Genomic DNA, 139,864 nt, shown 5'->3' with positions numbered 1-139,864 from the left:
GGCTGGGCTCAGGGGCCAGGATGCCTAGCACAGAGTGGAGGTGGCCTATGGGTGGAGAGCTGGCTGCCTGGTACCCCTGGCCAGGAGCTGGGTGCACTGCAGTAGATGGTTAAGAGTGAGGAAGCAGGAGCTATAGGAGAGGCCAACATCATCTCATGCAGAGGCTCTGACCACATGTCCCTCCCTTGGCCCTGCTATTTTTCATGGCTTCCTCAGTGAGTTCAAGCTTCATAGTAATCACAACCAGCACTTTCCAGAGACTCCTGGGTCTCCAGCAAGGTGCCTCTCTCCTATCTGCAGCCACCATTCTGTCCTGCTCCCCGGGCTGTGTGAAAGCACATAATGGCTATGTAGGTTAGGGTTCTGATGCAGGGAAAGGTCCTGGAGATTCACTAGGAGGTAGGAAAAAGGCCCTGTATGTATCCTTACCATGCATTTCTGCAGGAGCTCTGTCCTGGGGTGCCCCAGCTCAGGTCCACTGGGGGCTATGAATGTGCCTTTACCTGCCAACTGGGTCTTAAACCAAGTCAAGATGATAGCTGAGTGAGACAGCTCCTGATGAGGAGGCAGAGGGCACAGAGGCGGGGAAAAGATTGTGAGCATGCTCAGATGCAATAGGAAAGGAGATGGAGGTAGAGAGATGCGGCCACAGCTGGGGAGCCTGGGACCACTACAGCCAGAGGGGCAAGGTGTCCTCCTTTGCCTCAGAGTGGGTTCTGCGCTGCAGGCCCTGGACCTCTAATTGCTATGGAACCTGTCACCATAACTGCCCCAGGATGCTCGCCTGTTTCCCATATGAGACCCATCCCCTATCTTTATAAGCAAATAGGGTGTATGCCCTTCCTCATCTGTGACACTAGTACTGTCCACTCACGTTTCAGAATGGCTGACGTTCCCTTCCCACCCACCCTATCAGTAAGAGGAGCCCAGTTCTTCATTGGCAGCCGGAAGAGAACCAAAGGCCTATTCACAGTGAGTGTGGAGGGGCTGCCAGCAGCACCCCTTCCCCAGGGCTCTGGGGACAGCCTGTCACATGCTTTAGATGATAGATTGCCATCTATGCCAAGTGAAAACCAGAAACACAAAGGTGTTGAGGAGTCCACCACAGGTCCCTCACACTCTTCCCTGAGACTCTTGGATCCCTGCTCACAGGTCCTCCTAGCATGGAAGCCTGTCCCCAACACTCTCATAAACAGATGCTTAAACCCAGTCTTTCTGGTCCTGATGTATGTCTGCTCCATCCATCCATCCATCCATCCATCCATCCATCCATCCATCCATCCACATACTCATCCATCCACTCATACACACACACATTCATCCACATACCCACCCACCCATCATCCACTCCTCTATCCATTCACCCATCCACATCCACCCATCCTTCCATTCACCCACACATCTATCCACTCATTCATGCTCTTATCTACCCACCCATTCACTAATCCACTCACACATTCATCCTTTCATCTACCCACCCATCCACTGATCCACCCACTTACACATCTATTCACACACCCATCCACCTATCCATCCATTCACCCATACATCCATCACCTGTGGTGTACTCACTGATAGAATGGTATCTGGAGTCTACTCCATAGCTAGGAGCTATAGTTCCCTGTGGTGCCCTCGGCATCTGCAACCATACCTGACACATAGTAATCACTCTGTGGAAATGTACTTGTGTTATGACTGGATCGGCAAATGGGAAAACAGATAGGTGGATAGATCCAGCGTAGATGGGTGGGTGATGATGGATAGATGGATGCATGCATGCATGCAAGGGTTGATGCCTGGGTGGCTAGATGTATGTTAGATGGGTGGGTAGATGGGTGGGTGGGTGAGTGAATGGATAGAGAGATGAATAGGTAGGTGGACTGATTGGTTATTAATGAATGGACATGGGTGGGCTGGCAGATGGATGGGTGGTAAATGGGTAGGTGAATGGATGATAGATAGATAGAAGATAATAATGAATGGACATGGGTAGCTGGGCAGATGGATGAATGGTAAGAGGGTAGGTGGATGGACAATAGATAGAGGGAGAGAGAGATGAATGAATGAATCAATGGTGGGTGGATAGTGAAGGAAGGAATGGAAGAGTAGCTGGGTCAGACGGAAAAGCAATGTGGCCTCGTCACTCTAGTTCTGTGTAGACAGACCCTTCTTCACTAAGAGCAATTGTCTGCCATCACTCCTGGTGTTTTCCCAATAACCCATTCCCACACTGCAGGCTAGACCCATTGGGCCATATGGGCCCAGTTCTCCAGCAACTGGAGATATCAGTGGAACCTCACTTTCTCCCTCTGCAGGGTCTGATAAGGCAACTGGTTCTGCTGCCAGGCTCAGATGCCACCCCAATGCTGTGTCCCAGCAGGAACGCCAGGCTGGCTGAGCTGTCCATCCCCCAGGTGCTGAAGAGGCTCACAGAGAAGCCTGATGATAATGAGGTGCTGAAATATCCCTATGGTTAGTAGGCGGGGCTTGCTTCCCACCCCAGCAACATCTGAGAGCACTGGCTCCTTTCTCAGCCTTTCCAGTGTGTATCTCTCAGTCGCAGAAGGGCAGTTGTCACTCAGGGCCATCAGAAAGGCCAGAACCACTAACCTGTCCCTCCTTTGAAAGGCTGTACTTACATAGCCTACAGGCAGACCGTGTGCCTTTATTGGTCTTCTGGGCAGATGGTAGACATGGCTTACATCAGGAAGGCTCCCCCCTCTGGATCACTAGCCAGCAATTGCCCATGTCTCCCAGCCACTCCCTCTAGCTTATCCCAAAGCCCAGCCTACACCAAGACCTAGCTCTGTTTCCCACCAGCCCTCCAACCCATGGCATCTCCTGGATATGCTTTCTCTGGTTCATATCTGCTCCATCCTAATGTTGGATTGCAATGTCGAGCCACTGATTAAAATCATACCCCCAACTGTCCAGAGTCTGAGAGTCCCTCCCCAACTACCCATATACCCCTGCTCTGTGGAAAGAAGATGAGGCGAAGGACAGCCTGGTACCCAAGCATATGATTCTCACGTAATAAATAATGGAAGTTCCCATTCGAATATATCGGGCATTTAGGTTTTACTGTGTTACATCGCTGCCTGATGCTGATGGAGCTGTCCCCATAAAGCCAGGAGGCCTGGCATGAGACCAGTGTTGGTACCAGTGGTGGTGAGATCAAAACACAGACCCAAGAATACTGCCCTTAGCTTAGCTCCTGCTGCTGAGAAGAGGCAGGCAGGCTCCCAGGGAAGAGTAGAGGAGTGTATGGCTATTGAGGATGTCCGTGGGGTGACAGAAAAGGGACAGAGAGACACGCCCTCCAGGTAGAAGGGGGTGTGGTCAGCCAGCCACATAGGAAGCATTATGCCTGGGACCTCAGGGGTGCCCACCCTATGTCCAGTGTCCTGTGCTGTCTGGGGCTCCCTTCAGCCACAAGAAAGGTAAAGACAGAACCACTGGGCTTGGACCCCTCGCACAGAGTTCTTATCTCGGGAGTCCTGATATGCCAGACACTGTTGCCTGGTCTTCCCCACAGAAGCCGACATGAAAGTAACCCTGGGATCCCGGCCGCCATGCACCAAGGCACGGGGTGTCCAGTTCTGGTTTGATGCCGCCCGAAAGGGGCTCTACCTGTGTGCGGACAGCGAGTGGGTCTCCGTGTTGACAGGTGAGGCTGGACCCAGAATTTACATCCTAAGCACACAGAGCAGCTGGATGTATCTCCATTAGGAAAAGGCTGTCATAAAAGGCTGAGAGCCCCATCCGTCTGTAAGGGCCACTTCAGAGAGTAGAAAGTCACCACTCCAGTAATAACTTCTGGAGCAGGTGGCTACCAGAACAGCCCAGGCAAGCCAGGATGTCTCCCTCCCTAGAACAGGCATGCCCATCCCCAGAGCTGTTCTCAGAACTCTAGCAAGTGTGGCAAACCTGTGTGTTCAACCTAGAAATAAGCATATCCTGGGTGAGCCATGAGGGTCGAATGGCTGGCTTCTCTCGGCAACCCTTCCCTGATAGATAGCGGAAAGAGAGTGCAGCACAGACACTCAGACCTTCCTTTTGTCCTGTTTGAGTCTGGGGCCACACAGGCCCCAAAGCCCCTAGTGAACAGGAGCAGCCTCCCTTTGATGGTCCTTTCCCAAGAGGATAAAATGGGGCTCCATCTCCTTCATAAATTCCAGGGCCCTGGACACAAGCCTAGGAGCCGAGTCATGGCAGGGTCCCAAAAGCCACTCCCAGGAGAACCCCCAGCTCCATTCCTATGCACACTGACTAGGTCCCCATCCTCCCATTCCAAGCCAAGACCAAGCTGGACTACGTAGAAGAACATCAGAGTCTGCACACCAACTCAGAGACCCTGGGCATCGAGGTGTTCAACATCCCCGGGGTGGGACTCTTCGCAGCGACGGCCAATCGGAAGGCTAGATCAGCCATCTACAAATGGACAGATGGGAAATTTGTGTCCTATCAGAACATCGCCACACACCAGGCACAATCGTGGCGACATTTCACCATTGGGAAAAAGGCAAGTCTGTACAGGTGACTTCCCCTTCCTTGTTGATGGGCACCTCCATGGGGTCCACAGGCTGGAACTCTGCAGGTCAGTGCATCTCTCGGAGTTCCAAGCCCTTGCTAAGTGGTGGGGGTGAGGGGATGCTCAAAGTCATAGGCTTTAGGCTGTAGGAGTGTGCCTATAAGGAGCCTGCTCAGCTTCCCACAAGGCAGAGGTGGTACCAGCTTGAAAGTCTGGCTGGTCCTGTGCTAAATCACTACAAATCAAAAGTGCTAAGATTTGAACCAGGAATATGGCTTGGTTGGTAGAGTGTTTGCCTAGCATGCACACATCCTTAGGTTCGGTCCCCAGCACCGCATAAACTGGGTGTGATGTCTCACACTTATAATCCTAGCACTCAGGGAATGGAGGCAGGAGGATCAGAAGTTCAAACACCATCCTCAGCTCCATAGAGAGTTTGAGGCCAGCCTGGGCTACATGAGACCCTGTTTCAAAAAACACTAACTTTTGGAGTGACCTCCCGGGGGCCAGTCGTAACACAGATAGCATTGCTGAGTGTACTTCTCCCTCTACCATGCTGGCTACACAGGACGCGTAAGTGGATGTTAGTGGCAGGTCCCCGGAGGTCAAGGGCCTGAGAGTTGGCCTTGGGCAGTTCCTTCCACCTGGGCTGCAGTGAGCAGAGGACCTGTTCAAGGAGAGGGCATTGGCACCACGGCAGGAGAAAGGAACGTTTTCTTCCCAATTCCTGCAGCCTGCACGGCAGGACATTGTCCTAGGGACAGCTTTGTATGGCTATCTCCAAGGGCTCCGGCCCAGCAGAGGGCCCATGCCAGACACCGGGGACAAAACAGGTAAAGCCTGCTGTCTCCTGATAGGGACATATGTCCAGGTTCAGAGTGGCAGAAGTGTTACCAGTTGATTATTTCCTAATGACGTCTGAAAGCTTTTCATTTTCTTTGTGATTTAAAAAAAAAAAAAAAAAAAGCTATTTTAGCATTCAAGAAATATTGGAAAACAGAAAAACAAGGGAAGGAAGCGTTTTGTCCCTAAATGAATGTGTGTTCTCATTTGCATATGGGCAACGCGCACACATCACTTGTGAACTGAAAACCATGCTTTCTGTCCCCGGGAAAGCCACACAACCACACAACATAGAGCGCTGAGCGTGTCCCATTAACAGCACTTGGGTGTCCCATTAACAGCACTTGGGTGTTTACTCGGTCTGTCCCCGTAACCTTCCCTGTGAACATGGGAGAGACGCTGAGGTTTGGAAACCTGTAGATGGACTGACTCCTGGTCTGGTGCCAACCAAGGATAATGTTTCTCTTCCAGATCTTCCTGGCCGTGGCTAACTTTGGGCCAAATGAAAGGGGTCAAGAGTTCTCAGTCATCTACAAATGGAGCCCCAGAAAGCTGAAGTTCACCCTTTACCAGAGGATCGCCACCCACAGTGCCCGTGACTGGGAGGCCTTTAAGGTGGATGGAGAGCACTTCCTGGTGGTAGCCAACCACCGAGAAGGTAGGACACATGTGACCTTTGACCTGGAAGGGAATCATTACGTAGTCTGTGTGCAAGGGTGGATTTTCATCTCATTAAAAAGTATTAAGTTGGGGCTGGGAAATGGCTCTGTGAGTAAGTGCTTGTCTTACAAGCACGAGAGCCTGGGTTTGACACTAAGAACTTAAGACAAAAGGCTGAACATACCTTTGTAATCCCAGCACTAGGGCAGAGGGTTCCAGGGACTCACTGCAGCCAGTATAGCCGGATTGGTGATTCCCAGGCCACGGAGAGGCATTCTCTGAAAAAGACAAGGTGGACAGTGTCCCTAAGGAATGACACTGGAAATTGGCTTCTAGCCTCCACATGGACGTGACACACATACATATGCAACACACACACACACACACACACACACACACACACACACACACACGTGTGCCCACACACACCCCTGAAATGTGTGGTCAGAGGTAGTCCACATAAACTCCATCACAACTGCGGTCCACCGAGGTTAGGAGAGCAGGGAAGCCACGTGGTTCCTGCCCACCAGAGAAGCCTCTGAGCCCCGCTGTGGACTGTATCCAGCAGCTTCCCTCCTAATTTTGAGGAGGAGTCAGCACAGCCAGCAGATGGCATACTGACCATAAGCCAAGGCAGTAGAAGCAGCATTAATGCCGATGGGTGTGTGGCCAGCGAGGGAGCCAGTTCGGAAGCTGCCCCTGCCGCTGCTTCCCTAAGAGCAAGCTCAGCGTTCTGTCAGAGAAGACTTCGGGTGGCACAGCCTGGGAGGGCTGGGAAATCTGGTGTCTGAGTGAGGCTCTTGCCATGATGGTAGCTAAGTCTCCTCAATCCTGGAACTCCAAGGATGGACTGTCTCAGGAGTGACTGCAGGGGTGTTGAGTCATCTCTCCAGAGACTTCATAGCTCAGTATCCACCCAAGTGTGAAGCGCACCAGACAGCCTGGGGGTGAAGTAGCAGCCATTGCACTCAGGGTCTAGGGGAGCCCAAGGCCCCCAACAACAGAGTACCCCACAGGGTGAGTGCTCCAGCAGGCACTGAAGAGGAAGACTATGAGGAAGACCTTCAAGGAAGGGCCATGGGAGAGGAGCCCCAGGGTCTCCTCTAGGGAACACCATGAAGGGAAGGATCATAGGGGAGGGCCTCCTGGGGACACCACAGGAGAGGCATCCAAGGAGTATCATGGGGGAGGGCCTCCAGGGAGCACCACAAGGGGGCGTTTCTGGAGAGCATCACGAGGGAGAAATACCAGGGGAGCACTCACTATTCATGGAAGACTTCCAGGGACACCATGGGGGAGAAGTTTCAGACAAAGAGAGAGTGATGTGAGAAAGTCTGATCTATTAGGGCAGGAAAGAGCCAAGGCAGGAAGTGAGCAGGGCTTAGATGGTGGAAGGCCAGTGCAGGCCTGTGGACCATCTGGACCCACAGGCTTTTTCTTCTGGGAACAGCAGGCATGCAGAATCAAGGCATGTTACCCAGAGGCTGGGTGACAGAGGTTGCCTGACGGGTGGGGCAAGGGAGGGCCTTGGATATACAGGGAATATGCATAGTAGCGGTCTGTGCCCTGCCCAAGCTGTGCCCTGCAAGCAGCTGTGAAACCTAAGGAACAGCCCCCCTCCCCCAGCACTGACCTTGGTTCCAGGGGACAACCACAACATCGACAGCGTGGTCTACAGGTGGAACCCCAGCAGCCAGCTCTTCGAAGCCAACCAGTCTATTGCCACGTCCGGTGCCTATGACTGGGAGTTCTTCACTGTGGGGCCCTACTCCTTCCTCGTGGTGGCCAACACCTTCAATGGCACCTCCACCCAGGTGCACTCCCACCTGTACATCTGGCTTGTCGGCGCCTTCCAGCTCTTCCAGTCATTTCTGGTAAGGAGCCTGAGTCCTCTAGCACAAGACGCCACAGACGACACCCGATCTGCACGGCATGTGCCTGCTGGGAGGGGTCGCCCAGAGCCAGGGCTCCGTGAAAGACAGCATAGTGTGGCCCTGACCCCAGTGCCCGAGTGCCTGTCCCTTCTGTATGCTACATCTTCCTGGGTGGTCTGGGCCCTCAACTGCTTCCATAGCCCCCGTGTTCCTGAGGAAAGCCTGGTGTGGGTTGAGTCTGGGCTGTTGAGGAGGATAACCAGAGTGCCCACAGCAGTCCTCTCCAGGGGCCACAACGCCCCTGCTCTGATCAGTCAGTGTCTGTGGGTCTCCAGGTCCCCTGGTGTAGCAAGGTAACTTGGCTCTGACTGGGGTTGAGGGGATCAGGTGGAGACAGACATAGTATCTATCCCCTTTTGACTTTGAAGGCCCTTGGCTGGTCCCACCACCCCTGGTGGCAAAATCTCTGAGTACTTAGTTTTGTGGCACAGACAGTTTTAGGTCACAGTCTGTTCCTGTGAGCGGCACTGAATAGCTACAGCTTTGCCAAGAATAGCGGGAGCTTCCAGCTTCCAACCTTAGTGGGGGGCAGAGGCACAGCCAGAGGCCAGCAGCCACTCTGCATTTAGCGCAAGATCAAAGCAAAACCCTGAGCCCAGGGCAAGCTGGGCTGTGTGCTGTAGAGGGGAGGGAGGGGCACGGCGGGAAGAGAGCAGCCGAGGGCACAGAGGCAGGTGCAGCTTGAAGGCACCAGGGCATCCCAGGGGAAGACGCAGATAGGGCAGACTGGCTCAGCCCTGCCCAAGCTGCAGGCTGCCCTTACAAGCAGCTTCCCCCCACATCTTTCTGACTCCTCAGAACCCACGGAAGTCCACTTTCATGTTTTGCCAATAGTCTCTCTTCTTTTGCTTAAATCCTTTCAGCCCTGGAGATGCTTTAATACGACGTTTACCATTTGCATTTTGCAATGTCACGAACATGAGCTTTGAAGCTAACCAAACTGCATATTCTGAACGTACCTGCAAGCTGTGGGGACACACCCGCCTCTGCAGGGCATGCCTTTCTGGAAGGGTCTGTGGTGCAGGGACTCAAACCAAGCAGGCTCCCATCCGTAGGGCAGGCACTCCCAGGGCACCATGGGTAAATGCAGTGGTTCAAAGGGAAGCTTCAGGCATTAGGGATTTTACAGCCCGGGACTGGGTAAGCAGGGACTGGCTGCTGGGGTAGGGGTGGGGGCCAGTTAGAATGGTGGGGTAAGAGATGCTTTAGGGGAGCGTCCTTTAGCCACACCCTCTGGTCTCTCAAGCCTCTCATCAGAAATTCCAGATTTCTCTTAGAGCAGAGACACGGTCTCCTGTGATTGGGCCCTTGGTCCATTGGTCATTGCTTCGACAGACTACCTGAGGTGAGGTGACTTATAAACAAAGAAAGTTTATTTGGCTCACTGGTCTGGAGGTAGGGCATTCAAGAGCATGGGCATGCCTCTGCCCGGCTTTTGGCAAGAGCAAAGTGCTGCCTCCACACAGGGCAGAAAGCGGAGGGGTGAGGGGGTGCAGTTGGCAGAGATGAAGCGGGAGGGCTACCACACTGCATACCAGCATGCTCTCAGGGCCGCTAGCCTATCCTCAAGAGCAAGGACACACTCACTTTGCCCATGACCCAGACAGGCCAGGTGGGCCTCATCTTCCCAGCTACATGGGGTTCCAAGCCTCCATGAGAGTTTATGGGGACGTACCAAGTTCAAGCCATAGCAACCACGAGACAACAACTTCCTGGTAGAGCAGGAGTGGCCTAGCAGGGGATGCTGATAGACACCCAAGAGACTGAGTGACATGTGCTGCTCGTGGGAGTAGAAGCAGACACCAGGAGAGGGTACACGGCTGGGTCTCAGGCTCCCTGGGGCTAGAGGAGGGCAGAAGTTAAGCAGGGAAGACACCTTGGGTCCAGGACTGGTGAGCGGTGAAGTCAGAGCTGTCCAGGGAGCCACTAGAGCAGAGACGGGGCGTGACATGAAGCCTGTGCTGGTGAGAAGCAAGAAGAGCAAGGCCCACCAAGACATGGGAGTCAGAAAAGACAAACCACCTCCCATCTTCTCCTGCCTGGGCCTCAGAAAGGGCAGGAGAGAACCCACACACACAAACATGCTTGCGCATGCACGTTCACATGCATGCATGCTGACACAGGCTCATGCGAACACTGTGGAGGCCCCCTGTGCCCACATGGTTTCTTCTACATATTTTCCTTCTCATGAAGCTGCGCACCCCCACCCCACCCTATCCCCCCCGCACCCTGCTACATCCAGGAGCTTGCAGCCATTGATAGTGTCATTTTGTACCAAGGACAAGGGGGAGAGCCTCCCTATCACCAAATGTTCTCACTGGGCCACAGAGCTCAAACAAGGGACAGTGTCAGCCAAGTCCTTAGCATCTCCAGTCCTTTGCCCCAGATCACCAATCCCAAAAGGCAGCAAGGCCAGGACCCTAGTTTTCCATTTGCTTGTCTGGAGGGTTCTAGAGTAGGTCTTGCAATCAAAGTGTGCTCTGGGGGCTAGATTAGGGTTTGTCCCAACAGTGGAGAGCTTGCCTAGCACACTCAGGCCCTAGGTTCAATCCCCAGCCATGCAAAACAAAAACAAACCAACACCACACTACCACCAAGCAGGTGGGAAGCACATGGACCAGTCACACAAGGCTCAGAGCTGGCGTGCCGTGCAGGTGGGATTTTGCTTCTGGGTTTGGGAAAGACTTTGGTCTAGCAGCCTCCATGCTCTATGGTTTGAAAACTGTCCATAAGGAATGTGAGACCAGGACAAGGACAACAGCTGCTATCTGGTCGGCAGGAGCAGATAATGACATCATCAGACATGATGTCAATATGACGCCATGTGAATCCTGAAGGTTAGTTAGGACCATTGCTCCCAGATACTTGCATGTGCACACGAATGTATTTGTGCATGAACACATGCCCCATCATGGACACCCCTGAGGCCTGGCCACGAGTGTGCCTCCCTGCCTTGGTTTCCTTGTCTGTGAAGTAAGTCTGGTGTGAGAGCATCCCTCAGACGTAAGCAGTACCTGGATGGCCTTCAGGAGATGCTGCTCTGGGCTACATTACCACCTCAACACGCCTGTGACTTCTGCATTCACTGAGACAGAAACTGGCTGTGGCCCTTGCAGGTTGGAAAAGCACCAGATTTGGAGGTTACCTCTGTGGTCAGACAAGAACACAGGGGTGGGGGTGGGACACTAGGGATTGGCTGGGCAATGTGCTGTGCTCAGGGATCTCAGGAGTGCATCTTCCTGTAGCCTTGGGTGCCCGCCTGAGCTGACTGCCCACAGTGAGGGGTCAGTACCCCTAGGACCACTGATTGACTGTCCTCCCCAAGCAGCTAGGGAAGCCCTGGCCATGCATTGGCCTTCCCTCCTCTCCTGGCACGCCTGGACCACAGAGGAATCCTCATTCTTTCCCCATCAAAGCCAGGCCCAGAGGCTCTTTTGTCCAGCGACTAATCCACTGATGGCTGAGTGCCTACCCACCCTAATGGGAGTTGTGGGATGCCAGGTGCTCCTGGCAGCAGCTCCTGGAAGTGCCATTATCCTGCCAAGGTACTCCTGTGGCACACACCCAATGCCTGGACAGCAGGCAGCTCTCTGGGGGAATTCCCTGGGGAGAGAGGGAAGGCCTCCCATCCCAGAGGGTATCTGGTCACCTGAGCTCTTGTGTTAGGTGGACTTGGGTGAAATGGTCTGATGGTGGGGTTCTTCATTCCCTGACGTTCTGGGAATACAGAAGCAACCTAAGCCACAGCCTATGATGTGGCCTGCAGCTGCCCTCACCTCTGAGTGGGCGGGGCTTGCAGAGGAGGCAGTGTGGGCTTCCCCAGGAGGGGCTTCTGGCAGTCAGGCCTGGGAATCCAGCCAGCCAGTGACTAGTCAGCTGCGAGCCAGCCACCTGGCCAGCTAAGGGCTCAGAGCTTGAGTCAAGCAGGGTCCCTGCAGGTCTCTACCAGTCCAGTCTGTGCCTGACGTTACCCAGGAACAAGGTGAATTTCAGATTTTAAAAAAATGAATAATATTTTTATAGGATTATGTCCCAACTATTGTGTGGGGTACATGGAAAATGGAGTATCATTCCTCAAGTACCTGAAACTTAGGTGTGGGGCGGTGCACCCACATCTGCTGAGTCAGCACCTTGGTCCTGACTGGGCTCAGAGAGGATAGGGGCTCGAGCTGCCCCTGAGCCCCAAATGCCAGGGCACACAGTACGCCTTGTGTCTCTCACGCCCTAGGGACACAGCAGGTTCTCCAAGAGGTGACTGAAGACCCTGTCCCAGACACACACACACACCCCCGCCCATTGGGGTGAGCCTCACATATCCCATGATGCCATGCTCACCTCTCATGTACCTTCCTAGTTCCTATGGGTTTCAGGGCTTCTGGCTGTCACCTTCTTCATGCTCAAAAGCTTTCTCCATCTCCCCCAACCCCTCTTTCCTTCTTCCCCCTGCTCCCCACATGCTCTGTGGGTGTCCTGCTATCTTTGCCGCCCCAAGACCCTTTCCTGCCTTCTCACCCACCGACCCCCTCACTTCCCCTACACATCTGCCTCTCTCCTGGACTCCCAAAGTCCTGGGCAGCCCCTTACAGGTCCTAATGGGAGGCTCCACCCCTGCTCGGGGCTCCTGAGGGGCAGGAGGACAGATGCTCACTGATGCTCAGCACCTGGCCTGGTCCCAGCAGGAAGGTGACACCTTCTGACACCAGCAGGAAGTTACACAGTCCCCAGAGAGCTTGCTCTGGGCCTCCAGCCACCCTGGGTGGCATAGAACGGCCACTACCAGGGTTTCCTGTGCAAATTCCCTCAGGCCCGGTCAGTACAGGTAAGCAGAGAGCAAGCAGCTCAAAGCTGAAAGAAAGTCCTGGTGATCTGAGGAAGAAGTGTACTGTGTGAGCACGTAGGTGCATGCCTGCAGGCACCTGCCTGTACACATATGTGCACATGTTCAGACACATGCTTGTAGGTGAGTGTATACACAAGTATACACACATACGTTTATACCTATGTGCACATACATTCACACACTCACAGGTGTGCATAAACATCTTCTAGATGTGTGTGGACGTGTTTCTGTGTGTGTGCACAAACACATTCCTGTGCATGCACATGTAGACATATGCTGTGGACATGATAGTGCACCAGTATGCCTGTGAGTATGTGTGTCCACAAGCATGTAAACAGGCATGTGGCCAACAGTGACGATTTTTTTCTCAGCACTTACTTGCAAGAAGCAAATGCCGTGATGGTCAGGGGACTGCCTGTGCCACACTGTGCTTGGGTTGGGGGTCTGGCAGCCTGAAGGTCCTGCAGGCCAGAGGGTCTCTCTGTGGAGTGGCCCTGGACTGATCCCAGCTTATAGACATCCCTGTGAGGAGAAGGAATGCTGATCTAGAAAGCCTCAGGCAGCCTCTGGCCCCACCCAGGACTTTGTGACCCCAGGACTCCTGGACCCCTTGTCCTCTAAAGTCTTAACCCTCGTTTGACCTCCCTGCCTCTTAGGCCACCGTTCTTGCCCACTACCCGGCTGGGCTCAGTGGGTACTGGCGCCCTCTGCTGCCCACGGAGAGAATGATGTTATTATATTCGGCTCGGAGCCGTTTTTTTTTTCTCTAAGCCTCCAGCAGGGTGGCCAGCCAAGCCATAGACTGCAAGGGACCAGGGGCTCTTCTTGGTTGTGTGCAGACAAGTAGTTAACTGACCTCCGCTGAGGGCAGGTGTGAAGATGGCTTACCAGGCAAAGTGCTTCCCTGCCATTCAGACCCTGGAACCCCCATAAAAGTTAGGTTTGCAGTGGCATGTGCTTGTAATCTACGTTCTGGGGAGGCAGAGACAAGTGATCCCTGGAGTTCACTGCTGATAGCTGAATCAGTGGGCCCCAGGTCCCACACAGAGACCCTCTCTCAAAAAAGCAAAGCAAATGGGTCCTGGGTAATAATACCTGAGGTTGACTTTGGCCTTCACATACATGTGCTTACATGTATACGTACACTTGCACATATGAACATACACACACACACACACACACACACACACACACACACACACACACACACCTGGAAGTTCCAGAGCCATTTCCCACAATGGCTGTGTAAGACGTCCCCCAAGCAGGAGGCTCCTGGGCATCAGCTAAAGCCAGGAAAATGTCACTGGCCTATCTGGAGCACAATCCACAGCATGGCTCACTCTGTCCCCAGCTAGGACAACCTGGGACAGTCCCAGGATAGCCTGCCTGTGTCTTCAGAGAAGCAGCCTGCTGGAGAGCTGTGGGCTCCTCATGACTGTGCGGCCTGAACATCCCTGCCCTGGGCTCAGGTCCCCATCCTTCAAGGAAGATCCCAACAGAATCTGGTACAACATGTTATCTCAAGACATAGGGGAATGAGTGGCATCATCTAACTAACATTCCAGCAGGAGTCAGCTGTTACCCAAATGCAGGGTTCATCCCTGTCCCCATAAGGCATGTGTTATTGGGTAGTAGACATGGTGATTGCTTGTAGCAGCTGCAGATGCTGTTTTCTCCCTCTGAGGGGAGTTGAGGTTCTAACAATTATCTGTTGGTCCCATTGGCCTCTGGAAGTTTGGTTCTAGCCTTTGCTTTGCTGTATCTAAGCTCTGTTTTTAGTTCAGGGCAGTCTCCCTGAATTCTGCTCCCCCCGGCCTTTTCTCACTCCTGGGCGGCCTTTCTGTTGCTGCCCCACAGTGGCAGCCGGAGCACTCTGATGGACTGTGGCTCCTGGTCCTAGCTCCTCCTGCTGCCATAGGCTCCGCCTCCTGGATCTGCCACACTCCGGAGCTCTCCCCTTACCCCCCCCCACACACACAGCAGCTCCCTCCAGTCCAGCAGCTCCTTCCTCACTTTGTGCACTTTGACAGATACGGCACATCTAAGGCATAGATGTAAGCAGATGCTAAGGCTGACTCCAGAGCCCCTGGCTGTGGCTTGGGTTTCCTGGAGCCTGGTAGAGCACTGTCCATCAGCCACAGACTCCCACGGGGGCTAGCACGTTCCTTCCCACCCTCTGGTCCCCTGTCCTGCTGTCTTCCTAAGCAGTCACATACCTGCTAGGGCCCTGTCTGCCATTGCTTCAGCTTTCCTGGGAATGTTCCCCCTTGATCAGGGCCTCCCTCTCCTTCCCTATGCACCGCCACCCATGCACTTCTTTTTGGTAGGCCCTTCATACAAATGGACCTGCACAGCTTCAGGTCTGTGGCAAAGGCTCCATTTCCCCTACCACCTCACACTTCGTGGGGCTGAGTGACCTCTGGAGCAAACAGGCAGAGGAACTCTGTTTTGGGGCTCTGGTGAAAGGATGGCAGCAGGGTGGCCTCAGTGGGACAGCTGGCAGTGGACGTCAGTGGCATGGCAGCTGGGGCCACCCTCCCTGGCCTCACCCTCATACACGGCTCTTCATTCACTCCAGACCTTCGGCGCTGCGGACTGGGAGGTCTTCCACATTGGCGAGAGGATCTTCCTTGCGGTGGCAAACAGTCACAGCTATGACGTGCAGATGCAGGCACAGAATGATTCCTACGTCCTCAGCTCCGTCATCTACGAGCTGAATGTCACAGCTCAGACCTTTGTCAAGTTCCAGGACATCCCCACCTGCAGGTACCAACCAGGTGGTTGAAAGGACAGAGTGAGTCTGTGGGTGGGCGGCCAGGCCATCCCCAACTTCCTCCCAGGATGCCAGGCCATCCCCGACTTCCTCCCGGGATGCCTGGCCAGAGCAGGTGGTCATGATAATGAGACCCATCCCCATGGCTGGCCCTGCGTATGTAGCTGGTTTCTTCTTACAAGCAAGTCCTAGAGATGTGAGTTCACTAAGAGAAGGCCCAGCACCCCCACAAGGAGAAATGGTCCATCTGTGTGATAAAGGGTGAGCATCAGGGAGGTCCTTGAGCTCAAGCTGGTATCCTCTCCCACCATGCACTGCCAGATCCTGCCCCACCTGCTCTGCAGGGCCACCAAGTTAGCACTGAGAAGGCAGAGCTGTCCCCACCCACATAGAGTTCCTCTGAAAGGACTTTCACTGTCTCCAAGCAAAATGCAGCTGCACGGTCCACACAACAGAGCCAGATGGCTGAGCTCCAGGCTAGGGTTCTCAACCTATGGGTCACGACCCCTTTGGGAGAAGTCGCACATCAAATATCCTGTATATAAGATTTTTATATTATAATTCATAATAGCATCAAAATTACAGTTATGAAGTTGCAACAAAAATAATTCCATGGTTGGGGGGTCACCACAACGAGAGGAACTGTATTAAAGGGTCACAGCATTAGGAAGGTTGAGAACCACAGGTTTAGACCCAGGGTGCTTACCAACCCAGGATGCAACAGGAGCTCTCACAGGGTTTTTCATTCTTTAAGAGCTTTGGAGATATTCACAGCCCCTCCTGAGTGCCAGGCACTCCTCAGCCTGAGAGAGAGAACACTGAGTGAATTTAGACTCTAAATTCAAAGAAAAACTCTAAGGCCAACAGTCAAGTAAAAAGGTGAGGCTGGCCTCTGTGACATCACAGGACACACAGGCACTGCGTGTTTGTGGGGATGCACAGCTGTAAGCGCAAAGGGGGATCGGCGGTGGGCAGCACACAGCACACAGGCCATAGCCAGGGTTGCTCCAGAAACAGGCGGCTGCATTATAGGCAGGTAAGGGAGGAGGGACCTTCTGCTCAGGCCCAGTCTTTTGATTGACGGGTACCCACAATGTTTACTTTTGAAAATGTCATTTTTTTAATTCAAAAAGGACTCCTGAGACAAAGAACAAAAAGAGGAAACAGTAATGCCCAGCTCAACCCAGAACCACTCCCACCTGAGCTGTCCGTGGCCTCTGGGCCCGGTGGACCCTGGAGGGAGTCACATTTCCACACCAGGCCCCCACATCTGACACTGGGTATCTGCTGAGAAGGAGTTTTAGAATAAAGCACCCACTAGGCCTTTTGGAAGGGAACTTGGAAGAAAACAAGTGTAAAAAGGAGCTGTGATTAGAAATCAGCTGCAGGGGAGCTGAAGCGGCAGCCTGGTGGTTAGAGAGCTTGCTGCTCTCCCAGAGGACTTGAATTCAGTTTCCAGGTCCCCCAGCTCCAGGGGATCTGATGCCCTCTTCTGGCCTCTGTGGGCATTGTGCGCTCTCTCTCTCTCTCTCTCTCTCTCTCTCTCTCTCTCTCTCTCTCTCTCTCTCTCTCACCAGGCTTTCTCTTTTGGGCTACCAACCAGCTCCCAAATCATGACACAGAGACTTATTAGTTTTGAATGCTTGGCTTTAGCTTATCTCTTTTCTTGCTAGGTCTTATAACTTAACCTATTTCTCTTCATCTATGTTTTGCCTCAGGGCTTTTTACTTTCTCTTTCTGTATACATGTCCTACTTTTCCTGCTTCTTCCTGTCTGGTGGCTGGCTGACTCGGTGTCTCTCTTTCTTTCTCCCTCATCCTGTCTTGTCTCATTCTTCCAAGCCTAGATTTCTCCTCCTATTTATTCTCTCTGCCTGCCAGCCCCACCTATCCCTCTCCTGCCTAGCTATTGGCTGTTCAACTCTTTATTAGACCAATCAGGTGCCTTAGGCAGGCAAGGTGAAACAGCAACACATATTTTCATAATTAAACAAATGCAACAAAACCAAATGTAACACATCTTCACATCATTAAAAATGCAGCAGAAACAAATGTAACACATCTTTACATAGTTAAATATTCCACAACATACTTAAAAATAAGTCTTAAAGACAAAAGACAGGAAGAAGTTACAGAGTGAGTGAGATGTAACCTAGGAGAGAAGGCCTGCGCAGAGTCCAACATGGGGCCAGCATCGGACCTGCAAAGGTGTTGACATGGGACAGCATTGGCCCTGCAAAGGCGCTGGTGTCCTCACCCGGCTCTCTCTCTCCTTAGTGCCCTGGACTGGGAGTTCTTCTCCGTGGGAGAAGATCACTTCTTGGTGGTTGCGAACTCCTTTGATGGAAACACCTTCTCAGTGAACAGTATTATTTACAGGTAAGGACTGCTGATGGCTAACGTTCCTCCTCCCATCTCAGGGTTTAAAGTGTGGGACTCCCCTCCCCTCACCGGTGACCACTGGTTCAGAGCAAGTTGAGACCATCAGACCGAGGGTGTGTTTTCCTGGGCCTGGCCAGGGCAGGGATGCTGATGCTGAGCTGCACCTGCTAGAGGGCTCCCCATCTGGCCACATCCCTCAGATAGTGGCTGACAGATAAAGATGCACAGATGGGCATGCTAAGTGCAGTTTTCCTCTTACAGTGTGACAATATCCTTGCATTTTTCTTTCTAGAAGTTTCTTTTTGAGTGTTTGAGCATGAGTGAGGTGTTGTTTCCACTGGCAGAAGCTTTTGTGTCTAGTTACCTAACCAGACTGTCTTACCATCTCCAAAGCCTTCTCTTGGGAGGAGTCTCAGGGGCCCTAGCCACGCTGTCTCGGCCACAAAAGTAGTGGCACCCTTGCCTGACAAGGCTTCTATTGCTTACTTAGTTGTCTAAGTAGCTCAAAGTTCCAGAACTCTCTTGGACAGCGGCAGTGGTGGCCCACAGTTCTGACCCTGGCTTTGATCTGAATGTCATGCTGAGTGGCCTGCCTAGTTCCTGATTTCCTTAGGCATCCATAGCACTTGCAGCAGGAGATGTTAATCTGCTAGTGTGAGGAGAGATTTGTTCTGAGCTGAGCAGCTGAGGCCAACTTGGAATTCTTCATCCTCCTAGATTCCAATTGAGGCTCAGACTCTGATTTATATAGGAAGTGAAGTTTTCTGTGACACCCCGAAGTCTATAACTTTATAAGGACACAATGTGGCTTCTCTCTGCTCCTGTGGTTTAAATAATATCGTGTCGATTTATGTCATTGCGTTAAATTTGCTTCTGGGTCTCAGACCTCTTTATGAGCACCTCCCCCACGCCTACCTACTTCTTCAGGTGTCCTGAAATGCTTCGGTCACCTGTAGTTTATGAGACAAGTTATGGCTTTGCTTAGACTTTCAGATTCATGGCTATAGTCTTTTGAATACAATAAAGTGATTTTTAAGAGGTCTGTTGAAGGGGAAGCCGGAGAGATGGCTTGGTGGTTAAAAGTACTCACTGCTCTTCCAGAGGACCTAAGCCGGTTTTCAACACGCACATGATGACTCACAACCAGTCATAACTCCAATCCCAGGGGACCAACACCTTCTTCTGGCCTCTGTGGGTGTCAAGCATGCACATGATGCCCATACACACACACACACACACACACACACACACGAGCAAAACACTCATATACATAAAATAAAAGAAACAAAAAGAAAAAAAGTATAATGTATGTTGAGGAATGGTTGCCCAGAAACTTTTGGAAAGTAATATTGAAAAGACTTGGGAGACGTCTCAGTCAGTAAAGTGCTTGCTGAAAAAGGACCCAAGTTTAATACCCAGCACCCACATACAAGCCCAGGTTGGCATGGCTAGTCCTCATAGGGTGGCATGGTCTGCCTTCACCTGCTGGTTTTGAGGACCAACACCTTTTGACAAAATAAATTTTGACAAGGCCACTGGTGCCCTTTGACCTAGAAGCTCAAGGACTCTGTCCTGTGGCCATGAAGCCACCCTATGGGGAATATGTCCTTTTTAAAGGCAACCTATAGGAACCTGCTGACCTCAGAGTGGAGAGCAAAGACCGTAGTTGTCAAGGCTGATGGCAGAGAGCACTGTGCCTGCAGTGAGCCTGTTTCTGAGGACTGAGACACGAACAGCCAACACTCCTGACTGCACACTCTCAAATACTTCAGGTGCCTGAAACAGGCTCCTGGGTAGACGTCAGGGAGCTTGGGGATCTTGGATGGGGCAGATTCTCTCCTGGGCCTCAGTTTCTCTCTTAACCCTGGGAGCATGTCCCCTGCACCGGTGCCGAGGGGACCAGGCTGACTATCCCTCCCACAGGTGGCAAGGATATGAGGGCTTCGTGGCGGTACACAAGCTCCCCACCTTTGGCTGCCGGGACTGGGAAGCCTTTAACACCACTGCGGGCTCTTACCTCATCTACTCCAGCGCCAAAGAGCCCCTCTCCAGGGTGCTGAAGCTGAAGACCGGCTGAAGTTACCCCGACCCCGCTGCCTCCGCCAGCAGCTGCGCATGAGCAGAAGGCAGGACCCACCCAGCCCTCTCTGGTCCTGGGGCAGGTGTAGATGGCTGTAACCTCTCTACCCTCTCGGAGCTGGCTCTTCCCCCCTCCCCCAGCTGGTGGCTATATCAGAGCCACAGTCCTGGTGACTGGTGGCCATATTTCAGGTGACCCTGGGATCCTTCAGGCTGAGGTCCAGGGCTGCCACCCAATTTTGGTGCTTCCAGCCTGTGTCTTGCAGGAATTCTGCCCTAAAGGGACAGTTGCTATCACATTTTACCTCACACACAGGGGCCCTGGCAGCCTTTAGGGCCCCAGCTCTCTCAGCCACCCTTGCTGTGCAGCCCTGATGTGCGCATCATGACCAACACCTATTTATTGTATTTTATCTATATGGAAATATATTTATATTGCTCTTTACAAAAAGCATGGATGGCATCCTTTTTCTTGGTGGTCTCAATAGTGGACATATGCAGAGAAAAGCCTCCTTCTGCAGAGGGATTCTTCCCCTGATGTCAGTTTACCCATAAAGCACCAGGGCAAAGTTAGGCCAGGCGCCCCAAGCTCCTGTGTGGTGTGTGTCCCTCTTCTTCCTCAGGACCTCAATCATGGGGACGTGGGTGACCTCCCTAGCCACACTCCAACCTCAACACTGCAGTGAGCTAGGTGCATACAATAGACCTAAGACAAAGCCCTCAGGACCCCCATCATGGGGACATGGGTGACTTCTATGCAGGGGAAGTGATCTAAGTGCACACAAATGGACCCAAGGAAATGTCGGCTTGCTCCTTTCCATGGCCAGGCCTGGCATAGGGCCCCATGCTTGTCTAAATGGCTCCAGAAGTGGCGTAGATGCACTGTGAGCAGCGCAGAGGGCGTGGACAGTGAGAAACCCTCTGGATGGCAGGGAGGACAGGGACACTGAGCAATCCCTAAGGTAGGCAAGAAGCAATAAAACCTTGAGGGACAGCCCTGTGGGAGATTCAGGGGCACAGGCCTGCCACTTCGGGTCCTAGAGTCCAGAAAGCATTGGTAGGCTGGGGGGTTAGGTTGGACAGGGGAGCTCAGCCAGCCTGTTTCCAGACCTCCCTCCAGCTGCCAGAGCTGGAACCAGGAGCCACAACCAGGACCAAGGCTGCTGTGGGCACACTCAGGGGACTTGCCAGGTTTAATGGGACCCTGCTGTTGGGACCTTGAAGCCACAGGTGGACTTTGAGTGAGGGCCTGAAACCTCTGTTTTATATATATTCGGTGTCTGCATCTGCATGGCCACCAAAGTGTTGCTTCAGCATTGAAACTGAGACTTTCTCTTGCACACACGAGTGCACTTCACAAAGGGGCTGGCAAAGGGAAGCAATAGAGAAAGAGCAGTCACACACCCCAGGGAGCCTTTGGTCTCTGTTGTTTGGGTTTTATTTTTTTGCTAACAAGGTCTCATGAGGCCCCCACTGGCCCCAGATTTGCTGTGTAGCTGAAACTGGCCTTGAACTCCTGATCCTCCTGCCTCAGCCTCCTAAGTACTGGGGATACATGTGTGTGTCTCCTTGCACAGCTTCTAAATACCTTCCTAACAGCTGACCTGAGATCAGAAGTGACACAGACCGTAGGTTACACCAGGGTGAGAAGCCAGCACCGATGGAAGAAAAGCTGGGCACACCAGCCCTCTACGCTGACCCAGGAAGTAAGAAGCCCAGCCAGACCGGACCTGAGGAAAGAAAACCACAGTCTTAGCCGTCAGAGTTACCTCCCGAAAGAGCCAACGGGGAAGTGATCATTTGGTCACTTTAAGCACATCTTTAAAAACTTGATGGCTGTCTTGCTTGATAAACTCTTCCCAGCAAGACATGATGGGCAGCCCTTTCATTCTGTTTTGAAATGGTTCAGCTCCAAAACTGAGCTCTCTCAGCCGAAGAAACAAACTTCAAAACACTGGCACAACAGACTCAATGGAAAAGCTGCATGCAGAGCAGCCCATTGGTTAGCCCAGGAATCTGGTACTGATGTAGCCCCCATCCAATCATCCTTCACATGGGGTCCTGGCTGGGCAGTGCGGGTCATCCCTATACCCCGTCATTCACATGGGCATGCTGGAAAGACCTCTGAAGCCAGTCCTGGTGAGGAGAGGGGGCGGTCCCTGGCAGGAGGTGCTGCCCAGCAAGACCTTTGCAATACATCTTCCGCTCTCCTGACCTCATCTCTCTCCATGACATGGGCTGAGGAGGAAGTGTGACAGGTGCCGGACACCAGAGCAGGGAGGTGGGTGCCAGTTGCCTCTGACAACATCCAGCAGGCTCTGTCCCCAAGCTCGGGGTGGGACGGGGGAGGCGAGCTCTTGGTGAGTTCAGGATGTGTCTCTCAAGGCCCTCGGCCTCCTTCTTGTCCGTGAAGTCCCCATTCGGCTCCTGGTCCAAGAAGAACCCACCCTCCCAGCTATGCTGTTCCTCCCTGCCACCACACCCACATCTGAGGATGATGCTTGGTCCGTGGATCAGCCCAGGTTCTGTTAAGAGCGGTCCTTGAGATCTGGGTAGGCCTGGGTTAGATGATCCCATATATCCATGGGTAGGGCCAAATAAAGCCCCTCTTCAGTGGTTCCAGTACTGAGGTCTCACATCTAGCTCCTGCCTCCCCCACCCTCCACACAGTGAGCTGTGCCACTGTGCCCACCCAATAGGAGGACATGGGTCCCATAAGCAGGCAAAAGAGCCCCATTGCTTATGGGACCCATGTTAGGAGTCCCACAAGAACACCCAGCTACACTGTAACGTCTATGCAGAGGACCTAGCACAGACCCCTGCAGGCTCTGTGGTTGCTGCTTCCATCTCTGTAAGCCCTATGAGCCCAGCCTGACACTACCTGGAGTTGAATTTATAAGTCTGACCTTGAGGTCATGCAGACAACTGGGCCTCGTGCAATCCACTGAAAGCCTGAATAGATCAGAGACCTGCAGGTCAATAGGCTGGACTTCTTGGTCTGTGGGCGTTCCTAGGTTCCTCAGCCTGTTGGCCCATGCTACACTGGACTGAACATGATTATTAGCCTCACAGTCCCAAGACACCTGTTTGTCTTGCTGTTCTCTTGCCTGTGGGCATACTCCCAACCACCACTTCCTCCCTCTCTGTTTTTATTTATTATTTTTTCTAGGTCTCAGGCATGAACCCAGGGCCTTGTGCATGCTGGGCAAGCACTCTACCACTGAGCTAAATTCCCAGCCCCTCCCCCTTTTTAGTTTGAGACAAGATCTTACTAAATTACTCAGGCTGCCCTTGAACTTACCCTGTAGCCCAAGCTAACCTGTAACTTGTGATCCTCCTGTCTCAGCCTCCAGAGAGGCTGGGATGACAGGCCTGTGTCACCAAGCCTGGCTGGTGCTGTTTCTTTGGAGACACAAATGGGCAAATGTCCCTGAGCAGGAGTCCGGACGGCCCAAGTCTAGTCCCACCAGCCACCTGTGGCCTTTAAGTCTGTGCATGCATTAGAAATGGCCCAGGGCTGTTACCTGCTCTGTCCTACCCCCCAAGAGCACCTTCCCCCTTGGAGTCAGGTGATGTCCACATAGTCTGTCTCTGAGGCCGGAGTATTGATACAGTGCCCACTCATCCAGGAAGCTGGCGCCAAGGAGGGGAGGCAGGCAACGCTCATTGCCAACACAGTGGGCACAAAACAGAGAACAGTAATTTGTCTTCCACCCCAAGGTGCCACCCTGGCTCTGGTTGGTCTGCTGAATGGAAACAAACATGAAAGCCGAACCTGTAAATCAAGGTTTTTAAATTCTGAATGCAAGCCAGAGGGGGACAGAGAACACTCAGGTATTCACAGCATGCATGCTGGCTGCACCTCTGGTTTGCGTCTTGCTGATGGGGCTCGTGCAGCCCAGGCTGCTTGCGGAGCCACAAGTTCATGGTTCCTGACCCACCTAGCACTTCCTCAGCGAAGTCCCAAGTGTGCCGGGCCAGGTGTCTTCAGGAATCCATGGTATGTGACAATAAACATGTTATAAAAATGTCACTGGACAAATCTCAGTTTTCAGCTATGGCTGCTTCCTGGACGTCCTACCTTCCACAGAAACACGTCAGCAGTCATCTTTGTTTCTGGCTTCCAAGCTTTGCTTCCTACAAAACTAGCCAAAAAAACAGGCAGCCCTGTGTGAACACACCTATGTCACCTGCCTCCCAAACCGAGCTTGATCTGTGTAGTCCCGCTGTGGTACTGTTTGCTCTGAGGTCACGGTTCCTCATGTTGGGATCGCTAGGGTTTGACCTTTGACCTCTCCACGGCCAACACGTACCTTTGTCACCCCAACGCCTCCCTCACATACATACATGTACACTTTCCCCCAGATACCTGGCATGTGCACACGTATGCATACCTTCCCATGGGTACAACAGTGCAAACGTATGCTGTGAATGCACTCACACACACACACCTTCCAGCCCTGCCTGGCCAGGCACTGTCCTGAGCAGCAGTAGGCCTTGAGATCCCTCCCACACGGCTGGCTTAAATCTGAGGCATGCTGGTCCTCCGTCCCTACATGAGTGTCACCAGCACCTTCTGCAAGGGCGGATGCTGTATAGTGTGGATGCTATCTAGCAAGTCTGCTGTGCAGTGGGACCCATCCAGGTCACACCCTTTGGTCACGTTCTCAACCAGGACCTGCCTGCCTAGCCCACCACCTCAGGAGGCCCACACTCCCCCACAGCTGGGCTGCTCTTCCTCGATCTCCTCAACCAGCCGCAGTCCCTAGCTCCTCCCTGAGCATGCTGTCCTCTGTCCTCCATCCTCCTCCTCACCAGCCTTTGGCTTGCAGTCATGCTCATGAGGCTGTGGGGAAAGGTCGTGGGGGAAGGCTTACTGTGGCGGATGGCCATTCACAGGATTGCTGGGCCGCAGGGCAGGTTGATGACGAGCAACAGGACCACCTCCCACAGGAACCATATCAGAGCCTTTGGTTCCCGCAACCCTAGATCTCACCAACGGGTGCCTGGTGCCACCTAACAGTGCAGTGTGGAGATCACAGAAGCCACGGAGAGAGGGGCAGATCATGGAAGGAGAATGGCAAGACTTGTGGAAGGTCTGTGTGTTCGGTGGGAGGGCACGAGAGGGTGAGCCAAAGCTGCAGCAGCGTGGATCTGCTTGGATGAGACCGGCTAGGGAGAGCTGAGCTGGTTCCTCCTGCCTCGTGTCCAAGAAGGGCAGACAGTGAGCTGGTAAAGGGCAACATGTCGTGTCTGCAACACCACAGGGGAGTGGCAGGGATTATATAGAGAAGAACTCTGTTGTCACAAAGCCAGTGCCCCAAACCAGCAAAGCTTCCTCAACCCAGTGTCCCGAAGGGCAGAAGGCTCACACAGGCTCCTGGCTGAAGCCGTGACAAAGCTGGCTACTTCCTGAAGGAACCTGTGTCCACATCCTTCCGGCTCCTGGAGCCAGGGGCAGCCCTTGGCTCATGGCCTCCCTCCGCATTCCCAGCCCAGCTGCTGGGACTGTATCTTTTTTCCTCTTTTTTCCTCCGCTGAGCCCCTCTTCCCAACCTGCTCCACATGGAACAGCGGTGCAACGGTCAGCAACAGCAACCTCAAGTCCTCTTCTGCCGCGTAAGGAAACAAGCATGGGTTCTGGGATTGGAGTGGGATGCCTGCAAGAGCCCGTTCTGTTGACTGCTCCCTGGCTTCTTCTCCCTCTTCTCTTTCCTTCTCACTCACTCCTCTCTTCTCTCTTTTCTCATGTTGTCTCTTCTCCTTTCCTCTCCCTCCTCTTGTTTCTCATCTTTCCTTCCCCTCTCCCCTCCCTCTCTCTCCTTTCTTCTTCCCTTCCCTCTCCTCTACTCCTCCTCATCCCTTCTTCCCCCCAACCTCCGAGGGGCCAACATTGAGACACAGTGAGAAGATGGCCATGGAGAGAAGTCCAAGAAAGCTCTACCCCACCACCTGGCACCTGTCCTTAGACTTGCCACCTCCAGGAGCCTAACAGAGGACAGGACAGGGTGGTCTGTGTCTTTATCGTTCCCGCTATTCTCCTGCTAGACGGGACTGTGTACAAAACTCACCTGTCCCCCAGGACCTGGAATTGCCTAGTTAAAGCTGCCCACATTCCCCAGAGGTAAACTAAGGAAGCCACAAAATCAGACTACAGGATACAAAATACAGACATTCCCATCCCAGTCCTAAACCGGCCAGGGTGGCCCAAGATGTATGTCATTATTAGGCAGCTCTAATCCAAACCACAAAGCCACCCTTCCTAAGAGGGCACAAGAGCATCTCAAAAAGTGACAGAACAAAAGGCTTGGGACAGGAGGGGGTCCCCTTGCTTCAGTCTGCACAGAATGAGGGAAGAGGCAAAATGGTTGGCCTCCAATGGTCCCAACAGCAGCACATGGCCACTTCTGATGGCTAATGTCACCCAGTGACGCCTGGGTGTCCACTCCCTTTCTGGGCAGTGTTGTTGCCATGGTTACAAGTGAAGAGCCAGTTCTCGGCTCCAAGCTTGATGCGCCCTGCCTCTGGCTATGGTGGCCATGCAGACAGGCTGGGTGAACAGGTCTGCTTTGCCTCACACACTGGCCGCTAGCCTTTCTTCCATCTGTAGTCAACCAAGCTCTGGCCTTTTGTTTTGACAACACCCCAAAGCCCAGTTCCCAAGTGACAGTGTCCAGGCCAGCCATCCAAGATTCAGATTCCAGCCCAGGCTGCCAGGAGCCAACCACCACTAAGCAAGCACGCCACTCCTCCTGGACCTCAGCTCTTCTCTGAAGCAGAGCAGGACCCACCATGCCAGCCACTGTGAGAACCCACCAAAACACCTTTGAAAGCGAGCTGGCCCTGTGTTGTAGAGGCTGTGGTCTCCTCCCAGTGGCCTGTGTCCTGAGTAAAGAGGGTGGCCGAGAGCTGCTGTTATCCCAATGCCAGATTCACACAGAGTCATGGGATTTTGCCTTGGCAGGGCCTGGACACTGACCCTGCCAGAGCTGTCTGTCCTACCCATGCTCATGGCTTTGTCCTTGGCACCACCCAGAGGCCCTTTACAAAGCAGGGGCTTTGCCCCTGAGCCCAGCACTCAGGGACTCAGGTCAGGGTCTCCTCAGTCTGTGGTATACAAGGCAGAGGTGTCCACTGAAGGTTCAGAGAGCTGCACAAAAGCTGTCCTCAGAATCCCAGGAAAGCAGCTGCCTGTGGATGCTGGAAAAGTCAGGAAACGGATGCTAATACAGAGACCTCTGAGTAGACAACAGTCTCTAGAGGCCTGAGGGCATGGGGCAACACTCCCTCCAAGGACCACAGACACACTGTGCCAGAAATGAGGGAGGGATAGCAAGTGTAGGTGCATGTGCCCAGAAAGGAGGTGGCACCAGTGAGCAGTACATGTCCCTAAGTGTGTGCATGTGAGTGTGTGAACATGAGCATGAATGTGACATCACGCCAGTGTTTGGCTGGCTTATATGTAGTAAAAATATGTGTGCATGCATGCATGTGTGTACGTGTGTGTACCTGTGTGTGTGTACGTGTGTGTGTGTGCGCGCGCGCGCGCGCGCGCGCGCGTGCAGATTTCGGAAGCTGGTGGGCCCTGCTCTGCCTACACTGAGGGTTCCCTAGGAGGGACAAGCCAGTCTTCAGAGAAGGGAGACAGGCTGACAGGTGACGTGAACACCCTCGGGTCTTTTAGGCACATTAACTGAGAACGGATCTGGAGAGCAGAGACTTGGTGTGGGAAGGCTCCATGGCAGGAGAGCACACTGAGAGGTGGAAGGTTTCATCCATTGTCGAATGAACCTAAAGAGCAAGGCAGGTTAGGAAGTAGGCAGGGATAACCCAGGCTGGCAGAGAGGTACCAGGCCATCCCCAGGGACATGAGTCTCTAGGTAGGGCACCTGGAAACAGCAGTGGGAAGAAGGTTGGTGGGGTTGGCAGGCACCTGTGACCCCAGAGCAGGGGTAGGAAGCTGTCAGGAGGCAACAAGCATCAGTAGAAGGTGAAGCCCATGAGTCATCAAGTCCTGAACCTGGGAATCCCCAGATTCAGGAGACTTTGTCTCTGGCATGGCCCTAGTGTGGCCTGTAAGCCTGTGGAGCATCATTGCATGGGAACACCTGCACAATCCAGGTGCTGCTGGCCAAGCCTGGAGGTCACACTGAACGCTTCTCTGGAAGTATGCTGCCAAATGATGACCCTTTCCTAGGATATGAGAGTGGAATTCTGACATGTAGTGTTTACCAATTTCCTTGGTGTAGTGTAGCACCTCAACATGGTCAGATTGAAAGTGCCATGGTGCAAACTGGCTCCCAGCATTCCTGATACCTCATGATCAGCAGGATGCAGCTCTAACCATCAGTTGGAGATGCCCTCTTAGCTGTGAGGACCTGCAGACACTGACAGGGATGCAAGGGACAGGTGTCAGCTGCAGTTGATGACACAATCCCCATCAGTAGCTTTTGGCACAAAGAGCTTTATTGGGGGTTCACAGGAAGGCTGAGAAGGGGACAGATCCGGTTCAGGACTGGGCTTCCAGGAAAGGCAACTCAGAAGCCATCCTAGGTTGCTGCATGGCTGAGAGCTGCCACGGGTCCAGAACACTCCATCTCAGTCTACGACTTACCATCCGCCATCTCTGACCCCACCCAAGGAACTCAGTTTAGAACCATGTCTTAGGAAACCACATGTGACTAGTGAGAGGGGAAGCGTCCAGAGGGACCAGTGACTAGGACCTGGGACGGTGACTTTATACTGACTGAGGTGGGAGCAGGGTCAACACTGAGCCAAGTGGCACAAACTGCCCACTGTGCCTGAAGGACATTTGGGCACCTCTGTTTGTGTGGCAAGGTCCCATCTGCCTTCCAGAGTCTGGGGGGGGGGGTAGAGAAGAGGAGCTGACCCAGAGTCTCTAGGACCTAGAGGGTCTGTGCAGGGTTGGGGAGGAAGAGCATCTCATTCAAGGGTGGCAGGATGGAGAAGCTGGTGGAAGCAGATGGGATCCAGGGAGAAAGAGCATCTCAATGCACCGCTCCCGCCCCCCCCCCCCACCCGCCGCAGCAAGTCTCCATCAGCGAGTCCAGCCTCATACACTTCTCCTGTGAGCTAGTCATGGAAGGGAAGATAGAGGACAGGGAATGGCATGGAGGGGAGTTGGGACTCCAAAGAAGCAGGGTTGGGAGCCTGGATGAGGAGGAGAGTACTGGGGTCTCTGGGGTTCTAACAGGAGGAGGCGCAGCTTTCTCCAGGCTCCATCCACATAGACTGTCCCTGCCTTCTCTTTCCAGCAGGGGCTGGGCAGGAGCCCTGTTGATGCACAACCAGGTAGGGCCAAGCCCTAGGCTAAGGGTAGCAAGCCTGGCAGCAAGTTGAGCAGCCTGGGAAGGAGTCCTACCCCTGTGTATCTAAAGGGCCCACTGGGTGACTCTGGGACAAGAGCAAGAGAAGAGCTCTGGGGTGCTGACCTCACCACCCAGCCTCCATCCATTCTCTTTCCTGACCTGGCCATGGCCACGGGACAGACCTGCTGGACAGTGGCAGGTTCCTGAGACAGGGAGGGCCTCCCTCCTTAAGTAGGGGGGTGGAAGGGCTACAGGGGCCCAGCTACCACCTGCATTGTGGCACCAGCCAGGAAGCAGCTCCACGCATCACACCACACAATAAGAGGACTACAAGCCATATCCTCTGCACCAGCACCTCCGAAGTAGGTGACAGGCTGGGGGTGTCCCTGTTCATGGGGCAGACACAGCCACTCTCCTCCACACTGCCACAGCAGCAGGATAGCACCCAGTCTTAATCCAAGCCCTCAGCTCGGGCTTTCTAGCCTCTTCTCCTTGGGACAGAACCCTCCAGGTCCAGACCACTCTGCCCTCAGCACCTGCCTCCCCTGAACACTTAACCAGACACCATGGGTTGGCTATGTCTGTGCCATGCGGTCCAGGCAGCAGTGCCTGGTGTCCCTAAGGAGGTTGCTCATGGTTCCGATTCTCACTGGAATGGGAACGGTGCTACTAGCCCCGGCCAGGGCCTGATTCCTACAGCCCTGCAGACAGTGTAGCTTGGCCCAGTGCCGTGGGAGAATGGCGGGCAGGGTCTGAGCCCATCTAAGCCTTCAGATTAGTACTCCACTCATATGGCACACACTGGGGATGGTGGCCCCGGGGCCACCATGTAGATGTGAGCACTCAGCAGTGGGAGGAAGTCTGGAATTCATGAGTGTTTCTTTCTCATGTACTTCTGTGGCTGACAGTCGTGTAGCCTCAGGTGCCATGTCTCTTGGTGACAGAACTGTGGGCCACAGTGATGCTAAAACCAAGCCAGGCCGGGCCCCAGATACAGTCTCACCTTGTCCCTGCAGATCACAAGAGAATTTCCAACAGAAACAGAAGCCACAGTCAATTTCCACTGAAAGAGACATCTAGACCCAACACCCGACATCCACACAATCTATGCTCATTTGCTTCTTCCCCGAGTACTCAACATAGCTTAAGATAAAAACACTTATACAAAAAGACAGTAAATAATAAAACCGGAAGTTAGTCAAGTAGGCGGCTGTAACATCTACCCCGAACATGAAGTAAGATAGGTAAGAAAATTGACCAACAAAGTAACGCTGGGATTTCAGCGAGGTGAAAAGAGAAAGTTCTTGTTGCTAGAGAAAAGCAGCCTCCTGTGAATTGGCATGGAAACCTCAGACACCAGTCCCCTCTTCCTTTGAAAAGCTGCTTTTGATATCGGCAGTAGAAAAGCAAGGCACAGGAGCCACTGTGATTGACAGGCTTCCACTGGCCAGGCACAGATGGGAGTGGCGGAAGCAGGGGAGGGCCGTAAGTTGTCTGGCAACAGGCACTGCCATGGTGAGCCCATGCTGGACCTTTCTCGTGTTTCCCCATTTCCTCCCTGTCAATGGACGGAAATTTTGGCACAAGGGCAACCCAAGCACTCCCAGAACAAAGGTCAGTGCGGGCCGGTACAGGCTGTCCTTTGCACTGACCTCTCCAGAAAGGTCTAGATCGCCAGTGCTTTGCTCTGGGAAAGGGCAACATCTTTGTTCAGATGTCCTGGGAGAGCAACGGTAAACAGAGTGAGCCATTCCCCAGCGGCAAAGCTGCTGATGCCTCTGATTGACAATGCTACAGCCATCCTCCCTACCAGGGCCCCATCTTCGTGTGCACGAATATCCACTTCCCACAGCACCGGGTGGAAAACGTTGGCAGATCAGAGGGGTCACAGACCTACACCACAAGCAGCCTGGGTTTGAGTGCCAGCTGAATCCAGGCCTGGCAAGGACTTCCATTTCTCTAAACCTCAGTTTACCTACCCATTAAGATGGGCAAATCCCCTACTGTGCAGGCAGTGGCTGCTGAGATGAAATGCCAATGAAAGTGCATTTGGAGCTGTGCAGAAGCAGTTGTAATGCACCTCCCCGGAACACAAGAGCACCATCACCTCCCCTGGTGCAGAAACCAGGACAGCCAGGCTCAGTGGCCCACCAGAGGCAGGCGCTAGGGCACAGGGCTGAGAGGCTCCTTGGAGACTGGCGCACTAGGCAGGGACTTCAGGTACTCCAGGTGTCGCCTGGCATCTTCCTGGTTGTGGCGCACGTAGTACACGACATAGGCAATCACCATGGTGAACCAGCAGAACATGGTGACCAGCATGGCCACATCAGTGGTCTTCCGGTGGGTGCTGCAGAAGCTGGCACCCGAGTCCAAGACCTGGATCAGCGGCTTCCCCACGAACTGCTCCTGTGCTGAGGTGTGGCAGGCAATTTCATCCACAGAGTCAGGGTCCAGTTTCAGCTCCCACAGGGCCTCCTGCAGAGCACACTCACAGTGCAGTGGATTGTGGGACAGGCGGATCTTGGCACTCAACTTGCCCAGTGCGTCCTTTGGAATTCTTCGGATGCGATTGTGGGATAAATCCAGAAGCCGCAGGCCCCCAGCCAGACCTGAGAAGGCCGCAGGCCCAATGGCCTCGATGGCATTATGGGACAGGTCCAGCTCCCTCAGCTGGGGCAGGTTCTGGAAGGCTCCATTGGGGACTCGGGAGATTCTGTTGGCATCTAGCTTCAAGAGCACTGTGTCTGCCGGGATGTCCCTAGGGATCTCCTGCAGGCCTTTTGAGCTGCAATGGACAGCCACAGCCCCAGCATGGTCAGGGCACTGGCAGGCCTGTGGGCAGGAGGCACCTAAGCGCAAGCAGAAGAGGATGAAAAAACAAGACCCTTGGGAGGGCGCCAGTGGGGATGGGGGGCTCTGTCTGCCCCTGGGGCCCATCTTGCCTCCACCTGACCCAGGTGGCTCTTCTCTACTGGGATTTGCAGGTGGCTGTCCTTCCCCACGTTGCGGGCAGTCATCCAACACAAACTCTGTGTCCTCCTCACCTGCAGAAGAGCCTAATGGTCTCAGTTCTACAAGAAAAAGAGAAAGAGAGGTGGGGGGTGACCAGCACTGCCCATTACCGTCCGTCTGGGAGGACAGAAGCAGGGAGGAAAGGCGTCATAGACACACCAGGTTGGAGGCAGGGTTGCAGGCTATCAAACATACCTGCCTTGTAACTTACTCTGGAAGATTCCCAAGGCCACCCAGAGAAGCATCTCCCAGCTAAAAAAGACAACTAGAGCTAAACCCTGGCTGGAGACCGGCCCTAGCGAGATGGTTACAGAATCCGGTCCTAGCCCTGGTCACCCACCTATAGCTGAGGACCCAAGTCTGGGCGGAGGCCCAGGGTTCCATCTCTCTCTCTCCCCTCCCCCAACTCCAGGCGAGTGCTGGCCAAGGGCTTCCCTCCCGATCTGTGCCAGCCAGGTCGGGCGGGGCAGGTGGCCGCGTGTGCCAATTTGTCCCTGAGCACTTCGGCTACCTGTGACACCTTGAAGACTGCGGCCATCAGTAGAGCTCGCGGGGCGCTCCGAAGCAGCAGCTCCACGCCCGCGGCGCTGGGGGCAGCGGAGAGGAAAAGCAGCCCCCTGCGTGCGGCCGGGCTGGGCGAGGAGCGGCGGCAGAGAGCAGGGTGGCAGGGCCGGGACACCGGAGCTCCGCGGGTGGGAGGCCACGCGGGCGGGTGGGGGCTTTACCTGAGCGGCTGTGGCTGCTCTGAGCCTTCCGAGCTTCCCGAAGCCTGGCCAGAGCTCTCCCAGCTCGGCGGCGAGCCGCCCCGCGCCCACCCAGCGGCCAGTAGAGGAGAGCGGCTGGCAAGCCAGGGCGGGAGGGGCGGGGGCCTTTGAGATAGGGGAGGGACCGGCAAGAGAAGGGGCAGGATGGTGGCGGGGTCGGAATAAGAGGGGTGAGGCCAGAGGGGCGGGGTTCTGCCTGTTGGGGCGGGGCCTTGAAGGGAGGGACAGGGTGGAGAGGCGCCTTGCTATAGGGATGGGACCGGTGAGAAGGGGTCCTGATAGGGGGCATTGGTGTTGTGTGCCTTATAGGGGACGGGGCGGAGCCTGTTGTGAGTGAGAGGTGTCCAGGTAAGGGCGTGGTCTGAGTGTTGAGGGGCGGGGTCTCTGAGGGGCGGTCCTTGTGCTAGGAGAGGGGCCTGTAGGAGGAGGGGCTGGGTAGGGAAGAGTCTTGTTTGAGGGTCAAGGCCTTAAGGGGAAGGGCCTGATAGGTGAAGGTCTGTGTAGGGGCTGAGGCCTGTGTAAGGAAAGGCTAAACAGAGTTTATAAAAACGGTAGAAGACAGGGAGGGGAGAGGTGCGCAGGGTTGTGGGCGGGGTTCCGTGCGAGGGGCGGGGCCTGGTATAAAAACTGAACTGGCTGGGGCGGAGTCTAGGCGGGGCCTAGGATGGCATGGGCGAGTTTAGGTATCAGCTTTCTGGGGCATTGGTAAGGGGAGTGTCCATGGGCGTGCCACGTGGCCAAGCCCGGCCCTGAGCATCCCCACCGCCTGACTGATGTCCCTCACCCCAAATCCCAGGTCCAGGGTGGAGACACCCTAAGAAGGCAGATAGGGGCATCTACCTGGGACCTGATCCTCAGCTCCAAACGTGTCACCACCGGCCTCAGGAGGACCTCAGTCTCCCTTTGTCACCTGCCTTCTTCGGACAGTGGAGTCTGCATTTTCCACGACTTCTGTAAATGGCCTCCCATCACACAGGTTCTCTTTCAGACTCCTTAGTTCGAGGTTCACCACGCTGAGTGGCTTTTGGGGCTGTGGGTCTCCCTAGGTCCAGTGTGTCAGTTTCTGGTCTGCTTACCTGTTCAGCTCCAGCCGGATTTGGTCTGGGGCTCTAACAGAAGGGCCATGAAGCACTGTGCAGCAGCAGCAGCCTTGAATGAATACCCTGAAGGGCAGTGGCTGGAGCATGACTGACTTCTGGTTCCTCTGTTATCCCAAATGATGAGCGAGTATCTCTCATTGGAGACACTCGGGGCGTGGAGTGTTGGCTTGACCTGTGGTGTGGGTCTGTGTCACCCCAGAGGTTCATGGAGTGGTCTGTTTCCTGTCTGCTCCATCACTCTGCTTTTAGCTGCGTTGTTTGTTTTCCTTGATTTTGAGTTGGGAGAGTTCTTTGAAAACATCCTTCTCAGACACATGGTTTGTAAATATTGTTCCTCAGTCTGTGTGGACTGATCTCCATTCTTCCCACAGTTTTTCCCACAGTTGGGTTGTAATTTTGAGGGAGTCTAACAGCGATTTTCTCTTTGGAGGATTATGATTTTAGGTATCATATGTAAGATGCCTTTGCCTGAGGTAAAGCCATGGGGTTTTATAGAGGTACAGATCTGGGTTTAGAGTTAATCTGGATACATGGTATGAGGCATGGTATATGGACAGCCCATTTTGTCTGGATGTTGAGAGGACCATCCTATCTCTAGTTTGCTGAGAATATTTTTAAATCAAGAGTGGAGGTTGGATTTTGTTTTTGAAGGTCTGTTAACATGGGATTATAACAATTGATCTCCACGTATTAAATTGGCCTGTTTGGGGAGAAAGCCCACTTGCTCATGATGTCATCGTCTTTGTATGTAGTTGAATTATTTACCATGTTTACAAGTGCCGAGTTTTCCCCTTTAGGCTAATGTTTTGTGTCACTCAAGAAAGTGACATCTCATCCAAGCTGTCGCAGAAATGAGTTCATAACGCACCCCTACGACCCTTTCAGTGTCCATGAAATGTGAGTGATTGGCCATACTGTTCTCATGTATGGCTCCTCCAGTGCCCTGCGCTCCCCAGTGCCCTGCCTTTCTCTCTAAGAATTCAGGATAGGCATGTATCGGTTGACTGTTGATCAACTCAGAACAACAGCTTGTGGGTTAAAGTGGCTTCTCCACTTTCTCACTTTTCCCCGTGGATTTCCACTCTGGACTTTCTTCTGTCCTCTGCTTGCACGTGTTTAATCCCTTCTTCACTTTCTAGTTTCCTCAGCTAGAGGCTGATCTCCGGGGCGCTGCTTCCTTCTCCAGCATAGGCACGCCCTCTCATCTTGTTTCAGCTGCATCCCAGAACTTTGGATTTTTTTTTTAATTATCACCAAGTTTAAAATACTCTATAACCTCTCATTCTACTTTTTAAAATCGGTATTTATTTTGTGTTTGTGTGGTCAGGCCAAAGCCACCCACATGTGTGGAGGTCAGAGGACAACTTGGAGAAGTTGGTTCTCTCCTTCCACCATGTGGGTCCTAGGGATCAAACTTGGGTCCTCAGGCTTGGCCGCAAGCATGATTTTCCCACTGAGCCATCTCATCAGCCTCTCCATTTTTTGTTTGTCCCATGAATTTAGCCGTATGTCATTCAAATTCCAGATGTTTGGAAAATTTCCAGCAATCTTTCTTTTATTGCTAACTTAATTCAATCCATTGTCAGAACATATATTTTATGTTTATATTTTATGTTTCAGGACCTCTTAATTTTACTGAGACCCATTTATGGTCCAGAATTTGGAGATGGTTTGCATGCCTCCAAATACTATTCTTCTGCTTAGTGGGGTGTTCTGTATCTGGGATGGAAACTGCTGGCTATGTTGCAGAGAAGCTTCTGGAATTACCAACTCACCTGCTTGCTCTAAAAGTGACCGATATGTGGGGATTGAATCCCTGGTTATAACTGTAGATTAAGGCCATCAAGATTGCTCAGCTGATGACAGCACCTACTGACGCCTGATAGTCTGAGTTCGATTCCCAGAATTCCTCAAAAGTAAGAGAGCACTGACTCTACAGTTGTCCTCTGACCTCCACATGCATGCTGTGGTACACACACACACACACACAAACACACACACACACACACACACACACACACACCACAGTAATAAACAACATATTTTTTGTTTGATTTTTTTTTTTTGAAACAGGTTTCTCTGTGTAGCTCTGGCTGTCCTGGATCTCACTCTGTAGACCAGGCTGGCCTTGAACTCAGAGATCCACCTGCCTCTGCCTCCTAAGTGCTGGGAGTAAGGGCATGAACCACCACCACCCAACTAAAATAAAAAAATAAATTTTAAAAAATTGTAGATTAGTCTACTTTTCGTGTGTGTGTGTGTGTGTGTGTGTGTGTGTGTGTGTGTGTTGTATCTGTGTGTATGTATGACTACATGAATGTATGTGTGTGAACACACATGTATACACGTGTTCTACAGGAAGTTGATCTTGAATGTCTTCCTCAGTCTCCACCTTAGTTTTTGAGACAGTATCTCTCACTTAACCCAGTGCTCCCAATTTGGCTAGTCTAGCTGGCCAGCAAGCCCCAGGAATCCTCCTGTCTCCACCTCCCCAGGACTGAGACTACAGGCACACGATGCTGTGCCTGGCTTATTTGACATGGGTGCTGGGAGTCTGAACTCAGTTTCTCATGCTCACGCAGCAAGCACGTTACCAACTGAACTGTCTCCCCAGACCCCCCAGTGTCTGCTCCGCTTGTGATGAACCCTCATGTTGTGACCCCATGTGTTCTTGACTAACTGACCCTATTGTCACTGTGAATTGGTCCTGTGGATCCCTAGAAATCCCCCTTGTCTTCTGTTAATACAGCCAGGCCAGCTTCCTTTTGGTCGAGTGAGGGTAGGACGTTCCCGTCTGTCCTTCCTCATCACATAAGGGGACTTTCCATTTCAAGCCACTTCCTTCAAGGTCCCACAGTGTCGATGCAGCGCTCGAAACCAATCAACTCCAGAGGGAGAAAAACAATAACTCTACAGCGGAGAAAGCGTGTCCGTGTGGCCAGCTGTGCTGGTTGCTCTTCCCATTGCTGAACAATTTGACAAGCGACTTACAGGAGGATTGGTTCTGGTTAATAGTTTGAGGCTGCTGTCCTGGTGGGGAAGACAACAGGTGCCCGTCCACAGCCCAGAAGGCAGGATTTGTTCAAGACTCACTTACTCCCATCTTAGAGGACCAGGAAGCAAAATGACTGACTGATGGCATTCAGCTGCCTTTTTCTTTCCTCCTCTGTTATTCTACCTAAGCCCCCAGCCCATGGGATGATGTCACCTTTACCCGTTTAAATGAGGTGGGTCTTCCTGTCTCATTTAAACTCCTCTAGAAACACTCCCACAGACATGTCTAGAGGTGTTCTTCAGTCTTCTAGATGATTCTAAGTCCGGCCAAGTCTATAATGATTAGTCATCACACAGAGGATATGTCTTTAGTGATCAGACAGACGGTAGCTACCCATCGAGAAGCATACAAGGCCTGCTCTGATGATGTCCTGCCCAGTGACTCCCTTCATGCAGCTGTGAGAAGACAGCAGACATGCTCAAACACACTGTCCAGAGTGACAGAGTGCTCAGGGATGAAAAGATCACTACAGACAGCAGAAGTCTGAATCACTGATGCAGATGGAGGAAGCTAAGCAGTCAGTGACAACTGGTCTACCTCAGTGCGATGGGCTCCTAAGACGAAAGACAGCTATGGGAAATCCAGAGAAACTGAGTCAGCATTGCAGCTAGACTGCAGCTGGTTGGCCTCTGGTGTCTCCTGGCACTGTTGTCTTGGTTTAAAGGACGGCTGGGAGGGAGAAGAGCTCTAAGCAACCCCTCGACACATCTTTGTTTCCTCATCTCCTGCATTGGACTAGGCATTTGGGCCCATAACTTGAACATTGGAGGCTTGGCCCCTAGCATGGTACTTCTGGAAGGTGGTGGAATCTTTGGGATGTGGGACTCAATGGGGGAGGGAGGATCTTAGGTCATTGTGGAAGTACCCTTGAAGGAAACAATGGCCTGCATCTCTCAGCTGGTGGACACGTGATTGGTTTGTTCTGCTCCATATGCTCGCTCCACACCCACCCTTGTCCATTATGCCATCAGCACGTGCAATGACTCAATCTCAGAACAGAGCCAGTCATTTTTAAGATACGTTTTCTCAACAGCATGGGCCAGACAGAGCCTCCTCCTTTGTACCGCTGGAATCCTTGTTTCTCCCAGAATTCCTAGATCTCCCAGGATTCCTGGATCTCCAGGGCTTCCTGGATCCTCCAAACTTCCTGACTTTCTGCATTGTTTTGAAGCCTGAACTGGAAAAAGGACACCCCCGCCCCCAGGACTGTGTCCTCTCAGGTTCCATGGAGCCACACGGCAGCCCTCACTGGGCTACCTGTTGCTTCCCAGAGACCCAAGACTTGTGTTGCTTGGCAGGAAATGTCAATCAGACCACCTCCTTCTGGGCATCTAGGCTTCTTTCCTGGGAACCAGGCTGCCTCCACTGGTTCATGCCAGCTCAGAATGTGTCCCCCAGTCTACTGGGAAAGGCCCTGCCCCCCCCCCCCCCGCCCCAGAGTTCACATGCTTTCCTTTGTTCCCGATGGTCCAAGTTGAGTCCTGGACTTTTTCGAGATTAATTTTTATTTATTTATTTTATTTATCTTTTTTTTGTTTGTTTGTTTGTTTGTTTTCGAGACAGGGTTTATCTATGTGGCTTTGGAGCCTGTCCTGGATCTCGCTCTGTAGCCCAGGCTGACCTCAAACTCACAGAGATCTGCCTGGCTCTGCCTCCCAAACTCTGGGATTAAAGGCATGTGCCACCACTGCCTGGCAAGATTAATTTTTAGATAGATTGATCATACCAGTCCTTTATTGTCCCATCCCATTAAACCTCAGCATTGCCCACCCCTACCCTGGCTGCAGAGTTGGTCTTGTAGCCAGTACCAATCCCTGAGTCATAGGTCACCCTGTCAGAGAATGGTACATTCCTCTAGAGGCCGTGACAGGATGCACTGTCTTCATCTAATACTTTCTGTATCCAGCAGGTTAGCTGGAGCTGGGGGATGCCCTGCTTGAGTGCTTTCCGAAGAGCACTTCTAAAGTCTAGGGATGACAATCATTCATCTCAAAGCCCTCACTGCCTCCCCAGTGCCTGTGACCCAGCACCGGCCAGGAATCATGAGGACAGTGTCTCTTCCTGAAGGACATCCAGCCTCTATCTGCCTTCTGCTTAGGACAGAAGGCTCCCACAATGAGGACAGACGTCCCTCCAGGAGATAGCACCTGCCCCAGAGGTAGCACTTCCAGTCAGGATTATGGGTAGTGGCAGCATCTGGCTGGACAGGGCCCCATAAAGCCAAGGTCAAGGCATGGTACCTGAGACACAGGCACCGGGAGCCACTGAATACACTCTGTCCTCATCCGTAATCCTGTTGTAGCAGAGGTGGCTTTCAAGACAGCACCTCTGGGGACTTGTTAAGATCCTGTGGTCACCCCAACCCAGCACCACAACCTACCACCCCAAACCAGTACCCTAGTCTGCCACCCAGACCAAGATAAAGCAGCCCAAGTGTTGGGGAACATTGGTGGCTAGCCATGCCTGCCCCTGGAGCTAGTTCCACCAGAAGCCACAGTCAGAAGTGAGCTCCAAACAGCGAGGCCACCTTTTGGAGGATGGTCTTGTGGTTCGCGTACAGGGGGATGCGCCGATCCACCACCTGCCATTCAGTAGACATCTGCAGGCCGCAGGTCGACTCCTTTGGATCATGGGTGCGCAGGTTCTGCAAGGACAAACAGCCTGTGTCCACCCAGCAACCTGAATCCTCAGGCGGCAGGGGCCAGTGCAGCCTACAATATTGCCTCCCACCCATAGCCAGCTTACTGTATGACACAAGATCACCTGCTCTGGGTGCCTGAGCTGGCCCTGCTGGGCACCAGAGGCCAAAATGAATAAAAGAGATGTGACCTTACTCAGAGGCCTTTAGCCTGCCAGGACAACCTGGATTTCACAGGGTGGGACTCTCCCACCCTGGTTCTAAATCAGCAATAGGGAGGAACTGTTCTCAGTACCAGTGGACAAATGTCTTGTAAAGAGGGCATAGGGAGTGGAGAGGCCATGCCAGCCTCTCTGGACATGGTCCTCAAGTCCTCCTGTGGCGGTTAATATTGACTATCAACTTGACAAGATCCAGAATCACCTCGGAGACAGATCCCTAGGCAAGTCCATGAGAGGATGTCTAGATTGGATTAACTAAAGGGGGGAGGGTAAGAACCTCTCTGAATGTGGATGGCACCATTCCCTGAGATGAGGTCCTGGGATACATAAAAAGGGGAGGTTAAGCTGAGGACCAGCATCCTACTTCCTGACCGCAGACACAATGTGATCAGCTGGTCCATGTTCCTGCTGCCGTGACTTCCCAGCCATGGTCACTGCAAGCCAAGATAAACCCTAACCCTTACATTGCTTTTTTCTCAAGTATTTGGTCACAGCAATATAACTAATACACAGAAAAATAACAAATGTATCTCCTCACCAAACCACCTGAGTACAGGCCCCTACTGCCTCTCCCTGGTGCCCCTTTGGTCCCTCCGTGATGAGCACCTGCCTCAGTCTCCTCACCCATGGGCAGCTCTGTCAAGACCCCAGGCAGACCCACTACTGAGAGGCCCTGAGATGTGTCCAGAGCATTTCACCATGTGAAGGCTGGCCTCATACCTCTTCCAGACTCTTCAGCTCCACGTCATTCTGGCCCTGGAAATGGATGCTGATAGCCACTGTCTCGATCCAGGCATTGTCTGTGTTCCTTGGGTCATCCACATACCCTTTATACACCTGGAGGCCAGGACAGGGGTAAGCTATCAGGCCCCCAGTGATGGGGCCCTAACTCCCCAGGCCACCGTGGAAGAGCTCAGATCCACAGTGCCTCCTGGGGCAGGGTCTGAACATGGCTGGCCATCCTGTTCAGCCCCTGACCTGCCTCTCCCCGCTCCCCATGATTGAGGCTGCCCAGTACATGCTTTCTTCCTGGCCAGTCTCAGGCCCCACAGCCTCCTGACCCCACCACTAGCCTCTGGCACAAGTCAAGCATAGAACCCTGCTGCCTGCACTGGGAATCCTCAAGGATTCTGCTCAGGGAGAACCCAGACAGCAAAGGTCGCTGCTACACACCACACTCAAAATGAGAGTTCAGAACAGCAATCCTGGAGATAAAGGCAGATGGCTACCCCAGGGCACAGGGGCTTCTTTGGGGGTGATGAGATGTTGGAACTAGATAGGGATGGTGGCCACAGAGTGTTAGCAGTTTATCAATGTGAGGGAACTGCTTATTCTAGACGAAAGCCTCTGTCAGCCCCCTAGTGGGGCTAAGGAGAGATCCCAGGAAACTTAAACAGCCTCCAGGGGAAGGGGGCTAGCCTGGGCTTTCTCAAAGAGGGTGAGGTGCAGGCATTCCAGCATCGTTGCTGGGTGTCCATGTTTATCCATGGAGTCACTCCAGATTTATGTGATATGAATTTTACTCTGGTAAGAAAAGAAATTGTTTTAAATTGTAAGAGAGAAGGTAGTGGTGTCCAGGGAGGCACTGTGCCGATGATGCCATCCAATACTGTGGGACTTCTTAGGAAACAGCAGGTACCACCAGCCACCACTCTTGTTTCTTAGACACAGAACAGCTGGACCACCCCCAGAGGGCTGTTGACATTGGTCACAGTATAGGCAGCAATACGTTAGTCCCAACGGACACGGAGATGAACTTGTAAATCTGGACTATACAGCATCTCAGCTGTTGAGAAAAAGCAGGTCATAGACTGCTCATGGCCCGTGTCCATCAGGAATGTACGTATCTGTGTGCAGAGCATCTGGCTAAGGAAGGTGGAGGATCCTATAAAGAAGTAGGCATCAGAGCCCTGCCTAAGGATCCAGGCATGCAGGGACTCAGCACAGGGGCTCAACACACAGGGCTCAGGGCACAGGGAGTGGGCCCTACCTCTGTACCTTGCACCAGCAAGGTCTCAAAGGGCACCCAGAACTCTTGCCGGAGGACCTGCTTCAGCTTCCGTGGCAACATCTCCCCTGGCTCCCGAGACCCCTGAGCAGAGAGGAGATGAAGGCCAGTCAGCAAGGCATGCAAGCTGGATCCCGGACAAGCCAGGAACCCATCTCTTCTGGCCACCTGCCCAGTGTAGGCAGCCAGCCAGCCCCCTGGAAAGCTGAAGGCGGCAGTGTCTGTCAGTCAAGGGTCAGCTCTCTGGCTGTGTGACACTGCCCAGACCCACCATCCGCGTCAGCAGTCCACAGCCTGCGCAGGAGCGTGGGGCTAAAGAGGAGCAGGGACAGCCACTGTGACTCCATGAAGGCAACCTAACCTCCCACCACCTCCCACCATGCTGGCACCAGAGAGGGACAGGCGCTGTACCCTAATTGTGGGCTTGTCCTCAGTCCCTCCTGCCTGGTCCCTGCTGCTAGGCTATCAGCATCCAGAAAACCTGGATGCTGCCCTGGCCCTGCAATTCAGCCTCTAGCCTGAAGACTCTGGTTGACGCCACTGCCCCATACCACTACAGGGACATGGGGATAGACAGAAGTCTTTTTTTTTTTTTTTTTTTTTTTTTTTTTTGGTTTTTTGAGACAGGGTTTCTCTGTGTAGCTTTGCGCCTCTCTTGGAACTCACTTGGTAGCCCAGGCTGGCCTCGAACTCACAGAAATCCGCCTGGCTCTGCCTCCCGAGTGCTGGGATTAAAGGCGTGCGCCACCACCGCCCGGCTGACAGAAGTCTTAAGAGCAGGACCACTTTTTGTTGAGTTGGAGAAAACCACAGACCCAGGGAATCGGGACAGAGGAGAGGCCTTGCCAGATGGGCTACATTATAGATGCTGTGTGCCACAGCCAGGGTCAGGCTAGACTTGATCCTCCTGACAGGACAAGGCTCTCTGACCCCTGCTCTAAGCTGGGCCTGGGAGTGAGGGGGCAGGAATAGCTGATCAATATGGAGTCACATGGGCATGAATGGCCCGGGGCCTCTGCACCCCAATTCTGTCATTACTAAAGGCCTCTGCAGTGCCCATTCAACTTCAGTCTCACAACCAGCTACCGTTCCTGAGGCAAAGGCCTGTGCAACACCCCAACCGTTAATCCTTAAACAGCACCCCCTGCCTTTAGGGCTCAACTCAGAATCTGAAGGGAGAGAGGCAACCCATGTCTAAGTCACTGTGAATTGTCCCAGTACTGAGCTCTGCCACCCAAGGCAGCCTGGCCTGGGATACACTAGACTGTGAGCCTGTGAGGAAGCCAGGGAGGGAGCTCCTGAGAGACACTGCACCGTGTCGGCTCACCCAGGGCAATGGGAGGCTGGGACTGTCCCTGTCTCTGCCAGTGACAGTGAGTGGGATGGACAGGCACAGTGCCTGGCTTACCCCTGGCAAGGCCCAGTGCTCGGAGTGGGGCAGCTTCATCACCAGCACCTCCAGCATCTTTCTGACGCTCTTCCGGCAGATGGCTCCGCCCTGGTTCCTCTTCCACCTACATGGGGGACCCACTTACACCTGCGGGGCCATGGGTGCCCTTGTGCGGAGCAGCTGCAGGGACTGGCTGGGCCTGGAGGCAGCATCAGACCCACTGCTGCCTCCCTCACAGCCTACCTCCACCCCTACCACCCGCTCTCCTTTCCCCTGTCTGCCCCCTCCATCTTCTTCTCTAAGCCCCTAATCCCCAGGCAGAATAGAGACAGAAGCCACAGGGGGAAAGTCCATCCCAGCCTCTGACCCACTTGTCCAAGGCCACAACTCTCTGGCCCCGAGAGAGCCCAGTGCCTTGTTAGCTCCATGCAGCCTGGGCTAAGACCCCCAGGGGATTCCCCAAGTGCAGCCAGTCAGAACCCGCCCAGAAGGTAGGTGGGACCCAGGGTCAGAAGCATCATGTGGTTAAAAGGCTTGAGAGGGGAACACATGGGTGTGCATGCAAGGCTGTGTAAGAGTGTGGATAGGTACGTATTCCCTGGTAGGAAAACTCCCAAATCTTAACATTTCAGCGGGACTGTGGGTGGGTTTTGTTTTGTTTTACTTTTTGCAATTTCCGTAACTTTTTCTCTTTAGTGGAAGCTCTAGACAGTTTTATTAGCCCTCTATCAGGGCTAAGGAGGCACCCTAAGAAACTTAAGCAGCTTTCAGGGGAAAAGGGGTAGCCTAGGCTTTCTCAAAGAGGGTGGGGCACAGGGTATGTGTCTGTGTTCTTCCACACAGACTTCCACAAAGTATCGAGTACCAAGGCCATTCTCTAGGCCCTCAGAACACGTGGGGGTGGGGGTATCTTTGAAACCAAGGTGCTGATGCCAGACACAGGGCTCACCGAGTAACCACGGGCTGCAGTGTGTGGTTGGGTCCAAACCAGCTGAGGCTCCCACGTCCACGCAACCCCGTACGGCCCATGGGGTTCCTAGGTTAGAAAGGATTAGCTTAGCCATTATACTTGATAGAGAGATTAGGACAGCGCTAGGAGGGAAACTGAGCAGGGACATGGGCAGGTGGGGCCAAGTCACAATGGGCATAGCAGGGATCGTGTGCCAGCTCCTGCCAACCTGTCCTGGCCCCTCTGAGATCTCCACAGGGTGAAGCCAGGGTTTCTGTTCAGTGTGCAACCCCCCCCCCCGGCCAGCCCTCCTCCACAGAGAGGGTTAAACCCCCAGAGGCCTATGTCTGATTCTTGTGGCCACAAATGGCTGACTACGCTTGAAGCCAGGCTGAAGGGACCAGTCTGTGGATAGACGGACTCACTGCACCCCTGGAGTACAGAGTGCTAATTGCAGGCAGCACGGGGGCCTCTCACTGGGCCAGGACCCCTCTCCTTCCTCTCATCCCACCAGACCTCGTTCCAAATCAGGTCTAAGAATCGGTGGGCCTCGTGACTTCAACCCTACACGAGGGAGACACACCCCTGCTCCGCCAAAGGACGTGTGCAGCCTCCTCCACATATGACCCCCCCCCCAGCCCACCACTCCACATCTGCCACCTGTGGATGGGCTCTGCTTCCTTCGGCAGCTCCTAATGCCCCCTGACAGCGTCCCTCCCTTCCCATCTCTAAGTGCTCAGCTGAGGTCCTGGTGTTCCCACACCACCCAATGGGTTGGTATTGGCACGGAGCTATTGGGAGATGGAGCCCTTTGGAGGTGAGGCCTGGTGGGAGGTTTTGGGTCACTGGGATGCCCTTTAAGGTGACAAGGGAACCCCAGCTTCCTTTTCTTCTCCTTTGCTTCCCAGCCATGAGGTGAGCAGCACTCTCCACTCCACACACCCTGCCATGATGGGGTTACCTCCCCACAGGGCCACCAGGGCCACCTTGGATCTGTACTAAAGGCTTTCAAACTGAGGCCACAATGACATTTCTTTATTTCTTAGCTAGTTGTCCTAGGTGTTTTGTAATGATGGAAAGCTGACTGACCCAGCACCTCCTCTGCCTTGGACAAGCCCCACACACACACACACACTTCAGCAGTGTGGCTCAAGTGAGGAACACTCACTCCAAACACTACTGTGTAGAAGAGAAGAGATAATGCCTCCTTATCATCCGCACTTTTCCCAACCAAAGCTCACGTCAGATCCACCTATCATTAGATACGTGGGGTGCTGGGGTCAGGTGGGGCCTTCAGGAAGTGATTGCTCACACAGACAATCCTAGCCTTGTGACATCCTGCACCTCCTCTGCCTCCATCAGCAAGAAGGCATCACTGGATGCAAGCCCTTGACCTTGGGCCAGAACCATGAGCCAAAATCAACCTTTTTTTCATAACCTACTTAGTCCTCGGTATTCTATTATAAGTGACATAAAACAGACATAGCCAATGATTTCCTGGAAACTATATCCAGGAAAATATAATTTAAACAAAAACAGTCCGAGTCCTAACTACATAAGTATGTTATTGTATAAAAATTATTGGGGCTGGGAGATGACTCATTAGGAAACGTGTTGGCCACGCAAGCATGAGGACCTAAGTCCAAATCTTCGGAGCTCACGTAAAAAAAAAGTGAGTGTGGAAGAGCACACCTGTCCTCCCAGGGGTGGCAGAGACAGGAGGATCGCTGACCAGCCAGTTTAACCAACTGCTGAGCTCTGGTCTCATTGAGAGACCCTGCCTCAAAAAGTAAGTTGGAGAGTGATCGGGGAGACCCAACCCCTCTGGTCTACATGTGCACAAACACACAGGAGCACCCTGAGCTCTGTCAGGTCCCTCATCTGTTTCTACACAGCTGTCGTGGCAGCAGGTATTCACCTGTCATCCCAGCATTGCGGTCACTCCGTCCCACAACTGACACTCCTTCCCAAGTATTCTTCGCCCCATCCATCATGGCCCCATCATGAGGACACCCAGGCTAGAGCCCTGGTCTGTGTCATGCTGCCTCTCCCCTGCTGCTCCAACCTCTAGCTCCAGGGACAATAGTCCACTCTCTGTATTCCCCAAAAACCCATCTGCCTCCCACTTCCTTCAGGCCCCGCAGCGTCCTCTGCTCCACTGCTCCCCCTGCTGGCCACATCCCATCTGGAAGCACAGTGGTGTTTATGGGTCTCTTACTGTCTTCATATAAGTGGTCCATCATAGCTGCTGGGCAGGGTTACCATCCCTAATGTGGGCCCCCCAGCCATGAACTCTGGCAGCAGAATGCTCTCCTCACACTTGACTGTGGTCCCCACTTTACCAACCATGAGTCAAAGTCCCCAGGTACCAATAGACCCATGCACCTGGGACCCTGCTAGGGTAATACAGGAGCCTTCTTGGGAAAGATACAAAGAAAGGCTTTGTACCTTGAGCAGACTCTGAGGAAATGACACAAGCTGAGTTTCTTTTTCTCTTGTTTTCTTTTACCAGAAAGAAATACCAGCTTGCTCAGAGATGAATTCACTCCAAAGGCCAGCTTACTAACACCGGCTAAGGCTGGGCATACTCACAAAGGGAGCCCATCCTGGACCACATAGGTTCCATGGAAGCTACGACGGTCTGTTGGTCCATCCACAACATTGTAACTGATCTTTGACAGAGGTTCTGCCATGCTGGGGGCAAGAAAGAGGACATGTCCCAATAAGAGGGAGGTTATGGCAGAGCAGAGACACAGAGGGACAGGGGCTCAGCCTCTACTGGTAACCCCAATTCAGTGACCACAGGCTTTTCCTTTGAGAGGGGCCTCTGGCCACAGGTCATGTCTGTTGTCAGGATGAGTTGTGCCCTTGGGTCTCTGGGGCAGATGAAGCAGAGCCTGCCCAGGCCTACCCCAGGTGAATTCTGGGGTCTCTCTGGAGAAAGGGCCACTCACTCTCCCACAGGATCTGTGAGGGCCACATCTTTCTTCTCAGCTGTGTAAAATGGGGGGTCATAGATCAGAAACTCCGCCTACAACAAAGCACATGAGCTTCCTCAGAGTTTTGCCCTATTCCAGGCAAGCAAGGCTGGGGGGCTACAAACGGGCCCAAGAGCATCTACAGCCAAGGTCACTACCCAACCAAGACCAAACGTCCTCCCCAGGTGTGCATGGGAATCTCTCGGCCCTGGGAGAGCTGAGGGAGAATTCCAGATGCACACTCCAATGGGACCAGCCCAAGCATTGCTATGGATGGTGTGAACCCTTCCAGAGATGGGACAGAGGCTACATGGGCCCCTGGAGATAAAAAGAATTCCATACAGCAGAGAAAGTAAGGAGGGAGCTTCAGTCTAGAATGTTTCAGGTGAACTGAGAGAAAACCCTGGAGGCTGGAATGGCAAGCGGATGCCATTATCCCTGTCTCTGTGTATAGGTCTCTCTTTTATGCCTGTCACTCAAAGGGGGGGGGGTAAGTTGCTCACTGGGAACCGAAGAGTCAAGAACAAGATGGATGGGATGAGGCTGGAGCATGTGAGGAGCTACAGAAGCATGTACAGGCCATGATTCTGTGAGGCCAGATCACCTCACCAGGCCCTTCCACATTTGGGCTGTATAGCTCATGTGATTTAATCTCTGCATGCCTTGCTTAGTTTCCTCATCTGCCAAATACTCAGATGATCAGAGAGGCTGTAATGGGTAGAGGCCACTATGAACACGGGAGGAACTCTTCTCCTCCCCCAGAGCCAAGCCCCTCCTGCATTGGTTCACATAAGAGTTATACTCACCTCCCAGGGCACCTTCTCATTGGGCACAGGGAAGCGCATAATGCGGGCATTGGGGTAGAGGAGGTGCCGGGCGTTCACATGGTAACCATCTCCAGGTTCCTCTGCTTTCCTCCTGATATTCAGTTCAGCATCTGGCTCATCGAAGGTCCTTTGGGATGCTGGAAACAGACACATGTTTGAACACCAGCCCTGAGACCCCACTTCCCATCCCAGGAATCTCAGCCACAGAAGGACAAAAAGCTAGGTCAGCATTGCCTAGCAGACACCTGCCACTGAAGCCACACTTAAATGTCTCAGCAGTGAGCTAACCTCACAGGCTGTGACAGGGTCTGTCCAATTAATGGGGGCAAGTTTGCTTCCTGCGGGCCAGTCACACCTAAGGAAGACGGTTCATGTCTATTTTCTGACTAGCTGCACATTTAGGGAAACGGACTTTGCTTTCTATGCCTTGGTTAACATGATAGTCTCAGTCACCTAGAACTACTCCCTGCCCCCAACTTTGCAGCAAGCTGTGCAGAAGGAGGTCAAGGAGGCATGACGTGCTGCCCCCAGGAATCCAGTTAACTGCTAAAGCCAGGAGAGACCGGCTCAGCTCATAGGCAGAGGTGAGAGCTGGCCCCATTGGGCATCAAGACAGCTACAGCCAAAATCCCTACAACAGCCTCTCCTGCTAACCCATCCCCCAGACTCAAAACCACACAGACTATTGGAGAAAGCTACTAAGAGACCATCTACTCACCCAGGGTCAGCACACCTGCCTCCGAGCCAAAGCCACTGTCCTTCAGGGTTGTCACGATCCAGTGCAAAGCTCTGGCCGTCTGAGCTACCTGGATGGCATGGCCCAAGAAAGACTAGGTTGACATCTGTGGTCCACATTACATGTGGCTTATGGCCTAGAGGACTGGCCTCACTCCCCAAGTGACCCAGGCACCCTGTTGGGCCATGCAGCCTCAGAGGAGAACTTGAGGTTGGTCCTCTGGCCTCAGTCAAATTTAAGACATAGTCCCAAGACATTAGTGTCTCAGAGGTGGCCTTGAATAGAGAAGGGAGCCATGTGGACTCTGGGATTGCCAGGACTGTGTACTGATGTGGGTGCCTCACTGTTCAAACCTGCAGGGGGCTCAGGGCAAAACGCTTGGGTAGAATTTTCTAGGGAGTAAAGAAGGTGCTCCTTTCAATGGATAATTCTGTGTGTGTGTGTGTGTGTGTGTGTGTGTGTCTGTCTGTCTGTCTGTCTGTCTGTCTCTGTCCCTCTCTTTTCTTCTGTCTCTATCCCCCACCGTGTGTGTCTGTCTCTCTCTCTCTTTTTCCTTCTGTCTCTATCTCTCTCTCAATCACTCACTCACTTGCTTGCTCACTCTCTCCTTTCCCCTCTCTCTCTCTCTCATAGACCTCCATTTCTACATCTTTCCCCCAAAGTTCTTGGTCTCAGTGTCACCACACGACAAAATGCCCCACCAGTCCCCAACTGCCAACCTACCTGTTCCTCCAGGGAGACCAGCCTCTGCTCCATGGAACCTGACCTCTTCACACGGTCCATGTCCAGCAGATCCACCATGGTGTCCACTCTGACAGAGGATAAATAGACAGGCTTTAGGGACCCTGCCAATTATATAAAACATGATACCCCCAAATCGCAGACAGCCCCAGCAAACCCAATAGCTCAAGCGTAGCATCCCGCTGACTCTCACTTCAATACTGTCTGTGATTTGAAAGTATCTACAACATACATCTCTATCTTAAAATAAAGCTGCCCCAACAGAAGGGCAGCCCAGGTTCAGGGGGCCAGCTCAATGGGCTATCAGAGATGTCAGCTGGGAGAGGTGACGGCATTCACACTAACCCACTTGCACGGATTTGCCCCCTGGTGCTGGGCCATGAGCTCTAAAAGCTGTCCCGGACGGCAAAGCTTGTGGTGACGCTGAGTGCCAGTGGGGCACTGGGGCTGTTGGGGAATGTTTAGTTTGAACCAGAAGCCCCGCTCGCTCCCCACCATGGCCAGCTGTGTTTAAACAACCGTCCAGTCAAGGCCTGCCTGCCAAGCTCCTAGCGGCTTTGCCCAGGGATTCCTTTATTTCCTCCCACTTGAAGTGCCGACTGCCAGCAGCATCCTTTTGTAATAAAGTGAGCCACACTGTAACATCTGATCGCTGTTTCTGGGGATGTGACCCAATTTGAACAGTCATTCAGGAAAGGGAAGCTAAGGACCACACTGAGTGTGCTGGCGTCTACTTCCCCATGCATGGCATGGCTTCAGTCCACAAAGGACACTCCGGTGCCCCTGCCTTTTTTTTTCCGAGGCAACTTTGTGAACATGTGAGCGTGATATTTACAGCGTGTTTGGACCCCCATGATTCAGTCACAGTGACACACAGGAACCACCTAGATCAGCAGAAACTCCCAAACCTCCAGCCATACTCTGTGGGTGAGTAGCTGGGATCAACTTCACTCAGCCACAGTGCCATAAGCCCTGGCACACCACACACCAGGGCGCCTCCCTGGGCCTCAGATCCCTCACTGCACCCCCAGAGACAAAGTGGCCAGGCCAGGGTCCTCACCGGGTCTGAGGGACTGCTCACCATTTCCCCGTCGCTCTATGCTTCGCAGCACTCCCCTACTGAGTGCATAGAGTTTTGTTAAAGGTTTCTAGACCACGGGCCAGAGATTCTGAAATGTTACATCTTAGCACACTAGCTACTGTTCCCCCTAGAATGTCTGTAGGAACCATCTCGGAAATTTGCTATTTTAATAATCCTTTTCAACCTCAGGAAATAACTGGAGAAGGCCAGCTTCCTCCAGGCCCCAGGCTGGAAACTGGACATCAGGTCCATTCTGAGCCTCCTACAAGAAGGGAAATCTGGGGTGAGGGCTGAGTAGGCTCATGTGACTGACTTCTTCAGGTCCCTGAGGCAGGAGAGCACAAAATCGCCAGGACAGGCCCCCAAATCCAGGCTCTACTGTTCAGCAGCGGCAGACACTGTACTATTCTACTTCTGTCCCTTTCCTGAGTCTTTGCCTCCTCAGTGCAAAGATGGAGCAACCAGCATCTCTTTGTAAGAAAGGCTAGGGTAAGGCCGGGCGGTGGCGGTGCACGCCTTTAATCCCAGCACTCAGGAGGCAGAGGCAGGCGGATGTCTGTGAGTTCAAGGCCAGCCTGGTCTACAGAGTGAGTTCCAGGAAAGGCTCCAAAGCTACATAAGAGAAACCCTGTCTCAAAAAAAAAACCAAGAAGAAGAAGAAGAAGAAGAAGAAGAAGAAGAAGAAGAAGAGGAGGAGGAGGAGGAGGAGGAGGAGGAGGAGGAGGAGGAGAAGAAAGGCTAGTGTAGGGAAGCAGGTCACATATTCAGTCCACAGCCATGACTTTGACACTGTGCCATCAGAACCCTCATGCTGACTCTACTGACCCAGCTTCAAGATCATCCTGGTAATGGAGCATCCAGACATGAGCTCCATTTCAGAAGCTCTCTGGATGCCACATATCCCAGTATCCGGGCAGTAGACATAATCATTGTTCAAAATTAAATGGCACCATACAACCATTCTTGATAAGCGGTAACAGCAAGTTCGGAGGGGCTGCATGGACCCTGGCACCTGCCCTTAAATAGACAGTGAGAGTGTGGTATCAGCAAAGAACACAGCCCAGAGTGCCACAGGCTAGCCAGGCCAGGGCCCATAGCTTAAGAACCACACAGCATTCACTGAGTTTCTGCCTGACTCTGGGCTTTCTCTGGGGGTCAAGTACTGTAAGATTCTGTCCCTGCTCTCAGGTAGCTCATGGAGGGACAGCGGGATACTACCCCCATCTCACTGTGGTGGCTTGAATGAGAAATGCCCCCCACCACAGTCTTGGGTATTTGAACACTTGGTCCCAGTTGATGGCCCTGTTTGGGAAGGTTTAGGTTATTCTTGCTAGAGGAAGTATGTCACCAGTGGGTTTTGAGATTTGCTCTCCCTGCTTTGGGCTTCCAGTTCAAGAATGAGGTGAGCTCTCAGCTTCCTGCTCCTGCTGAAATGCCTGCCACCTGCCACCATGCTGTTGCCACTGTTATAGATTCTAACCCTCTGGGCCTGTAAGCCAAAATAAACTCTTCTGTATGTTGCCTTGGTCATGGTATTTTATCAAGCTACCAAAGAGTACCTAGTACCACCCCCAAGCAATCAGTTGATATATTCACCAGCCAATAAGCCTATCTCCAAATCCACCAATAAACCACAAATGAACCTGAGACAGACTCACCAAACAATGTACCCACAAAGCCACCAACCAACACACCAGCAAACCTGCCAACCAGCCAGCCTTCGTAATTGTCTAGGGGTGCCGACGGGGAGTGGGGAAGCAGGAAAGACCCTTTGATACGAGGACCCTAAGTAGACAACTGCTCTAAGTAGAGGGCATTCCAAGGACGACTTGATGTCATTGTACCCAAGCAAATGGTACATCTTTGTCTAGCTCACCCATCACGATAGGTACAAGGGACTTTGATCACTGGCTAGTTCACTGAGGTTTGTTGATGTTGCCGTCAGCATCACCATAACAACCAGATCTATTGGAGCCGCACCATCCCTCTCAACACCATTCTCTCCAGTACTGTCACTACCAGCATCATCATCATCATCATCATCATCATCATCACTATAGTCACCATCATCTCCAGCTCTCTCAACACCTTCATTTCCATCATCATCATCATTACTCTAGTCACCATCATCTCCAGCACTCTCAACACCTTCATCTCCATCATCATCATCATCATCATCATCACTATAGTCACCATCATATCCAGCACTCTCCACACCTTCATCTCCAGCATTATCATCACCATCACCAGCATCATCACTCTAGTCACCATCATCTCCAGCACTCACAACACCATCACCAGCATCATCACCATCATCATCATCATCACTATAGTCACCATCATCGCCATCACCTCCAGCATTAACATCATTGTCACTATTGCCATCATGCCACATCAACATCATCACCATTATCACCATCATCATCATCACAATCGGGTGCCCTGATTGCTTGTCTGGGCACAATGACACCCAGTTTCCTCCCCCACAAGTTGAGCATGGGTCCTGCCCCATGGGGCTGCACTTGGAATGGCTTTGAGGCTACAGGGCATGGTTTTAAGGATGCATCCCCCAGGGCTCCTAGCCTCTGTACTTCTCACTGATGTCCTGGATCCTCTGTTCTGGCCGCTGTTTGAGCTGGTACTGCTGGTTCTGCAGGTAGTTCTCCTTCAGGTAGAGCTCCCAGGACAGGAGGGCTGCCTCCTCATTCTTCTCCAGTTTGTTCTCTGTAGGCAAGATAGGGTTAGCAAAGACCTAATGACCTACCTAGAGCCCCGTGGAAAGGGTCCACCACTCCATATCCAGGCCCAGGGAGCTACTGGCTCATGCCAGGTGCAGGGAAAGCCCAGCAGCATGCTTAATGATGGCCCAGGGCTCTGGAAGGAACCCCACACTCGCATCTGCACCCAGGACAGTGGGACTGCACAGTGTTGGGGGCAGGGGCAGTGTCAGGGGCCAGGGGGACCCACTGAGCTGCTTGTGTCGTTTGGCAGGGATCTTCAGGACAATCCTCTTGATCAAGAGCTGCAGGTGGCTGAGGAGGATGAAGGGGGGAGGGGCCGGCGGCCGGCCATGGTACTCCTCGATCAGGTCATGGCGCTGGAACTTCCAGATCTGGTCTGTGTGTTCCTGCACTTCCTGGAATGTGTAGCTGGCAGGAGGCAGAGGTATAGGTATCAGAATGTTTGTGGGACACAACATTCTGGGGTCAAGTGCCTGGCACAGCCAGAGCAGGTGAACGGGAAGTAGGCCAGATGCCGAGAGGCAGCCAGCTTCTGGGAACGGGTGAGGACAGGAAATCACAGGGATTTTAGATTTATACTCCTGAATAAACAAAGATGGCGTCTGTGAGGGGCTAGACATGGGCACTGGACACCGCAGAGCTTCTCTGTGTATCTAGTAATTTGAAGAAGCAGAGGATGGTGTCTCGGGTACTTCAGGTACTCAGATCTTACACAGACGCCCAGAAGCAGGAGAAAGGACATGTGCTACTTTATCAGACAGCTTTTCCTGCCTGAGGGACAGAGTCTACCCAAATCCTACCCACACTCCCTGTCCTGATCTCAGCTCTAACTAGCACATGTAGTTCTCAATGTTCAGAATACTCTAAAACAGAAGGTGAACCCCTCCGAAATCAGCTGGTGAGAAAAGAATGTATTGTGCACACCATAATGGAGGGACTTCCAAAGGTCACGGCCACCAGGAACCTGCCTATAGAGACAAGAGGGCCAAGGGCTCAAGGGTTTCACTGTGGGCAGGCTGAGCCTCCCGTGGCTGAGCTGTTTCCTTTCAGAGTAGGAGTGGGTCTTATGACCTGAAGTCAGTGGACAGGGGCTACTGGGCCCCTGGGAACAGTGACACAGACCGGGTGCCATGCTGGCTCCTCAGGAGCTCCCCACACACTCTCATGAGGCTGTCACTCGCCTGCCTGTGCACACGCCAGCCCCAGAGAGCCCTTCCCTGCACAGGTGCCCATACTCACTTGAACATGGCGATGAGCAGGTTGAGCAACAGGATGTTGGCAAAGAGCAGATAGAGACAGAGCAGGGTGACCGTCAGCCACTGAGGGAAGGCGGGCGTCTGCCCTGTCCAGTCGCTCTCGGGACACTTGGGCTTGTAGGGGTCTGTGCCATTGGGGCTGCACTGGTCCATGCTGAAATTCACACCTGTGGGAAGTGGGAGGGGACAAAAAACATGCAGTCGGTCACGAGAAACTTCCTGCCAGGAACCCTGACCACTGGGGCACTGACCGTCCCCATAGGCTTAGACACCTGCATCCCAGGAGTTAGGGACTGGGTGTCTGGCTAGAGTCCAAAGCGACAAGAGGTCTGTCTGTGCTTGGGTATCCTCAAGCAGGAAGTGGGCTATTCGGGGGGAATCTGGAGCCAGAGCTGTCTCCCAGGTGGCACTCTGCACTCCAGGATCCAGCCATCCCTCCCTCAAGGCACTTCTCGTGGCTACAGATATCAGTGGATGTGGGTCTTGATCCTCAGAAATTCAATGAGAAGGAAAGGATCTTCAAAGAAATAACTGGGGGCTAGAGCGGTGGCTCAGCAGAGAAGAGCACATAACTGTTCTTCCAGAGGACCCAAGTTCAATTCCCAGCACCCACTTCAGGTGGCTCTCCACTACTGTAACTCCAACTCCGGGGGACCAGACGCTTCTGACCTCTGTGGGCACCGCGATCACACACACATACCCTCACACAGACATACGCATACACACCATTAAAAGTAAAATAAATTGGGGGTTGGAGAGATGGTTCAGCGGTTAAGAGCACTGGCTGCTTTTCCAGAGGTCCTGAGTTCAATTCTCAGCAGTCACATGGTGGCTCACCGCCATCCATAATGAGATCTGGTGCTGGCGTGCAGGTATACATGCAGACAGGGCACTGTATACATTAAATAAATAAATAAATCTTTTAAAAAAATAAAAAGAAAGAAAAAATAATAGAACTAAAAGAAAAAAAAAACAACAATAACACAAAAAGGAGGAAGATACCCCGGAATGAGCTTCACAGATCCGGACCTGGAAACTGAAGGATGGCTAAGGTAAGCCAGTGGACCAAACGGTCAGAGAGGCAGCCTGTTTCCAGCCCAAAGCCCCAAACTTCATGTAGACCCAAGGAATTCAAACTCCAAAACAATTCGGAAACTGAAGAGCAGAGCCAGAGGACTCACCATGCCCAGTTTCAGAACTTACTACAAGCTACAGCAGCAGCCATGGCAAGGAGGTGCTGGGCAAGGCCAGATGCACACCAGCGGAAAAAAGATGGGAGACCCAAGATGAATGCTTTCATTAAGGATCAGGTGCCTTTCACAAGGGGCCAGGACAGGACAGCTCAGGAAGACATACTTGTCAACTGATGCTGCTGGGACAATAGACAGCCACATGAGAAAGAGTGACCCTTGCCAAGCACTGTGGTGCACAGTGCCAGTCCTGGGGAGGCAGAGGCAAGGGACTCCCCGAAAGCTCCAGGGTAGCCAGGGCTATATAATGAGACCTTGTCTTAAAAAAAAAAAAAGGAATGGGCTGAAGAGATGGCTCTGAGGTTAGGCTGCTCTTCCAGAGGCTCTGGGTTCCATTCCCAGCACCCACATAGTGGGTCACAGCCATCTCTAACTCCAGTTCCAGGGAATCTGATGCCTTCTTCTGGCCTCCATGGACACTAAGCACAAGCGTGGTACACAGACATGGTGCAAACAAACACCAATACATATAAAATAATAATTTAAAAAAAAAAAACAAGAACAGCCCTTCTCTCACATACTAATGTGTGTAGATAAAGTAGATCCATGGCTGTATAGGGAAAGAGAACAGTATCATTGATAGGGCAAGGCTGAAAGCTAGTTTTTGCAAATGAGTCAGAGGCCGAAAGAAAGATCGGAAGCTATAAACCTTTACAAGAAAAACACACACATAAACCATTTGAGCCTTGGGCTTGGCAATGTTTTCTCCACTGTGACACAGAGGCACAAACGATTTTAAAAATCAAGCCGCATCTCATTAAAATTCTATGCTTCAAAGAAAGTGTCTTTTCATAAATAAAAAAAGATAACCTCTGTAATAACAGAAAATACTGCAAACTAGTCCTATGATAAAAGTCTTAAAAGCTCAATAATAAAAATATAATGGAAGGGGGAAAGTAAGCAAAAGCTAGAAATGGACATTTCTGCTAAGAAGATGTACAAATGGTCCAGTAAGCACATGAAGATATATTCAGCAGAAGCCACAACAGAAATGCCAATCAAAACCACAAGGACACACCGCTAACATAATGAGTGTGAGGTGAGCGTCGAGAAACTGGAACGCGTCGCCTCTGTGGGAACAGTTTGGCATTTCTCAGAGTTAAACACACCCGCACAACAGCATGCACGTAAGTTCGTAGCAGCAGCAGCAGCCACAGAAGCCAAAGCCTAGGAAGCATGCAAGTGGCCACAGCTTATGAATAATTAAAATGTGCCTCATCCATGTAGAGAAATACAATAAAATGGAATGAAGCGCTGATAACTGCTACACCCCTCGGTGAACCCTGAAAACACGACACTGGGTGACAGAAACAGACACAGCTGACTACGCCACGTTAGGTCTAGCATGTGTGACATGTCCAGGAGGGCGAATGTGTGTGGACAGCAGCAGATGGGTGGCTTTGTAGGACGCAGGGAGGGAGGAGGGCAGTGGCTGTTGCAGGGACGGGGTCTGAAGCTAGCTTCCATAAGACACCACGCATGTGAGGACCTTCTGTAGGTAGCTGATGTGGGGAATTTGCCTGAAGGATGCTGGTTTTAAAAACCACATGAGACTGGGAAATAGCTCATCAGTAAAATGCTTGCACTGCAGCATGACTGCGTTCAATCCCCAGGACCCATGTTAAAAGCCAGATGTTATGGCTCACGCTTCCAATACCAGGGCCAAGGAGGAGACAGATGGATCCCTGGGACTCCCCCCAGCTAGCTTAGCCTACAGGCAAGTTCCAGAGCAATGAGTGATCCTGTCTCAAAAAATGAGAAACTGAAAAGATGGCTCAGTGGTTAAGAGCACTGGCTGCTCTTCCAAAGGACCTGGGTTCAATTCCCAGCACCCACATGGAGGCTCACAGCTGTCTGTAACTCCAGTCTTAGGGGATCTGACGCCCTCTTCTGACCTCCTTGGGCAGTGCACACAGGTGGTACACAGACACACATGAACGCAAATTCATATGCATAAAATAAAAATAAAGGAAAAAGTAAAAACAAACAAACAAAAGACAAGGTGGGTGGCTCCTAAGAAAAGACACCTGAGGTGGTCCTCTGGCCACCACACATGCATCCGCATGCACACATATGCACTCACACACATGTGCACACACTCACATATACACACCTGTGCACACACTCACATTTACACACCTGCACTCACACACATACTCACGTACACACCCTCACACATGTACATGCTCACACACACAAGCTCACGCACAGGCACAGATAGACACACTCACACTGTCTTTCTGCAGAAAGCTGTCTTTCTGCCACAGAGTAAGCAGTCATTTCTGACTGCAGTGGGGTGAGGGAGAGGGAAATGGGGTGGCTTTTGATGTTGTGGACAGTCAGCTGTGCCCCATACATCTTAAATTCCTGCTGTCACACTCCTCATTGACTGGGAAATGGCAGGTGCCTATGGCTCTCTGTTGAGGCTGTCAGCATCCAGGACAAGCTGACCCCACTGGAGCCCTGGGCCTTCCTGGTCCTTAGAGAGTCACACAGCCTGGCTGGAAATGAAACCCATCTCCTGTAACCTTTAACACTTAGGGAGTCCTAGGGAGCTCCCCCACTCCATCTCTCTCTAACCCCCTTGCCCCTTAGATGCCCACAACCTGGCTCCTACCATCGATGTAGGTTGGGATCTGCCCAAAGATGGTGAGGTAGGAGTGGTAGACGACCCCACGGAAGATCCAGTCCACCCGGCTCTCGTTGTGGATGAGGATGGCCTGCTTGGCCACTCCAAAGGACACCACCCACACCGCCAGGAGAAAGAGGAAGAAGAAGACGTCCTTCATCTGCAGAGAGTGAAGCAATGAGCTGCCCTTCCCACCCTGGATCTCCTCTTCCCGCTGTTGCCCTGACATGAATGCAGGATGCCAGGAGCAACCAGGGCTTCCCCGCCACCCCTCAGAGCACACTGACGTCTTCATAAGGAATACCCCAAGATGTGGAATGGGGTCAGACAAAAATGACCCCAAGAAGAAAGGACTTGCATCTGAGCAGCAATGGGGCCCATGCTGGAGCTGTGGAATGAGAAACAGGCAAGGTGGCCTGGAGGAGGCGGCATCCGGACAGTAGGATGAGGGACAGATATTCAGAGATTCTGAGGATGAGCCAGAGGCAAGATGCAGGACAAACAGTCATCTCTAGTACCATCCTACCTCTTTCATGATGGGCACAGCCCTCGGCCTCCCTCACAGCAGCCGTGGGCTCCAGCCCCTCCCAGGGAAGTCCTTTGTGCCCTCACCATGCGCTTCACGATGATTATCTTGGGCCCCAACGTCTTGCTGATAGTGAAGATGTGCATGAGGCGGAGGCAGAACATGATGAAGTCCAAAGACAGGATGATGCGTCCAGGGTACAGCGTCCCTGGGATGAGCCTGGCAGTGGGCAAGGTACCACCTCAGGCTCTGTTCCTTAGAAGGCAGAGCTTTCTGAAACCTCTCCCTGGCCTGGGGTGGTCCTTGGAGGTACAGGGCTCTGGAGGAGCCAGGCCCAAATATGTCAAAGGCAATGGTGACATCAAGGGCAAAGTTCACAGAGAACTGAGTTGGCTTCAGTAGAGTCCAGAAACCCGGGTGCAAGGACATCCCAGAAACAATTCCAGGAGCCTTGGCCATACCCATCCTACCTCAAGAAGGAAGAGGGCCACCACCTCTCAGATACACGAGCTGTCATGAGTGGGATGTAACCCAGCAGGGAGGGACAAAGAGGACACTACATGTCTGAGAAGCTGAGGCGAACAATAATGGCTGGTGGCCCTTACATGTGACAGCAGCCCAAGATGGGCAAAGAGCAGTCACACATCCCAACACCATTTCTCCACCAGCGCCAAGGCAGGCTGGGTCCAGGTGCCCCGCAGGAAGAAGGCAGGGGTTCCCTGGCCACTCACCGGCAGGTCAGTCCTACTATGAAGAGCAGAATGGCACCAACGTCCAGCTTGTTCCAGAAGTCACTGAAGTACAGGGACGCCATCTTCTTCAGGCCACACCCATCAGGATCATAGAAGAGCTACTGAGGAGACCGCAGTTAGGGGAGGCCAACATCGCCATCAGTGTCACACTGACAAAGCCCTTGTGGGCAGAGCTTGACTGTGGTGAGGGGGGGCAGCAGGACACAGGGTGGACCTCTGCACTCAACGAGTTCAGGAACAGCGTGAGCAGAGGTAAGTGCCTGCCATACTTCACTGCTAGTCAGTCTCTCATGAACCAGAGGTCCTATTGAACCTGTGCGTGTATGTATGTGTCCATGTCTGTGTGTGTCCGTGTCCGTGTGTGTGTGTGTGTGTGTGTGTGTGTGTGTGTGTGTGTGTGTGTGCTGGAGAAGCTCCTTTCTCCCTGCCAGCACCTCCTACAAGGATTTTTGCTCTGTCTAGAATGACACCTGCTTCCTGAGACAGTCTGGGAAGGAGGGGCCTGGAGGAGAGACCCCAGGATCCTCACATGGTCTGCCTGGTAGAAATTCTCACCCTTTTCTGGTACCAGGCCCCCAAACTCTCATGGTCAGGCATATCCTTTCCCTAGGCCTGAGGGACAGATTCTAGGAGACACACGTGCTCTCTGTCCTGGGCTGCCAGGTGAGGTGATATCAGGAAACACAGAAGCTCTGACCCCCATGGAGGGTCTGGCTACAGAGGCTGAGGAGGCCCCCAAACCTCAGCATTGCTCCAGCGTCATCATGCCCCAGCCCCATGGTTCTTTCTTTAGCTCCCCTCTTTCTTCTTTGGGTCTCCCAACAGGCAGGGTGTCCATCCGATGTAAGCTGGTACCTCAAGGACGCAGCGGGAAACTAACACAGTGAGGGTCGGTCTGCTCAGTGGTCATACAGGCCCTTGTCCTGGGAGGTGACATCCAGCCTTATGGTAGTGTCCTATTTATCAGGAGTGTGAGCTAGTCCAGGTGGTCATATAGGCCACTCAGGACTAGTTCAACCTCTAGAGGGGGACTAGAGACAGATCAGCCAGGAGGATAGAGCCACGTCTGTGTGACTATGTGACTGACCCCCCGGTATAAGCCTGGACCCTGCAGCTTGCAGAAGCTGCCTGGGTGACACTGGCCCTGAACGTTATTACACATTCTTTGTCCTTGCAGGGAGAATCAAGTTCTGCCCCTGCCTCAGGGAAGGGACCTCTGGATTCTCTGGGTCAACCGTCTTTGGATGGATGGATGGGTACCTCTGTGTTTGGCAGGTTTTACTCTAAGCCCCTTTCTGGAATGAACCATAACCACGTTCATGGCTCTCCATCAGTCTTCTGCAAATGATCACACAGGGCCCCACACTTGGCAATATCGAGAGACACACCTACTCAAAGGCGGCCACAGAATGGAATTAGGTGGGAGACCTCGGGCCACACAGAACCAGCGCGACTTCCGGGGGCACTGGAAACTAACGGTCCTGAGTGCTTTGCCCCGGAGAGGTCCGGAAGCCTAGCTTCAGGCAAGGCAGCCAGGCCATGGAGGCAAGGCTCCCAGGTGGAGGAGTGGGCACCTGCCTCCCGGGGTTCCACCCAGCTCCTAGGGGCCCGGGGGAGGCTGGGTGGAAACAGACACTCGGTGTGGGAGTGGTGAGCACCTGTCTTGTCTCCTCACACACCAGGGAGAACAGCCACAGGTAGATGAGGTACTCGCACCAGGATGGTGAGGGCTGGAAGTCCACCATGAGCACGTAGGCGAACAAGCAGAGGAAGGCAAAGTAGGACAGGATATTCAGATGGAAGATGACCACGGGCGCGTTGAAGAAGGCGCGGACGCGGGCTGGGCGGCACAGGGCCTGCAGCCTCTTCTCCCTGCAGCAGACGCATCGGGTGACTGTCACAGACTTTGGTCTCCAGGATCCCTACCTATCCTGTGAGAGATGTGACTCAAGGGGCAAACGTACTAGGAAAGGAACACCTCACTTGGTACCCAAGGCCATATAGCAGTTATAGAGGCCTTGGCACTAAAGACCCCAAACCTTGCACAGGCCCAAAAGGCCGGGAAGCAAGCGTCTGTACATTTTGCTGAGCTGTGAACACCACAGCTCCTATCCAGGGCCGAGGCCTGGCTGTATGCCTAACCTGGGTTAGGTTCCCCATGCAGTGCCCTTAGCATTAGTTCGTAGCCAGAGTTCTCAGGCCTCAGGTGCCCCCACAAGTGGGGACCAACTGCCATTACTGTCATAAAGGTCAGACTAACAGCGTGTCCAAGTCCCCACGTGGACGCGCTCTGACGTGTAGCCTCTTGTCACAGCTGTTACTGGAAACACAGGTGCAGCTCTGTTCCCCTCAGGGAAGGGCAGGGGCACTATAAAGGTCACATGGCAATGTCCTTGACCCCTGGAAGGATGTGAAATTGACGTCTGGTCCTCCTGGGTCTGTGCAGGGTGGGAGTCCAGAAAGCAGGGCGGACTAAAACAGCTTTAGCATCTGATCTGCTCCTCCGTTTCCCCTCGGGCACATCCCTAACAGTCAGGGCATGAGAGGGTGACAGAGCATGTGGCCTATGGCTATGAGAGGGCTTGCCACCGGCCACTTAGCCTGGAGTTTGGCATCTGCCCCTGAGAACCCAGAGATGCCAGGGAGCCCAAAGATGCCATCTAACAAAAATAGAAATGACATCTTAACAAGAGCCCTCATGCTCTGAGGCAACCCAAGTGAAGCACAGCCAGACCTGGTCTTCAATCCTCCACCCAGTCCGCCTGCAGCACCCAGGGTACCCTATCCACCCCATGCTCCCTGTTGCCATGGAGCTGAGGCCAAGAGACAGTCTCATCAGCACCGCCAGCCTCTAGTATCCAGCAGAAAACTCAGGGCACGGAAGAGTCTGACCCGAGGTGGTACTGAGGCCTGGCGGTTCCCCCTCTACTTCCTGCACGTTCTGGGGGCCCAGACCCCTCCCCCTCACCTGAAGGAGATGAGGCCGGTGAAGAGCAGTGGAAAGGCCAGCATGCACAGGATGACCTGCCACAGGCTGTTGTCCACACAGAGCTGGCCCCACCACACCTTGGTCAGGAAGGCCTGTGGACAGGGCGGTCTCAGGGCAGTGGGTACCCAGCAGCCTGACCCCCACCCAAGCCCCCAGCCACCCAAGGATGAGTGCTAGTCACACCCCCCTAATCACTGTGCTCTTTGAAGCCCTACCCACAGGTGGCCAGCGTGACAGGCACACCATGGTCAGCCAGCAGAGCAATCACGGTTTTGGGCGTTTGGAGCCAGGCCATGGTGTATGATAAGTAGTGAATAAGCAGGGCTTATCACATGGGGCTCTGACTTTCCTCTTGCCTGCCATCCCTCCTCTAGCTTCAGGACCCCCAATCTTTGCAAAGTCCTGAGGCCATGCAGTCCCAGGCTGTCATAAGCAGACCCCTTTTTGCCACCATGGGGCAGGGCTTGATTCCTCCCTGGGTATCCCCAGGCTCTGCACGTCCCAGGACACATGGAGTTCCATGGGCGTGGTAACAGCATGAGGCTGTGCTCCAAGGACACCCAAGTAATAAAGGAGTATGTTCCATAGTCCCTAATGTTCCATGAAGGCCACCCTGTCCCCCCTGTACTTCCTGAGCCCCCAGATGACACAGGCTCTTGGAAAGTACACTGAGGGCCACCTGACATTTGAGCATCGGCCTCCACGCCTACCAGCCACTTCTTTTGCTGTGTACCAGTTTCCCCATCCCCAAACCAGGAGGCAAGTGCCTGTCCATCAGCATATGTCTAGGTACTAGGCACTATCCCAGTCATCAAAGAGCCACGCTGCCAGTAACAGCCATGTCATCCGAGGCAGGGCTGTGCCCCCCCTGGGCACCTGATTCTGGAAGTGGTCCCTCGGGGAGTTACCTGGATGCCTCCATGAGACACGAATTTCATGTCCTTGGCCTCTAGGGCCAGCTGCAGGCAGGTGGCCTTCCCCCAGGCCTCTGACACACGGACAAGAAGCTTCTGAGCTCTCTCCTCATCCTTCCGGTAGCACTCAGTGAAGACACCTGAGCAGGGGAAGAAGAAGGTCCGCTTCAGCAAAGGCAGGACGTAGGGTGAGACTAACACATAGGGACTGTCCTGAAACATCTAGGTCGTGGAGAAGGACTCTAGGTAACAGCATCGGAGCTGACATACAGAGAGGGAGACCCTGGTGACAGTGCGGGCGGCCCCAGGGGGCTTACCGATAGCTCTGTGCTCAAACTCATCCGCCAGCGCCAGCATCTCCTCCGAGCTGTCTGTGTCTTCCTCCTCCTTGGACAGCTCCTTCAGGATCTTGCTGCAGGCCAGTGCTGCAGCAATACAGTCCTGGCTCTGGGACACAGGGGCACTGTGAGGACCTGGGGGACCACTAGATTTACCCACCCTGTACCTAGAACCTGTGATAGTGAACAGAAATGCTTAAGATGTGAAGTTTGGGGGGCCCTGTCCATATAAACAACCTACTCATCCATATTAACACATAAGCCCTCCGATGGTGGCCTCCTGTACTGACCCCGTGGGTACTATGTGCTTATCTCCCTAACAGGTATAATGAACAGATAGGAGCTGGCAAGATCTGGGCAGATCACAGAGAACAACACTGTCCACATCCTCAGGCCCGGAAGTAGCCACAACAGCTTGCTTAGAGGGCCTTTATGTTTCCTTCCTTTTCTTTCTTACTTTTTTTTAAAATGTCAGGTTTTTATTTATATTTTTTAAGATCTATTTACTTATTATGAATAGTGTTCTGCCTGCATGTATGCCTGCACACCAGAAGAGGGCACCAGATCTCATTACAGATGGTTGTGAGCCACCATGTGGTTGCTGGGAATTGAACCCAGGTTCTCTAGAAGAGCAGCCAGTGCTCTTAACCTCTGAGCCATTTCTTCAGCCCTTCCTTTTTTCTTTTAAGAATTATTTTCCCACCAAAGTTTTTATTCTCCACCGCTGGGTACTCCAAGCCTCCCTAGGTTAGAGATCTTACTACCCACACAACCATAAACTGTTATTTGCTACAGGAAGTGAGCCCCTGACTCAGATCACCAGTCTAGACATCCTCATGTCTGCAACTAAGCTGGTCCTGGTACCTGAGCCCAGATGATGCCTGCCAGCTCCTGGCGGTTCTGGATGATGGCCCAAATGAGAAGGTCGCGGACTGGGTCGATGGTGAAGGTAACATGGTCTGTTGATCGCTTATAGAGGGACCGGAGGCTCACTCCCTGTACCTGTAGGCAGAGGACAGTCCATGTCCCACAGAGTCCCCAGCATCAGAACCCTAAGGTAGTGAGCAGTGTGTGTCCTGCCTTCTGCAGTCACGGAGAGATGGCACATTTCACTCTTGGGAACTTAATTAAATGATCCATTGGGGGCTCAGGCGATGGCTCAGCAGGAAAGGGCTTGCCACACAAGCCTGAAGACCTAAGTTCGGATCCCCACCACCGACATTAAAGGAAAAAAGATGAACCCTGGAACTGAGTCAAAATAAAGCCTTCCTCCCAAAAGATACTTTCTGGCAGGTATTCGGTATCAGTGAGGAGAAAAGTAACTACTACAGACATTTCTGGAGGTAAGTGAGCCAAAATGAGGTTATTGGGGGTGGGAGAGCTTCTCTTTCCCACTCTTCTTCTCATGTAAAGACTCAGCGAGAGCCCCCACCTGCAGGGCAGGGAGAGGGCCTCAGCAGCAACCAGCCCTGTCACTGTCCTCAGACTTTCAGTCTCCAGGACTGTGAAACAATGAGTTGCTATTATCTAAGCCCTGGATCTGCAGGGTTTCACACAGTCCATGCCTTCCAGGACAGAGTGTGGAGCCCATTGCTTTGGAGTTATTTATTTGTTTGGTCAATTGGTTTTGGTTTTTTCTCTCTCTCTTTCTTTTCTCTCTCTCTCTCTCTCTCTCTCTCTCTCTCTCTCTCTCTCTCTCTCTCTCTCTCTCTTTCTTTCTTGGTGACCCTCTCACTATGTAGCCCAGGCTGGCCTTGTACTCTTCATCGTCTACCTCAGCCTCCTGAGAGCTAAAATTATAGGCGCGCGCGCGCATGCCACACGCACGCGCACACACACACACACATTTAGCAATTCCTTTTCTAATGAATGTAAGAGCTCATAACACAGCTGAGAACAGAGCGGTCACCCACCAAGGAGCCAGGCACTGCACACCTCCAGCATGACACTATACCTGGGCACCACCAACCACATGGCTAGCACCCGTGTTACCAGTACTCACATTGAGCTTGATGTGCGGCATGGGCAGTGAGAGCCGTGGCCGGTCACTGTACCGGGGCCGGGGGTACAGCAGCTGTGTGGAGTCCCCCAGGAGCTCACGCAGCACCTGGGCCACATGGTGCATGTGCAGCCGGGGTGCAGCAGGCGCACAGGCCAGGCACTCATGCTCTTCGGCCAGCACCTTCTGCAGCTTGCTGTGGAAGAGGCAGGATGGCTCCAGGTTCTCGTACAGGCAGAGCAGAGTGTCCCAAGTGACAAACTCCTTCAGCCGCACCCCATTCTCCAGAAAGAGCCTCACAAACTCAGGTTTGTTGGAGATGAGGGCAGCTGTCATCATGGGGTGCAGATCTGAAGGCTGAGAGGGAGCAATGGTCAGTGACCATCACATTAAATCAGCACCTCCTAGAACCCTTGAGCTCAGAACCCTAGAAAGAGCTGTTGGGATATCTCTCCTGAAGGATGGAATCCACCCTGGTCATCTATTCCCAAGGTGGGCCTGGAGCCTTGCACACACACACACACACACGCATGTGCACACACACACACACACACACACACACAGACCCCTTACCTTCCACTGCCATTCACCAGTGAAGATCTCACTTCGAGCAATGTCCACACGGTTCCATGCTACGGCCAGCTTCAGCTGATGGTCCCAGTTCTCATGACCAAAGTGGTCTTGGCTTCGAGAGGCTGTGGGTGACAGTGTGTGTCAGGTGCCTCTACGTGAGGCTTGGTGTGGGGCCCAGGAGTTGGTTGGGGAATTCTAGTTCCCTTAATGATTTAAAGTGGTAACTCAGAGCTTAGTGCTGACACCCTCCGTGAGACACCCGCTTTGTAAAGCACTTTTCATTCGTTGTTAGACTCAGAAAATCTCAGGGTTTTGGTCATCTCTTTAGTTTACCCCATTTCCCCATCCTGGGCCATCTCCCAGCCATGCCCCTCTGTGACAGGTGAGCCACAGTGTAAGGGGGAAAAGTCACAGTAAAAGAAGATAAAGGGTTCTAAAAAGCATTCATTTATATCAACATGCAAAGCAGAACACACACACACAGACACACACACACACACACACACACACACACACACACACAAACCACATTTTTCTCTATTCTAACTCTTCATCTGCAGCAGCCATACCACCCAGATTCCCAGGAACGCATATCAGCCAAACATTCTTTTTTTTTTTTTTTTTTTTTTTTTAAGATTTTATTTATTATGTACACAGTGTTCTGCCTGCATGTATGTCTGCAAGCCAGAAGAGGGCACCAGATCTCATTACAGATGGTTGTGAGCCACCATGTGGTTGCTGGGAATTGAACTCAGGACCTCTGGAAGACTAGTCAGTGCTCTTAACCTCTGAGCCATCTCTCCAGCCCCAGCCAAACATTCTTAAGATCACCCTCTGCTTTAACTGTGTGTGTGTGTGTGTGTGTGTGTGTGTGTGTGTGTGTGTGTGCACGTGTGTGCGTGTGCATGTGACACATGTGTTGGAGATCAGAACCCGGGTCCCAATGACTGCACGTGGTTTCTACTCAGAGAAGAACAAAACCAAAACCACTTTGGTCTCTCCCTCACACCACACAGTGGGGTCCTGCTGAAGAGGCGGGCGAGGTGTGTAAAGTGACATCAGTGACTATTTGCAACCTTGGGACAGGCAGAGCTCTGAGCCAAGACACGGAAAACACAAACCACAAAGGGAACGCTGACAAACCACGAAGGGCAATCCCTCTGCTCTTCAAAGCCACCTTAACAAAATGTTGCCGCAACCCACGAACCAAGGGCAGACTTGCCACTTTACATGTCTGGCAGAGGACATCAGAATGAACGAGGAACACTTACAGCCCAGAAACAGCCAGATAAGAACAGTCAAAAGATACTTCACCAAGGAGCAGAGAAAATGACAACAGAGGCCATGAAACATACCCCATGCCACAGGAAATACATCAGGAAAAATACACTGAAACTACACTGAAACTCTGCATCATGTCCAGGCTGGTCCCCAGCCGCCTGTTGTGTAGCAGTTTCCTTCAGCTGAAACCTTTCTTCCTGGAGGGAAACTCCGTAAGACTCAGGAAGTCCCTGAAACTCACCAGATTCACAAGGCCCAATACTCCCCAGGGTTATATAAACAGTGAGGAGTACTGAGACAAGGATGCCCTCCCACCCATGCAGCTGCCTGCAAGTGGTACAGGAAGCTCCAGGGATGCAGCTTTCCTGAGTCCTCACCCATGCCAGAGTGAGCTTTCAGTGATGATGGCCCTGCCTTTGTGTCATCCATGCTCCTGTAAGTAACTTCTCACCCACACTCCTCTAAGTAACATCAATAAACTCACTGGTTCGCCAAGTTGGAGTCTGGTGGCAGTGCTGCTTTGATCTGTCATCGGTTCCCTATCCGAGGTGAGCAGATGTTTGTAGGAATAGTGTCACACAAACCCCCTTCCCGGAGCTTTCCCTGGCCCCTCCTCAGTCCCATCTCCAGCCCCGGCACCCGTGGCTCCACTCTTTTTCTACACTTATCTACTGTAAATCCCTCTTGTAAGTGGAGTTTGCTGCAGTGATGTTTTGCAAGCTATCTTGAAGGCTCTCCAAGTTAATCCTGAACATATGAGACAGACCAGCCTGGCCTTGAACTTGGCAGTGAATCTCTTGCCTCAGGCTCTGAAGTTCTGGGATTACACTCATAAACCAGGAAAGCTGGCTTAGAATACTAGCTTTCAGACTAGTAATTGTTACTGTCTTAACCTCTTATGTAATGAAGAAAACAAACACTGCAGTTATAAACCACTGTTGCAATGATACAAGCTTTCATAACTGTCTGTACATTTGCCTATTTGAGATTTTTATTCCTTCATACGGCACTGAGTCACCAGCTAGTGTTTTTTCAATTCACCCTGCTGGCTCCCTTGAGCACTTCTTATAACTTGGGTCTAGTGGTTGCAAATTCCCTACACTTTTATTTATCCGAGACTACTTTAATTTCTCCCCCACTTTACAGCCCTCTGCCTTCTAATCTCTAATTAGAAATCTACATGTTACCTTACTGAGACTCCCCTGCATGGGATAAGCCACCTCTCCTTGCTATTCTCAAGGTTCATGGTCTTCGGAAAGCTTGACTGTAATGGGATTGGTATGGGTTCCTCAGGGTTCACCTTACTGGGAATTGGCTGTTTCTTAGATGACAGGGGTGTACAGAGGCACGGCCCGACACAGCTACCCTCTGACCAGCATCTGACTGAGATGCTGTCGTTCATCATGAGCACACATGTCCTGGTTTCTCCCTTCTTTTTTCCCCTGCTCATAGCCTCACCTTTCAGTAAAGCCTGCAGAATGGCCACATCCACATCCTGCTGCCCATCCTTCCCTTCCCGGAAGATCGTCAGCAGCTGCCGCCTCCGGACGATGTCTTGGATCTGCAGCAAATGGTTGTCAGTGAGATTCGGGGTTAAGGTATTCTGCCTCCTTGAAGGACAAAAGGGATTGGGGTCCCAACAAGGAACCACCCAGTCTGTGCAGGCTCAGCTGGAAAGGGCATTTGCCACCAAGCCTGATGACTTGACTTCAATCTCCTAGGACCCATATGGTAAAAGAAAGAACTGACACACACAAAATGTCCTCTGACCTGCGTGATGTGTGCATTGTGGCACCAGTGTGTGAGCATGAGTACACACACACACACATAAAATAAATGTAACAAAAATACTTTTGGCAAAGAGAGATTAAATTCAGTTCTCTGAATTGCCTGAATAATTTATAATGTTGCTGAGAAAAGACTCCCAGCCTGCCCAACAGCTTACAGCACACCGGATAAGAAATCAAAGGCCTTTGGGAGGGAGGAAGGGAGCTCACCACAACTTACGTTGTTTCCCTGCCGGATAATCTCACAGAGCATCCACACTAAATATGGGCACTCTGAGTCCCTGGCAAATTTAAAATGAGGTCTCCATGCTTCCCTGAGCTACCCAGTCAGAGAACTCCTTATTCTCCATGGTCTAGACACAGCCCAGGCCCCTCCATGTGTCATAGTCCAGGGTGGCTAGCTCCAGTGTGTTCCTTTGGCCTGTGGCTGGTGGGACCTAAATTCAGCTCAGCCAAAGCTGGCACTGCTCACACCCACCCCAGGACACTCACACCCTGTGTAAAACTCTGAGGGTGAGCTCTGAGCTCCAGAACCAAAGGTACAGACACTCACTACACACTTTGCAGAGTTTATCAAGGCACCACCCCAAAATCCAGCTGCAAGACTGGGGAGCTGGGCCCTTCTGAGGCTGCTCCATTAGTGTTCTTATGAGGAGGCAAGGCTGGATCACATACTGCCATTCACTGCTGTAGCCGGTAAGCTCTGCTGCCAGCATCCCCACCAACGCCCCTCCTGTGCTCTGCAGTGCTTCCTGACCCCTCCCCAAGCACCACACCCCTCCAGTCCAACATGCTCTGGGTCCCAGAACAACACTCTCAAGCTCTGAGATGTCCCCAGCCTGGCCCTGGCATTCTGTAAATCGAGTTCAAACCTCAGTGCTCCTTTAGCATTCTGTCTGTCATATGCTTCAGCCTCCCAGTGCCCAACTAGGAGGCCCTGCCTGTCCTGGGGCCCAGAGCTCCCCACCTTCTGCAAATTCAATTGTGCACCCACTCTGACCCATTTCGGGTCCCCGGAGTCCTGGTCTGTCCGGGAGTTGGCCTGGTGACCGTAAACCAATGTGTCTCACCTTTTTGGTCCATTCCACGATCCTGTTTTCGGTGAAAGTCTCAAACATCTCCTGGAAGAAGATACTGAGCTTCTGCTGTATCAGGGAGATGGTGATCTCAGAGACCGGCAGAGTGGCCACCTGGGCGATGACGTCAGCCACTCGGCCGGAGCCCTCCACTATCACACAGGGTGTGCCGTTGGTGATGGCATTGTAGATGGTCTGCAAAACCAGATCCAAGTGTGAGCAGGCCAGAGTCCTCACCCAGCTCTGACACTTCTGAAATACAGCATCATTCAGTGGCAGCTAAGGCTGCAAGTCACTTGCTGCTAGAGTGAGCCTATGAAGCTGGAACTTTCCAGAAGGTCTCACTGGTTTGGTGCACCCCACTCTTCAAGAGACAAAAGAGCTGTTACTGACACACAAGGAGTGTGCCACTGATACACCTGACTCAGGCTTGCCACTCAACACCTAATACCACTGTAACAAAATGGTTCATGGCACAGTCATTGACCAGACCCACTCACAGGGATGCTGTGTGGATCCAGAATGACCAAAGCCTAGGGGATACCAGGACCATGAGCAAAACCCCAGACTTTAGCTCCAACAGCTGGACTGGAGCTGGGGCCTGTGCTCTGGGAGCAGTACCTGGGACACTGGCTGAAGGCCTTCGGGAGAGGCTCTGGGAAGAGAGAGCCAGCAGCCCCACCATGACCGGGGCCAAAGCCAAGCCACCTCTCCCACATGAGTCCACCCATTAGGTGTCTCCTCTCTCACCTGGAAACACCCCTGTCCCGTGGTGGATTCCCTCCCCTCCACATCCTGAGGACAGCATGCCATGTGTGTTCCCAGTGATGGCACCAGATTTTAGTAAAAGTACCCACCAGCCCTTCCTCCCCAGCAGGGCCTGCGCCCCATGATGGACAGCAGCTAGTACTCACGTGCAGAGTGCCAGGGCCGCCCTCCAACACCACGCAAACAATAGGGATCTTGATGGCCACACCTAGGCAGACATGGAGCCCATGTGAAGCCATAGTGGGGGAAGCACAGACCTACTATTTAAGGCTGCTTCCTCCACCCAACCAACTTCACCCTAGTTACGTGGAGAAGCACCAGCCGGGCCGAGTGGTAGATAATGGGCAGCTGCTAAAGGTGAATGATAATGGCTTATGGACAAGTTGTTCATGCACCATGAAAGAGCAAACCCAAGACCACCTGGCCACCTATCCTTGTTATTTGCTCTACCCTTATCCTTGACCATTCTCCCTGCCACTGCCTCTCCCCCTGACTACTCTCCCTGCCCCTGCACCTACCCCTGATCTATCCCTGCACATCCCTACTCTTGTACCCAACTACGCACCCCATCCTGCTGCCTGTATCCCACCCCATCCTGATTGAACTCCTGTACAGAAGGGACAAGAACAGAACCCCATCTTCTCTACCCAGTGGACCACTCTACCCAGCTCTTCTCTGCTGTCCTTTGTATGTTACCTCAAAATCCAAGCTGGCCCAAGGAACCTCTAGGAGGGGACCGAACCATCCGGCACGGGCTGGGGTAGGGCACAGATCATAAGTCTTCTCCCCTTCTACCCAACCCCACTCAGAAGGCAGGAGAAACAGAGATAATATGAGGAGTCCCTTCCCCTGGGCAACAAAGCCCACCCAGTGCCAACAAGGGTCCCTGCCTTCCTACACCTCACCCTGGGTTCTCCTAGTGAAAACAGTGCTCTCCCAGTGTGGTGCCTAAACAGGCAATAGATTCCCCCCTGGGAACTTAATGGGCATGCAAGCTCTGCACCATCCAGATGTGAGGGAGGTGATTTTAGGGTGGGGGTGATCAGCCCCACTAAGGACCCTGATTCAGGAAGCACAGGGAAGCTTGAAATATGCTACCCAGAGTCATCCCAAGCAACCCAGGTGCTGAGCTGGAGTCCTCCCTGCACTCCCTGTACCCTCTCCTCACCTCACACACTAGATGCTCCACCTCCCCACAAGCAGCTGAGGTCAAGCTGTGAGTTCTGGCTGGCATCTCTTCTCATTTCCCAGCCTGAAACTGTCTCTAGTTGAAAATGTAGACTGTTCTATTAACTGACAGAAAACAGACAAGCCTTCACTGACACCCTTCCACTGATTAAGGCAGCAAGAGAAGACAGGTCCCCATGAGGAAGCAGACAGGGACCCAGGAAATGAATACAAGTGTATTGCAATCTCACCTCCACGTACAATACAGGCCATGGCCAGCTGTGGCTCTGACACAGGGCCAGCCTCAGTTTCTTCTGCCCCAAATGCCCTCAGAAGCATGCGTATTTACCTCCTCTTTCCTTTGTTTGCTCTGATATGAACTTCTCCAGCTTCGTCCTCAGGGGAATCTCCACACCATATTGCCCATGAGTCCCATCATCCACCAGGATGAAGTGGGAGTGATTGCTGTCTAGGCAGGTCAGATTCCCTTGGCCTTCCTCATCCAGCATGTACTCAGCGGGGAAGCCTCCCTGTGGATGATCAGGGGAGACTCACACAGGTTGGTTAAAAAAAAAAAAAAAGTCATACCTGTATTCTGGAAATGGGAGGGTCTAATAGCTTGGATAATGTCCCCCCAATGATACCAAGTCCTAAGACCAAAAATCTGCTGGTGGCCCCTTATTTGGAGAAAGAGCCTTTGCAGCTCAGATGTTAAGGATCTAAACAAGAGAAAATTAACCTGAATGATCTGGATGAAGCCCCCAGGAACTTCCAGAAGCACCAGAAGTTAAAAGAGCAGGAAAGGTCCTCATCAGAGCCCCAGAATAGTGTATAACCTCATTTTCATTGTGGCCGAGTGATATGGTGCCTGTGCTGTGGGAGAGTGACTTCTAACTGTAGACGGGTAAATTAGTTGCTTTCTGCCACCAGTTTGTAGTCATCATGTTTTACAGCACCCCAGAGAAACTAACCTTCTGGACCACACACCTTCTCTACTGTCCACAGAGAATGAAACAGTGTAACAACAGCTCTCAGCTCGGAATTCCCCTGGCCTCCCTTAGCCTCAGTCTTACACCATAAAAAGGATGTGCAAAACAGAACAGTTAGTCCATCCTGCCTGGGGAGACACCCCATGATTCAGACACAAAAGAAAGACCAAGACTTCCTTAGAGCAATGCTGTCTGACAAAGGACCACTGAGACAGGGAGACTGCACACTGGGCCAGGCATACTCTTGTCAGCAGTGACAAGCAACGTTCTCTAGTCACAGACTATATTGTCCCCAGATTTCCCTGACTGTGAATGAAATGTCCATGTCCTCATTAGGACAGATCCAGTGTGTCCTTAGAAAATTTCACTTAGTGAACCAAGTTATCTAACTCAAGTCTCCATTCTTAAGCAGCAGCTGAGCCAAGCTCTGGGTGTAGCATTAAAGTGCAGCCCAACTTGCTGCTGACTGCCAGAAACCACGGCTCTGTGGAATTCCAGGCTGGAGGCCTCTGAGTATAGAGGTTCAAAGCTAAAAGCTCAGGCTTTGTGGTCACATAGCTGGCTCAGTCTAACCCCAATGCTTGCTTGGCTGTGTGGTCCTGGCTGGTCACTCCCTTTCCTTGAAGTCTATTTCTCATCAAAGCAACTCTTGGGATGTACCTCCACCTGGTAATAATCAGCATGTGGATCCCTCCTGTGATCTTAAGTCTGTCCATGTTAGCTGCCCACCCTGCTCACTGTGTCTGAGGTATTACATTACCTAAGTCAGACCTGGGCCCTGCAGCACCACCTTCCTCCCCCAACACTCATGGTGACACCCAGCATGCTCCCTACAGTCTTTGTGAAGAGTCGGACTCCTCACCCTCTGCTCCCAGCCTTCCTCCTCTGACCCAGGCTCACTCTGGAGTGGCTACTCACCGTGGGATGGATCAGCCCCTCTCGGTTGTGGATGGTGCCCCACGTGGCTACACCAATGGTGATGACTTCTCCTTCTTTGCAACTGCTGCTCAGGCTGAAGTCCCGTACCGCCTCACCCACCTGCTTCATCACACCCGTGTGGGACCCTCCAGTGATGATCCAGGCCCCTGGGGAAAGAGACAGGCCATGCCTCTAGGCTCCAGTGTGCATCCTGTCAAGCCAATAGTGACACCCAGAGTCCCACTGTGCTCCTGACATGGGACTTCATCATCAGACTCTCAAGTACATTGGCAGATATGCCTCTAAAGCAGGATCAAGGAAGAGACACTGTATTGTGACAGCATCTTCCTGATGCCTTTCTGGGACTTGAGCTCCCCACGTTGCAAAAATGACAATGGAAAAGACCCCATCTTCTCTTTGCAGGCCTCTCCTGGCCCTCTGCCTTCTCCCTGTCCCAGGCTGAGGAGCACAAAGGGTCTGAATCTCCTGTTTCAGGACCTGCAGCTTTCCACTTTCCTCTCAGTGTTTGAGACCCAAGAGTGAGAGATGATGTCCATATTTCCCATCCCTTGGCCCTACTCCTAACCGATGACCATACATCTACAGCCACATGGCTTACTACAGTCCCCGGTAGTCCCTACAGGGGACACTCTTTCTGTCTACCCCACCCTCAGGGCCGCACTGCAAGCTGACCAGTGAAAGAATGCCAGGGCTGAGTGTGACCTAGTTCTGCCTATAGAGCAGCAAGTGACAAGTGGGTTCTGCAGGTCCTGCCTGACCTCTAAAGAGAGGGCATGTGGGCGGAGCTCTCATTCCTGCTACATGAGCCAAGTCCCATCTGCTATTGTTTGGGTGGTGAGTTCACTGCACAGTGCTGGCCGGACCTCTGAAATCAGCACCTCAAAGACACATGTGATATGGACGTTAAAATAAAATAAAACCTAGGGTCTGGAGAGAGAGCTCAGTAGTAGTTAAAAGTACTGGCTGCTCTTCCAGACAATCTAAGTTCTGTTTCTAGCATCCATGTTGGAAGGCTCACAACCACCTATAACTCCAGCTCCAGGGGATCCAATGTCATCTTCTGTCTTCCACAGGCATCTGAGCACATGTGGCATACACAGAGAGAGAGAGAGAGAGAGAGAGAGAGAGAGAGAGAGAGAGAGAGAGAGAGAGGGAGGGAGGGAGGTACACAGGCACTAAGTAAAAATAAATCTTTTAAAAATAAATCTAGCACATTAGCACATGGCAGTGGTATGCGACTATACACATCATGGAAATAGTGTGAGCTGAGAGGCAACTGGGCGTCAAGGGAAGTGCTGTCTATAGACCCAAGGAATCTGGCCCAGGCCAGGGTGTGAACTCAGCTATCCCCAAGAGTTTTCCAGTACCGATGATGCTGATCCCCAAAGATCCCCTTCATCCTCCTTGTACTCACGGCCTGGGCAGGGCCTCAGCACTCACCTGTAGTTTGGGCCACCTTGACCAGGCCTCTCCGGAAGATGCTCTTCAGCCTCAGCTTCATGTTAAAGTTCTTGGCCCCACCGGTCACTGAGATGAGGAGGTTGGGGACATCCAGGCCCCAGTGCTGGGTCATGAGTTGGTAGATGACACTGGAGGGCGTGTCCTGGGAGACCCGGACATACTGCAGGGGAATCATGGCCTGGTGAGGGGACCTTGCAGGAGATGGTGAGGAAACCTCACCAGGCACAAGGACACCCTGCAGGGGACAGTGGGGGCATCCTGCAGGGCAAGGGAACTGAGCAGGGACAGAAAGAGAACCCTGCAGGGGCTAGTGAGGATACCCTGCAGGAGACAGTGAAGGAACCCTGAGAGAATGGCTTCACCCTTCACATTCTACACAGAGTGGGCTCACCTGTGCCCTGCCTGCTCGGCTTGGGGCTGGACAACTTGAGTTCACACCCAGGAAGAAAAGTAGCCAGCAAAACATAGTTAAGTCATGGGATGTAAGAAGAAAGAGGAGGTGAGGCCCAGAAGAGAGGCCCAAGCATAGGGGCTCCCTAGGTAAAGCTAGACTATTCTTTACAAAGCCCCTAGGCCCAGCTTCCTCTCCCATACTTCCTCTTTCCTCATCCCCTCTGCTTAGGGGACACCTCAGACCGCCCTCCACAAACACCCTCCTTATGCCACCCCCTGCACTGGCTCCTCCGCGTGGTTTGACCTCCATCCCATCTGCTTCCTGGTCTCCTCACACTCCCACCCCTGATCTGTCACTGGGTTTACTGGGCTTGGCCCTGCTCTGTGTACACATTATCTGCCCCTGGGAAGGGTGAGGGTAGGGGAGGTGGGAGGGGGCAGCCCCTTGGCTTCACACTCCAGAATACCTTAAGCTCATGGTAGGCGTTGTGTGTGTGTGAGTGTATGCGTGCGGGTGTGTGTGTGTGTGTGTGTGTATGTGTGTGTGTGTGTGTGTGTGTGTGTGTGCACATGCACACACCTGGGATGGAATCCAGAGACCCATGTATGCCAGGCAAGCACTGCAGCCCACATTCCATGGTGGACTTTTCCATTCTGGTTAGATCAACTGTCTAAGGAGCTCCAGCTTGACTAGGATCCACCTGAGGGACCCTAATGGTCAGGATGACAGACATCACAAAATCCAAAGGGACATTAGGAGTCTCCAGAGCAAACAGGACACAGTGTAACAACGAAGAACGCTAATTGATACCACAGTGCCTGTCAGCCCTCACAGCAGCTGTTCTCACAGGGAGGAGCAGGAGTCCAGGACCACCCTCTCATGGACTTGCTCTCGGACTGTAAACCACATGATGTCCAGAAGGAAAGGGGCTATGGGCTCACATTGCGGATGCTATAGTTTAAACTTGAAATGCTCCCCCACAGGCTCGTGTGTTTGAACATCTGATCTCCAGTTGGAGGTGCTGAGACGCTGTGGAACCTTTAGGAGGTAGCGTCTCTCTGGAGGAAGTGTTTGCTGGTCGCTGGGGAGCAGGACTTAGTGGTGGTAGCCCGACTTCCCTTGTTATCTCTCATCTGTCTCTCTCTATATCTCATCTGTCTCTTGACCCACCAGGATGCAGCCAGCAGCCTCAGCCCCTCCCCCGCCCCACAGCTTCAAGCACCTGGAACTCCATCGTGTCTTCTCAACCACAGTGGACTGTATCTCTTCAAACCGGAAGCCAGAATAAATCCTTCCTCTAGAAACTGCCTTTTGTCATGGGACAAGAGAGTAACACAGTGGAGGACATACACTCTCAGGAGGGGATTCACTGAGGTCAGGACACACCTTATGGTTCTCAATGAATGCCACTCACTGGTAGAACAGGAGTACTGTCCCCTACCACTAACTGTCCCTGGCTTGGGACTGTCCCTGTCACTGCCCTTGGAGAAGCAGCTGGAGCCAGGAGGTTGTCAGGTTAAGAACCAGGGCTGGGGATCAGCTGGTTTCACATCCACCATGGCTCTGCCTATCATAGCTTTGAGCAAGGGGTGAGACCTCCCCATGCCTCTCTTCCTGACCTGAAGCCAGGTGACGGGACCTCCTCCTTCACCTGAGTCTGCATCTCCAGCCCAGGGTACAGCCACCTGCAATGGTTCCTGCCTCTGCTTCCCACATGGGGTTTCTCCCTCTCCCCTCCCTTCCGGAGACCTCACCACCTCTCAGAAGCCAATCACATCTGTGCTAGGTCCTGAGTTCTCCTCATTCCTCTAGACCCAGACAGACAGCAGACCCTCCAGAATGAGCTCATACCTCCCATGGGAAGCCCTGCACTCCTCCCTCTGCTCACAAGCCTCTCGTTTACCTGAAGAGTGCACACCACCCCCATGCCATTCCTCAGTGTATAGTGGGTTCCAGGCAGCTAGACGCATACTCTCATTCTCCCCCCCCACCCCACCCCCCTCCAGGAAATCTGCTACAGTGTCACAGGGGCCAACATGGTGAAGAGTGAGCGTAATGGAACCCACCTTCCCTGCTTTCTGGCTCAGGCCTGTGAAAACGATGTCTCCAAAGGCATCTGTAGGCATCTCATGGACATGCTTCTTTGGGTCCCATTCCTTGCCCTGAAAAGTGTGAGGCTTGATGGCCACCTCCAAGTGCTGCTCATGGGTGTAACCACATTCACACACTACTTTCCTGTGGAGATACCAAGGTTATCATGGGAATGAAATGCCTCCGATGCTCTCTCTCTACCGGGACATCAGGGGGACCAGAGGAGAGCCAGGACATTCATCCCACTCAGCAGGTGACAAGACATCTGCCTGAGTGTCAAGGGGACCCTGTGGGCAGTGAGCATGAGGCATCCTTGCCCTCCCAGCCAGGCAGCATCAGTCAGGAACTAAACAGAGATAGCCAGTGAGCTTGGACTTTTCCCCTGTGGCAATAATGAGATTCTGCCTCTCCCTCCCTCAGAGCCAGGACCCATCTAAAACTCAAAAGCCAGAAAAATCATGAGTCTTGTCCTAAGCAGCTAAGACAGACACCCACACCAGGATGGTACAGGTGTGGGGACCATCCGGTGAGGAATTTACAGCAACCAGGTTAAAAATTCTTCTATGAGTGACTAAAAACACCCTGAATCTAAACTGCAGCTTCTAGAAAGACAGAGAGTACAGCAACTGGAAATCTCAGCAAAAGGTAAGGACTGAGGGAGAGAAAATAAACCAAAATAGAAATGCATAGACACAGAGCCACGGGAGACCAGCAGGGTCATCCGAGTCCCAGAAAAAAGAGAAAAGCCAAGCCAGCAAAGCTGTGTAAAGAAATAATGCCCTATTTCCTGTTGACCCATCCCTGGCCAGCCAGCCAAGCTATGTCTCTATGGATCAAAATGCCAAAGACCTGCGTGGAGTGACCATAGGACTCAAAGCATTTGAGCGCCAAAGTGGTACGAAGAAAGTGCTTCTCATTTTTATTACTAAAGCAAGTAAAACATGAGGTGATGTTTACAATCAGCTTAAGTAAACACAAGCACAGTGAGCTTAGACGCCTAGTGCTATGTCTTTTCATCTTTGGTTCTATGAAAAGAACCAAGACTATTCCTTCCCAGGCCTTTGCCTTCCCCACAGAGATAATGTGGACACACCACGGGGATTTCATTCCTGTCTTTGTTTTGAAGTGCATTCACTTATCATGGTTCATGCAATCCCTTCTAGAAGGCCACCTGGTGGGAAGAACACTCTGCACGCTGCCCCATCCATAGTCCAGAGTAAGTTCACAGTTTTCTTACACAGGCTCTCCCAACTTTCCATGTTTGCTTTAAAAATAAACAAACTCATAAATAACTAAACCTTTAGATCCGAGACTCTGAGTGAGTGACGAACAGTGCAAACCCAGAGAGACACATGCTAAGAGATGACATCATCAAACTTCCAAAACCAAAGAAGAAAAAAAGCCGGAGAGCAGTGAGGCCTAAAACGGCACCTGCTGATTTCTCTCCCCTACAAGGCTCTTGTTTTTGTTGTTTTGCTAATCTGTATGAGTGCTTTGCCTGCATGTGTGCCTGGTGCCCAACTAGGCTAGAAGACAGCATCAGATTGCCTGGAACTGGAGATAGAAACAGAGATGAGCCACTATGGGGGTCCTGGGACTTGAACCCTGGTACTTTGAAAGAGCAGCCAGTGCTCTTCATCACTGAGCCATCTACCAGCCTCACAGAGATCCGCCTGCCTCTGCCTCCCGAGTGCTGGGATTAAAGGCGTGCGCCACCACCGCCCAGCTTAAAAACAACACACTTCTTATCAGACGCCATGGAAGCCACATAAAGAGGTTCAGGGCTGAAAGATTAAAAACTACAACCCAGACTTTTACAGCCAGCACATCTATCCTTTGAGAATGAGGTCAAGGGCTGCTGTTAGCTGAACTACCATTAAGGAGACTTGTCAACAGCAGATCAAGTTTGGAGAATGGCTAAAGAGGGTGGGGGTGGGGCTCAGGTGGCAGGGTGTTCCCTAGCATACTCAGAGGCCTGGGTTCGGTCCCCAGCACTGCATGAACCAGGCATGGTAGTGCACCCCTGGGACCCAAGTATTCAGGAGGTGGAGCTAGAGGCAAGAAGACCTTAAATTCAAGGTCCCCTCCAGCTACATAAGGAGTTCAAGGCCAACCTGAGCTTCATGAGACCCTGTTTAAAAAAAAAAAAAATGACAAAGGAAATTATCTAACCGGAAGTGGAAGGATAAAGGAAGGCATTCTGAATATCAGAGAGGAAGATGAAGTAATAGAAAGTAAAAATGTGAGTAAATATATTTCATTTCTCTTAAGTTTGTTTGTTTGCTTGCTTGCTTGCTTGCTTACTTTTGGTTTTGTTTGTTGGTTGGTTGGTTTTTTTGTTTTGTTTTGTTTTTTTGTTTTTTGAGACATGGTTTCTCTGTGTAGTTTTGGTACCTGTCCTGGATCTCGCTCTGTAGACCAGGCCTCAAACTCACAGAGATCTGCCTGGCTCTGCCTCTCAAGAGCTGGGATTAAAGGCATGTGCCACCACTGCTCGGCTTTCTATTAAGTTTTTAAAATGATGTTTGATGGTTGAACTGGGTCAGACATGGTATTCTAAAGAACCGGAAGTGAGGAGTGGCAAAAAGAGGCATTTCTACAGTCGATTGCAACTCAGTGTATCAACACTCATGGATTGTGACATACTTTGTTGGGTAACTTCAATAACCACAGCAGCCACCAAGAAGCTGAACTGAAACAGAAAGAAAACAGAGAACAAAAACAAAATGGCAGATTGAAGTCCCAACGCAGCAATAACATTAAATAGTAATAAATATTAAATGTAAGTGATTCAATTTACCCGTCGAAAAACAGAGACTACACCGGGCACGGTGGTGCACGCCTTTAGTCCCAGCACGTGGAAGGCAGAGTTAGGCAGATCTGTGAGTCTGAGGCCAGCCTGTTCTACAGAGAGAGAGGTAGAGAGACAGACAGACAGACAGATGACAGACAGAAGGGATTAAAAAAACAAAACAAACAAACAAAAAACAAAACCTGGTTATTATCTACAAAGTCTCACCTCAAATACGCAATTAGAGAATTGCTCAACCGTGAAAGAGTCGAAGCAGGAGCATGAATGGCCCTCAAAGCTACATGTCAAAAGGCACAGGCCCCCACTGCATGGTGCCATCTGTGTGACACAGACCTGGAGGCATATGACTCCATTCATGTGACTTTCTCCAAATGACAAATTTATAGGAAATTTATATGCAGATTGGAGTGCTGATAGCTGGGGGGGAAAGAAAGGGCATGGGGGTGTGGCCATGGGGGAAGTGCAGGGCCGTCTCTATATGCATCCTGTGTGAGTGGTAACACTTGCCACACGTGAAAGTAGTGTGCACTCTGACCAAGGCTGACCTCTCAGTTTTGATACAGCATCACTGTTATACAAAGCAGAGCTTCTGGGCCCAGGGGCTGGCATATCGTTTCTTTAAATCTGTAATTATTTCCAAATTAGACGTTGAACACATTATTCCAAATTAGAATAGAAGCCCAGTACAAAAGGGAAGAGGCAAGCATAATATACTGAGCCCTACAAAAGACAAGGTACAGCTGAGGTCAAGGACATATCTAAACCAGATGGACTCTGACCCAGACAAGCAGGAGAAGATGCCTGGGTCGGGAGAGGCAACCGTGTCTTCCCGCCATGGCTGCTGCCCAGTTTGGGAGTTTCCATCTCAGTTTCTCCGTTATCAGGAGGGGTTACATTCCCTGGTTCCACTCTGAAAAATCATACAGACCCCTGAAAGAGACTCCAGACACTTTTGGATTTTTTTTTTTTTTTTTTTTTTTTTGGTTATTTGAGACAGGGTTTCTCCGTGTAGTTTTGGTGCCTGTCCTGGATCTCTCTCTGTAGACCAGACTGGCCTCGAACTCACAGAGATCCGCCTGGCTGTGCCTGAGTGCTAGGATTAAAGGCATGCACCACCACCGCAGCCTGCTTGCAGGAATCTTAAGGAACACTTGTGTGGTCTCCCTTTGTGGCTGGGATTAGGGTGAAGGCAGTGGCATGCCCCCGAGATAAGACCTGGCTGTTGTATCTCGGTCTGGTGATGGCAAGGATCCCACTAGGTAATTCCAAGCTGTCTCCCTTCTCTCTTCTCTTTGGCGAAATGAGCTTTTACACCCCCCAAGGTGTTCTCCATCCTGGCCCAGAACATAAAGCTGTGCTGTGACAGATAACCTAGAAATTCAGCAACTAGACACTCTTGGCCTATTTGGGCGTAAACAAGAATAACATACGGAGAGGAAGGGAGAGCTCTTGGGGGATATCCAATGCCTCAGAGTCCCTCTCCCAGATGGGATGATCCTGGCCTCACTCAGCACCCATGCTTTAATGCTGAAGACCCTCCCAAGCCCCGTGAAGGTTCCAAGCCTGACAGGAGAAAAGGGGGAAAGGAGGTTCCTAAAGTGATTGGTGGCTGTGTTGGTGACTTCGCTCCTAAGTTCTGTCCTGATAGGAAAGATGCTGGCTGCTTCCTCTGCTCCTCTGCCTGTGCCACGGGCAATCATAGAACAGAGGCATACTCTCAGCCATCTGTCCTTGGCTCCAGGGACAGGTGCAGAGGAAAGATGCAAGACAAGTGCCTGTTCCCCGACCACCCAGCAACATGGACAGGGGATCCTCCTGCTAGGAAGCCGGCCTTCCACCTGGAGGCTGGGAACAGGACCCCTACCCACCAGGTCTATCCTGCTGCTATAATATGATGCTTGCCGAACACTGGTGTTCCTTCTGGTTTGCAACTAAGTGGCCACATAATTGTCAGGACATACAGGCTCTGTGGTGGTTTAAATGAGAATGACCCCCATAGGCTCATGTATTTGAATACTTTGTTCCCAGGTGGTAGAATTGTTTGGGAAGGATTAGGAGGTGTGGCCTTGTTGAAAGAGGTGTGTCATTGGGAGTGTGCCTTGATCATGGTATCTCTTCATGGAAATAGAACAGTAACTAGGGCTCTCTCTGGCTTCTAAGCAGAAGCTCCAGCATAGGCACCTGGAGAAGGCACTTTCACAGCCACGACCCTCCACTTTAAGCACAATCATGTAGAGCTCCCAACTCTCAGTGAGCATGTGGGGTGGCCTTGGGGACCCCCAAGCTCACACCAACCACATCAACTGAATCAGCATTTACTTTCCCTCTAGGCCCTGCCTAGCCTCGGGAAGTGAGGCTGATTACCCAGCTTCTGAGCAAAGCCAGCATGTAGGAGGCACACAGAAGCTGTGACCCATGTCCCTTCCCCTGGTCTCCTTGGGGCATGACAAGGGCTGTTCTTCCCACATGGCGGCCCTGGCCCCTTTCTGTGTTGGTTCCTCGGTGTCCATAGAGAATGGATCCTAGGCTCCACAGACATAGACACCCTTCCCATGTGTTCTAGCATTTGCGTAGAATGCATAGTCATTCTCCTCTAAACCAGGAGTTACAGGGTGGATGCCACAGGAGCCATTGCATCGCTTGGAGACTAACGTGAAAAGAAGCCTGTGTGGTTTTTAGGACAGACATGGATTTGTTCTGTTATTTTTCAGTTTGCTGGAAACTGATTGTTCCCTGGGTACAGTAGGGTTCCTGGCGTGAAGCTGTGAGAAATGGTGGTGACCTCTCCCTCTAGGACCTATTTCTAGACCCAGCAATAATGACACTCTTCCCTGAAGAGAAACCAGGCCAGGGTATGGGCCCCAAAGCCTCCATGACTCTGGGTTTCCACTGACCACACCTGGAGAGGTCACAGGGCTCAGAGGCAACATGATCACATCCTTCCCCACGCCCTTCAGAACAGAGGGGCCAGACGCCAGCTGTGTCCCTGGCCCAGGAAGTCATAAAGCCGCTCAGCCTTGGTTGTAGCCCCAAAGGACCTGAGCAGTGAGCATGAGAGACAAGCATTAAGCCCCCAGGCACAGCACAGCTATCAGTGGGAACAAGAAAGACACGAGTGTGCTGCGGGGGAAGGCTATGTCCTGTACAGTTGTGGAATCCAGGACAGCTACCCTGCAGAGGTGGTATCTGCCATCGGCCTCGAGGAGGAAGCACGAGTTCTCCAGGGGAAAAGGAAGAGAGGAAGGTGGGTGGTTGAATAGAGGGCTACTATCATGAGTCATCACCCAGTTCTGTCTCAGGGACCCCCACCTCAGAGAGCAGTGTCTAAGGGTGCTGCATTCCTACGAACAGGGATAGACCCCCCCCCCCCATTTGCTCCATAGTCCCTCTGACTGGCCCAACTCACAGGCAGTCCCATCTGGGGAACAGCAATATCCAGCTGCTTCGAGTGACCACAAATGCCTCCAACCTGGTCTTAGAGACCATATTCTCACTGTGGGCTAAGGGAAGGGAGAAAAGGCAGCCCAGAGACCTTGCAGCAGCGGGACCCTCCGACATGGCTTTTAAGGACATTTAGCCTGTGGACTTCCTCTAGGTCCCTACAGTTCCTGGATTCCTGACTCTGGAAACCAAGAAGCTCCAAAGACATGTAATGGAGCCCTGGCCTACCAGGCTTGATCTGAATGTTGCTCTGCACTGCTGTGGGATGGTCTGTATGTCAAGTGTGTTGCTGATTGGTCAGTAAATAAATCACTGATTGGCCATTGGCTAGGCAGGAAGTATAGGCGGGACAAGGAAAAGAATTCTGGGAAGTGGAAGGCGGAGGGAGAGACTCTGACAGCCGCCATCAGGACAAGGAAGATGTAAAGTACCGGTAAGCCACAAGCCATGTGGCAAAGTAAAGATTAATAGAAATGGGCTAAATATAAGAGTGAGAGCTAGACAATAACAGGCCTGAGCTAATGGCCAAGCAGTTTAAATAATGTAAGAGTTTGTGTGTTTATTTTATAAGTGAGCTCTGGGACTGGCGGGACTTGGTGGCGGGAGCTGGAGAAAAATTCTCCAGCAACAAATGGCGTCCAACGTGGTGGCAAGAGTTTCCACCTAAAAACTTAGAAAAAAGATTCTAAAACGGACCTAAAACAGCTTCCTAATTGTCTCTCTCAAATAAGCGGCAGCTGCCGGTTTGAGCTACTGGCGGGTTCCTACTGTGCACTCTCGACCTGCAATATGGTAGGAATGAGGCCTCTACAAATAACACATTAAGCTATGTGGTGGATTTAGCCTTTGCTAGTACAAAACAAAAAAAAAGAAGTTTCTGGGCTACACGCTACTTTGATAAAAATGTAGACCCACTATTTCTGAGAGTTACGGCTCCCAGAGCTGGCGGAAAGCGGACCGCCGCCATGTTGGGAAGCTGAAATGGGCGGAGCCAGCAGCCACTGCGCCGTTTCAGGCTTAGAAGGCTGCAGTTTAAAAGTAATAGGCTCAAGCTAATATAAAAAAATAAGCCACGTAAAGATGACTACCACACAGAGAATCTGGATTATGTTCTCTTTGATATTCATAACTACAGAAAAACATTTGATTGTAAAAGCTGTTGAGTTATGCCAAAATGTATATTTTAAAGATACCTTGACTTCAAAATTTGGATATAAGGATATGTTGCTTTGGAAAAGAGTCTCTGCTTTTGTTTCCACAGAAAGCCAGAGACTATGGATTTGTTCCAGATTAAGATACATCAGGTTTGACCAGCCAAGACCCCCTGAAAGGTCTCCAATGACACCATGGCCCAGATGATTCAACATCCAGAATGGTTTCAAATCAACTGGCTCAGATATACAGCCTCACGGACTACTCCATGATCCTAAAATTTTCTTTCTGTCTCCAGAAGATACAGCGCCCCCCTCCAGCAGGAAGTAGTAAGAGAAGCTACGCCCAAATTCCCAAATATACCAAGCTGGCTTTAGAGATGGAATTGGCTCACTCCCCCTCTAAACCCAGACATATTGCTCAAAAAAAAAAAAAAAAATGGTTAAGAGATTCTTATGTCCCAAATCAGAAGAGCCCTCTGGTGTGGGACAGACAAAAACCAATATTTTTATTTAAAGCAGGTTGATTATAAATACAATCTCTTTCTAAAGAAAAAAAGGGGGATAGTTTAGATATGATAGGATAAAAGGGTAGATTAATAAACCTACTTTTAAAGAGTAACAACTTGTTTAAAATGTTTTACATTGCTATAGATTTAGTTTATTGATACAAATTTAAACTTAATTTTGTTATACTGTATATATATTTCTATTCTTGTTTGAGGTATTATGTTTATGTAACTCATTTAAAATTGTAATGGATAATTAAAAAAAGATTAATAGTTAGTCATCTATGATAATCATATTTGTAGCCATGTTAGTTAAGTCTTCTAGATATACATAGTTATATTTCAGATAGATAGGTAGTCTTCAAACACTTCAAAGACCTACAGAATATGGCATTTAAAATGTTTTAAAAATTTAGACTTTTTGGACAGTGAGACATGTCTGCTCCTGACAGCACCGATTTACTTCAGAGAGGAGGATGGGCATCGAAGACACTCCATATGGAGTTTATCTTCACCTTGACAAAAATAGCCATTTGGGCCAGAAACTGTTCTTGCCTGGACTGTCTGATCAACTGGACATGCAGGACCCATACAAAGGTGACCACTGAACTTTGCTTGACAAAATGGTCCTTCAGGTTCCTGCTTTGCAGAAAAAACTGCCAGACATTCTACAGAACACAGAGAAAAATGAATAAGAGACTCTAGGCCTGTGGGCTGAAGACAGATGCCCCAACTTTACAAGAGAACTTTGAATGACTGTCCAGGCTGCCAGCTGTCTCTGTCTACCCTACAAGACTCCTAAAAGTTGCTTATATCCTTCTCCATTTCTCAGATAATAATATATCCTTCTGAGGTCTTTGATGTGGTTAAAGACTAGATACTTACAATTTTCCTTAGTTATAATAAAAGATAAGTTAGATATAAAACCTTAAACTTACAAATAAAAGATAGATAGGATCTCTTCTTTAATATTGTAACTGTAATTCTTGCTTGATAATTGTTTTGTTATATATAATTTTACTATGTTAAAGTTAAAACCTTCCTTTTTAAGAAAAGAAAAGGGGAAGTGCTGTGGGATGGTCTGTATGTCAAGTGTGTTGCTGATTGGTCAGTAAATAAATCACTGATTGGCCATTGGCTAGGCAGGAAGTATAGGCGGGACAAGGAAAAGAATTCTGGGAAGTGGAAGGCGGAGGGAGAGACTCTGACAGCCGCCATCAGGACAAGGAAGATGTAAAGTACCGGTAAGCCACAAGCCATGTGGCAAAGTAAAGATTAATAGAAATGGGCTAAATATAAGAGTGAGAGCTAGACAATGATAGGCCTGAGCTAATGGCCAAGCAGTTTAAATAATGTAAGAGTTTGTGTGTTTATTTTATAAGTGAGCTCTGGGACTGGCGGGACTTGGTGGCGGGAGCTGGAGAAAAATTCTCCAGCAACACTGCACAGCCCCATTCACTGGTCACTGGACAGGTCATCCAGCCCTCTGCCACAGGCCAACCTATTTGCAAAGCACAATTCATGCCCCCAGACGTGAAGGAGATGGACTGGGCATGTTCCCCAAGTGTCTCCTGAGATGAGATGGAGAGACTTGGGGATTCTCAGCCTGGCATGAACACCAGATGCTCCTTTACTGGCCCTGGCTGAGGCCGCACAAGTGGGTCTGATCAGCCATTCACACTTTATCAAGAGAAATGGATCAGAGACCTTAGTCAAAACCATGCCACTTACCCTGCATCAGAGAGTTTGGAACTTTCCACAAAATACACACATTCCTTCTTCTTGATGTTTTCAGGAATCCATGAGCTGAGGTTTTCTTGCTGGGAGTAAAAAGGAGCATGTTGACACTATGAAGCCACATACCCCCAGGCCTCCCTTAGACACCTGTCTGCTCCCTGACCAGCTTCCACTGAGGAACCCAAAGCCACCTCAAAACTTTAAAGCACCCTTGCTTGGGCTCTGGGTGTGTACTCAAGAGACAGGCATGAGACTATACAATTGTTTTCTCTTGGGGATACTTTGTCCTCAGCACTTTACAGGTTATATGTCCACATTGCTTTCCTTGGGGATGGTATGATATGAAAAGACCATCTAGGGTAAAAACCTGGTACCTGGCTTTGAAGACACCCTGTTGTCTGTCTGACCACATACTCAAATGTTTCAACATGATTACTCAAGGGCTTTCGGCAACACTGGCCTGGGACCTGAGGTGATGCCCCTGGACTCCACAGAAAGGGGAACTAGAGTTATTGTAGGACAGGGTAAGAAAAGCAAGGGCTTCCATCATCTGGCAGGAAGCCTCATTGTCCACCTGGCCATTTCCCACACGGTGAAGAAAGGGGAAAAGCTGTAGCAGGGCAACACTCAGTAAGCAATCTGGCTGGTGCTTTATCATATCCCCGCCTCTCCTCTCCCAGGGAGCACTTCTGGGTTGGAGGCCCTGAGGTGGGCAGACCCAGGTAAGAGATGGGCCTACCCTATGGCCATTGACTACCTGGACTAGCCCAGGGCGACCTAACCAATGGTAACCATTGGACTGCTTCTGTGGCCCAGGATATAACAGGCCAGCCAGAGGGAGCCTACCTTCTCAATGAAGGGGCACAGAAGTCTCCTGCTCTTGTGAAGGCTGCTATTGCTTCGCCGGAGATTGGGGACCATACCCAGATCAGTGGTCCTCCTGGCCTCCACCCCAAAGCCCTCCTCTTGCTCAGAGCCAGTTCTTCTCCGGTCTAAGGACTCCATCCTCCGCAATTCCAGATTCACTCCAGGAGCGAAGAGCTCTAGATGCCTTCAGGAGAGTCTTTTCTCATTTGTGAGGCTGGGGGTTCTGGAAAAACACCCCAACAGAGAGGTACTGAAATGCCTCTGAAAGAGGAAAAACGAGGCTGTGGTTCTAAGAGGCACGCCCACCTGTTTCCTCTGTGACGTCTTGGTCTATTTCCCCTGCGTCCGTCTGGTCATCCAGAGTTCTGTCACCTTGGACAGTCTACGGGCACACATGCATCTGAGGACCCTGGGAGTCTATCCCTAACGGTTGCAATCTCAGGTGTCTCCATAGCTCCGCCATTCACCAGCTCCCTGGGGGAGCGCCCAGACCAGTGAAGGGAGGCAAATTCCTGTGGCCACCACATGCCCTGGTGTGTGACCTATAGTTCTGCATCTCATGGTTACAGAAATCAGTTGGATTCTTTCACTTTCCAAAAGGAAAACGAAAACCTCTACTTCCCGCGAAGTAGGTTCTGGGAAGTACCGTAACGCTACATTGTGAGACGCCAGCTGTGAACCACAGCCAGCCTGCTGGCGCAAACCCTTCCTCCCCGGCTCTGTTTTGCCGAGGCCACAAGAAGCTGCCGGTTTTCCTCAGTTAACAGCTAAAGAAAATCCGTAGTGGCACACACCTTTAATCCCAGCACTAATCCCAGCACTTGGGAGGCAGAGGCAGGCAGATCTGTGAGTTCGAGACCAGCCTGGTCTACAAAGCTAGTTAGTTCCAGTACAGCCAGGGCTACACAGAAACCCTGTCTCAACAAAAAAAAAAAAAAAAAAAAAAAAAAACAAACAAACAAAAAGGTATTCAGTCCTGCAGGGCTTCCCTGGACCTGACATGCACCCTCTAACGCTGACCTGTGATGCTAATCGCCCTTCATTGCACTACTCCAGCAGGCATAAAAGAGGATTGCCAAGGGGCAAAAACCAACCACACACCTCAGCCTCGCCCTGCACTGAACATCACTTCTCCACACCAGGTCCTCAGGCTATTTCTCTGCCTAGTTGCCGGTCAACTTGCCCTCCTCGGGGCTCTTAGGGCTGAACGGTAGCTACAGTTGCTGGCTTCAGGCAGATGCTCTGGCCCACCCCACCCCCATTTTGTCCCTGGGCCTCACAACCCTCAGGTTGTGAGGATGAGTACTAGGCAGCCTCTTGCACAGATGTGAGAGTACGGGACATGGCCTGTCCCTGGGCGACTTTTCAGAGTCTTGTCTTGTATGCTCAGTAGCCACCCACCTTGCCTCCCATCTACAGAGAAACAAAGGAGCCCAGGTGACAGAAGAGGGAAAGAAGCCAATACAGCAGACAGCGTGGAGAGACCTAGACTAGAGGCAGCTACCCTGAGATAGCCTACCCTCCAAAGGCCAGGAGTACAGTAGGCATAAGTACACAGCAGGAGTGTCTGATGTCTTCTCCTGTCCTAAGGACTCCGAGGTACTTGAATCCAGATTCACATTCAGACAGCTGCTGTCTCAGCATGGCCGCTGGGTCTCTGCAGATGTCCTGGAAATCCAGCTGCAAACAGCCCTGAGGTGCCCACTCCCCTAGACCCATAACAGCCCTCAGGTCATACTGTGACCCTGGCTCAGCCTCTTTCCCTCCCCATCCTCTGCCCAAAAGGAGTAAAAGGCGCTCTGAGACCCAGGATTGACAATGACCTTACTCGGTCCGTCTAGCCTCCAGGGGGCTTCCCCAGCCACTGACACCTACATGAAGCTTTTCCCACACTAGCTTACAGCTAAAAATCTCCACAAGCAACTGGCATAGGGGTGTGTGTCCAGATCACTCCAAAGGCAAAAGAATGAATGGACGGACAGACAGACAGACAGACAGAGAGGACTTGGCAGTACCTATACCCTGGATACAGGATGTACAACATGACATCTATTAATCTATTTGTCTGGGTCGTCTAGTCTACCTGAAGTAGCAAGCAGGCTGGGACAGAGCAGGACCCCCACGTGGGATGAGCCTCCAAATCTGAGCTCTACACACAGGCACTAGTAGAGACAGAAAAAAGGGGCTCAGACATAGGGGGAGCAGTGGCACACCCTCCCCTACAGCCTCACAGCAACTGAGTCCAGCCACTGCTGAGATAACCCTCATTAGGAATGGATGTATAGCCAAATGCAACTGGACTCTGGGAACATCTTCCAAACTGACATTTGAGCTCAGGACCTCCGGACCCAGGGTGTGTCTGGCCACCCACCCCAGTGCACAGATGTACCAGAAAACATAAGGGACTTTATTTCTGGGAGTGGGGGGGGGGGCGGAATGAGACCTGGCTGGTGGCTAAGACATGTGGTACCTTCTCTACCTTGCTCACTGTAAACTCTATGGCACTCAGGTTTCCTGCTAGTTCTCTGCTTGCTCCCCAGGCATCCGGGACATACCAGCCTGGAAAGCACTTCGATTAAGATAGACAACTAGACACAGGAAAGGGCACAGGAGCTAATGCCCCAGTCCCCTGTGAGGGTCCAGAGCGAGAGCCAGGAGCCGTACCGCGGTGTGGGCACAGATCACACCGGCTGACACTGAGCCTGCACCGCCGTGTCCTAGCTCCAGAGTTTGTACCTGGATGCAGGTCAAACCCTGCAGCCCCTCAACACCGCAACTTAAGTCCCATCCCAGGGCACGCCCTCCCCCCACCCAAGCCGAAATCTCTGCACCAGAGAGCAGACCGCATTCCAGCCCATGCTTGCACCAGGGTCCAAGACTCAATCTTTGCACTTTCTTAAGCCACACTCAAAGGACACAGCAACCCGAGCCCCTGCATCACGCATTCCCTCCCGGTGCCGAGGAGCACCCTCCCCGCATTCCGCCTGAGCCCCGGCAACCAGCACTCCCTTCCTCCGACTGAACCCGCATTTCCTCTCCAGATTTTGGGTCAGCGCCCCTTCACCAGCGCCGGGTACCTGCTCAGAGGCTGTGCACCCCAGCGTCACTCTGCGCAGCTGCGCAGGACGGCAGCCCTGACCCGCATCTCAAGGCTAGGCGCAGCCTGAGTGGCCCGCCCTGCACTCTGCGTCATTCAGCCTGATTGCGTGGCAGCGGCAACCAAGAACGTGAAGCCAAGCATGTGCTGGGCCCCCTGAGATGCTCCACCTGCGGGTCAGTCAGCCTTCTCAGGACACCTAGTGACAGATGCTCAGAAAATGGCATTTACGGGCTGAGGGTCAGATCTTTGCAAAGCGTAAAGCCTTGTCTCCAAGCCCTGAACCACAAGGGCAGCCTGGGACAGAGAGTCAGGGGCCCCTTTGGACTTGAGCCTAGTTAAGTATCCAACATACACCTATCTCAGAACCCTCCTGCTAGAAGTCCCTCCAGCTACTTTCACACCAGCAGCACCCAAAGCCAAATAACAATTCCCAGGGAGTGACGTTGGACCTGAGGGCAACGTCAGCCTCAGGATCCCCCAAACGTGTCACACCACAGAGGGGACAGGAAGAACCCAAAGGATCAATCCCAAATTGAGCCTGCAGCAAGGCTGGTTCCAGAACCCAAAGATGCACCCCACCCCACCCCCACAACACACACACATCCCAGTTATCCTGCAAGTGTTGTACCTGGTTCCTGAAAGTGACAAGGACTTCACTGACTCCTAAGAAGATGGCTGTGACTTCCTCAACCATTCTTTCATCCCAAAATCACACTCTGCCTTCTCCATTCCCAACACCAGTAGACAATGCCCAGCAGAACTCCTGAGCCCCTGGCCTCAGTGCCAGGAAAGTGAAGAGGATTGATCTACGATCTCTGATCTAGATAACGGGGGATCTGCCCAGGAAGTCATGCCTGGCCAGCAGCTTCCTCCCTCCTCTCCTCCCCAGGGTGCTAGTTCCCTGTCCAGATCCTGATTCAGCATGTACTATTGAAGGTCCTTCTGCAACTACCCTGTGACTCCCCCACTTGAGTTGAGCCAACCAGCCTGGCTCATTGAGGTTGCCCACCATCTCCCCCTCTGAAGAGCCACCCCAGTCTGGATGGAGCCATGGCAAAGAGACACTATTTGCAGGGACAACATTTTATAGCTCTTTTATGGCATGTTATTAGAAATAAACGCAATGGGAGAGGCTGTCTCTCCTCCAGAGCAGCGGCGAGGTGGTGGGTCCCGGGCCAGGCAAATGTACACATGGTTATCAGTGCTGTGACTGCCCTGCCAGGCTGCATGCTGTGCGGGCACCCGGATCTCTTCCCTGCCCGCTGCTGTGTTCCCAGTGCCTGGCAACCATAGGTCACTGCGTGGTAGGTTATAAGACAAGCTACCACTCCCAGGAGACATACCCAGATCTAGGGTAACAAGTAAGGAAACGTATACCCCCCATACCAGCAGCACATGGACCTATGCTTCTTCCCTAAGACATCTCATTAACTGAAATCACGATGGCAAGTTAATATTTCATAAGACAGTAATTGCAGCACGGCCAGCTGATGAATAGACTGGCCTCTGGTTCCAAGTAGCCCAGGGTCCCTATGGGAACATCATCTAAGGTGAAATGGCCAGTGAGCCATGCATCTCCCATGAAGTGTCCGTGCTGTGTGGCCCTGAGTGGCTCCTTTTCTTTTAGAGAAGAACCACAGGTTACAGGATGGCCATATCACATCTTCCAAGATGCCATCACAACAGCATTTATGAAATATCCATCCATAAAAAACGATGGCACCATCCATAAAACTCAGATGCAGCATGTGCTGATCTCGCCAGAAAGTCGCCTCAGGTCTGACGAAAGAGATATTCAGCACAAAAAGTTTTTTTTTTTTCAAGGCATGGACATTATGCCCAAGACAAAAAGCCCCTGCTTGGGTAGCAAAAAGGAAAAACCACAGAAATGTGGTGATCCGATGGCTCTCTGCATGGAGGTCACAAGTGGGAAGCAGAACTGAGGAAGCAAGGTTGTGGAAGAAGAGGTCTGAGCCCAGAGCACCACACTTTCTCTTAGAGTACAGTAGCTGCTCTGTCCCAGTGCCACCTTTGTGTTAGGAATTGCAGCCCCAGGGGGTGTGTAAGTGGATGAGCATGGCTGTGTACCAATAAAACTTTATTTACAAAAAAAAAAAAAAAGAAGAAGAAAAAGAAAAACAGGAATAGTGCCAGAGTTGGAGATGATAATCAGGCTTGAGAGTGGGGAACATCCTCACTTTTCTTCATCGAGGGAGACAGCGGGTCCTCTGCACTCTAGAAACATCTCAGCAAAAGGACTGCTTGTGAAACTCAGTGGTGAGAAAGCACACAGGAAGTTGTAAGAAAAGCAGCCAGTGTCACTTGGGAACTCCCCACTCACTACAATACTGCTGAATGCTAACACAGGCACAATATCATCCTGAGAGCTGGATTGACCCCAGAGCCCAAAAGGTCACACGACATTTTCAGTAAACGTCAACAGCACATACCCACACATAGGCACACACATATACACATAGTTAAAAATAGAAATAAAAATCTAACAAAAAGGTCTGTCTTTCAACAAAAATCTTTTTAAAAAAAACTTTAAAAAGCATATGGATACGAGACTTGAACACACAGCCTATAATGAAATGAGGTTATCCCTTGCTGTTTGTGAGACTCACAACTGCACATGCAGAGCTTTGCATGGTCTGCAGGGGACACATGTGCAGTCGTCCACTGCACCTGCCTCCCCTCTGAGATGAATACCTCACACTGGGGTTGGGAGAGGCCAGGAAGGCCAAGCTTCCACAGCAAGTTCTGAACTGGTCCCGGGAGGAGAGAAGAACAGCCAAGGCAGCTGAGCGCTGTCAGATGTCCCCTTTGGGGACCTGTCCTGTGGAACCGTAGTAAGGACTGTAGAGCAGGAGCCAGCACCAGTAGCTGTGGTCCCTGGCACCCTGGCTCTAAGTACCAAAAAGACCTCCGGTGGGTTAAAACCATAAGAGGTACCTGGCCCGTATAACCATTGAGAATGGAGATGAACTCTGATTCGGAAAAGAGTTGCTGTGTGGGGCTGGAGAGCTGGCAAGAGCACTTATTGCTCTTGCAGAGGACCCTAGTTCAGTTCCCAGGACCCACATGGCTGCTCACGAGCACCTGTAACTCCAGTTCCTGGAGGTCGATGCCCTCTGCTGGCCTCTGTTGGTAACTTACCAGGACTCGAATTTCATCTTTTGGGAGATATCAAAGTGGGGCTTTCAGACAGAGGAAGAAGGAGCAGGGCTGGACAGGAGGGGCACTGTATGGAGAATTCCTTCCCTAGGGAGATGTAAACAATGTTACCCCCCTCCCTGTATAGTCCTAACTTCAAATCACAAGTACAATTTCACCAAAGTTCACCTGGGGGAACCCATGGCATTGCTGGGATTACTTACAGAGAGGTAAGAGATAAGTGGTGGGATCGTGGGGTGGACACCAAAGAAGCTACATTGTAATGTCTTCACTCCGCTTGATGATAGCTTCCCCAAAGGCTCACAGATGGAGCCCCTTCCACGAACCTCCCCTGTCTATATAGTCCCTCACATCCTAAGGCCACAAGGCCTCATGTCATTAGGGCAAAGTTGGATACAAATGGCTGGGAGGAGGGGCTAAACTCTCAAGTGAGGGCCCAGTGACCCTCCCCACCCACTCTTTCTATGAGAGAACATCAGTAGTTAACAAGACTACTACTGGCCTCCTGCAAATAGGCACAGTTGGTCTGATGAAGATGGCATTCGACAACAGCCATGTTCCTCTTCTGCAGGGGCAGGAGAAGGGGACCCCCGTAGCTGTTTCCTCTGAATTGAAGTTTTTGCTCATTAAGGGAGGAGGGAGTCTCACAAGATTGAAAAAACAAAGGAAACCCACAAGGCTCAGGAAGCTCAGAAAGTTACAGGACTCACAAGGCCCCTCCCCAAGGTTAGATAGCCAGCTACAATTGCTGAGGAGAGGAGACTCTCTGAGCGCCACTCTCTGCCTGAAACTTGTTCAGGAAGCTTGATGAGTACAGCTCTCGTGAATGGTCACCCATGCCCCTCTAATGAACCCCAACAAACTCATTGGTTCATCAAGCTGGACTGAGAATTGTCTCTCTGTCTACTGTCATTACCCTATAAATGTTTGCTTATGTCTCCCTAGGAAGAGTCACACAACACTAGAGAACAAGCCCTGGCCCCACCGAGAGAGAACACCAGCGGCAGGAAGGGTCAGTGCTGAGGAACCCAACCAGGTGCACAAAGAAGGGCCACGCTGTTCACAGCCAAGCCAAGATGGCGGCGGCCTGTTCTTCTGGCAGCCAGGACACTGTAGGGGCCCACAGTGACTCCAGCTTGTGGCTTGACTTCCATTTCCACTCAAAGTCAGAGAGTCCAAGCTTGTTTTTACTCTCTAAGGCTGGATAACAGGATGTTTGGCCAAAGATGAGGTTACCAGGTGTCTTGAGAATTAAGGAGGTGTTTACATTTGTTTGTATTTGAACCATGTTGTCCTTGAGAGAGGAAGGTCTTTTTGCCTCTCATTTTGGGTAAAAAAAAAAAAAAAAAAAAAGGTCCTGAGGAATAAACTGAGGGTGACTCTGGTATTGACTCAGAGTCCTCCCGATGCTATTCTGTATCTCCGTCTTTTTCTTTTACATCGTCTGTGTCTCTATTTTTCATATCTGTAATTTCTCAAACCCTCACTCCTCCATTCAAGACTGTTTGATAGTCGGGTGGGACCGGCAGGACACTAACAGCGCAGTCCCCCTGAAGGACAACAGACTCCAGGTGGGGAAATAGACAGCCAACTCAGGGACAGTACATGACCCAGACAGGGCCAGTCCCCACGTGTGAGCTTGAGGAACTGGGCAAAACACTCTTCCTGCCAGACGTGAGACTGCCAACTTCATACCAAGAGGCCAACCGCAGCAGCGGTCTTAGGCCAGTAGAACACAGGATGAGGAGGCCATGTCCTGAGAGCTGGGGTTGACCAGAGGTGAGAAGCTGCTACTCAAGTTTCTCAGACATGGGAGGCAGTGCTTCAGTTTCGGACTAAGTGAGTTGGGGTTCCTTTCAGGAAAACACGCTCCTCTGCATTTGAAATGAGACCTGTTATAGGCACCCAACTTTATGCAGTTGTTACAGCATACGGAAGTGGAAGTCGGAAGAGAAGCTGCAGGGTTCAGGGAAGCCCCTTAGCAGCCCTCCTGAAGTGGGACAAGGGTGCTTTCAGGATCCGGGGAGCCAAGTGCCCCCCTCTGTAGATGCAGGGCCAGACGGAGAGGGAGAACAGAAGGGCTCTGCTCTGAGTTTGCTCCAAGTGGTGCCAGGGTGCTTCTGGGAGTGCATGCAAGATGACCATGAGCATAGACTGTTGGCTGCAGCGTAAGAAGGACTACCATTAGACTCTGTCATCTCTCACCACAGTGACCTTCCCATGAGGCCATTGATGCTGTTCCTCCATCTTCCAGATCACATATGTTGCTTCCGCTAACCCGCAGGTCCTCCAGCAGCCACCAAATATGACACCATCTACAGAAGTCCCAGGGGCTGCAGGACAGGCCTCCCTCTCCTCCTGTCTTCCTAAACCAGAGATGCCAGAGAAACCTGAGAGAAGCAGGTGCTTCCAGGGAGACGGCTTGGTGCTTCAGGAACTCAAGGAACTCAAGCTGAGTCTAGCTCAGCTGCCCATGACTCCTTGGTGAATGAAAAAAAAAAAAAAAAAAAAAAAAGGACATGACTGTCCCTAGGTATGGCTAGGTATGGTGGAGGAGAAAGTGTATTGTAGATAAAATGGAGAGCATAATCAGAGACAGGGACATCTGGGAAAGTCAGAGAGGATCCACCAACCAAGACAGGTGGCTTGGGCCAAGAGACTGGCCAAGAGAGTAGAGGCCAGGTAACCAAAGAGGCTGGGTTATATAGAGAAGGGGAGCTGAGGGAAGGGCAGCCCCTAAACTGGGCTGGAGAAGTTTAGGGTAGGGGGCAGGGTATGCCAGCCATACCCTGTAACAGGTAGGGACTGAGGGATGCTGGGAGAACCTGGTGGCCAGATCCACTTTGATATGTTAAGTAGGCACCCCATTCATCCTGGCTATGAGATCTAACACTCAGGGCAGGAAAAGCCACAGCCCTGAAAGCCAAGGTCCCCCCACTGCTTCAGTCAGACCTTCACGGTGGCAGGGCTATGCGGCAGGGCCTCTTTCCTCAGACCCTTCCCCTCTCAAGAATCTCCGGGAATAGCCTCTTTGCAGGGAAGTCTCAATGGGGACAGCAATGGTCAAGGACCAGATACCGAGACTGGAAAAGCTGCAGAACCAGGGGCTGCCCACAGCCTGACCCGCCTCACTCTCTGCCTGCACCACCCCTGCACCTTGGCCACTCCTGTCTAGGTAAAAAAGGAAAGAACTAGGGTAGTCAACCCCAAGCTGAACAGGGTAGCAACTCCACATTTTCCCATCAGCCTTTGGCTCACCAGCGTTTGGTACAATGTGATACAACTCCACCACAGGCCAAGGTCTCTCCCAGGACAGAAAGGGGAGTAGGAGATGCCTACCTCCTCCTGTCAGACACTCCTGCTCCGTGTCTTGGCCCCAAATATCTTCTCCAGCCACTTTTCTATCATCCATGTCCTTCTTGGATGGCCCCCGCTGGAGTGGCCAGAGGACCTACGCTCAGCTAAACGGAGTCTATAAAAACCTCCCCACCACATTGGCTAGGCTGAGTTGCTCTCTGTATCTTTCAGCTCAGGCCTTATTGTTCCTAGTGGTAAACGACACGCGTGTAATTCAGAGAATAAATCAACCTCAGGAGTCTGTTCTCTCTTTCCACTGCGGGTTCCAGGGAACAAACGCTGTTTCCAAACTCAGTGTCTTTACCTACTGAACCATTTCACCCTTAAATCAGTTCTTCGTAAAAGCAGCCCAGGGTGGTCAGAGGGAAAGAAGAGGTCAGAGGGCAGCCCTAGAAAAGTTTCATCAAGTACAGCCTGTCACCTCTGAAGAGGCTGAGGTCCCCAATACTGTCCTGGTGTAATCTGCAGGCCAGGAAACGGTGTAGAAGTTTTCAACCTAAAAATAAACTCAACGCCAGGCTCCCTTGAACAAAACAAAATCATTTGTGGTTACCTAAGATGCACACTGACAGATCACAGGCATAGGGTTGGGAGACTTTCAAAAAACATAAAGTCTATTTTCTGTTTGGGTTTTGTTTTTAAAGATTTTTTTTTTTTTCCTGCATGTTTTGTGTGCATTGCAAGTGAGATGTCCGGTGCACGCAGAGGCCAGAAGAGGGCGTCTGATCTCCCGGAACTAGAGTCACGGAAGGGTGTGAGCCGCCAGATGGGTGATGGGAATAGACCTGAGTTGCCCAAAAAGCAGCCTGATGTTCTGAACGGTTCCTTCAATCCCAGCTCCGCCCCTCTGGCTTGGAGTGGGGCGTTCCCAGACAGGGTTTCTCTGGTATGGCCCTGACTGTCCTGGAATTCACACTGTAGACCAGGCTGGCCTCGAACTCACAAAGATCCTCCTGCCTCCTCCTGGTTTTGTTTTTTCAAGAAAAAGTCTTACTCTGTAACCCAGGCTGACCAGGAACTGTTTGGCTCAGGCAATCCTCCTGCCTCAGCCTCTGAGTGAAGCAACTACAAGCACGAGCCAACGCCTGGTGGTGCGTTAGCTGTTTTGTAACACAAATCCTTGGTTTGGGCTAGAGCAGAAATAGGCGAGGGCTCAAGGGTGACCTCATCCCTGGGAGGGATGAGGATCCGGAGCAAGCGGTCCAGGAGGGGTTTCTGCAGGAATCCCCCATGAGGACTCCGTCATCCTTCCCCATTCTGCCCGGCTTTCACTACCGCAGCTCCATCCTTCCCGATGTCCTCGAGACCTGCCGGGCGCCCCGAATCTCTCACGCCCGCGCCTTTCTCACCCTAGCCAGCCCATCTCACACCCTTGCAGCCTGGATTTTAGCAGACAGCCAACCTCCTCGCGACCCGAGGTCCAGAAGAAGCAAAGTCAAGAGCCTCGCACATGCGCAGGACCGGCGCGCCGCCAAAAGAACGGGGCGGAGCCTCCTGCCCCGGAAGCCGGGCCGTCCCATTGCGCCCGCGCAGTCCCGCCTTCTCTTCTGGCCGCCAATGGGGCCTCAGGCCCCGCCCCTGGAGACTCGGGCCCCGCCCCTGGAGACGCGCCGCGGCGAAGGCCTCGCCCACTAGCGGAGTGTACAGCAAGGGGGCGGCCGGGCCCGCGGCCCCGCAGCCACCATGAAACTAACGCGAAAAATGGTCCTGTCCCGAGCCAAAGCTTCGGAGCTGCACAGCGTGCGGAAGCTCAACTGCTGGTGAGGCGGCCATGCGCGGGAGGGATGAGAGTCCCGCCTCCGGGTGACGGAGGGGGCGCCTGCTGCCCCAAAGCTAGCCAGGTTGCAGGCCCACCCCGGGGCCAGTGCCTCGGAGGGGTGTGGCCCTCCCCTGACAGCTAGAATTTCCCTCTGGTCTCGCCGAGGGACTTTCACCAACCCTCTGTAACTGGGTCTGGTATCTGAAAACAAAGGTGCTTAGTGGCGTGTCTACGGGGAGAGAAAACTGAGGCGTAAAGTCATGATTCCATATCACTAGATAGATGCCAGAGAGGGTGACCCGGTCTGAGTGACAGCCCGGAACTTAGATGTTACAGGATGGATGCACTCACAGGTGCATGGTTGGGTCACGCTAAGACTGAAAGACCAGGGCTTCTGCTTCTGAAAGACCAGGAGTTTGCATTATTGGGTTTGAAGAGCTACAGGTTTCTCTGGGGACTCAGGTGGGACACTGTGGCCAGAGCATCTAAAAGAGACACAGCAAGTACAGCCCCTTGCCCCTAGTGGCGTCAACACGCTCCTGGAAGGAGTGAACTTTGTTAATTAAAAGGCTTTCTCTGCCCTGGCACATCTGGTGTTGAACCACGGCCCTCTCTGTGCTGAGTTTTCAATAATGCCTTTCTTTGTTGAGCCAACATGGCAGGGCTCCCTCTCTGTGCAAGCAGAAACAACAGCTTCATTGCAGGCCTGTGAAGTTTGCTTCATAAGTTGCATGATCAGCCTTTGAACTTGGTGTCTCATAAAGACCCCTTTGTTCCTGTCTGTGAGAGGAAACAACTTTCTGCTATGGGCGCCGGAGAGGAGTAGATTGTGTATCTCGCAGACCCATGCACCAACCGGTGTAGTGTGGTCAGAAATCTACCTAATCATTTGTGATACCTTTCCTGTTATCTGGGTAGCCAGCCTTTCTTACTGTTCCTTCAGATCATAGAATCTTTAGATTTATAGGCAATTGTCATTTCTCTGAGGATTTTTGATACTTTCCATTCAACGAGATTAAAGTACGTCTGTCTTTTCTTCCCCAGGGGCAGCCAGCTCACAGATGTAAGTTCTGCCTTGATTCGACCACCTCCCAGATGCCCAGATGCCTCTTCCCCATAAGAATAGATAAAGTTACAGGACTGTGGCCATCAGTTTAATGCCATGACACTTGCATGTCAAAGCTCTGCTCTTGGAGGAGTCCGGGTGGTGATTTTCCTCAAAGACATCATCAAAACTCTCTGCATGACCTCCTCTCAGTTGGCCCAGCTTTGGGATGTACACACACACACACACACACACACACACACACACACACACACACGGCAGGCAGAGACTAGACAGTGTACCAAGCTGGAACTGTAGAGCCCACAGCCCAGGTCTGATCTGCAGATATGACAGTGTTGAAGCCAAAACCTACTTGCAGTTCTGTCTGACTTGGACTCGACTCCATGGGCAGGGAAGGTGTCTATCCTTTCCTTGTGCCTCAGGAACACCAAGAGAAGAGGTTCTGTGTCGCAGCATAAGAAACCAAGATCCCCGGCCAGATGTCCTTTGATGGCATTGGATGTAATGATTTCTGTCTCTAGTACTGTCCTTAATCTGTCAGGTAGAAACACCACCCCAGTGAAGAACACTTTGAGGGCAAGCTGGGCCACAGAGACCAGCATAGCTGATTCTTCTGAGTGCTCTGGTTGCACAAGGCTTCACCCCTTGGCCCCATTGGTCCAGGTGATAGGACCCAGGACAGATGTCTCCCCTGACCTGAGAAGTGACAACGGGACACTGTTGCCCACTCACCAGCTCTACTCTTCCCTCCCTAGATTTCCATATGCCGGGAGATGCCCAGCCTGGAAGTGATTACACTCAGGTACTCGACCCCTGTGTCCCTGTAGTCCTGGGGTATGGGAGCTATGGGGAGCTACGTGTCCTTTCTGTGGGACCCAGGGAAAACGGGAAACCTGGAGACTCCCAGCGCAGTCTAAGAGGGCAGCTTCTGGTGACGAATGGATTGGGGAACGGGACTCCAAGAGCCCGGCCCTCCTGCCACTCATTCCTGCTTTCTCGGGGACCTGCCTGGGCCTCCTAGGGGCTCCACTCTGCCTGCCCTCCCACACCCACCCCAGGAGATAATCTGGGCACTTGGAGCAGTGTTCAGTCGGGCCTCCTAATAATGAGCAGTAGTCCACCCAGGCCAGTCCTCCCTGTGGCCACATCTGTCCCCGAGAACTTCCCCGTGCCCTACCTCCTCTGCCTTCCTGACTATCACTTGTAGGAGATTCTCCATCCCCGAATTCTCCCCTGACCATTCTGGGACCCAAGATAGGGATGACACTTACGGCCCCTGATGCCTGCCAGGTGCTGGCGTGGGAGCTTTCTACATGTCAACATGGTGCTGGCGTCCTTCCCCAGAGCATGTTAACATATCAGAGCAGCCTTGTGGGAAGGGGCATGGGTAGGGTTAGCTCAGCAGGCCAGGCTCTGGCTACTGTTGAGTGGAACACAGAATGTAAACGTTTGGGGTGTTGGTAGGGACTTTGGGAGTTCCTGAATGCTGTTTTTTCCCTTCCTGTGTTGCGATCCCTTTCCTACAGGATGGGGGTCACCCTCAAATCCTGTTTGTCAGAGCTAATTTATGTGTGATGTAGAGCTTGTGGGCATTGATGCTGAGTTTTAGCCAGTTCCTGCTGTAGGGCTAAGTGTGTCCCTTGGGGGCACAAAGGAGGGTGAAGCACCCTGTCTGCCAGAGTGTTTCCACGTGAATGCAGAGCTCCACGCCAAGGCACTGCCCACGTGGTTCTCCAGTTAAAGGGCTCCTCCTAACGCTACCTCTTCCCCAACCCCGACTTACTTGGTCTTGACCCATTTCTAAGGCTAAGACCTTTTGCTGCAACTCATGGCTGAGGCAGGCCCACAGGTAGAGGCCCCTGGCTCATGGAGGTCCAGACTGTATGGGTCCCTAACAGTGTGCTGGTCCCACAGCGTCAACAGTGTCTCCACCCTGGAACCTGTACGTGCCTGCCGACGCCTGAGTGAGCTGTACCTGAGGCGGAACCGTATCCCCAGTCTGGATGAGCTGTTCTACCTAAAGGATCTACCACACCTCAGGGTGCTGTGGCTGGCCGAGAACCCGTGCTGCGGCACCAGCCCACACCTTTACCGAATGACTGTGCTGCGCAACCTACCCCACCTGCAGAAGCTAGACAACCAAGGTAGAGTCTGGCACGTCCACCTACTGGCTACTGAGGAGGTCCCCATTGAGGGCCTTCCCAGGCACCCCTCCTCCCTGGCTTCTGCGACTCCCAGCTTGAGGAAATGGGCTTCTGCCCATCACATAGTATCATCAGGAGAGCCTCTGTGAATGTCCCCTTGCAGCATGTAGTACCCACAGGGCTCCTGTCTGTTAAACCCACCTGGACTTGTGCGCCTCAACATTCTCTCCTCCTTTTGCCTCCCTCCGGGAGGAAAATCCATATGCCGTGGTGAGGGTTTGTAGTGTGGTGACTGGGCAGCATGGGGTGGGCTCAGCTGCACTGGCAGCCAGGCCTCTGGAGCCATATGGAGGACTGCCCCTCACACCATGCCCACCTGTGCTGTGCCCGCATGCCCCTCTATCGTGGTGGAGAGCCCTGCTCCGGGCTCTTGGCAGGGTCCAGCTTGCTGACACCAGAGGTTTATGCTCTCAGCAGCCAGTTTCTGATTCTCATCAGTTGCATGTCATTGTTTTCTCCCAGACACTTACTAAACAAGAGTGAGTGAAGTAAATATGTAAAGCCATACCTTTTAAAATTTGTCTTAGGGACTGGAAATGTAGTCTGACGGCAGAGAACCTACCTGCTAGCATATGCAAGCCCAGGCTCAACCCAGGCACCACACAGACTTATCTGAATTTGGGGCTTTGCTCTTAAAAGCTGCTGGACCCGAGGTTCACAAGCACCCCTTGCTCTTCTACCAAGTGTCACACACATTCCGGGATTGGGGATCAGAAGGGGCAGGACTGACTGTTCCCAGGTACAGCCCTCGTACACACAGCAGCAGGCATGCTGAATCCCCCAGGAGGCCGGGGCTACGTGGAGCTGACAGGCCCCTGACACCCTTACCTTTTCTGTCCTCCCTAAGCTGTGACGGAGGAAGAGTTGACTCGCGCACTGATGGAGGGAGACGAGATCACTGCCGCCCCAGGCAGAGAGGACGCAGGCAATGGCTGTCCCAAGCCCTCCTACACCCTCAGCTCTGCCAGCTCTACAACTGAGGCCAGCCAGGGCCTGCTGAGCTACACGGAGGATACAGAGTGAGCCTGCAGGGGAGCAAGACCCACTGTCCCGGGGCATCCTCAGGCCGTGAGAGGGAGGCTTCCTGTCTCCTTCTGGGAGGGGCGTGAGCTCAAGTAACCTGTGCACACAGTGCTGGGCAGGGGAGGGAGGGTGATGCAGAAGCTTCTAGAAGGAGCATATGACCTGTCGTGCTGCTGGAGTGGCCTTGAATGTGGGCGTTCTGCTGCTTGGTGTGACTGCTTGGTTAGGAAGGGTGTGGGTTCTTTAGATGGGCCACAGATGAGTTCCACATGGTGGATGCAGCCCGCTGTCTCCCGTCTGTGGACAGCACTGGAGATGAACTTTGTGGGAAGGCCCACAGGCCACTCCTCTGCTCTGATGCCCTGCAGGGTCACTTCTGTGGCAGTGCCCTCCCTGAGGCCCTGGGTAGAAAGCATTGCAGGTGGGGAGCCCTGGGCACAGAGAAGTTGCTCCCGGTAGCTCTGGGCCCCTACTCTGCACACCGGGCTCCCGTGCCATTATAAAGTGCCTAGGTTGAGGGTGCCTGCCTTCCGTCTCCTGCTGTGGGCTGGGACCACTTGCCGGCGTGACTTGGTGTCTTAGTGGGATCTGACATGCAGATGGAGGGGCCCAGAGCCCTCTGAGTGTCGCTCTCTCACTGTCTGCCTCTCCCCAGCAGAGTCCAGGGCCAGACTGCTGGAGACCAGTCTCCTTCCTTCTCACAGAGGGATGCTTTGAGGAGTCACAAAAATAGGGTGAGTGACCATTGCCCCTCCCTCCAGACAGCAGAAGGCAGGCGCCAAGGGGTGAAGATAACAGGGGCCAGGTCTAGGCTCTTAGGAAGAGGGGGGTACATGAGGTTCACTTCCGCTTCCCACTCCAGCATATTGGAGCCCCCCACCTCTCGAGGTCACTGTCCCCTCAGGATTCCTTCCCTCCACTTGCCGTCCCCATTTCAAACTCAATTCCAAGAGCTGGTCTGTGCCCACAGGCTCCCTTCCCTCTCCAGGTCCTCATTTGCTCCACAGAGAATTGCCAGAGGCATTTGTCTGCTGGTGCCTACCAGGCATCCTCTGGCCTGCAGCTAGAATAGGCACACCCGCCCCGGAGAAAGGTCCACCTTCTGGCTGGTTGCCCTGGGGCCGGCCTCTGTAGAACAAGGACACAAATAGAGGTTTGCAGAAGCCCTGTGTGCTGCAGAGGTCAGGGGTCAGAAGCTGAAGTGAGTTATCCACTTCTGGCTTGTTCTTCTCAATGAGCCACAGGTGCTGCCCCTCAGCCATCCAGGTCCTTTTGTCTTTGGTTGGAAACACTCTTTCTCACCGCTTTGTATGAGAGGGTACCACTCTGAGCTGCCCTTGGCCCCCAGCCTCTATGCCCAGTTTCTCCATCTGAAGCTGGGGCACAGACCCAAGGCTGGCTGGAACTGCATAGGGAAACAGTGCACCAGTGTCTGTGCCGCGACCTCCCCATGTTGCTGCCTTGGAAGGCCCCACCCTGAGACTGTTCACCCTCTAAAGGATGCCACTGGCCAGGCTCTAGGTCATCCTGTCTGTCCGCAGAACATCCTGACTGCCGTCTTGCTGCTGCTGCGGGAGCTGGACACGGAGGGGCTAGAGGCTGTCCAGCAGACTGTGGGCAGCCGGCTCCAGGCGCTGCACAGGCTGGAGCCCCAGGAGGACATGGAGTGACTTCCTGTGCCCCAGTATCTGGACCCTGTTATATCCTGTGGAAACACCGCTCCACCTGGAAAGCCTCCCTCTGGGTTCCTGACACCAGCCCAGTGCAGGAGCAGTGGCTGCCAGCTGGGCAGACCCCTCTCCTGTGCCTAGGGCTGGCAGAGCTGCTGCCCACCAGCATGGTCCCTGAGACTTACCAGCTGAGGCCTTGAGGATCTGGGCACTACCTGACCCTTCCTCAAGGGAAGACTGTACGAGCCATACCCTACAATAAAGCACTTTTTTTGGGCTGGTAGCCAGCATCTCTGACAGGCAAGGCCTTGACCACAAGGTCCATGCTGTTTCTCAGAGCTAGGGGGAGCCCTGGTGTCTCTGTCAGGCCTATTCTCAGGGAGGTGCCTGGAATGATGTCTTACAAGGCACCATGTCCCAGGTGTCTTTAGACACCATAGCCTAGGAGAATGGATTTCTCTCAGGACAAGGATGGGCAGGACACTGTCCTTTTTATTTCTTCTTTAGGAGAAGGATGTCACCTAGTTAGAGTAACTGTTGGGGACATCCAGAGTTGCTCATTATTCTGAGGTGTCAGATGCCATCAATAAAGCTGTCTTAAGCCGGGCGGTAGTGACGCAAGCCTTTAATCCAAGCACTCGGGAGGCAGAGCCAGGCGGATCTCTGTGAATTTGAGGCTAGCCTGGTCTACAGAGTGAGATCCAGGAAAGGCGCCAAAGCTACACAAAGAAACCCTGTCTCGAAAAACCAAAAAATAAAAAAATAAAGCTGTCTTGTTAGAACAGTTGGGATAAGGTTTGTAATTTACCCACCAGGCAGGGGTGCCTTGGGGTAGGCTTATACCTGCCATGAGAAAATAGAGCCAAGAAAGGCATCAAGATTAGCATGTGTAAAACAATGAGCCAAAGTCTGGAACTACCACCACCATGGGACAAATAGACATGGCCCAAGAAACCTACTGCATGCAATGCTGGCCCTGTAGGTGACCTGTGTGGGTTTTAATGCTGAAGGTTCTGGGCCACTGGGCCCTTGACCTTGCTCCACCTCTGGTCCGCTTCCAATCTTGGGAGTACTTTCTTAATAAACTGTTTCTATCAGTACCTGTGTCCCTAGTCCAATTCTTTGTTCCAGGACAAAAACCTGGAAATGCTAGCAGGTGTCCTCTGGACCACACCCCATGCCTGTAACATCCTCGCTTTCCTTCTTCCTGTGCACAGTCATGCAAACCTCAGGGATGGACAAACTGTACCAGTTGTGATAAGACCACAATCCCTAATCCCCACCTTCAGCCCTCTGCCCAGACTGGGGACATGCTACAGCACAGCTTGTAGCCCTACCTGGAGCTGAGCAAGGGGACCTTGAACCCCTACTTCAGGTGTAACCCCTTGAGCAAGACAGGAATTGGCATGGTGATGGAGCACCCTCCCATCCAACTCACAGCAGGGAGAGCTGAGGCCAGAGGTGTCACCCCCTAGAAGGGTGGATGCAGTACAAGAGCACTCAGGAAAGAGCTGGCTGTTCTGTATCCTGGGTGTCACCTAAAGCCATTGCTGTCACCAGGACCCAAAGTTGCCACGCAGCTGAACAGACAAACATTGAGTCTAGCAGGAGTTCCATACTGAGAGCTGAGTCCCATCTGATGGAACCAGGGCACAGGACAATGACCTGACTCTACCTGGCAGTGACCAGAATGAGCCACACAAGTCCTGGGTCTGGATCTCCCATCCTTGCTGCCTCTCCGTTGCAGAGGCCCCCGTGTGGCAGATGCCCAGACTGAGCAAGGGGCCTAGTGGATGCTGCTCTAACCTTCAGGTGTCCAACTACTGCTGTTGTCCCCAGGCCCTGAGCTGCTTTGGAGAGAGAACACACTGAACAGCTGTGGATATTCGTGGTGACTCTGGAACCGGCACATGCGTCCCCAGCCTGAGCTGGGACGTCTGAGCCTGTCAGGTGGGGAGCTGGAGGACCAGTGAGAGGCCATTTCCAGGATGCCATCACCTCCCGGATGGCATTACCCTAGCAGGCAGCCCAGATACAAAGTGGTCCACGTAAAAGGGCAATGCTGCCTGCCAGCCTTTCTTGCTGTCACCATCCTCTACTGACATCAGAATCCAAAAACCTACTTTTCCACCTTCCAATGTGGACTAAGACCAGAGGCCTCCAAGCACTCAGCACCGGATCGGGACCACTGAGACATGCAGACATGGATTTAGCAGCTACCAGGCTCTCAGCCTCTCCCAAATGCAGATGGCCGTTATTGGGCTACCCAGCCCATTGTGTAAACCAGTCTGGCAAATGCACTTTTACAGTATATATACACATCCCATTGGTTCTGCTCCTCTAGAGCCCTAACACAGCCTTGTTGCCATGTGCTCAAGACAAACCCTCCAGGGTCCTGTAATAACACCTGTCACTCCACGACCTCCCTCCCAGCAGCCTTGAGGGCACTGGCTTCTTGGGACTCCAGCCAGGTGGAAGCAGCTGGAATGTTGCCTGGGAGAGAGATGGAGGCCCACAGCAGCCTTGCAGTGACCCATGAGGCTGGCCCTTGTCATCTCAGCTGAGTGCTTGCCCAGCAGCCCCTGCATTCATGCAGCACTCCTGAGCAGAGCGACATGCCATCCTAGACATCCTGTAGTTCTCCATATTTGTTGGAAAGTCTGTGAAGAGCACCCCTGAGTTCTGTGGCCGGGCCTGGTCTCAGGTGTTCCGTGGAAGGTCCACTGTTTTTCTGTACTTGAGCCAGCCCATACAATGGCTGCAAAAAAAAAAAAAAAGAAAGAAAGAAAGAAAGAAAAGTCCCACCCCTTAGGAAGAAAGATCAATCCTCTGCACACAGCAGCAGCTATACAGAACGGGCAACCATGGAGCTGAGCCTTGGGGAAAATGAAGCCCTTAAAAATGCTGCCCCCTCCTGGGCTGGGCAAGCTGGCAGGGTTGGAAAGGACATGCCTGTCTCATCCAAGCCATTGATGTAGCATGCTCCATTGACCCTGACCCTGTTCAGTCTTCACAAGAGTCAGGGATGGTCTGCTCTGCTCGGTCCCCAAGTACCCCATCAGACATCCCAATAGATGGAATCACCCAGTTTATGTGATGGCTAGATGACATCAGGATGTGAGGCCACGGGATGGTGGGGACGCTGATGGCTGCTGGGGCAATGGCTTAGATGTCTCCTGTGTCCCCCATTTGTGCTACTGAGGGAAGAGTGGCAAGGTGATTTCCTGTTCCTCCTCATGTTGGGTTGTGAGTCCACCTGTGTGGGCCAGTGTGACATGATGGTGACTTGGGAACACTGTGACCTGCCACTAAGCACTGCTGTAGAGGCCTGGTGCAGTGGGTAAGCCTGCTCAGCAGTCATGCTTTGGGAGATGCTTCCCAAGGTTCCCTTATCACTCTAAGATTTATTCAGGGGTCTCAAGATCCAGAAAGCACTAAAACAGTGATTACCCCCTGCCCCCAAATCTTGGAAACAGCCTTCCTTCTGACTGAGCAGAACACAGGGACAACAGGACAGGCCAGTTCTGGATATTAAGCCACTGTTGCTGTCCCCAGTATACTGGGCACCAGAGTGAGGGCTGCCCTGCTCCACTGTGGTCTGTCCTCGGCAGGACAATGGCTTCCCAGTTCTGTCTCCAGGGGGCCAAGATGTGGGAAACAGCAGCATGGGGACCAGAGACTGAGAAGCAGCAGCCATTTGTATGTCAATGCTCATCCTTGTCTTGGCCTCATTAATTCAGCCAGACCTACTGCCCTTTAGGTTGGGACTAAGGCAGCCAAGGAGAAGCTCCGGCAATTCACCTGGTCCCTAAAGCCGTCAGAAAAGTCCAGGCCCATAGGGAGACCCTTACCCAGGCAACCACTGCCCCCATGTGGCCAACAGTCCCACAAAGCAAAACTACAACCCTTGACATCCATACACTCAGACAGGAAACAGCCTCCATCAGTTGTAAATATCTAGCCATTGCAGGGAATGGACCCAGCAGTGGCTAATGCAGAAACCCTGAGCAGGACCTGAGGTGGGGGTAGCCGGGGCTCTGACCTTCAGACTTCTCTGATGAGCCAGCCTGTAGGCTCTGAGAACTACCTGGGGGTCAGCAACCAGCCAGGACCACTATCCTGAGAGTGACAAGCCTCCCCTCCAGACCCAGGGCCCACTGCCCACAGGTTGAGACCCCAGCTATTCAGGGGGCAAGTGTGGGGCCTGCACCAGGCTCAGTAGCTCTCCTCAGCCCTTCAGGCAGAGCTAAGAAGGACGCAGGTATTCCTAATGTCCCCCAGGGTGGGTTTCCCTATCATCTGGTCTTGCAGAATAGGTATGGGTAAGACTTGTACATAAGTCCTGACAACCCTCTCCCTGGACTCCTCAGGTCATGCTGTCCAGCTAACCATGCTCCAGTCAGGTGACTTTATTTCTAAAAAAAAAAAGCTAAGGCTCTTTTCAGCCATGTGGTGAGGCAGCCAGCTGGCCAGTGAGGGAGGCAATGTGGGTCTGCCCAGCCAGGGCCGGAAGGTGAGGGCTCCCCAGGTGCTCCATCCTGGAGGTGGCTAGGAGAAGAAAGCCCCAGAGCAGCACACCAGACACCCCACCCTCCAGCCATAGGCTCCGAGTTCCATGTGAGTTCCCCTCCATGCTGGGATCTGTGGCTGGCACTGGAAGGGAGAGAGTCCAGGAAAGGTGGAAGGGTGGTGATGGCGGCCTAGAAACCTTTGTCTATGCTCAAGGTGCGGCGTGTGACGTGCTCCAGCTCCCCTGACACGTAGTCTGCCATGCTGATGCGGTAGTGTGCCAGCATCTTCAGCATCAGCCGTAGATTCAGCCACCACTGTTCCCGTGGCATGCGGTGCCTGAGTAGATCAAGGTTGGGTAGTTACAGACGCTGAATCCCCCAGTCCCTTAAACCACGAACACCTAGCTGTTATTGTGACCCGGTTGGTATATGGAGCACATCTGGGCGCCCCATTCCTTTGGCTGCTGCTGAGGTGGTGTCAGGTGCAAGAGCAGCAGGTTAATCAGCCTGCTCATTACAAACCTCCCCAGCCTGCCCTGTGTTGGCCTTAGAACACCCAGACAAGACCCCTGCTCTTTAAAGCTTGATGAGGACCCTGTCCAGGGACATTCTGGGCCTCCCAGGGTCCTCCCTTCTCCATGCAGTCCCAAAAGGACTTACTCAAAATCAGTATCTTTCTTGAGTTCCAAGACCGGACTGAAGGCCACCACCTTCTTCCGCAGGCCGATCACACAGGCTGAGTCCGGAGCATTGGCGAACACCCGCCCTATGGAGAAGGACATGTGTTGGGCAAGGCCAGGCCCCAGAGACCTTCAGAGGGCCAGACTGGGCCAGCACACCCCACCTACCTTTGCGATAGACATCACGCAGCTTCTCTGACATCCACAGCATGGCCTTCACCCCCAGTTTGGTCCCATAGTTCCGGTCGAAGGGGGTTGGAGCACCTCCCTGGAAACACAGGCGAGACCTCATCCCTGGAGCTCGCCAAGCCCCAAAGGAGACTAGACACAGGGGGTCCTAAGCCAGCACATGAGCCATGACTGTCTCCTCGTGTCCTTGCAGTAAGCACGACCACTTCGCCACTTCTGACCTCTTGTTATCCCAGCCTCTTCCTATAAGCTGGAGGGCCTCAAAGTGCATTCCAGAGGTCAGAAATGGCCCCTGCGCCTCAGGATCCATAGGCAGTAGCCCCACCCCAGGCCTCCTGAAAGCCACCATGAGGCAATAGGGTTTATTTAGTAGGTGAGGGACTAGGCAGAGAGGACATAGCCACAGGATGACAAGGGCTTGGGCCACCTCCCAGAAAATGAGGGCTCAGTCCAGGGCCCAAGTGCCAGGTTTGGGTCTCAGCCCCACAGTCTTCTCTCCATGAAGGAGTGATGGGAACATTCACCACCCGAGTGCTGGAGAATTAAACAGCTTGGCAAGCACCTTCTCGGGGCATGCACGAAGGATAGCCTCTCCCTCAATGGTCCTCGTAGGATCCCCAGGGAAGAAAATGGGGATGGAGACGGGAGCCCTGGCAAGTGAGTACTGCTGGGGCCGGGGAACCACCCTCAGAATAGTACCTGCTGCAGGTGGCCCAGCACGTTGGTCCTGCAGTCGAACACACCCTTGCCTTCCGAGGAGTACAGATTGTACAGGAACTCCGTGGTGTAATGCTCATGGCATTTCTCGTTTCTATGGAGACACACAAGGCGGTCGAGGCTGCCCCAAGTCTGGGCCCCCCAGGCCAGGCACAGGTAGAGTGGGATAGGTGAGGAGGGTGGCAGCTCCCAGGCCCTGTGCCCTCCCTGCCCAGCACCTGCAGCAGCCTCACCGGAGCACCAGGCCCCTCTGGATGTCGGTCTTCATCTTCTCTGTCATATGCTCCACATTGACCTGGGAAGAAGAGGTGAGTTAAGAGGTAAGAGAGAAAGCAGGGCAGGTGGGTGCCCAGCAGCCTCAGTAGGGGGGGCGAGGCACGGATGCTAAGACACCACACGACTTGAAGAAGGAGACTTGCTGTCCCTCATGAAGCGACTCCCATCCTGAGCCTTCTGCTTCTGTGTGTCTCAGGAGGGGCCCGTCAGATTCACAGGTAGCTGGAGAGCGCAAGATCGAGGCCAGGCTCACCTTTAAGTCGTGGATGTTGAAAGGGTCCTCAAAGACGTAGGCGGCATCGGCACCCACGGCAATGCCTGTCACAGTGGCTAGGTAGCCGCAGTAGCCCCCCATGGTCTCTACAATGAACACACGACGTTTCGTCCCCGAGGCTGACTGCTTGATGCGGTCACAGCTCTGGAGGGATCAAGGGGGCAGTCAGAGCCCAGCATGGCAGCTCACTACTATAATCCCAGTAGTCAGGAGGTTTAGGTAGAACTGCTACAAGTTCAAAGCCAGCCTGAGCTAGATAGTGAGTTTTAATCTAGCCTAGGCTACAGAATGAGACTCTTTCGTGAAAATAAATGGGCAGGGAGGACAGTCAGAATCTTCTATGTCCATTCTTCTCACCACCCATGGACCATGGGACACTGTTACACAGGATCACAAGGCAGCAACAATTGTACCCAGAACCAAGGGCTCCCACAATACCCATGACCGCTAGGGAGGACAGAGCCTGGGCCACCTCCCCTGGGTGTGCACAGATCCAGGGGCTCACCGTTGGGGGTGCCTGCCCCCCTGGAGGTACAGACCTATCATCCCATCGGCAGGGCCTGGGAGACCCACGAAGCAACCCACACGTGGGCTGCCAGCCCTCCCCAGGACACCTCACCTCCATTGTAGCATTGACAGCGGTGTCTGAGCCCAGGCTGAAGTCAGTGCCGGGCACATTGTTGCTGATGGTGGCTGGAATCACACACATGACAATACAGAGTTCCTCATAGCGCCCCCGTGCCTCTACCAGCTGCAGCACACCCTCGTAGGCCTGCGGGGCAGAAAGGGAAGGGAGGGGGTGGGATGAGGCAGGGTTCCACCAGGGCTAGGGAGCCATCAGGCCCTGCCCCTGTAGATGGCGGTGTCTGATACTGGGTTCGCACAATCTACTCTCACCCTAGAGCTTCCTCAAGACACTAGTCCTTCCAGAAAATCAGGATCCTAATGAGGACTGGGGGGGATCCAGCTGAGCTCCTAAGTTCAGAGCCACCCAAACGTTCATGTTTATCATTTGGCAAGGACTCACCAAGCACCAGGGCATGGTATCAGTGCACCTCGCAGACCTCGTTACTCCTCTGCCCTCTACCTCCTTTTTCAGGCCCTCTATTCTCCTCCTCCCTCTTGATTTCCTAGCACCAGACTAGCTGTACTCTAAGATACTCAGAAGGTTAAAAACCCCAGCCCAACCCTGCACTTGACAGTTCTGACCCTTTGGCTGCCCCAGCCCAAGGTCCATGTTTGAAGCCACACTTCCGGCCCCGGGGTACAGCAGCACCCACAGTGACCCAAGATGAGAAGCCTCACCTCAAAGCCACCAATAACCAGCAGGGCGTGAATGTTGTAGGTGCGGAGGTTCTCCACAATGGCCTCCATGTGGAGCTTGGGCAGCGTCCTGTGGTTGGAGATAGATCAGCCTAGAGAGGGGGCATGCAGCTCACAAAACAAGAGTGCATCTCACCTCAGAAATATGACTCGGCCTTTCCCAAAGCCAGAGATCAGTCACCTCAGTGAGGCTCCATGTGGGATAGAGATATGGGGGCCAGCATGTAAGAGGCCTGGGTGCTTACTCAACAACCTCACTGGGCATTGGCTAGCAACGGCCAAGCCTCTGCCTGACACTCTGGGTGTCCATTCTGGCTGAGGTGGTGACGGGAAGGGACACTTTCTCCAGCCTTTGAAGCTCCACAGGCTTGGACAGGACAACATCCCACCATCACACAAAGTGACCCTCTCACCCCATGCCAACTCTGTGGTGGGGGATCTTGAACCCATCATAAGACCACCAGGCCTTGAGATAAAAACCACAGCCACAAGCAGAAGGAATAGCCCATCTCTCAGGAGGGACACCTCCGCTCCGGCTGCCTTCCACCGAGTGTCCCCACACTGCAGGGCAGGCATGAGACACTGGGCAGCACCCTCTGCCTGGCTCACCCAGGAGTCCAAGGGGCTGGCCCTGGACTTCAGGACTAGTCACTATCTCTGTCCCATCAGCTAGGCTGTGCACCATCCAGCCACCAGCTACTCACCTCTTGGTCCCCAGCATTGAGCCACCTCGCCCCAGCCAGCCTGCCACATCATGCCAGCCCACTTCTTGCACCTGCCAGGAAGAACATGGCTTCAGGAAGGTAGCCCAAGGTCTCACCAGTGTGAATCCTCAGACAGGGGACAGAGACTCTGTCAGTGCTGGCCATCACTCCAAAGCAGGGGCCTGGGTCTCAGGGCCGATTAAGAGGACAGAGTCCCAGCCTAGCGGCGGTGGCACGTGCCTTTAATCCCAGCACTCGGGGGGCAGGGCCAGGCGGATCTCTGTGAGTTCGAGGCCAGCCTGGTCTACAGAGCGAGATCCAGGACAGGCACCAAAGACTACACTGAGAAACCCTGCCTCAAAAAAAAAAAAAAAAAAAAAAAAAAGAACAGAGTCCCAGTTTCCACTCCCAGGGCAGCCAGCCCCTCCCCATGGGCTATCACATTTCTTCACGTCCCTGAACAGGGCTGTTGTGTTGTGTTTACACATCCAACACCCTTCAGATCTTTGAATGTGAGTGGTTGAGCCCACAGCCCCAGCCACCGCCTGCATCGCCACGGCACCTACCTGACCCTTGGCCAGGCCTTCGAAACCATCATGCACAACGTACACTGTGTGTCCCTCGGAGATGCCGGTGCGCACCGCTGAGCGCACAGCGGCGTTCATGCCGGCGGCGGGGGCTCCCACATTCAGGATGGCCAGGGAGAAATTGGACTTCAGAAAAAAAAAGGAGCAGTGACAGAAATATAAGCCATGGGGCCAGATGGATCCCTAGCCAGCCCGAATGCTATCCGGCATGGGAGTAATATATCTGTCCTACTCATTCCAGAAAGACCAAATGAGAGAGAGAGTACAAGTCCTGCGTACATCACAAGGTCACCTGGCATGCTAAGTGGACACCGCCTGATGGCAGGCTCACAGGCACAGCCTGATAGGCTGGGTAAACAGCTGCTTCAAAGGCCTCAGGCAGCGGCCATCCTCAGACAGAGGTGGTATAGCCATGGGGGGAGGGGTCACCCAGTCTTACAGCAGCTGACGTTGTACCAAGAACAGGAGCACTAGCTTTGGTGCTATGTTGATATAAAGTGATATATCTATAAGCTGTACGATCCAGTGTGCCAGCTCAGAGTATCTGAGCGGGGCCCTGTCCTGGTCCCTGGAGTAGCAGGAACCAGCCCTTCCGTTGCTCTTGCTCTGGAGATACCTTTCCCAGGGTCTCAGCTGTCCCCATAGCTCAATGCACTGTCACCTTCCACCAAGTCCCATCAGGGCCACGTTCTTCGACAGTCCTTGAGAAGCACTAGACTGGGCCCTTGTGGCCACAAAGCAAAGCTGAGGCCAGTCCTCAGGGCACGGCTAAGACCTCGGGCAGGAAGGAGGAGTTGTGGCCAGCCACACCCAAGCCCCAAACTTGGAGCTCAGCTCTCCATGAGGCAGCAGTGAGGCAGGAGGAAGCGGAAAATGGCAGAACCATTGCAGCCATGAGCCCTGCCCTCCTCTTTACCTTCTCCTTAGAGATCTTCTGGTGGGCAAGGAGCTTGTAGATTTTCCAGTTGTTCTCGAAGCTCCTAGAAAGAAAGAAGATGGTGAAGCTCACAGCCCCACCTCACCCCTGCAGCCACAGATAGCCGTGAATTCAGGGAGGCGGAGTGACGGCCGTTCAAAAGCCAGAGCAGGGCATGAGCACACAGGACTCTGAAGCTCAGTGCATTCTCAACACGGGGCCAGAACTCAGATCCTAAGGAGCCAGACCCCACTCGGTCAGCTTGTCTTGTGGCTACATCCCACACAAACATCTTCAACAGACACCTGAGATCCAACAGGACACAAGGGTGTGTCCCTCATGTGACAAAGCCCATGGCCTGGGCATCCAGCCAGAATATTAGTCAGGCCTACAGGGCCAGGTGCCTGTAGGAGGTGGCACCCCATGCCACCAAGGACTAGAGTCCACATTCCCGCTGGCCCTCCCTGTCCTTCAGTAGGGCAATCCAAAGCTGGCCGTGACCTCTGTCCATCCTGCAGTACCACTACCCCCCCCCCACGCGCACCTTATAGGTCCCTCCCTGGCACGGGCAGCCCCACACCTCACAGTTGGCATTGGCATCACAGGGGCTACCTCCCCTCAGCTCCTATAACAGTGGGTACTAGCACAGAGTGCCAAGGGGAGCGGGGCCCAGGGCCTGCAGAGCACTGTCAGCAAATGCCGGTCCATGCTCACCCCTTTCTCCCCACTGCCCTAAAGGCTGGCTACCCTTACATGCCACGGAGCTGGATGGCCTCGTCGAACCTCTTCTCATCCATGGCCTTCTGAACCTCCTTTGTCTTAAAGAAAAAAAGGGAGCCAGGTTGTCAAGGAGGCCTCACAGACACAGCCTGCTGGCCTCAAGAAGGGACTCTTAGCCAACACCTTCGTGTCCTAAGCCCAGTCAGTTTTCAGGAGGCCCAAGAGGCCCACCCGGCCCAGACATGAGTCCTCCTTTATCTAGGGACAAATCAGCCCTGTGCTTCACATGTTTCACTGTGTCTCAAACCCCTCAGAGCCTGGCCAGAGCCTTGGGAATGGGAGGGCCCCCACCCCATCTCTCAGACACATAACAATACCTGAAGCAGGGCCTGGGCTGAAATGAGTAGATTTCCTAAGGAGGTCAGGACCAAGCCTCCCTCCTGCCCCCAGCATTCCTAGCATACCCTGTCTACCCCCAGCCACCGAGCACCCTCACCACCACCACCACACCTGAGTCAAAGCCAGCTCTCCTTGCCTAGCCTCACAGCCCTTTTGCCCTCAACTGTACTCCATCCTAGCATTCCTGCTCTGGCTACCCTCATGACCCCCACACACACCTGCCAGAGCCGTACCCAGGAATTCCACCCTTTTCCCTCCCACCCTAATCCCAAATACCCAGTCACCTACCCAATGCCACGGCCCCCAGGAAGCTGAGACCTTGCTCTCCCAGCTCCCTTGTCCACCTCCAAACCTCCCTCTGGCCAGCTTCTCCCGGCTTTCCAAAGCCCGGAAGCCCCTTCCTCTCCTACAGCAACCCTTGTGCCCCACCCAGAAGCCGAGGACCTAGAGGAAGCTAGGACAGCGGCACTCACCACTTGCACGCACTCCATGAGAGGCAGCCGCACAGACTGATTCCCGGAGAGGCTGACCACACAGGCCGGTGTGTCGGGCGTGGCCTCCAGCAAGGCCATCACAGCCTCCATGCCCATCTTGCTGCTCTGCACATGAGAGAGGACAGCGTGGCTCAGGCTGGTACAGCCCAACCCACGGCACCCAAGTGCACTCAGTCGCCACCCACCGCTCTGCAAACCAACACAGCCCCTCTGCAGATGCACACACGCCAGCTTCCTAAGCCTCCTCCACGCTGGTCCAGGCTCAGATCATGGTGCCTTGGCATGATCAACAGTCAAAATGGCCAGTCAGGCCCCGTTTCCCATCAGAGTCCCCACAGCCCGGCTAGTGGGCCTGGTGAGGACTTGCTCAGGGTCTCTGGGACTGAAAGTGGCAGGGAAGGACGACAGCCAGGGCCCCAGGGCTCCTTCCACAACACTCTTCTTGGAGCCTCACAGGTCACCCTCTCCTGATATAGAGGAGTGATAAACATGGGCTGACAGGCTGGGACACCTAAAACGCTAAGAACTGTGCTACAGGAGACGGACCACAGCTGTAAGTTCTGGCACAGCAGAGAGAACAGACAGACAGACGAAAATGAAGGACTCATGGAAGATCTGCTCCTCGAGCAGGTGTCCCCTGGCATCACCCAGGAGACATTTGGGCTCAGAAAGAACTGGCATAAAAAAGCTGGCACTCTGGTGACAGCCACACTATAGTGAGCTGTCCCTTTGTCCTCTGCCTCTGCCTAGGCAGCTTGCACTCCCACCAGCATCCAGGGCATTGGCTGGGCATGGTGATCTCAGGACATTTTAGATCTTGGTGGGGTGGTATTAGCCTTGTGTCCAAGTCTCAGACTCCCCTGGCCTCTTTATAGACTTAAGTTTCATGTAGGGTGGAGGAGAGGCCTAAATGAGCCAGTGAGGCCCCTTCCATGGGTCTGTGTCCAGTTCTTTCATAGGGCCAAGGGAGATGGCACACTGGAGTTCTTGGCTCAGCAAAGTGGATGTGGTGTTACACAGAAGCCAAGCCAACACCATCTGGTCTCACATCTACATAGTCCTGTCTGTCAGGCGGCCTCTGGTCCGGCTCTTCATATACTACCAGCCCTCACATACAGATCTTTGACATGCATGGGCCTTCATGGCCAAGAACCTGTTTCCTTTTGGCTCAGACATGATGTGTATTCTGTAGTGGTCTCAGAAGGGATCTGGGGCAGCTGAGAGACAGCCAGCCCAGTCCCTCAGTGCACACACACACACACACACACACACACACACACACACACACAGACAGACACACACACACACACACACACACACACACACACACACACACACACAGAGACAATGTCCCTGCAGAAGCTTATAAACATACCAGGACTCGGTCAAAGGCTGAGGGCGTCCCTCCTCGCTGCACATGGCCCAGCACGGTCACTCGTGTGTCAAAGCCCAGCCTCTGAACCACCAGCTATGTGTCAAAAGAGTAGAGGATAAGTGAGGCAGTGTAGTGCACGCCTTTGATCCCAGCACTCAGGAGGTGGAAGCAGGCGGATCTCTGTGAGTTCAAGGCCAGCCTGGTCTACAGAGCGAGTTCCAGGACAGCCAGGGCTACATGGAGAAACCCTGCCTTGGGGGGAGAAAAGAACAGAGGGTCTGTAGGCTCCTGCATTAGCTGCTGCCCAGCAGTCCGTAGGCCCAGTCTCCGTGGTCCACCCCTGTAGCCTTAAGAAACATGGTATAGCATTTGAGTGTGGAGTTCATGTGAGTGTGAATGAATATGTAAAGATCGTGTGACCATGTGAGTGTGCATCGAGGGTCCATGTGTGCATTCATAGGGCAGCATCTTTGTGCACACAGGACTGGTTATGTTTCATGTCCTTGCAGCCCTGGCTAGTCAACACTGAACATAGTCTCTGGCCCCTCTGCTCAGTGTCCACTGGACCCCAGTGGTTCTGGGGGCCTAGGTACAGTGAGAACAGCAAATAGGTTAGAGTCCCAGCACAGAATCAGAAGACATGGGGACACAGTCACTGGCAGAGGGGGTGGGGGCAAAGGCAGGGGCACCAGGTGGGGGCTGTGTTTCCCTGAGGGATGCCCACCACCACCAGAGGCTAGAGGAAGGCTCTTCAGTCCCAGGTATTAGTTTTGTTTCACTTTGTTTAGTTTTGAGATAAAATTTCATTGTGAAGCCAAGGCTGGCCTAGGATCTGTACGGATGCCAGGCTGGCACAGAACTCACATTCCTTCTGCCTCATGGGATTACAGGTGTGCAACACATCTGGCAAATCCACACTGGTGCAGGTGGTGAGTCTGGAGTGGAGGATGGGCACTCCATCACTTGGGGAGCCCATAGAACTAAGACCTAACATTGGGGTACCGAGGGGCCCAGCCAGACACTGAATGGAGTCAGGACCCAAGGGTTGGGGCTCATATGGAGGGACAATGCTTTGGACCAGACCTGAGTCCTCAGCTTCTCTGGAGACCCCAGCCAGCCACCCCACAATTGACAGTGTCAGGATGAGGAAGCATCTCCCAGTGCCAACTTCAGCCCAGGGAGGGGCCAACCCAGGACCAGCAGGACCTATCTGCAGGAGACACAGCTGGAGCCAGGGGTCTGGAAAGAACCTGTCTTGCCCTGAGAGGCTGCTGTACTCACATCCTTCACGTAGCTGGATGAGATGGGCTTCCCATGCCGGTCAATGGCACCCTCTGCGATGATGATGATGTTTAGTCGCCATCCACGGCTCCGAGTCTGTCAGAGACACTGGGCTCACTCTCCTGCCATGGACCGCTCACGCCATGTGGCCATTAGGGACAACAAGCCTCGCTGAGGTCTAGGACACTGTATCTACAACCCACTTGAGCAAGGACAGTACCTTTCCCCACCTCTCAAAGAGGAAAAGGGATCTGGCGTGCATGGGAGTGCTGAGGGCAGCCAACCAGGACCACGTTGTCCTCACGGGGTGCAGGAAGCAATAGGCTAAGGAGTACTAGGGATGAGCGGGTACTGGGTAGGGTGTCTGCAGGAGGCAGACCAGAAATAGCCATTCCTGCAGGCAGCTAACCAGGGACCTTCAGGTCCCATCTCAGGCTGTTTCTGCATCCTTCAATGGGGGACCCTTCCAATGCCAACCAATAGCCAGGGGTTCTAATACACTCTCTACCCCGGAACTAATGGGAGGGCTACAGTTAGCACACACATAAGACGGAACAACAGCTCTCCCTAGGTGTGTGTCATAGGCTAATCTAACCATCACAGAGCACTCTCCCTCCTTGGCTTTTCCCTTCAGTGATCCGACAGACAGACAGACAGACCTTCATGAGGTTTGCTGTGTGATACGCAAGTCTACAAAGGCTGCAGTGACACCCAGAGCCTCAGTAAGGACAGGCTGGGAGCAGCTCATGAGACAGTCTCGTTACACAGTCAAGGCTGGTCAAGAATTCGGATGGAGACCAGGATGGCAGAGAACTCTTGCTCCTCCTGCGTCAGGAAGCTGGAAGCAGCTTGTGAGTGGCCTGGGTGTTCGCAGAGGGCATTAGCTTCACAGAGGAGGCGACTCTGGCGAGGAACCAGACCTCCAGGCCAAGGTTGCAGGTCGAGTGTAATAGCCAGGCTCCGCCCCTGCCTTGAGCGTGAGCAATGGACAAGGAAGGAGACACCTGCCTCTCCAGGAAAAACACTGAGGCTCACAGAAGCCCTGGGACACAGGGTTTACTGCTGCTTGTTCAGAGAAGAATTGCCAGGACCATCGTGTTACAAGAAAGCATCGGCAAAGGTCAGTTGGGAAAAGTTTGGCAAGACAAATGGTGGGGAGAAATTGCTGTGAAGATTTTCTCCTCTGGGGAAGAATATATACCTTACACAGGCAGCTGAGAACCAGGCATGCTCAGGCCCCACCTGGCCTGCAGCCTCTATCCAGGGGCAACGAGGCCTTGACCACTTCGTTCCATTTCCATCCTGCCTGTAGCTTCAGCTGAGAAGGTTCTAGAAACCCAGGAAGCTCTACTGCCTAGATAGGATGCAGAGCCACAAGGAGGTGGTACTACCTTCCCTGGGGACAGGGACCTCTGGCTCTGCCTTGGGCCTGGTCACATGGGTCTGCCTCTCCTTCAAAACACAGGCTTCCCAGGATAGAGAAACTGTGTGTGTGTGTGTGTGTGTGTGTGTGTGTGTGTGTGTATGTATGTGTGTGTATGTGTATATATGTGTGTATGTGTATGTATATGTGTGTATGTGTATGTATATGTATATGTGTGTGTATATGTATATGTATGTGTATGTATGTGTATGTGTGTATGTGTATGTATACATGAGTGTGTAAGAGTATACCCGCTCATGCCAGAGTCACCTCAGCTTCATCTAAAGAGCTATGTACCAGATAGCCTGCTCCAGACCCAGGGACCAGCCACCTTCCCCAGCTCTTTTAGAGGGGCCTCTCCTACCAGACACCCCATTTCTCTTGTTTCCAGGGGCCCCCAGTTAGGGCCTGGTATATACCACCCACAGACACTTATTTCCTCGATTAGAACCCACCACCCTCAGGGAAGCACAGATCTGGTAAACGAGTAGCTAGCCCCCAGGCCCCTCACCTACCCTTTGGGCCTTTACAGGGTTACTGCTCTTACAGGGTCACTGCTCTGGGCCCTGGTGTAAGAGGCTACCTCTCAGAGGCTGAGATCTAGTGCCAGCACTCCAGGAAACAAATTTGCCATGCTTCCTGCACTGGCCACAGAGATGAACCCAGACAGTGGCCTGAACATCTCTGTCCACTCTCTCTGCCCACAATGGGTAGGACCACAGGTGTGTCCAGCGGGCAGCACTATGGACCTCACATCGGCACATGTAACAGTCAGCAGTGTAGCCCCCCCACAGGCACATCCATCCATCAGTGCTATGCCCTTCCCACACGCACATTCAGAGGTCAGCACCATGACCCTCCCAGCTCCCCAGAGGGTGCCGGCAGTTGCTGCTGAACCAGTGAGTGAATGAACGGGGTTCCAGGGGCACCTGCCTCTTAGATCCTCAAGTGGTTGAAGTAGAAATCCCTGCTGGCCACTCACCTCGCCCAGTCTCTCACACATGAAGTTCTCCCAGCCATCCTCGGGGGGTGCTTCAGGGATAAACAGCCAATCAGCCCCTGAGGCCAGCGCAGACACCAGCGCCAGGTATCTGGAGGAATAAAGGGGACAAGCCTGCTCAGGACCTTCTCCCTGTCTCTCTCCCTGATGCCCGCAAGGGCTGCTTCATACTCGTAAATGACTGGTGGGTGCCAGACACTATGTGTCCCTACCCGACTGTCCCCCGCAGCCCCCGGTGCCCCACCTCTCCCTGATGACTAAGACAGTCCTCCTCACCCGCAGTGACGTCCCATCACCTCCAGCACAAAGGTCCTCTGGTGGCTGTGAAGATGAAGGGGGTGGAGATATCAGTGCCAGGGCTTGTAGGCCACACATCTTAATCCACCAGACTGCAAGAGGACAGGGGTGCTGCCCAAGGACAGTGCCCATCTCCTCATGCCCAGGGCTACCTGCTCCCTGGATGAGAAAACACCCACCATTATTCAAGACAGTTCTCAACCATCTTCTGTTTTTGTTTGAGACAAGGTTTCTCTGTGTAGCTTTGGAGCCTGTCACGGAACTCGCTCTGTAGCCCAGGCTGGCCTCGAACTCACAGAGACCCGCCTGCCTCTGCCTCCCAAGTGCTGGGATTAAAGGTGTGCGCCACCACCATCTGGGTAGTTCTCAACCATCTTGAGAGCTTGGTACTAATCCAAACCTGGTGATCTGTGGTTGGGAGCCCAAGAACCCCCTTCAGGGGCACCACCAGCCTGCAATGCAGTAAGCCTCTGATGGCTGGGGTGCAATGCCCATGTCCCACTGACACCTGGAAGGTTGGAAGCTGACCCCAGCATCTCCTTCGGCAGAAGGCACTAGCCTAGAAGCCAACAGTTGATCATACAGCTATAGAGTCCACCGGCTACCGGCTGCTGTGGCAGCCCGCATAAGGCCAACTTCACTACCCCGAGGGGACAGAGACTCCCAAGTCAGCCTAGTTAGCATGGGACCCCACTTGCCTCTGGGCAGTGGTGGTAATGGCATCGATGACCTCCATAATGCGATGCAGGGCCGAGTCTGTGCCGATGGTCATGTCGGTGCCGCAAAAGTCATTATCGATGGAGCCCACCAGCCCTGCAATGCTCAGGTGCGCATGGTTCTGAGCTGTGGACTCTGAGATCTTACCTACGCCAAAGAACCAAAGGCTTGGTGAGGGCCACGACCTGGCCAACTGCTTCGGCCACCATAGCTTTTTCTCTCTCGTTCACCATCAATAAGAAGGGGTATACCTCAGCAGGGCTCCGGGCCTAGCTCAGCCCTTCTCAAATGCCTCATCAGCCAGTAGGGAGCCTCCAGGGGACCACGGAGGCACTATGCTCCAGGTTTCCCACAGGAGGCACAGAATGGCTGAGATGTCACCTTCCAAGCAGCAACCTTGGGACTTCAAGTCTAATGTCACCTAAACCATAGCTACACCTCTGCATGTGTGTGTCCCACATCAGACTCTCAGGAATCAGTTACAAGCAAGGCCATCATGCAGCGTGTGCACACACACGCGCGTGTGGGGATGGGGGGTGGGAGGGTGGGAGGGGTAGGGAGGTGGGGGGGTGGGGATATGCTATCCTGGAACACGGGGCACCACCTGTGACCTCAAGGAGCTTGGGCTCATGCTGACCTCACCACCTGCAGACCACCCCACATCAGAAGCTGTCCTGGAGGAGACGACTTCCAGGCATTTCCAGAGCCAGCTCTGCACAGACCCACCTTCCTTCACCAGCTCCTCCAGGAGGCTGCCCCACTCATTGCGGAAGATGTTGGCACCCGTGAGGCTGCCGTCTCCACCAATGACACACAGGTTGGTGATGCCGTGTTGGAGTAGATTGTAGGCTGCTGCCCGGCGTCCTTCTCTCGTAGTGAAGGCCTTGCAGCGGGCACTGCCAATAATGGTGCCGCCCTGCATGGAAGAGGCAGGAGCCTTTAGGTGGGGTGGCAGAAGATGCCACTGCTGGATGAGGTGGACCCCACAGAATTAGAGCGGGAAGTCTCTAGAACCTTGTGTGGTTTCCCCCGACTCTCTGGCCTTTCTCGTTGAGTCCAAAGCCTTGGGCTTGGGAGTTCTCACAAGTCTTAGAATGAGAAAGCACACACACACACACACACACACACACACACACACACACACACACACACAAACACACCACCCACCAGCCAGAAGAGAACCATCTCTGTCTCCACCCACAGCCTCCCTGGTCTAGACTACAGCCTCTTGGTGTGTGTGCCTCTGTCTGTCTGTCATGTGACATGTCTCTATGTGTCTGTGCACCCAGGAGATCTCTGTGCCTGAGTGTCTCCATGTGTGTGCACACCCACACACGCTCACACACTGCCGGGGTGGGGAAGGAGCCATCTGACTTAGAGCCTTACCAGCTGGATGATGTTGGAAACACTGAGCCAGTTGGCTGGCTTGATGTTCTCACCTCCTTCCACAAGGCCCTCGTAGCCCTGAAAGCAAAGACGGACGGATGAGACACCAGCCCAACTGTAGCCAGCAACACTGTGCTCACCGGCAGGAGCTTGCTCAGGGGCCCGGCTGCAAGCGCTCCTATGCAGGCCCAGCAGCCTGTGCGGGACTCCGAGCATGCTCTACACGCCCAGGAGTTTGTTTCACAGAGGAAAACACGCAGTGCATGCTTGTGGTGCCAGCACTCACCTGAGGACTGTCCCCAAGCTGAGCTCATGACATTGCACCCAAACCAGAGGGACAAGGCCAGGACCCCGAAGCCCCTAGGGAAGCCCAATGTCCTTCAGAAGAGATCTGCCCAGAGTGAGTGGTGGAAATGACCTGGCTGTGGTCTGAGGGGACTCTAAGTACTTCCCACTATGTGACAACATAGTGTGACACCCTCCCCTACCCATGGATATATTTAACTAACACCTAGTTTCAAAGGCAGAAGTCAGGGTGCCAGGGACACACACTACACAAGTCTCCCCACGGGAACACGCGTGCATTTTGGGTGGGAAAGCCCATACCTAAGGGAGAATAGTCCCATAGATGTGTGGGCAACCACAGAAGACAATGTCCCATGTGTCCCCAGGTACTTGTGGCCAATTCTTCACCCCAGAGCAAAGGGGTAGAAGTACAGGGCAGTGCACCCCACAGTACTAGACAGTACCTATCTTTCATCCTGGAGGTTATGGACTGGACACTCGTGGGGATTCAGCATGGCTTCTTTGCTGACCTCTGCTGTTGCTCATCAGACAGCAAGTACCAAGCAACTCTACCACACAGTAGATCTGTCTGTGGGTTTTATACACGATGAACATGGGATATGGGTGTTTTGCAAATGGGTAAGACAAGATGGACGGCCTCTATCATGCAGCTCCAAACTCCTCAGAGGGCACCACTGGCCTTCCAGCACCAGGGAAAAGTGGGCATGCCATGCTTGGCCCGGGATGTCCAGCTCAGCTCTGGGCTGTGCTCCTCCCTAGCCAAGTGGTAAGGCCCCAGAGAGTGGTCAGTGAACACCACAGTGAAGGGTCGGCTCAGGCCACGGCAGCCGCACAAGCAGCTCTGCCTTCACCCCTGGAATCTAACCAGAAGGTTCTCGGGAGCCACAGGTGGACGAGGAACCCCAGTCTGAGGAGTAAGTAGCTTTTCCTAGTTCAAGCCAGGCCAACTGTACCTCCTCTGGGCACTCAAGATCTCTAGCCATGAAAGGAAAAGTAGGACCATTAATGTGCAAGTCAGAAGACTTCAGACACCACTAATAAAACAAAATCACCTACTAAGTGTCAAGGATTCCCGAAAAGACGCTGTATGTGCAGAGACCGATTGGTTAGAGCTGCAGGGATGTGGACTGTTGCTGGTCCAGAGACTAATCACCGTATCGGGCTTTGCCCATCCCAGTGTCAGAACTAACATCCTGCGTCTAGTAGATAAAAACCTTTTAGAATCTATTAGCTTAGCAGACCATTAGCTTCCACTGACCCAAAAGCTAAGACCGTCATCAGAGAGTACCTGAGCCACGGAGAAAAGCTTCCCTGATATGCTGGACCCGTCTCTCTGATGTCCCCACCAACGTATTTTAAACATGCCTTGATTTATGACCTTCTTTGTTCTGTAAAACAGTTCATGAAACTGTTTCCACATTGGAACATGGGATTTGGGGTAGTTTAAATCTGTGTTTCCAGGTCATGACCCCTAAATTTAGCTTTTTTTTTTTTTTTAATCAACAGGATTCAAAACATGTCTGTTGCCTATGAATGTCTCAAAGATGTCAAGGACAGCCGATCAACGGCTCACTTAGGGCCAGGATGCTCTATAGCCCTGAGCTCCCAACACTCCCCTCTCATGCCTAACCTCAAACAATATCCCTCATGAACCTCACAGCTTTGTTGAAAGAAGAACACTATTCCACCTTTATACCTTGTGTCTCTCACCCTCAGCACCGTGACTTGGAAGGGCCCACACAGCCACTGTATTTAAAAAAAAAAAAAAAAAAAAAAAAGAGCCCTTGAGAAGTCCTCATCCATCCTCTCCCATGCTCTTGGGGGTGCTTTGTTATGTATAAAATGTCTCTTTATGCCAGGTGGTGGTGGCGCACGCCTTCAATCCCAGCATTCGGGAGGCAGAGGCAGGCAGATCTCTATGAGTTCGAGGCCAGCCTGGGCTACAGAGTGCGTTCCAGGAAAGGCGTCAAAGCTACACAGAGAAATCCTGTCTTGAAAAACCAAAAATAAATGAATGAATGAATGAATGAATGAATGAATAGGAAGTCTCTTTATAACCCCACCTGCTTCACACTGGCTCTCTCTGAAATCCCTCAGTGGTGTCTGTGTGGAGGTCTCTGAGGAGGAAGGCACTCTGCAGGGCCCTGCAGTAGATGGAGAGGAGCATCCTCTCTGTCCTTCCCTCTCTAGTGCCGCTGAACACCATAAAGTCCAGGCACCTCCTCCTCTGGGACTCCAAGCCCAAAGGTCCAAGAGAACAAAGCAGTCTCCACTTACTTGCAGTCATTAGAAGACAGCACCCACATGGACACATAGGAGAACTCATATTCCCTTTTATATTTATTTATTTATTTGGCTCTGTAGATCAGGCTGGTCTCTTAACTCAGAGATTCCCCGCCTCTGGAGCTTGAGTGCGGAGTTTAAAGGCACACATCACCCGCACCTGGCCCTCTGTATTCCCTCTTAACAGGAGAGGATAGGATGCTGAGGACAGAGGCCTTACATATGGCTTGAACCTGGCTCTCCCCATTTGGAGGTCCTCTACAGCTACATCTGCCAGGCTCCTGTGCCTCAGATCTCTGAGACTCCACGGCAGGGTTTGCAGGGGTCCCCCGTCATCCAAGCCTGAAGCCTGCGCTCAGAGAGAGCTGCCTGTGTCTTCTACACTGGGGGCCCCCACTCTCTCTCCCTCACCCACATCTGTAGAGCAGAAGCCTGGGTATGGCCCTGCCATAACCTGGGGCCAGGGCAAGGGACAAGGACACACCCAGGGGTGAGAGGGAGGGCAGAGGCCCTCCGAAGAGGCAGAGCTGGGGTTGGACACATTGTGTATAAGAAGCAAAAACAAGATAACCACAAGATATTATAAGGGAATTCGGGAGCCTGTGGGAGAAAAAAGACAAGACACCCAGGGAGTGGGTGGGGAGACTCACAGACTGCTGTGCCCACCTGAAGTAACATCAGGGAGCCCCTCACTGCCACCTGGCCTCCTACAGGCCACAATGACAGAACAAACCAGGACAGACAATGTGGCCCTGGGGGAGGGGGGCCCTCTGTCCCTAGGGCTCTAGACTGACAAAGACCTGAAGAGATGGATATTGTTCCTGGCCAACAAGAGACAAAGCAGGGCTGGCTTAGGTAGGGCCTGGACCCTCCCCCACTGGTCCTGTCCTGGCTGGTCTCCTGGTGACCTTCCTTCCATCATCTAGGCCTCCAGGACTGAACAATGCCCAGTGGTGACTATGGGACAAGTATCAGCGGGCACCAAACCCATAATATGTCTCACTCTATAGATGCCTTTGCTGTGGGATGTATGGCAAATGTGTTGCTAATTAATCAATAAAACACTGATTAGCCGTTGGCTAGGCAGGAAGTGTAGGCGGGGCAAGGAGGAGAATAAAGCTGGGAAGTGGAAGGCTGAGTCAGAGAGACACTGCCAGCCGCCACGATGACAAACAGTATGTGAAGATGCCGGTAAGCCATGAGCCACATGGCAAAGTATAGATTAATGGAAATGGATTAATTTAAGCTGTAAGAACAGTTAGCAAGAAGCCTGCCATGGCCATACAGTTTGTAAGCAATATAAGTCTCTGTGTTTACTTGGTCGGGTTTGAGCGGCTGTGGGACTGGTGGGTGAGAGAGATTTGCCTTGACTGTGGGCCAGGCAGGAAAACACTAGCTACATGCCTTGGCTCGACCCCCTTCCCCCAGACAATATACATCCCGTTAGTCCAGGCCCAGGTGACCAGAACAGAAAAATGTATTCCTTGTAGGTTATCTCAGCATAGGCTACCGCCACCACACCCCCGCCACATCACCACACGCGGCTTACCTCGTAGATGAGGAAGACTTTGGCCCCCACATATATGCCCATACGGGTCACCGCCCTGACAGCAGCATTCATACCTGTGAGGGAGTCGGGACATGCCATCAGTCCAGGCAGGGAGAACTGGATATTCCCAAGGCACCCCCATCCCAGTGGGCTCAGAGCCAGGAAATTAGAGTCTGGCATTAAACTACTCCCCGGAACACTTAGAAAGAGGTGGAGGAGAGTAGCAGCTGCTTTTGAGTGGCCTGGCTTCCTGCCTAGTCTCTGGCCTCTGCTGCCCTAACCATGGCAATAGGAAGGCCCTGGACTTGGTCAGCAGAGACCTCATTCTTGCAGGCCACAGAATCAGGTGCTAACCACGGGGCCTAGGCATGAAATATGGGGACAGTGGAGCAAAGAGAATGGAGTCCAGACCTCTGTCACAGACTAACATAGTCTATGGGAAGGAAGGTGACATGGACACTAAAGACCTTGTTACCGCCTCTGGCCATACCCCACCCCCTGGGCCTCAGTGCCAAGCACAAAGGGTCACACGATGTACCTAGCTGAGAGGGTGCCTTCCCCCTGTCCTCCAACCCCAGACTGGAAATGCTGGTTCTGCTCTGCCTCACACCTTCCCAGGACCCACAGCAGGAAAGAGCATTGGTCCCGGAAGTAGCAAATGCCTCCCATCCCCTAAGCAGATGGAAGTATTATTGCTGAGACTGATGTGGGAGGGAGCCGGGAACATCCCACACACCCAGAGAGCCGAGCACCAAAGCCTAGGAAGTCTGAGGCGCCCACAGCAGAGGCTGGGTATAGGCTGCTGGCTCCCCCTGCTCGCACGTGAGTGGGAATGATAAGGGAGATCAGCTTAGTCAGTCCACAGCGGCCACCACCATGCCTCCTTAGCCCAGCGGAGGGGGTCCTGGGCCCTGGTAGGTAGAATAGAAGGCCCAACATCTGGGATGGAGTTTGGAGATGTCAGAGGCCAGGGACCCAGGGTCCAGCCCCTGGTAACCTGTAGCTCCAGGGGAAGGCCAGTCTCAGGGGAAGACTATCTCATCAGGCTGCTGGGTGCAGGGGACAGCACAGGACTATGTTACATAACAGATACAGTGTAAATGACTTCAAGACACTGTCAAAGAAAACCTACATTGAGCCCTCGAAACCACACAGGTGCCAAACCAAGCATCCATGGAGACTGCCTTTCATGTTGGAACGTGGCCCTTGCGACGGGACCTGGGAGAGCAGATGCCCCTAAGGACCACAAGGAAGCTGCTTTTGCAAAAGGTTCCTATTACTGGTTTTTATTCATTCATTCATTCATTTTATTTATGTGCTTATTTATTTTTGAAGCAGAGTTTCTCTGTGTAGCCTTGGCTGTCCTGGAACTCAAGAGATCCTCCTGCTTCTGCCTCCCAAGTGCTGAGATTAAAGGTGTGCACCCACCATAGCCCAGCCAGTTCCTATTATTGTTGAACCACTCTGAAGAGTGCCAATCACTGTGCTGAGGGCCTGGGAGTCTGTGGTTGGAGGACAGGGAAACCACTAAGCTTGGTGCACCCAATGACCCTTTGTGCTATGCACTGAGGCCCAGGGGGCAGGGTATGGCCCGAGGGGACAGCATGATCTAGGGCGCCTATGTCACCTTCCTATTCTAGATTGTGGCAGAGGTCCGGGCCCCACCTTCTGTGTTCCACTGTCCCCACAATTCATTTTATAGCCCAAGCTAGCCCAGAACTCATAGCAAATCCTCCTGCCACAGCCTCCCAATTACTGGGATTACAGGCCCGAGGCACCACACCCAACTAAAAGGCCTTTTCAACTGCCCTTTCATTTGCTTTTCCTTCTCAAAATAAACTGGGCAAAGACCAGGCCCAGTCAAAGAGCCCTCAGCAGAGGGCGGGCAATTGTCCGTCCTCTGGCATTCATAGTGCCCTGTGCAGAGCCAAAGCCTGGTTATGCATTTGCTGCAAAACTGAACCTCAGAGACAAAACCTCTGGGAAAACAAGGTGTTTTACGGGTACCAAGAGACGATCCTGGGCCTTCCAGAGTATGACTTCTAAGCTAACAGGCCTGTGTCCATTCCCACACCCAGCAGTGCAGGCAGTTCACAACACAAACAGGAAATGAGTGTCTACACCGACCACAGGGAAGGCAGAGCCCCTGAGTTGTTTAGGTACAGGGAAGGAGCTGGAAGAGATGGCCAGAGAACTGAAACGCCTAGGCTGGGAATGTGACCAAGGCCAGCCAGGCTGGTGTGTTGGTGCTGTAGTTTGGTTGATAGGTTTTGTTTCAGTTTTTTTTTTTTTTCTACCTGTATTTACTTTTAAAGACATTACTCTGGTCACACAGACGTTGATGAAGACAACAGCCCTCCTCAGCTCCCTACCACGACTCTTGGCCCACAGGAAGGGAGAGACTTGGGCCTGAAAAGGATTGGTGCCTGGCTAGGAGGAAAAAAGAAACCTTTTCCTAGGCCAAAGGCAGTGCTTGGGTCAGGCCAAAGGAGCTGGTCACATCTCTAGCCAGGCCAGGACTCCGGGTCTGGGCCCAGGTGGCCTCCACTAGTGAGGAGGCCTGGCGTTCACATGTTCAATGCATGCAGATGGGGCTCTGGGGGAGCACACCTCGAGGTTGTTAGCCAGCGCCACAGAGGGCTCATGAGGGCACTGAGGGCACACAGAAGGCACGAGGGACCCAGCAGCTGACTAGCCTAGGGAACACACCCACAGGCAGCTTCCGGAATTTAGGCAACAGACGGCGCCACTTTTGCCGTGACGCCAGCTGCTGCTGCCGCTTGCCCACTGATACTGGCCCTACCCAGAGAGGACTCCGTGAAGCCTGTAGAGAACATGCCCTGGGGCCCAGGTGAAAATGTAAACAGGTTCTACCTACCCTCACCTACCCAGGAAGGGCCTCCTGCCTCTAGGCCCTCCACCAGCCTCCAAAAGTACATGTCTGTTACCCTGGTGGCCCTGGCCTGGCAGCTTCCTCAGGACGGCAGCAGGAACTTCACACCCACAGAGACCATTCAATATTACCATCCCTCAGACACTGGAGCCTCCCTTGCTCAGACAGGAGCCTGGAGTGGACAGCATATGGCTGCCAGAGCCAGGAGCCCGGCAAATGAGATTCAGGGCCTCTCTTGTGGTCCCTACGATGGATGATTCTTCCTCAGGTAGCCGGCCCAATCTCGGTCCCACCATTGAGCTATATTCTCTTGAAGAAGGGTATGCTGACTGACAACCATGGCCAGGACCAGGGGACTCAGCAGGGATCTGAGATTTCCAACAGGCCAGGAGTCAGGTGACCTTTTCTGCCTTCCTGGGCTTGCAACCACGCTTGTAAAAGATGTGTCCATCATCTTCATTATCCCTACCCCTCTCTTAGGTAAGGCCTGGGTGGTCAGGACCCTGTACTGAGGGGTGTGTGTCTATTTGCGTTTCCTGAACTCTCTGGAAGGAAAGGGCCAAGGCCCGCTGCAGGGCTCAGGGAAGCTAAGTCCCTCCAAGCCCCATGTGTCTTCCTCGGCCTCTCTTTCCCCTGAGGGTCAACTGGATGGTACCGCTCTTCAGCTGTGCCCAACTGGAGCTAGAGGCTATGGATTTCTGCAATCAGCACGAAACCAGGCCACCAAGTGAGGGGCCGAGAGGAGGCAGTTCCTCCCAAGCTAGGCGGTTCTCTAGCCTTACCAAGCCAGGCGGGCGGTGTGTGGACCCTGAGCAAAAAACCACGTGGTGCTTGCCCTGTTACAGGAGTGAGAACGGGACTTCGCTAGGAAATACCCACAAAGTGCCCCCGCCCCCGAAATCCCGCTCCATGTACTCTGTTCTCCACCTAGGCCTCCAGCCAAGGGACAGGAAACAGCCCAGGCGAAGGCTTGTGGGCAAGCCTGCCCTACCCTCACCCCACCCAGGGCAGACAGAGTGGGAATCAGAGGCTGCATGGGGAGAGTACAGGGTCTCTGGTCCTTTCAAATTCCTGGGCTGTAGGATTTGGCCAGGACCGTCTCGGTGAGGTCCTAACACGTGTGACCCAGAAAGGAGAAGCGGAGTGCCCTAGGTCTGCGTGCTGAGCGGACACACCCCCAAGCCGGGCGGACTTAGGAAGCGCGAGGGCGGGGCGTGCCAAGGCCCGTGGCCTGCAGCACGTACGCTAGTGACCCGGGGGGCGGAGTCTAGGGACAGGGACCTGGAGCCGCGTTGCCCCCGAAGGAGACTGGCTGTACTCGTATCCCCAGATCCCAGGGCGAGGGACGGCGATCGAGCCGAAGGAGCCCGACGACAGGCAGAAACCCTGTCCATCCATAAACACGCCTTCGCGCCCCATCACCTTGCGCATCGCCGCCGCTGGTCAGCACTCCGATGGCCTTGCCAGCCCCCGACATCCGCAACTTCTCCAGGTCCACGGTGGCCATGGTGGCAGCGGAGATGGGGAGCCCGAGCTCCTCTGCCGGGCTCTGCGTTCTGCGCGGCTGTTGCCCGTCCCCGCCCTTGGCCGCCGCCAGTGCGCCCGGTTCGTCCCGCCCCGCTTCGGCTCCGCCCCCAGTGCAACGCTTGACTGGCAGACTCCGGGACCTAGTCGCCCCTCTGGTGGCTGCCGGAGAGAATGAAGCGCCAGAGCGCTCAGAAGGGCGGAGCGCACTCCAGTCTCCAGGTAGCAGTTCACGAACCATCGGTCCCCAGGCACCTAGCAGCTAGGATCAACGTCCCCACCAAGGGAATCCACCACCTGTGCCTGACTGAAGCTTCTGAGCATGTGGAGTTCCTGGTACAGCAAGCTGGTTTTACAACTGTTCCGGTGCTGTTAAAGAAAACCTGGAGCCAAGTCTCACAGGCATTTTAAATCCCACTTGGCCAGGATCCTGGGCCTGCCCCGGGGGTGCAAGTGTGGCTCAGGTGAACATTCCTCAGCAGCACCCGGACTCCGAGTTAGGCTTGCCACCGTCTCCTTCGAGCTCAAACGAAAACAAAACTGTAGGGCCCTGGCCCCCCATTCTGGGTAGCTGTTGCCTGCTTGCCGATCTTGACCAGACGTCCTCCCTATGCTGATTCCCTGCCGGTTTCCTTCTTCCTGAAGGCTCACGAGAGGTTCTTGGTTTGTGTATTCTGCATTTGGTGTAAACAGCTTAGATGTAAGAATGTAGAACATCGGTAGCGAACTTCTGCCCTCTGGGGGTTCTACCATTGTGCTGTAAGCCTATATTTAAGGTTTCCTCCCTCTTTGAATAAACGGCATTCAGCATTCTGCTGGGGCGAGTGACCCGCTCTTTTGTCTCTGGTTTTTTGTTTGTTTGTTTGTTTTGGTGTTTTTTTTTTTGTTTTTTTTTAGATTTATTTATTTATTATGTATACAGCATGTATGACTGCAGGCCAGAAGAGGGCACCAGATCTCATTACAGGTGGTTGTGAGCCACCATGTGGTTGCTGGGAATTGAACTCAGGACCTCTGGAAGAGCAGCCAGTGCTCTTAACCTCTGAGCCATCTCTCCAACCCCTTGTCTCTGTTTTTTGATCCACAGCCCCTCGCTCGGACATGGTGAACGGGTGGTGGTAGCGCAGTCGGTACCGCAACACAAAACAAAACAAAAATAGGCAAAAGCTGCAGTTACGGCTGGAACTTCTCTAAACGGTGATCACAGTTACCCTCATCCCACCACAACAGCTGGATGTCCCTGTGGGATTTGGAGGGGAAACCACAGGACATCGCCTCATCCTTACTTCAGAGGGATTTGTTGAACTTGTCCGCCACCCCTACCCTCGCAGCCCATAGAGAGCTCCTGGTTTGAGGAGTGACCTTTGCCTGGGGCATTGAATAGGGTATCTGTCCCCCAAGATTGGTTAGAGGGATTCAAAGCTGTTAGGGGAGTGGCCAGATCCAGGACTCTAAGGAAAAGCAGCCACAGTCTAGAGCCCTGGATCTGGGGTGTCATGGATAGGAGTGGCCTGTGAGGATGAAGGCACCTGAGGGCATGGGGCGTCTATGAAAGTGCCACCATCTGATCCTCATGGTTTATACTTTTTTTGCCTGCTTTTGCTATGTTTGGTTTTGGTTTTTCAAAACAGAGTTTCTCTGTGTTATAATTCTGGCTGTCCTAGAACTCACTTTGTAGTCCAGGCTGACCTCGAACTCACAGAGATCCGCCTGCCTCTGCCTCTGTGCTGGGACTAAAGGTGTGCGCTAACGCTGCCTGGCTTTGTTTTTGTTTTTTTAAGATTTATTTTTATTACAGAGTTGTGGTGGCATTAATCTCAGCATTGAGATGGCAGAGGCAGGCAAATCTCTGAGTTCAAGGCTAACTTGGTCCACAGAGTGAGTTCCAGAACAGCCAGGGCTACACACAAAGAAACCTAAGGGCACAAAAGGAAAGAAGGAAGGAAAAAAGGAAGGAAGGGGTGGGCCACTTAACTCAAGTTCTAAGAACACAGCAGGGCCTTTGTGAGGGGTGGGGGTGGGGGGTGGTTTACTGGGGTGGAGGGATAAATGTTTTCATAATAGTCATATAAGGTGGGGGAGAGAAAAAGGTGTTAATTCCTTGTTGTAAACCCAAGTTTTACAGTATTTGGTAGAAAATACTAATATTTAATGTTGCTTGCAATGGGCTAGAAACATCAGGAAAGGAGCATAAAAGATACGTATGTTAAGTTTCAGACAAACGGCTGAGGTGCTGATTTAACATATCAAAGCAGACTTGGTCACTCAGTTCTCCCAGTGTCCCTCAGTCCCCACCTGTTACAGGGTATGGCTGGCATACCCCACCCTCTACCCTGAACTCTCCAGCCCAGGGACTGGGCTGCACTTCCCCCAGAAGCTCTTTCCTATGTAATCCAGACATTTTGATTACCTCCCCGCTTTTGGACCTTTGACCTCCTGGCTTCTTCTGCACCTGGTTCCCTCCCCTCCCCTCCCTTCTCCCCTCCCCTTCTCCCCACAAGGCCCAGCTCAGTCTGGTCATGTTATGTCCACTCTGGACTCTCTCTGTGCCCGCCTCCACCTATGCTTGCCCATATATCTGTAATAAACTTTCTCTTCCAACGTACCTAGAAGCAATCATGTTCTTTCCTTTTTCTTTCTTTCTTTCTTTTTTTTCATTCAATATGCAAGTTAAAGAGCCCTCAATAGCCCCTGGACTGACATTTTTGGTCATTATTTTTTTGTAATCTTAACACCTATGTGTATATACATGTGTGCCCTTCTGGTTTCTTTGTTTTTGAGGCAGAGTTTCTCTATGTAGCCTTGGCTGACCTGGAATTCACTATCTATGCCAGGCTGACTTTGAACTCACAGACATCTACCTGCCTCTGCAAAGGCTAGTGTCACCACTCCTGGCTCCCACTCGTATTCTTAAAAATTTAACAATGAGATTCCACGTCACACTCATTAGGACAGTCACTAGGTCGTTATTAATCTAGAAATGGCAAGGGCTGGCCAGGGATGGTGTAATTGGAGCCCTGAGGCATTGATGACAGAAAGTGAATGGCCCGATGGGTCCTCAAAACCTAAACATAGACTTACCATCTGATGTAGGTCTACTGCAGGACTTGCTCCCTGTTCCCATGCTAATAGGGCCCCTGTTATCAGACTGTGCCCTGTGAAGCACGTCAGGAGCCCCAGCTGCCCCCAGGAGGGCCAGAATCTACTGGGTTTTACTTGGGGGCATGTGTGTTCTGTCTCATGAACTTGAGAATCAGTAAAACCTGCAGCCCAAAGTTCAAGGGACTAGAGATTGGGCCTCCTATGATTCAGTTGGCACAGCGACACCCATGCTATCCAGAGGGCAGTGGGTGGCCTCCTGGGATTTAGTAATCAGCCAACTTTCCAGCATTCAGGAGCAAGTTACTAAACTCACAAGGGAAAAGGGATAAACTCTGCCTTTTCGAGAGCCCAGAGTGTATGGCCCTGTTTCAAAACCACCAGCAGACCCTTCTGGGGCAGGGACATGCCAGGGCTGCTTAGATCCTAGGACTCAGGCCAAGGTCAAAGGAGCAGGTCCTTACTAAATCCTGGACTGGGCTGCGGAAAGGGAGGGGCTGGGGATGAAGGTAGGGCGTGGTCAAGATGAGGGTGAGGTTGACGAGTGGACAAGGCTTCTGGTGTTCAGTGTTGAGAATCCCTAGAGTCAAGCCTGCTTGTGGTCAGGAAAGTAGTCAGCCTCCTCAACACTGGAAGGACCATCCAACTGTCAGAAGGTCTTGCTCTGAGTAACACCCACATCCTCACTTCTCAGCAGCACAAGGGCCAAGGAAGAGGAATTTCCTCAGATAATTTTACTCAGGGCAAGTCAGAGACAGATTATTTTCTCAAGTAGACCTGGCCTCAAGGTAGAAAGGGGGCTGAGAGAGGTCTCAACGGTTAAGAGCACTGGCTCTTCTCGCAGAGGACTGGGGCTTGGTTCTCAGCATTCACATGGGAGTTCCTAACCACCCATAACTCCAGTTCCAGGGGATCTGACACCCTCTTCTGACCTCTGAGGGCACCAGGCACACATGTGGATACATACAGGCAAACACTCACACACATAAAATAAATTCCTAAAGGAGGAGGAGGGGATGGAACAATGGTGGATCTCAAGCCACCCTCAGTGAAAAAGTACCATGCCATAAGTGATGGACTGTAACCTGGAATTGGAAGCCAAGTAGACCCTAAGTGCTTTTCATCAGGATCTTTTTATTATTATTTCATTTTTTTTTTCATAAACCAAACATAGTGGCGCACACCTTTAATCCCAGCACTCAGGAGGCAGAGGCAGGTGGATCTCTGAGTTTGAGGAGTTAACGCACTCTGTCAGGAGCAGTCATTCTATCACTGTTTCTTCAGCAGAATAATATTAGGTTTTCCCTAGGTCACGAACTATTAGTCTTAGGTTCTTGGCCATTTTAGAGTGTCAGGTATGGATTCCATCTCACGGAGTAGACCTTAAATCCAATCAAAAAGTAGTTGAAAAAAAAAGAGGCTATGAATTTGAAGGAGAGTGGGGAAGGGGTATATGGAAGGTCTTGGAGTGAAGAAAGGTAAAGGAGAAATTTTTTTTTTCATTTATTTATTTATTTTATTTATTATGTATACAGCATGTATGACTGCAGGCCAGAAGAGGGCGCCAGATCTCATTACAGATGATTGTGAGCCCCCATGTGGTTGCTGGGAATTGAACTCAGTTCCTCTGGAGGAGCAGTCAGTGCTCTTAACTTCTGAGCCATCTCTCTGGCCCGAGAGAAATGTTTTTATGAATCATAATCTCAAAAGATTTTGTTGAAGTGTTTAGTTACTCCCGTAACGTGTGTACCACTGTTGCAGCAGCATATTTTGCAGGCAGATGGATGTTGGAGAGTGCGGAGTCTGCAGCTGGGCTGAAAATTACCTTTCTCCTGTAGTAGTGTGCAGAGTACCTTAGTACCATGAATGCTAGGCAGGAGGAATAAAACTTCCACTTAGACCTGATCAGAATCTTACCCACTTTTCCCACAGATCCCTCTCTCCTTCCTGTCCTAGTTTGGATTCTGTGCATCCTCAGCAGTGTTCTGAGGTAAAATGTTCTCCTGAGACCCTAAAGTGTCTGCCTGGGTGCCCCATAGAAACACCCCACGCAGACTTGAGGGCTAAAGTCATTTGTCCACAAGGGTGGGAAGGCTTATTCAAAGACTTCTTGCTCTCAGCCTTGCTGGGAAGCAATTGGTTAGTCATTCTAACCCTGTACCTTTGGCAAACAACAGAAGACTTCCTTTCTAAAAGTTGTAGAATGTCTTCTCCCAGATGTTGTAAGTCACACTGGCAGAGGCTGGCAGCGTGGGTCTGCTTCCCACACTCTCCCTCA

General features: G+C 52.6%; 5 protein-coding genes and 2 non-coding genes across 9 annotated transcripts in view; 2 read left to right on the top strand and 5 right to left on the bottom strand.

Moving 5' to 3' along the window:
- Tspear (thrombospondin type laminin G domain and EAR repeats) overlaps nt 1-20,039 on the top strand; it is a 176,804-nt gene extending 156,765 nt beyond the window's left edge. The window contains exons 4-12 of the mRNA XM_059281829.1: nt 882-972; nt 2,316-2,472; nt 3,536-3,667; nt 4,296-4,522; nt 5,846-6,032; nt 7,679-7,908; nt 15,387-15,574; nt 17,858-17,959; nt 19,886-20,039. Of these exons, the coding sequence (XP_059137812.1) occupies nt 882-972; nt 2,316-2,472; nt 3,536-3,667; nt 4,296-4,522; nt 5,846-6,032; nt 7,679-7,908; nt 15,387-15,574; nt 17,858-17,959; nt 19,886-20,039 (1,468 nt within the window). The remainder of the gene's footprint in view (nt 1-881; nt 973-2,315; nt 2,473-3,535; nt 3,668-4,295; nt 4,523-5,845; nt 6,033-7,678; nt 7,909-15,386; nt 15,575-17,857; nt 17,960-19,885) is intronic.
- A 9,497-nt stretch (nt 20,040-29,536) lies between these two features.
- On the bottom strand, nt 29,537-32,326 carry Lrrc3 (leucine rich repeat containing 3). The gene has a single exon (XM_059282265.1). The coding sequence runs from the start codon at nt 32,305-32,307 to the stop codon at nt 31,534-31,536; it is 774 nt and encodes a 257-aa protein (XP_059138248.1). The 5' UTR covers nt 32,308-32,326; the 3' UTR covers nt 29,537-31,533.
- A 6,566-nt stretch (nt 32,327-38,892) lies between these two features.
- Trpm2 (transient receptor potential cation channel subfamily M member 2) lies at nt 38,893-89,516 on the bottom strand. Of its 3 annotated transcripts, XM_059282028.1 has the most exons (33): nt 89,287-89,516; nt 88,722-88,727; nt 88,435-88,523; nt 78,766-78,934; nt 76,285-76,465; nt 74,824-74,990; nt 73,266-73,446; nt 71,896-71,957; nt 70,976-71,176; nt 69,577-69,679; nt 66,838-66,959; nt 66,268-66,621; nt 65,130-65,267; nt 64,245-64,374; nt 63,922-64,067; nt 62,993-63,105; nt 61,683-61,896; nt 60,004-60,122; nt 59,359-59,491; nt 58,735-58,906; nt 54,851-55,034; nt 53,838-54,019; nt 53,462-53,594; nt 49,772-49,859; nt 49,031-49,118; nt 48,292-48,449; nt 47,462-47,538; nt 47,100-47,201; nt 44,508-44,594; nt 43,577-43,682; nt 42,151-42,252; nt 40,881-40,997; nt 38,893-39,945 (listed from the first exon to the last, which is right to left on the bottom strand). In XM_059282028.1, the coding sequence occupies exons 1-33, from the start codon at nt 89,443-89,445 to the stop codon at nt 39,799-39,801; spliced, it is 4,530 nt and encodes a 1,509-aa protein (XP_059138011.1). In that variant the 5' UTR covers nt 89,446-89,516; the 3' UTR covers nt 38,893-39,798. The 3 variants fall into 3 exon arrangements, with proteins under 3 accessions (XP_059138011.1, XP_059138012.1, XP_059138010.1); XM_059282029.1 differs by lacking the exon at nt 47,100-47,201; XM_059282027.1 differs by lacking the exon at nt 88,722-88,727.
- Nucleotides 42,209-42,284, bottom strand: LOC131893981 (Z6 small nucleolar RNA). Its single transcript, XR_009374777.1, has one exon. It is a non-coding gene; the product is annotated as a Z6 small nucleolar RNA (small nucleolar RNA).
- On the bottom strand, nt 43,565-43,623 carry LOC131893980 (Z6 small nucleolar RNA). The gene has a single exon (XR_009374776.1). It is a non-coding gene; the product is annotated as a Z6 small nucleolar RNA (small nucleolar RNA).
- An 11,029-nt stretch (nt 89,517-100,545) lies between the features above and the next one.
- On the top strand, nt 100,546-107,763 carry Cfap410 (cilia and flagella associated protein 410). Its single transcript, XM_059282247.1, has 7 exons — nt 100,546-100,701; nt 101,745-101,763; nt 102,522-102,568; nt 103,681-103,910; nt 104,818-104,989; nt 105,652-105,727; nt 106,535-107,763. The coding sequence occupies exons 1-7, from the start codon at nt 100,625-100,627 to the stop codon at nt 106,661-106,663; spliced, it is 750 nt and encodes a 249-aa protein (XP_059138230.1). The 5' UTR covers nt 100,546-100,624; the 3' UTR covers nt 106,664-107,763.
- Nucleotides 107,764-111,057: 3,294 nt separating this feature from the next.
- On the bottom strand, nt 111,058-134,723 carry Pfkl (phosphofructokinase, liver type). The gene is made up of 22 exons (XM_059281636.1): nt 134,386-134,723; nt 130,071-130,144; nt 125,933-126,010; nt 125,273-125,462; nt 124,528-124,693; nt 123,809-123,853; nt 123,515-123,623; nt 121,110-121,205; nt 119,829-119,921; nt 118,433-118,558; nt 117,594-117,658; nt 116,841-116,904; nt 115,904-116,050; nt 115,338-115,408; nt 114,616-114,703; nt 113,930-114,082; nt 113,290-113,454; nt 112,994-113,055; nt 112,743-112,854; nt 112,023-112,122; nt 111,835-111,940; nt 111,058-111,511 (listed from the first exon to the last, which is right to left on the bottom strand). The coding sequence occupies exons 1-22, from the start codon at nt 134,468-134,470 to the stop codon at nt 111,364-111,366; spliced, it is 2,343 nt and encodes a 780-aa protein (XP_059137619.1). The 5' UTR covers nt 134,471-134,723; the 3' UTR covers nt 111,058-111,363.
- Between the last annotated feature and the right edge of the window lie 5,141 nt (nt 134,724-139,864).

The sequence above is a fragment of the Peromyscus eremicus genome, chromosome 16_21, assembly GCF_949786415.1.
Source record: "Peromyscus eremicus chromosome 16_21, PerEre_H2_v1, whole genome shotgun sequence".
Classification (NCBI taxonomy): Eukaryota; Metazoa; Chordata; class Mammalia; order Rodentia; family Cricetidae; genus Peromyscus; species Peromyscus eremicus.
Note: the sequence above shows the minus strand (reverse complement) of the source record. Positions and strands in the feature narration are given on the sequence as shown.

Excerpts from the sequence above, each read along its gene's own strand:
- Lrrc3 (XM_059282265.1), bottom strand. The coding sequence starts at position 32,307 with ATGGGCCCCAGGGGCAGACAGAGCCCCCCATCCCCACTGGCGCCCTCC.
- Trpm2 (XM_059282028.1), bottom strand. The coding sequence starts at position 89,445 with ATGGAGTCCTTAGACCGGAGAAGAACTGGCTCTGAGCAAGAGGAGGGC. Across the intron at positions 65,268-66,267 it reads TGCCGCACATCAAGCTCAAT|GTACAGGGAGTGAGCCTCCG; the intron begins GTGAGTACTGGT and ends CTCTGCCTACAG. Across the intron at positions 63,106-63,921 it reads TGTCTCATGGAGGCATCCAG|GCCTTCCTGACCAAGGTGTG; the intron begins GTAACTCCCCGA and ends CCCTGTCCACAG.
- Cfap410 (XM_059282247.1), top strand. The coding sequence starts at position 100,625 with ATGAAACTAACGCGAAAAATGGTCCTGTCCCGAGCCAAAGCTTCGGAG. Across the intron at positions 103,911-104,817 it reads GCAGAAGCTAGACAACCAAG|CTGTGACGGAGGAAGAGTTG; the intron begins GTAGAGTCTGGC and ends GTCCTCCCTAAG. Across the intron at positions 104,990-105,651 it reads AGCTACACGGAGGATACAGA|AGTCCAGGGCCAGACTGCTG; the intron begins GTGAGCCTGCAG and ends TCTCCCCAGCAG.
- Pfkl (XM_059281636.1), bottom strand. The coding sequence starts at position 134,470 with ATGGCCACCGTGGACCTGGAGAAGTTGCGGATGTCGGGGGCTGGCAAG. Across the intron at positions 121,206-123,514 it reads TGTGTGAGAGACTGGGCGAG|ACTCGGAGCCGTGGATGGCG; the intron begins GTGAGTGGCCAG and ends TGTCTCTGACAG. Across the intron at positions 113,056-113,289 it reads TCAACATCCACGACTTAAAG|GTCAATGTGGAGCATATGAC; the intron begins GTGAGCCTGGCC and ends TCTTCTTCCCAG.